Genomic DNA, 132,766 nt, shown 5'->3' on the forward strand with positions numbered 1-132,766 from the left:
AGTGTGCACCGGGATTAACTCAGTAACTGTACGCCCTCGTGCGGGAAGTAACCTCCCGCGAGGACGGACAGTTACGTCCTGGTGCGGATAGTGGTTAAGAAAAAAGTTGCAGCTTTGAGTCCATCGGCATAGCGAATATTAGTATACAATTACTCAACGTCACAGGTCACTAGCAGCACATCATCCTCCATACTTAATCCATCCACCCTCTGCAGAAGGTCTGCCGTATCACGTACATACGATGGCAGGCATTCGACAAACCCCTTCAAATTGTGGTCGATAAATCTACATGTTTTTTCCATCAAATTTCCCCTACCTGATATAATCGGTCTGCCTGGAGGAGTTTTTGGATCTTTATGGACTTTGGGCAATAGGTAGAAGGTTGGGATAGTGGGTTCAATAGGTAGAAGTGCCTCATACAGTTCCTTAGTGATGGTATTATCCGATAAAGTCTTCATCAGTATTTTTTGTAACTCAGATCTAAAAGCTGATAAAGGGTTATAAGTCAATTTCTTGTAACAACTCTTGTCATGGAGTTGTCTGTATGCCTCAGTTTCATACATAATACACGGCCAGACAACGATGTTACCGCCTTTGTCGGCCGCTTTAAATATGACATCATCCATTTTCTTTAGATTATTAAGGCTTTGCCTTTGAAGTTTTGACAGATTATTACATGAAATATTGTTAGGCATTTTTGCAAATTCAGAACGAACGGATTTCACAAATAAATCTACTGCTGGGCATAAAGTCATAGCAGGAAACCATTTAGCTTTAGGTCTAACAGATGAAGGTATTTTACCTGAGGGATCATATTCTTGTTCCTTCAACAAATCTTCTAAATCATGTAGGGTTTGTTGTTCTGTAACGGTTGTGAAATTTTCGTCAAAATCTGGCCTATGAAAGAATTTTTTATATATCAAGGATCTACCAAAAATATGAAGATCTTTTATTGCTGAAAAGCTATCAAATCGGGCACATGGGGAGAACGTCAGCGCTTTTTCCAATACCTCCATTTCTGGAGTCTAAAAATTATGTGCAGAAAGGTTAATTAGAGATGGAACGATTTAATTTTGACGGGAAGTTATTTTTTCTCCATTTATACACTTTTTTCTGTGAATAATTGCTCACAAAATAAATGGAGAAAAAATAACTTCCCGTCAAAATTAAATCGTTCCATCTCTACAACTTCCCTATCTTCACAAAGTGAATCGGAAGGTGGGTCCCGCTCACGGACCTATCATTCCTACAGTACAAGACAAAAAAGAAAACTAACACAAAAACAAACATCAAATAAAAGGAAACCTGAGTCAGGCGAATCTTCGAACCATCTTAAGGTAATTAACCTTTCTGCACATAATTTTTCGACTCCAGAAATGGAGGTATTGGAAAAAGTGCTGACGTTCTCCCCATGTGCCCGATTTGATAGCTTTTCAGCAATAAAAGATCTTCATATTTTTGGTAGATCCTTGATATATAAAAAATTCTTTCATAGGCCAGATTTTGACGAAAATTTCACAACTGTTACAGAACAACGAACCCTACATGATTTAGAAGATTTGTTGAAGGAACAAGAATATGATCCCTCAGGTAAAATACCTTCATCTATTAGACCTAAATCTAAACGGTTTCCTGCTATGACTTTATGCCCATCAGTAGATTTATTTGTGAAATCCGTTAGTTCTGAATTCGCAAAAATGCCTAACAATATTTCATGTAATAATCTGTCAAAACTTCAAAGGCAAAGCCTTAATAATCTAAAGAAAATGGATGATGTCATATTTAAAGCGGCCGACAAAGGCGGTAACGTCGTTGTCTGGCCGTGTATTATGTATGAAACTGAGGCATACAGACAACTCCATGACAAGAGTTGTTACAAGAAATTGACTTTATCAGACTTTATCAGCTTTTAGATCTGAGTTACAAAAAATACTGATGAAGACTTTATCGGATAATACCATCACTAAGGAACTGTATGAGGCACTTCTACCTATTGAACCCACTATCCCAACCTTCTACCTATTGCCCAAGGTCCATAAAGATCCAAAAACTCCTCCAGGCAGACCGATTATATCAGGTAAGGGAAATTTGATGGAAAAAACATGTAGATTTATCGACCACAATTTGAAGGGGTTTGTCGAATGCCTGCCATCGTATGTACGTGATACCGCAGACCTTCTGCAGAGGGTGGATGGATTAAGCATGGAGGATGATATGCTGCTAGTGACCTGTGACGTTGAGTAATTGTATACTAGTATTCGCCATGCCGATGGACTCAAAGCTGCCACTTTTTTCTTAAACACAGGAAACATGGAAACGTCTTTTTACAATTTTGTACTTACTTTACTTGAATTCACCCTTACACATAACTTTTTTATTTTCAATGGATCCTTCTACCTGCAGCTCCAGGGAACAGCGATGGGGGCTGCATGCGCACCCTCATATGCCAACCTTTTCCTGGGGCTGTGGGAGAGAGATCTGTTTCAGGGTGGTCAGTATGTATCGATGGACCAGGTCATTTTCTGGGCCAGCTACATCGATGACATCCTACTCATCTGGAGGGGTTCATCGGCATCACTTGTGACCTTTATGAGAAACTTGAACAATAATAATCTTAACATTAAACTCACATATCATTTTGACAAATTTCAAGCTGAGTTTCTGGATGTTAAATTATCCAGGGACCCCAACGGTTTTCTTCAAACTGATGTATTTCGGAAGGTCACTGCGGTTAATTCATTTCTCCATGCTTCTTCCGCTCACCCTAAACAGACAATACGAGCAGTACCAACAGGCCAGTTTTTGAGAATTAGAAGGATCTGTTCCTCTATTGAAGTTTTTGAGAAGCAGGCCTATGACCTTACAAACCGGTTCTTGGCTCGGGGATACAGTAGAAGATCAAAAAAGCCTACCATCGTGCTAAGAATACCCCAAGAGAGCACCTCCTTTTTCCTAAACCAAAAAACAAGTCTGAATCACAGGTAAGATTTACAACTGATTACCACTCAGGTTCGTTTCAAATGAAGGAAATAATGAAATAATTCTGGCCAATTTTACTAACAGACCCCACAATTGAAAAATATATAACTAAATATCCAAGTATCTCTGCTCGAAGCTCACAAAATCGTAAAGATTTTCTGGCCAGAAGCCATTACCAACGTAAGAACTCGAAATTCCCATTCGGTACTAAGGGCCAAAAGTGGGGCTGCAAGGCGTGTGGACATTGCGTCGCATGCCCCAATATCGAGAGAGCAACCTCTTTTGTAGATTCAGCGGGCAAGAAAACCTTTACCATCACACACTCTATCTCGTGTTCAACAAAAGCAGTAATTTATTATGCTACCTGTCCTTGCCCCAAAATATACATTGGCCTAACAACAAGGGAGTTCAAGGTCCGGGTTAGCGAACATATGAGAGATATTTTGGGAGCAGCAGAGATAGATACACTAGAAATTTTAAAACCTATAGCCAGACACTTTAAAGTCCATCATGCATGTGATCCAACGAAATGAAAAGTGAGAGGCATTGACTGCATTGAACCCAATATTAGAAGGGTGAAATATCTAAAAAATTGGCGCAATGCGAATCCAAATGGATTTGGACTCTGGGGACCTTGCGCCCTTTTGGGCTCAATGAAAATTTGCATTTTTCTCAATTCCTTTGACCATTGATCTCCAGTGGGTCATTTTTAATATCATGTTATGTTCATTTTTATTTGTATTGTCATTTAGTGTTTCTAACGACCTTCATTTTTCAGTTATTCATAGATGGTAGTGATGTCACCACATGGAGATATTGGAAGTAGGAGAAGAGAAAGGATTCTAGACAATTATACGTCATTCTTCTTTGCAGCAATAATATACGAAAAACCCAAAATCCACTTCCCTTCTTTTTGTTTTTCATTCATTAGATTTTGTATCTGTGCATATATGTGTATTTGCGTATACACATTACCGGTACATCAATTTTTGTGTGTGTACGCGGATACACATGTTATATTGTGACCATCAATTATGCATGTATGTATCATCTCTGTACTTATATCTTGGTGTTTATGAGACACTGCATATGTATATTACTTTATATGGAGAGTGAGATATTCCATATACTCTATATATATATATTTATATATATTTACCTTTATATACATGGATACAAGTTTCATTGATACCATGGAGGGAAGAATTAATATGGGTTTTTATTAGATCTCTGTTACATATGGACTAATAAATGTGGGACACTTTATTGGATCACATATATGGTGTTATACACATCCCTTCACCACACATTTTTTCATATATGAGCAGGTTCTCATATATATATATATACACTTACAATTCACTGTCATTTATTTATTTTATTAACTTATTTGAATATATATATCCTCTCACGGTTATTTATTTATTAGTTCATCAACATTTTCACACATTTTTTGTATAAAATATATATATATATATATATATATATATATATATTGTTTCACTTGTTTTGCATTTTATTTTGTCTCTTTTTATTTCATTCACAATATATGTTTTGTCACATTACTCCATATATGTCCATAATTGTAACCGTGTTGTTGCGTTCCTTGCAAAATATATACATACAAAAAAGTCTATCTTCTCAGTACCTCTTTCCATCAGCCAGTCAAACGGACATATCTTTACTTATATTTACCTTATATTCAGGCATGGTGGCTGTGCGCTCACACCGGGGGGAGTGGCTGGACTGTGTTGCGGTCCGGGCGTGGCTCGACGATGCAAGACGTCGTTGACCCCCGCCCACCTTGATGACGCTCGGCCGGAGGCACATCCTCGGCCATTTCCACACCTGGTGTGTGACGCTCAGATCAGCACACACATGACCGTGGATGTTAACGCCTCTCTGGTGTCCGATTGGCTGACTCTACTCTTTAATGCAGGTCCCCACTGGAGAGACGCCACCCCCTGACGAAGGCATTTCCGCCGAAACGCGCGTCGGGTCTGGCGTCTCTCTCCTGCAGGACAAACCACATGGGTATGTTATGTCAATATACTTGATTGATCTAGGCACAGATTCACTTTATATTCACACCAGCAGCTGATACAGTTCATGACCAGTTGCTGGCATGTATTTTCTGCACTTTGTGCTTTATTTACGCCCATGTGTAACAAAGTCTGTTTATACACATTTCCTGCAATGAGCGACGCCTTGTCCATGCTCTGCATGACTCATCTTTTAATCATTTTTTATATTTTGTGAATAAAGTTTGTATTTTTTCTAAAAAACATTGTTATGTGTTAATTGAACCCTATACGTCTTATGTTCATTGGTAGGGTCAATGCACCAAGGTTACTTGGCTTTCAAATAGTTCTTGTCTATACATGATTTACATATTGATCTTACATGTATTTTGACAGGAATTTCCTGAATGTACCAATAGGTCTTTTCTGCCATGAACAGGCAGGCCATGCCTCTGGAGTATTAGCCCAAGATCATGGAGGAAAGATGCGACTTCTTGCTTATTACTCCCTTGCTCTGGATCCCATTGTACTAGGACCCCCAACCTGCATACGCGCTGTCTCAGCAGCAGCAGCTTTAGTCGATAAAGCAACAGATATTGTACTCCAACATGACATTATTGTGTAAGTCCCACACGCAGTGCAAGAAATGATGAACAGTCAAGACAAAACACTTATCAGTTGCAAGACTTACTAAAATTGAACTTACTCTTCTGTCCCCTAATGTGACTATCAAACGCTGTGTTGTTCTGAATCCAGCTACACTCCTGCCCCTAGATTCTGAACAAAAGGAGGGAGGAGTGGGGGGACAGGGACATGGACACCCCCTTATTTTTCAACTATCCACTGATGATGAACTATTTAATTTTGAACATGAACATGACTGTCAAAGCCTAGTGGATATGGGATATGGAATCAAATGGCATAAACAGTATATTTGATGTCGCTCTGATTAACCCTGATGCTGAGTATTTTGTAGATGGATCTCGATATTGGAGCGAAGATAAAGGACATTTCCTCACCGGGTATGCAGTGGTCCACAATGGTAAGGCCGTCATACAACAGTCCCTACCCTCCAGCAGCTCAGCTCAGGAGGCAGAACTAAAAGCACTCGCTGAGGCGTGTAAATTGGGTAAGGAACATCGTGTCAACATATACACCGACTCCAGATATGCCTTTGGAGTTGCACATGACTTTGGGACAATATGGAGAGCCAGAGGCTCCATGACCTCGGCAGGTAAACCTATAAAGAATGCAAAAGCAGTAGAAGAACTTTTAGAATCACTGCACATGCCAGACCAAGCAGCTATAGTCAAAGTACAGGCACACACTAATAACAGTGATCTCATATCAAAAGGGAATGAGGCTGCGGATGCAGCGGCAAAGGACACTGCTGCTCTCCCTCTGATGATGTGTGCCCTAGCCCATGGGAAAACACACTGTGCAAAGGGAGCTATGAGCCAGCTAGTGTTACAGACATGGTGTGCTCCAGGTTTTCAAATGCAACAGCCAAATATACAGAGGGCTGCATGACATGTGCACAACACAACCCTGGTAAAACCATCAAAACACCAGCTAAAAACACTCCTAAGTCCTACTACCCCTTTCAGCGATTACAGGTGGGAATTTATCAATATGTACTTGTTTGCACTGATTTCTTTTCAGGATGGCCAGAAGCTTTTCCAGTGGCTAAAGCAAATGCAGATACCACAGCAAAGACACTGATAGCAGAGGTAGTGTGCCGCTATGGAGCACCAGAGACAATTGAAAGTGACAGAGGTACTCACTTTACCCAAGAACTATTGAGGAATATATTAAAAAGCCTTGGGATAGAACAAGCATTTCATACTCCCTATCACCCACAAAGCACTGGTAAGGTAAAAAGACTAAATAGAACTTTGAAATTAAAAATCCAGAAGGCCATGAATGAAACTTCTTTACCGTGGACACAATGCCTACCCCTGGCTTTATACTCTGTAAGAACCACACCAAGAGGGAAGGATAAACTGTCTCCCTATGAAATATTGTTTGGAAATATGCCAAAGACAGGACTGTATTTTCCTCAGCAGTTACAAAAGCATTATGACAATATGACCCCATACTTGGCTGCCCTACACAAGCAACTGGAGAGGACACATAAACTAATCCTTTCTTCTATCCCAGATCCAAACTTTCTTTCAGGTACCCACTCACTACAACCTGGAGACTGGGTGGTAACAAAGATACACAACAGGAGCAGTCTGGAACCAAGGTACGGCTGGTCATCGCCACATCAGTGAAGCTCCAAGGACGAGCCAATTGGATACATGCAAGCCATTGTAAAAAGGTTATCAGCCCAGATGACGTTGCCTTGATCCATGATGTTGCCCTTGGCAGGGTTGGTGTTGATGTTGCCCCTCGTGGGGACGATGACTCAAGTTCTCAAGGAAGAAGTGGACAATAAATTCATAAAGTATCATCAAATTATAACAGCATTAACAAACTTATGATTGTTGGATATGCACACACCGTTCCATAAACTCAAAATCCATGCCATACATGGCTGTGCCCCTTAGTGCGAAAGAACTTCTTAACACTACATGTTGGGATCTCTCAAAAGGTAAAGGATAACACAAAAAGGTATACATGGTCTAATACCAGTGTGCCCTTACCCATAGCAGGATGGATGATCCCTGGTGGCAGGTAAATCTAACCCTGATACCTGGTAAGGCACTGATTCTCACACAAAAGGAAAATGGGTCCCTAAAAAATGTCACTAAAACACTGACACTAGGTGAGATCCCCATAAAAGGGATAAAGATTATATTCTCTGTATGAAATTACATTATGAATTATCAAGCAGGACGCCAAATTACTTTGTTTGATTTAGTTTAAAGGGAACCTGTCACCAGCATTTTAGCTATAAAGCCAGCAATACCTGGTGAAAGTGGGTGAAAAATCATTGTCATCTAAGCTATAAATATGTTCTAAGTAAGCTCTGTAGCTTTAGTATTCCATTTTTCAGTGGTCCCACGCCGTATGCAAATGAGCAGAAAAGAGTCAGATTTTCCTTCCTCCAGCGTCTCAGAGTGGACCCCACCTCCTTCTTTTTGATTGACAGCTCCTTGGCCGGACAAGTGGCGGCAGTGGGCGGGGTTAAGAAGCCGAGTCCCAGAGGGAAAACTAATTACCATAAAAGGCGGGAAAAGTTTAAACGACTATATTTACTGACAGAGGAGGACTTCAGGAGAGAAGAGAATAGGAACGAACTCTGGCCAGCTGCGGCCATTGAGGGGTCAGGCGAGTTTGACAGGTAAGATGTTGATGACAGGATCCCTTTAAGGGCCTGTCATTATTATTGTATGTACTTGGAACAACTTTTATATTACGTAGATATCACCAGATTAGTATTTATTGTAACAATTGACAAGGGTTGGGGGTCCTCAGCAAGTGCCAGTAAATATGAACTAAAAGACTTTTAACACAATGAACTCCATCACTGAGATGCGGCAGGCACAGTCTGGGCCAATACAACGTGCTGGTCATAAACTGATGGCAGTGTCACAATTCTAAGCAGCCGTGCAGATAAGCAACTTGCCGGAGGAAGAGGACAGATGTGGAGGGTTTTGTGGCAGTCACAATAAAACTCCACTAATCTGTCTACGTGGGATCTCACCCCAGGCTCACAGCATGAGGCGTTATGCACAGCCCGGTGACGTAAACTCAAAGAGACGGTAGGAAAACAAAAGAATGGAGGATCCAGCGCAGTTGATTAAAATAGAACAAAGTTCCAATTTTATTTAGAGTATTTAAAACAAGATTGGTCCCGAGTGTAAATACTTAGAGATTGATAGAAAGGTGCCTACGCGTTTCAGACGCACAACACGTCCTTCCTCATGGCTTTTTGTTAAGTAACAAAGTATCAGGAGGAGGTTTATATCCGGTTATCTGCAGGTGATGATTAAACCTCGTAGCTGCAACTAGTTAAGTAGGATAATGCTATTGGTTGAACAAAGTGATGATATCCTGCATATTCGTTTTTAAACACAAGAGGGCGCACCACTATCTTAAGCAATTTGTGAATGAAAGCCATCTAGCGTAGTGGAGCTGTCCAGCAGAATGGTGCTGAACTGGAACGCCGGTAAAGTGTTATATTGTTATTCTGTAAACATTGTTTTGTTCATCATATAATAGACACTGAACATGTCCAAGAATGATATAAATACCAAATATTCTAGTTGTAGTTTAATGAGGTAATATTTCATTTATAAGGATAACGGATATAAACCTCTTTAGTGCTCACATCGAGAAATTAGAAATATATATAATAGGCTAAAAAATACAATATTTCAAACAATTTAAAACGAATTTTGAACTAAGAAGATTACTATAATTGTTTCATATAATGTGCATCATTTCCTGATTACAAGTAACGAACAAAAATAATGGCCCAAAAAATATTACAGAATAATTAATAGCATATTAGAAAATATGAAGAGTTCGGCCAATAAAGTAATACTATTACTACAGGGACATCTGTTTGGTCTTATGAATTTGTTGGGTCATAATATTTTTGTACTATGTACACTATTTCCACCTGTTATAAATATTCACGGGTAATAATACTCATGTCTGCCACAAACACTTAATTATAGTAATCTTCTCAGTTCAAAATTCGTTTTAAATTGTTTGAAATATTGTATTTTTTAGCCTATTATATATATTTTTAATTTCTCGATGTGAGCACTAAAGAGGTTTATATCCGTTATCCTTATAAATGAAATATTACCTCATTAAACTACAACTAGAATATTTGGTATTTATATCATTCTTGGACATGTTCAGTGTCTATTATATGATGAACAAAACAATGTTTACAGAATAACAATATAACACTTTACCGGCGTTCCAGTTCAGCACCATTCTGCTGGACAGCGCCACTACGCTAGATGGCTTTCATTCACAAATTGCTTAAAATAGTGGTGCGCCCTCTTGTGTTTAAAAACGAATATGCAGGATATCATCACTTTGTTCAACCAATAGCATTATCCTACTTAACTAGTTGCAGCTACGAGGTTTAATCATCACCTGCAGATAACCGAATATAAACCTCCTCCTGATACTTTGTTACTTAACAAAAAGCCATGAGGAAGGACGTGGTGTGCGTCTGAAACGCGTAGGCACCTTTCTATCAATCTCTAAGTATTTACACTCGGGACCAATCTTGTTTTAAATACTCTAAATAAAATTAGAACATTGTTCTATTTTAATCAACTGCGCTGGATCCTCCATTCTTTTGTTTTCCTGCATTCAACACCGTGAGCCGTCACGGAGATCAAGGCGCATATCGCAGAAAACCTGCAGTCAAGGTGAGCTGGAGGATTCCTCCCAGTTTTGTTTGTAAAAGAGACGGTGTCTGACAGATGAGAAGGACCAAACCAAGTCCTGATGACATCAGCAAAGTAAAGTAAAGACCAAAGACCTGAGTGAATCCGTCAGCAGTATCAAGTGTTTTAATCAGAAGACAGGAGAAGAAGAGGACGATGATGTACAGGACTTGTCAATACACTGGTGGGACCCCATACCCAAACCGGACATTGGTGATGGCATCATATTAGTTGTGGCCCTATTGATATATTGTTTGAGTTTTATAATCATAACATATAATTTCTGTAATTTAATATGAGGAAAGGTGGGGTCCCAGATGAGTTCAAAGCACGTGATCAAGTGGCAGCAGGGTTTGAATCCATACTCCCAATAATTACAGTAAACAAGAATGTAGATTGGATAAATTATCTTTATTACAACGAACAACGCTATGTCAAATTACACTGATGACGCATTACAGGGATTGGCAGACCAGTTAGGGCCCACTACAATCATGGCTTTCCAAAATAGGTTAGCGTTAGACATGGTTCTAGCCGAGAAAGGAGGTGTAAGCGCTATGGTAAAAGGAGTTTGCTGTATATACATTCCCGATAACACCGGCCCTAACAGTAAATCTACTATAGCAATTGAAAAAAAACCTGAAGAACTTGTCAGCTGAACTTAAGCAGAATTCTGGAATAAATAATCCTTAGGACCAGTATTTCAAATGGTTTTCCGACTGGAAGAGTGCCCTTGCACAAGTAGGGGTCATTATTTTAATAATAATCATTATTCTTTTAGTAATTGCATATTGTGTGGTCCCTTGTGTAAGAAAACATATCACAAAGACTGTTGACCAGGCGGTTCCCGATGTTGCTTTAACCTGCCTAGAGGAAAAAGATCTCTACACCGACGCAGAATCCGCTAGTCCCCTTAAACCAGTTGTGTATTATCAGAACAATTAATCCAAAGGTAGGGAAAGTTAGGATCATTCAGGAACCAGGATAGTCCAGGTACAAAGGGGGGTTACTCATAAGGAGTAGCTCATCTCAAACTGGTGAAGAAATCCAAAACCCCTACCCACCTGGTTCGAGTGATCAGTAGGTTGCTAGACTAACTCAGGGGCAGCAAGGGATGATAATAATTTTTAGGGGGGACTGTGAAGGATCACCACTATGTATATTTGTGTGCTTGCAAAAATCATTATTATCCTTACATAAAGCTTCTCTGTATATCATATTCTGCTATAATGCTATGTATTATGACAAGATGGCACAAGATGGCGCCGGACCACGAGACAACACCCTGGAATGTGAACGAAGCAACATGAAGTATTAACCCACAAATTTACTTAACAAATATGAAAAGGGCATGTTTGAACAAGAACCAATTAGCACCTTGGAGGTGACCCAAGATCATATACTGATAATTGACGCCATTTTTGCTATATAAGTTTTGCATTGTTTTAAATAAAGTTGTTGTGCTCCTATACTCACCGAGTGAGGATATTCTACCTGAGCTCTGCTACTGGTGTAATTCTTCCCGCGCTACTCGGTGAAAACCAGGCTGACTGAGGATCTAAGACTCCACACACGCAGCGCACAGCATTGCAACGTCATGACGTGATGAGTCGTCAGAACCTCCGCTGCGCTCCAGATCAAGGAGGGTACGTGTATTGTCTTACTATAGGAACAGGGACCGAATAGTTTTTTGCATAGGCCACAGTTACTATTGTAACTTTATATATACAATGTACGGGGGGGGGGGGGGGGAGGGAGAACAGGCAATTGCGACCCCTATAGTTACGCCACGGATTACACCCCTCCGTCCCACTAGGATACATGACACCCCTCCGTCACACCGTCCCACTAGGATACATCACACCCCTCCGTCCCACTAGGATACATTACACCCCTCCGTCACACCGTCCCACTAGGATACATTACACCCCTCCGTCACAACGTCCCACTAGGATACATTACACCCCTCCGTCACACCGTCCCACTAGGATACATTACACCCCTCCGTCACACTAGGATACATTACACCCCTCCGTCACACTAGGATACATTACACCCCTCCGTCACACTAGGATACATTTCACCCCTCCGTCACACCGTCCCACTAGGATACATTACACCCCTCCGTCACACTAGGATACATTACACCCCTCCGTCACACCGTCCCACTAGGATACATTACACCCCTCCGTCACACCGTCCCACTAGGATACATTACACCCCTCCGTCACACCGTCCCACTAGGATACATTACACCCCTCCGTCCCACCAGGATACATGACACCCCTCCGTCACACTGTCCCACGTAGATACATCACACCCCTCCGTCACACTAGGATACATCACACCCCTCCGTCACACGTAGATACATTACACCCCTCAGTCACACGTAGATACATTACACCCCTCCGTCATACTGTCCCACTAGGATACATTACACCCCTCCGTCACACGTAGATACATTACACCCCTCCGTCACACCGTCCCACTAGGATACATTACACCCCTCCGTCCCACCAGGATACATGACACCCCTCCGTCACACTGTCCCACGTAGATACATCACACCCCTCCGTCACACTAGGATACATCACACCCCTCCGTCACACGTAGATACATTACACCCCTCCGTCACACGTAGATACATTACACCCCTCCGTCACACCGTCCCACTAGGATACATTACACCCCTCCGTCCCACCAGGATACATGACACCCCTCCGTCACACTGTCCCACGTAGATACATCACACCCCTCCGTCACACTAGGATACATCACACCCCTCCGTCCCACTAGGATACATTACACCCCTCCGTCACACCGTCCCACTAGGATACATTACACCCCTCCGTCACAACGTCCCACTAGGATACATTACACCCCTCCGTCACACCGTCCCACTAGGATACATTACACCCCTCCGTCACACTAGGATACATTACACCCCTCCGTCACACTAGGATACATTACACCCCTCCGTCACACTAGGATACATTTCACCCCTCCGTCACACCGTCCCACTAGGATACATTACACCCCTCCGTCACACTAGGATACATTACACCCCTCCGTCACACCGTCCCACTAGGATACATTACACCCCTCCGTCACACCGTCCCACTAGGATACATTACACCCCTCCGTCACACCGTCCCACTAGGATACATTACACCCCTCCGTCCCACCAGGATACATGACACCCCTCCGTCACACTGTCCCACGTAGATACATCACACCCCTCCGTCACACTAGGATACATCACACCCCTCCGTCACACGTAGATACATTACACCCCTCAGTCACACGTAGATACATTACACCCCTCCGTCATACTGTCCCACTAGGATACATTACACCCCTCCGTCACACGTAGATACATTACACCCCTCCGTCACACCGTCCCACTAGGATACATTACACCCCTCCGTCCCACCAGGATACATGACACCCCTCCGTCACACTGTCCCACGTAGATACATCACACCCCTCCGTCACACTAGGATACATCACACCCCTCCGTCACACGTAGATACATTACACCCCTCCGTCACACGTAGATACATTACACCCCTCCGTCACACCGTCCCACTAGGATACATTACACCCCTCCGTCCCACCAGGATACATGACACCCCTCCGTCACACTGTCCCACGTAGATACATCACACCCCTCCGTCACACTAGGATACATCACACCCCTCCGTCACACGTAGATACATCACACCCCTCCGTCACACGTAGATACATCACACCCCTCCGTCACACTAGGATACATTACACCCCTCCGTCACACCAGGATACATTACACCGTTCCGTCACACCGTCCCACTAGGATACATTACACCCCTCCGCCACACGTAGATACATTACACCCCTCAGTCACACGTAGATACATTACACCCCTCCGTCATACCAGGATACATTACACCGTTCCGTCACACCGTCCCACTAGGATACATTACACCCCTCCGTCACACGTAGATACATTACACCCCTCAGTCACACGTAGATACATTACACCCCTCCGTCATACTGTCCCACTAGGATACATTACACCCCTCCGTCACACGTAGATACATTACACCCCTCCGTCACACCGTCCCACTAGGATACATTACACCCCTCCGTCCCACCAGGATACATGACACCCCTCCGTCACACTGTCCCACGTAGATACATCACACCCCTCCGTCACACTAGGATACATCACACCCCTCCGTCACACTGTCCCACGTAGATACATCACACCCCTCCGTCACACTAGGATACATCACACCCCTCCGTCACACGTAGATACATCACACCCCTCCGTCACACGTAGATACATCACACCCCTCCGTCACACCAGGATACATTACACCGTTCCGTCACACCGTCCCACTAGGATACATTACACCCCTCCGCCACACGTAGATACATTACACCCCTCAGTCACACGTAGATACATTACACCCCTCCGTCATACCGTCCCACTAGGATACATTACACCCCTCCGTCACACGCAGATACATTACACCCCTCCGTCATACCAGGATACATTACACCGTTCCGTCACACCGTCCCACTAGGATACATTACACCCCTCCGTCACACGTAGATACATTACACCCCTCAGTCACACGTAGATACATTACACCCCTCCGTCATACTGTCCCACTAGGATACATTACACCCCTCCGTCACACGTAGATACATTACACCCCTCCGTCACACCGTCCCACTAGGATACATTACACCCCTCCGTCACACTGTCCCATGTAGATACATCACACCCCTCCGTCACACCGTCCCACTAGGATACATTACACCCCTCCGTTCCACTAGGATACATTACACCCCTCCGTCACACTAGGATACATTACACCCCTCCGTCACACCGTCCCACTAGGATACATTACACCCCTCCGTCCCACCAGGATACATGACACCCCTCCGTCACACTGTCCCACGTAGATACATCACACCCCTCCGTCACACTAGGATACATCACACCCCTCCGTCACACGTAGATACATCACACCCCTCCGTCACACGTAGATACATCACACCCCTCCGTCACACTGTCCCACGTAGATACATCACACCCCTCCGTCACACCGTCCCACTAGGATACATTACACCCCTCCGTCACACTAGGATACATCACACCCCTCCGTCACACTGTCCCACGTAGATACATCACACCCCTCCGTCACACTGTCCCACTAGGATACATTACACCCCTCCGTTCCACTAGGATACATTACACCCCTCCGTCACACTAGGATACATTACACCCCTCCGTCACACCGTCCCACTAGGATACATTACACCCCTCCGTCCCACCAGGATACATGACACCCCTCCGTCACACTGTCCCACGTAGATACATCACACCCCTCCGTCACACTAGGATACATCACACCCCTCCGTCACACGTAGATACATCACACCCCTCCGTCACACGTAGATACATCACACCCCTCCGTCACACGTAGATACATCACACCCCTCCGTCACACTGTCCCACGTAGATACATCACACCCCTCCGTCACACCGTCCCACTAGGATACATTACACCCCTCCGTCACACTAGGATACATCACACCCCTCCGTCACACTAGGATACATTACACCCCTCCGTCACACCGTCCCACTAGGATACATGACACCCCTCCGTCACACTAGGATACATCACACCCCTCCGTCACACTGTCCCACGTAGATACATCACACCCCTCCGTCACACTAGGATACATTACACCCCTCCGTCACACCGTCCCACTAGGATACATTACACTCCTCCGTCACACCGTCCCACTAGGATACATGACACCCCTCCGTCACACTGTCCCGCGTAGATACATCACACCCCTCCGTCACACTAGGATACATCACACCCCTCCGTCACACTAGGATACATCACACCCCTCCGTCACACTAGGATACATCACACCCCTCCGTCACACTAGGATACATCACACCCCTCCGTCACACTAGGATACATCACACCCCTCCGTCACACTAGGATACATCACACCCCTCCGTCACACTAGGATACATCACACCCCTCCGTCACACTAGGATACATCACACCCCTCCGTCACACTGTCCCACGTAGATACATCACACCCCTCCGTCACTGTCCCACGTAGATACATCACACCCCTCCGTCACACTGTCCCACGTAGATACATCACACCCCTCCGTCACACTAGGATACATCACACCCCTCCGTCACACTGTCCCACGTAGATACATCACACCCCTCCGTCACTGTCCCACGTAGATACATCACACCCCTCCGTCACACTGTCCCACGTAGATACATCACACCCCTCCGTCACACGTAAATACCACCCTCCAACATACCGTCCCTTGTAAAATACCTCACTCACTGAAACATACGGTCCCATGTAAATACTCCCCTGCTCTCCCACATACGGTCACTTGTAAATACCGCACTCTCCTTTCAGACTCCTAACATACATTCATATTAAGAAACTCCCGCTCTCCATCAACTGCGCTCGTGTCTAAAACGGAGGCTTCTGCTTGCTGTTACGTGCGCAATGGGAAACCACGCCCATTCGCCGATAGGATCCGCCTCTTCCTGTGACATCACACCCACCAGGAGCAACTCCATTCTAGACACGACATCTGCGGCAATAGCTAAAGGACCTGTGATACGTCACCAGGTGACCGGGGCAGAAGGGGCGGAGCTTATAAGTGGGGAAAAGTGATGAATGAAGGACCTGTGACGATGATCACGTGACATCAGTGGAGGGTGCAGGGCTCCTACGCTGTGTGAGACGTGATGATGAAGTGGCATGAGGTGCGGGGCACTGTGAGGGGGCGGCGCCCCTTTGCTCCACATCTCCTTTCCGCTGATGAGCTACGTCCCTCCTGTTCCGGTCACATGATGGTGTCAGCGTTACAGGTCCTCCATCCACCGGTAAGCTCCGCCCCTCCTGTCCCGACCACGTGGTGGTGGCGACGTCATCACAGGTCCTGAACATATTGCCGTGTATGCGGTAGAGAGCAGCGCTGGTCTGGTGTGTATGTCTGGTGGTCACTCCTGTTCTCAGTCAGGGGATTTCCCAGCTTGCAGAGCGTTGTAAAAAAAAGCACGCACACACGCACATACGCACATACACTTTTGCTGCGAGTATGCAGATATAAAAGTAATAAGTCTCCTCATGTGACTCCAGGTAAGTTACACGGATTCTACATACCTACCAACTTTCGTGCCTCTAATCCTACCCAGTTTTTGCCCGTACACACCTGGTTCAACCCCCATAGTATAATACCAGTATAACGCCCTCTAGCCGTCACCATACAGTATAATGCCCACACAGATGCCCTATACAGTATAAAGCCAACACAACGCAGATACCCCCATACAGCGTAATGCCCCATATCTGCCCCCATGCAGCATAATTCCCTCAATAGCTGTCCTTATACAGTATAGTGCCCCTAGTGGCAGTACCCTTGTATATAGTGCCACAGTGTCCATGTAGATAGTGCTTCCCCCCCTTGCAGATAGTGCCACTGGGACTCCCTCTAGGGGAAGAATCCCCAGCCAGAGCATAGGCCGGATATTCTGCTCCTAGAGGGAAGCCCTGATGTCATGTGACAGTGACCTCATGGGCTTCCCCGAGCACAGTTCTTAAAGTAGCGCTGGGCCTGTGGAGTCCTTGGCGAGCGGAGGAGCTCCCTCTGCTCCTCCGCTTTGAACTAATTCTGAAGCAGGGAGCTGATGGTACCCTGCTTCAGAATTGGGTTTATCTGTATCTGCGTCCTGAGGACCTTACACACCCTGCACTGCCATAGACCTCACATACACACACCGCACTGCCAGGACCTTACATACACACACACCGCACTGCCAGGACCTTACATACACACACACCGCACTGCCAGGACCTTACATACACACACACCGCACTGCCAGGAACTTACATACACACACCGCACTGCCAGTACCTTACATACACACACCGCACTGCCAGGACCTTACATACACACATCGCACTGCCAGGACCTTACATACACACATCGCACTGCCAGGACCTTACATACACACACACACCGCACTGCCAGGACCTTACATACACACACACCGCACTGCCAGGACCTTACATACATACACACACTGCACTGCCAGGACCTTACATACACACACACACCGCACTGCCAGGACCTTACACACACCGCACTGCCAGGACCTTACATACACACACACCGCACTTCCAGGACCTTACATACACACACACCGCACTGGCAGGACTTTACATACACACACACCGCACTGACAGGACCTTACATACACACCGCACTGCCAGGACCTTACATACACACACACACCGCACTGCCAGGACCTTACATACACACACACACACCGCACTGCCAGGACCTTACATACACAGCACTGTCAGGACCATATATACACACACTGCACTGCCAGGACCGTACATACATACATACACACTGTATATAGTGCCACAGTGTCCATGTAGATAGTGCTACCCCCCCCCCCCTTGCAGATAGTGCCACTGGGACTCCCTCTAGGGGAAGAATCCCCAGCCAGAGCATAGGCCGGAGATTCTGCTCCTAGAAGGAAGCCCTGATGTCACGTGACAGTGACCTCATGGGCTTCCCCGAGCACAGTTCTTAAAGTAGCGCTGGGCCTGTGGAGTCCTTGGCGAGCGGAGGAGCTCCCTCTTTTCCTCCGCTTTGAAATAATTCTGAAGCAGGGAGCTGATGGTACCCTGCTTCAGAATTGGGTTTAACTGTATCTGCGTCCTGAGGACCTTACACACCCTGCACTGCCATAGACCTCACATACACACACCGCACTGCCAGGACCTTACATACACACCGCACTGCCAGGACCTTACATACACACCGCACTGCCAGGACCTTACATACACACACACCGCACTGCCAGGACCTTACATACACACACACCGCACTGCCAGGACCTTACATACACACACACCGACTGCCAGGACCTTACATACACACACACCGCACTGCCAGGACCTTACATACACACACACCGCACTGCCAGGACCTTACACACACATCACACTGCCAGTACCTTACATACACACACCCCACTGCCAGGACCTTGCATACACACACATCGCACTGCCAGGACCTTACATACACACACCGCACTGCCAGGACCTTACATACACACACCGCACTGCCAGGACCTTTCATACACACATCGCACTGCCAGGACCTTACATACACACACCGCACTGCCAGGACCTTACATACATACACACACACCGCACTGCCAGGACCTTACATACACACACCGCACTGCCAGGACCTTACATACACACATCGCACTGCCAGGACCTTACACACACACACCGCACTGCCAGGACCTTACATACATACACACACCCCGCACTGCCAGGACCTTACATACAACGCACTGCCAGGACCTTACATACACAGCACTGTCAGGACCATATATACACACACTGCACCGCCAGGACCGTACATACATACATACATACACACTGCACTTCCAGGACCTTATATATAAACATGATGTTGGGAGTGAAATATCACATGTAAAGTGTCTGTAATATATGATGTATAGAATATAATATAATAGTTACAGGCGCAGTAGTCACATGATGGTGGTGGTGAGATGACGTGTTACATGTGGAGTTACTGTAATATATGATGTATAGAATATAATATAATAGTTACAGGTGCAGTAGTCACATGATGGTGGTGGTGAGATGACGTGTTACATGTGGAGTTACTGTAATATATGATGTATATAATATAATAGTTACAGGCGCAGTAGTCACATGATGGCGGTGGTGAGATGACGTGTTACATGTGGAGTTACTGTAATATATGATGTATAGAATATAATATAATAGTTACAGGCGCAGTAGTCACATGATGGCGGTGGTGAGATGACGTGTTACATGTGGAGTTACTGTAATATATGATGTATAGAATATAATATAATAGTTACAGGTGCAGTAGTCACATGATGGCGGTGGTGAGATGACGTGTTACATGTGGAGTTACTGTAATATATGATGTATAGAATATAATATAATAGTTACAGGAGCAGTAGTCACATGATGGCGGTGGTGAGATGACGTGTTACATGTGGAGTTACTGTAATATATGATGTATATAATATAATAGTTACAGGCGCAGTAGTCACATGATGGTGGTGGTGAGATGACATGTTACATGTGGAGTTACTGTAATATATGATGTATAGAATATAATAGTTACAGGTGCAGTAGTCACATGATGGCGGTGGTGAGATGACGTGTTACATGTGGAGTTACTGTAATATATGATGTATAGTATATAATATAATAGTTACAGGCGCAGTAGTCACATGATGGCGGTGGTGAGATGATGTGTTACATGTGGAGTTACTGTAATATATGATGTATAGAATATAATATAATAGTTACAGGCGCAGTAGTCACATGATGGCGGTGGTGAGATGACGTGTTACATGTGGAGTTACTGTAATATATGATGTATATAATATAATAGTTACTGGCGCAGTAGTCACATGATGGCGGTGGTGAGATGACATGTTACATGTGGAGTTACTGTAATATATGATGTATATAATATAATAGTTACAGGTGCAGTAGTCACATGATGGCGGTGGTGAGATGATGTGTTACATGTGGAGTTACTGTAATATATGATGTATATAATATAATAGTTACAGGTGCAGTAGTCACATCATGGCGGTGGTGAGATGACATGTTACATGTGGAGTTACTGTAATATATGATGTATAGAATATAATATAATAGTTACAGGCGCAGTAGTCACATGATGGTGGTGGTGAGATGACGTGTTACATGTGGAGTTACTGTAATATATGATGTATAGAATATAATATAATAGTTACAGGTGCAGTAGTCACATGATGGTGGTGGTGAGATGACGTGTTACATGTGGAGTTACTGTAATATATGATGTATAGAATATAATATAATAGTTACAGGCGCAGTAGTCACATGATGGTGGTGGTGAGATGACGTGTTACATGTGGAGTTACTGTAATATATGATGTATAGAATATAATAGTTACAGGTGCAGTAGTCACATGATGGCGGTGGTGAGATGACGTGTTACATGTGGAGTTACTGTAATATATGATGTATATAATATAATATAATAGTTACAGGTGCAGTAGTCACATGATGGTGGTGGTGAGATGACATGTTACATGTGGAGTTACTGTAATATATGATGTATATAATATAATAGTTACAGGCGCAGTAGTCACATGATGGTGGTGGTGAGATGACGTGTTACATGTGGAGTTACTGTAATATATGATGTATAGAATATAATATAATAGTTACAGGTGCAGTAGTCACATGAGGATGGTGGTGAGATGACGTGTTACATGTGGAGTTACTGTAATATATGATGTATATAATATAATATAATAGTTACAGGCGCAGTAGTCACATGATGGCGGTGGTGAGATGACATGTTACATGTGGAGTTACTGTAATATATGATGTATAGAATATAATATAATAGTTACAGGCGCAGTAGTCACATGATGGCGGTGGTGAGATGACATGTTACATGTGGAGTTACTGTAATATATGATGTATAGAATATAATATAATAGTTACAGGTGCAGTAGTCACATGATGGTGGTGATGAGATGACGTGTTACATGTGGAGTTACTGTAATATATGATGTATAGAATATAATATAATAGTTACAGGTGCAGTAGTCACATGATGGCGGTGGTGAGATGACGTGTTACATGTGGAGTTACTGTAATATATGATGTATAGAATATAATATAATAGTTACAGGCGCAGTAGTCACATGATGGCGGTGGTGAGATGACGTGTTACATGTGGAGTTACTGTAATATATGATGTATAGAATATAATATAATAGTTACAGGCGCAGTAGTCACATGATGGCGGTGGTGAGATGACGTGTTACATGTGGAGTTACTGTAATATATGATGTATAGAATATAATATAATAGTTACAGGCGCAGTAGTCACATGATGGCGGTGGTGAGATGATGTTACATGTGGAGTTACTGTAATATATGATGTATAGAATATAATATAATAGTTACAGGCGCAGTAGTCACATGATGGTGGTGGTGAGATGACGTGTTACATGTGGAGTTACTGTAATATATGATGTATAGAATATAATATAATAGTTACAGGCGCAGTAGTCACATGATGGTGGTGGTGAGATGACATGTTACATGTGGAGTTACTGTATTATATGATGTATAGAATATAATATAATAGTTACAGGCGCAGTAGTCACATGATGGCGGTGGTGAGATGACGTGTTACATGTGGAGTTACTGTAATATATGATGTATAGAATATAATCGTTACAGGTGCAGTAGTCACATGATGATGGTGGTGAGATGACGTGTTACATGTGGAGTTACTGTAATATATGATGTATAGAATATAATATAACCGTTACAGGCGCAGTAGTCACATGATGGCGGTGGTGAGATGACGTGTTACATGTGGAGTTACTGTAATATATGATGTATAGAATATAATATAATAGTTACAGGTGCAGTAGTCACATGATGGCGGCGGTGAGATGACGTGTTACATGTGGAGTTACTGTAATATATGATGTATAGAATATAATATAATAGTTACAGGCGCAGTAGTCACATGATGGCGGTGGTGAGATGACGTGTTACATGTGGAGTTACTGTAATATATGATGTATATAATATAATAGTTACAGGTGCAGTAGTCACATGATGGTGGTGGTGAGATGACATGTTACATGTAGATTTACTGTAATATATGATGTATAGAATATAATATAATAGTTACAGGCGCAGTAGTCACATGATGGTGGTGGTGAGATGACGTGTTACATGTGGAGTTACTGTAATATATGATGTATATAATATAATAGTTACAGGCGCAGTAGTCACATGATGGTGGTGGTGAGATGACGTGTTACATGTGGAGTTACTGTAATATATGATGTATAGAATATAATATAATAGTTACAGGCGCAGTAGTCACATGATGGTGGTGGTGAGATGACGTGTTACATGTGGAGTTACTGTAATATATGATGTATAGAATATAATATAATAGTTACAGGCGCAGTAGTCACATGATGGCGGTGGTGAGATGACATGTTACATGTAGATTTACTGTAATATATGATGTATAGAATATAATATAATAGTTACAGGCGCAGTAGTCACATGATGGTGGTGGTGAGATGACGTGTTACATGTGGAGTTACTGTAATATATGATGTATAGAATATAATATAATAGTTACAGGCGCAGTAGTCACATGATGGTGGTGGTGAGATGACGTGTTACATGTAGAGTTACTGTAATATATGATGTATATAATATAATAGTTACAGGCGCAGTAGTCACATGATGGCGGTGGTGAGATGACGTGTTACATGTAGAGTTACTGTAATATATGATGTATAGAATATAATATAATAGTTACAGGCGCAGTAGTCACATGATGGTGGTGGTGAGATGACGTGTTACATGTGGAGTTACTGTAATATATGATGTATAGAATATAATATAATAGTTACAGGTGCAGTAGTCACATGATGGCGGTGGTGAGATGACGTGTTACATGTGGAGTTACTGTAATATATGATGTATATAATATAATAGTTACAGGCGCAGTAGTCACATGATGGTGGTGGTGAGATGACGTGTTACATGTGGAGTTACTGTAATATATGATGTATAGAATATAATATAATAGTTACAGGCGCAGTAGTCACATGATGGCGGTGGTGAGATGACATGTTACATGTGGAGTTACTGTAATATATGATGTATAGAATATAATATAATAGTTACAGGTGCAGTAGTCACATGATGGCGGTGGTGAGATGACGTGTTACATGTGTAGTTACTGTAATATATGATGTATATAATATAATAGTTACAGGCGCAGTAGTCACATGATGGTGGTGGTGAGATGACGTGTTACATGTGGAGTTACTGTAATATATGATGTATATAATATAATAGTTACAGGCGCAGTAGTCACATGATGGTGGTGGTGAGATGACGTGTTACATGTGGAGTTACTGTAATATATGATGTATAGAATATAATATAATAGTTACAGGCGCAGTAGTCACATGATGGCGGTGGTGAGATGACGTGTTACATGTGGAGTTACTGTAATATATGATGTATAGAATATAATATAATAGTTACAGGTGCAGTAGTCACATGATGGCGGTGGTGAGATGACGTGTTACATGTGGAGTTACTGTAATATATGATGTATAGAATAGAATATAATAGTTACAGGCGCAGTAGTCACATGATGGTGGTGGCGAGATGATGTGTTACATGTGGAGTTACTGTAATATATGATGTATAGAATATAATAGTTACAGGTGCAGTAGTCACATGATGGTGGTGGTGAGATGATGTGTTACATGTGGAGTTACTGTAATATATGATGTATAGAATATAATAGATACAGGCGCAGTAGTCACATGATGGTGGTGGTGAGATGACGTGTTACATGTGGAGTTACTGTAATATATGATGTATAGAATAGAATATAATAGTTACAGGCGCAGTAGTCACATGATGGTGGTGGTGAGATGACGTGTTACATGTGGAGTTACTGTAATATATGATGTATATAATATAATATAATAGTTACAGGCGCAGTAGTCACATGATGGCGGTGGTGAGATGACGTGTTACATGTGGAGTTACTGTAATATATGATGTATAGAATATAATATAATAGTTACAGGCGCAGTAGTCACATGATGGCGGTGGTGAGATGACGTGTTACATGTGGAGTTACTGTAATATATGATGTATATAATATAATAGTTACAGGAGCAGTAGTCACATGATGGCGGTGGTGAGATGATGTGTTACATGTGGAGTTACTGTAATATATGATGTATAGAATATAATAGATACAGGCGCAGTAGTCACATGATGGTGGTGGTGAGATGACGTGTTACATGTGGAGTTACTGTAATATATGATGTATAGAATAGAATATAATAGTTACAGGCGCAGTAGTCACATGATGGTGGTGGCGAGATGATGTGTTACATGTGGAGTTACTGTAATATATGATGTATAGAATATAATAGATACAGGCGCAGTAGTCACATGATGGTGGTGGTGAGATGACGTGTTACATGTGGAGTTACTGTAATATATGATGTATAGAATATAATATAATAGTTACAGGCGCAGTAGTCACATGATGGCGGTGGTGAGATGACGTGTTACATGTGGAGTTACTGTAATATATGATGTATAGAATATAATATAATAGTTACAGGCGCAGTAGTCACATGATGGCGGTGGTGAGATGACATGTTACATGTGGAGTTACTGTAATATATGATGTATATAATATAATAGTTACAGGTGCAGTAGTCACATGATGACGGTGATGAGATGATGTGTTACATGTGGAGTTACTGTAATATATGATGTATATAATATAATAGTTACAGGTGCAGTAGTCACATGATGGCGGTGGTGAGATGACGTGTTACATGTGGAGTTACTGTAATATATGATGTATATAATATAATAGTTACAGGTGCAGTAGTCACATGATGGAGGTGGTGAGATGATGTGTTACATGTGGAGTTACTGTAATATATGATGTATAGAATATAATAGTTACAGGCGCAGTAGTCACATGATGGTGGTGGTGAGATGACGTGTTACATGTGGAGTTACTGTAATATATGATGTATAGAATATAATATAATAGTTACAGGTGCAGTAGTCACATGATGGTGGTGGTGAGATGACATGTTACATGTGGAGTTACTGTAATATATGATGTATATAATATAATAGTTACAGGTGCAGTAGTCACATGATGGCGGTGGTGAGATGACGTGTTACATGTGGAGTTACTGTAATATATGATGTATAGAATATAATATAATAGTTACAGGCGCAGTAGTCACATGATGGCGGTGGTGAGATGACGTGTTACATGTGGAGTTACTGTAATATATGATGTATATAATATAATAGTTACAGGCGCAGTAGTCACATGATGGCGGTGGTGAGATGACATGTTACATGTGGAGTTACTGTAATATATGATGTATAGAATATAATATAATAGTTACAGGCGCAGTAGTCACATGATGGCGGTGGTGAGATGACATGTTACATGTGGAGTTACTGTAATATATGATGTATATAATAGTTACAGGTGCAGTAGTCACATGATGGTGGTGGTGAGATGACGTGTTACATGTGGAGTTACTGTAATATATGATGTATATAATATAATAGTTACAGGAGCAGTAGTCACATGATGGCGGTGGTGAGATGACGTGTTACATGTGGAGTTACTGTAATATATGATGTATATAATATAATAGTTACAGGAGCAGTAGTCACATGATGGCGGTGGTGAGATGACGTGTTACATGTGGAGTTACTGTAATATATGATGTATAGAATATAATATAATAGTTACAGGTGCAGTAGTCACATGATGGCGGTGGAGAGATGATGTGTTACATGTGGAGTTACTGTAATATATGATGTATAGAATATAATATAATAGTTACAGGCGCAGTAGTCACATGATGGCGGTGGTGAGATGACATGTTACATGTGGAGTTACTGTAATATATGATGTATAGAATATAATATAATAGTTACAGGCGCAGTAGTCACATGATGGCGGTGGTGAGATGACGTGTTACATGTGGAGTTACTGTAATATATGATGTATAGAATATAATAGTTACAGGTGCAGTAGTCACATGATGGCGGTGGTGAGATGAGGTGTTACATGTGGAGTTACTGTAATATATGATGTATAGAATATAATAGTTACAGGTGCAGTAGTCACATGATGGTGGTGGTGAGATGACATGTTACATGTGGAGTTACTGTAATATATGATGTATATAATATAATAGTTACAGGCGCAGTAGTCACATGATGGTGGTGGTGAGATGACGTGTTACATGTGGAGTTACTGTAATATATGATGTATAGAATATAATATAATAGTTACAGGCGCAGTAGTCACATGATGGAGGTGGTGAGATGATGTGTTACATGTGGAGTTACTGTAATATATGATGTATATAATATAATAGTTACAGGTGCAGTAGTCACATGATGGAGGTGGTGAGATGATGTGTTACATGTGGAGTTACTGTAATATATGATGTATAGAATATAATAGTTACAGGTGCAGTAGTCACATGATGGCGGTGGTGAGATGACTTGTTACATGTGGAGTTACTGTAATATATGATGTATATAATATAATAGTTACAGGTGCAGTAGTCACATGATGGAGGTGGTGAGATGATGTGTTACATGTGGAGTTACTGTAATATATGATGTATAGAATATAATAGTTACAGGCGCAGTAGTCACATGATGGTGGTGGTGAGATGACATGTTACATGTGGAGTTACTGTAATATATGATGTATATAATATAATAGTTACAGGTGCAGTAGTCACATGATGGCGGTGGTGAGATGACGTGTTACATGTGGAGTTACTGTAATATATGATGTATAGAATATAATATAATAGTTACAGGCGCAGTAGTCACATGATGGCGGTGGTGAGATGACGTGTTACATGTGGAGTTACTGTAATATATGATGTATAGAATATAATAGTTACAGGCGCAGTAGTCACATGATGGTGGTGAGATGACATGTTACATGTGGAGTTACTGTAATATATGATGTATAGAATATAATATAATAGTTACAGGCGCAGTAGTCACATGATGGCGGTGGTGAGATGACATGTTACATGTGGAGTTACTGTAATATATGATGTATAGAATATAATATAATGGTTACAGGTGCAGCAGTCACATGATGGCGGTGGTGAGATGACGTGTTACATGTGGAGTTACTGTAATATATGATGTATAGAATATAATATAATAGTTACAGGCGCAGTAGTCACATGATGGCGGTGGTGAGATGACGTGTTACATGTGGAGTTACTGTAATATATGATGTATATAATAGTTACAGGTGCAGTAGTCACATGATGGTGGTGGTGAGATGACGTGTTACATGTGGAGTTACTGTAATATATGATGTATATAATATAATAGTTACAGGTGCAGTAGTCACATGATGGCGGTGGTGAGATGATGTGTTACATGTGGAGTTACTGTAATATATGATGTATAGAATATAATATAATAGTTACAGGCGCAGTAGTCACATGATGGCGGTGGTGAGATGACGTGTTACATGTGGAGTTACTGTAATATATGATGTATAGAATATAATATAATAGTTACAGGCGCAGTAGTCACATGATGGAGGTGGTGAGATGACGTGTTACATGTGGAGTTACTGTAATATATGATGTATAGAATATAATATAATAGTTACAGGCGCAGTAGTCACATGATGGCGGTGGTAAGATGACGTGTTACATGTGGAGTTACTGTAATATATGATGTATAGAATATAATATAATAGTTACAGGTGCAGTAGTCACATGATGGCGGTGGTAAGATGACGTGTTACATGTGGAGTTACTGTAATATATGATGTATAGAATATAATATAATAGTTACAGGTGCAGTAGTCACATGATGGCGGTGGTGAGATGACATGTTACATGTGGAGTTACTGTAATATATGATGTATATAATATAATAGTTACAGGCGCAGTAGTCACATGATGGTGGTGGTGAGATGACGTGTTACATGTGGAGTTACTGTAATATATGATGTATATAATATAATAGTTACAGGAGCAGTAGTCACATGATGGTGGTGGTGAGATGATGTGTTACATGTGGAGTTACTGTAATATATGATGTATAGAATATAATATAATAGTTACAGGCGCAGTAGTCACATGATGGTGGTGGTGAGATGACGTGTTACATGTGGAGTTACTGTAATATATGATGTATATAATATAATAGTTACAGGAGCAGTAGTCACATGATGGTGGTGGTGAGATGACGTGTTACATGTGGAGTTACTGTAATATATGATGTATAGAATATAATAGTTACAGGCGCAGTAGTCACATGATGGCGGTGGTGAGATGACGTGTTACATGTGGAGTTACTGTAATATATGATGTATAGAATATAATATAATAGTTACAGGCGCAGTAGTCACATGATGGTGGTGGTGAGATGACATGTTACATGTGGAGTTACTGTAATATATGATGTATAGAATATAATAGTTACAGGCGCAGTAGTCACATGATGGCGGTGGTGAGATGACGTGTTACATGTGGAGTTACTGTAATATATGATGTATAGAATATAATATAATAGTTACAGGCGCAGTAGTCACATGATGGCGGTGGTGAGATGACGTGTTACATGTGGAGTTACTGTAATATATGATGTATATAATATAATAGTTACAGGAGCAGTAGTCACATGATGGCGGTGGTGAGATGACGTGTTACATGTGGAGTTACTGTAATATATGATGTATAGAATATAATAGTTACAGGCGCAGTAGTCACATGATGGAGGTGGTGAGATGACATGTTACATGTGGAGTTACTGTAATATATGATGTATATAATATAATAGTTACAGGCGGAGTAGTCACATGATGGCGGTGGTGAGATGACATGTTACATGTGGAGTTACTGTAATATATGATGTATATAATATAATAGTTACAGGCGCAGTAGTCACATGATGGCGGTGGTGAGATGACGTGTTACATGTGGAGTTACTGTAATATATGATGTATAGAATATAATATAATAGTTACAGGCGCAGTAGTCACATGATGGCGGTGGTGAGATGACGTGTTACATGTGGAGTTACTGTAATATATGATGTATATAATATAGTTACAGGTGCAGTAGTCACATGATGGTGGTGGTGAGATGACATGTTACATGTGGAGTTACTGTAATATATGATGTATAGAATATAATAGTTACAGGCGCAGTAGTCACATGATGGCGGTGGTGAGATGACATGTTACATGTGGAGTTACTGTAATATATGATGTATAGAATATAATATAATCGTTACAGGCGCAGTAGTCACATGATGGTGGTGGTGAGATGACATGTTACATGTGGAGTTACTGTAATATATGATGTATAGAATATAATAGTTACAGGCGCAATAGTCACATGATGGCGGTGGTGAGATGACGTGTTACATGTGGAGTTACTGTAATATATGATGTATAGAATATAATATAATAGTTACAGGCGCAGTAGTCACATGATGGCGGTGGTGAGATGACGTGTTACATGTGGAGTTACTGTAATATATGATGTATAGAATATAATATAATAGTTACAGGCGCAGTAGTCACATGATGGCGGTGGTGAGATGACGTGTTACATGTGGAGTTACTGTAATATATGATGTATATAATATAATGGTTACAGGTGCAGTAGTCACATGATGGTGGTGGTGAGATGACGTGTTACATGTGGAGTTACTGTAATATATGATGTATAGAATATAATAGTTACAGGTGCAGTAGTCACATGATGGCGGTGGTGAGATGACGTGTTACATGTGGAGTTACTGTAATATATGATGTATAGAATATAATAGTTACAGGTGCAGTAGTCACATGATGGTGGTGGTGAGATGACGTGTTACATGTGGAGTTACTGTAATATATGATGTATAGAATATAATATAATAGTTACAGGCGCAGTAGTCACATGATGGCGGTGGTGAGATGACGTGTTACATGTGGAGTTACTGTAATATATGATGTATAGAATATAATATAATAGTTACAGGCGCAGTAGTCACATGGTGGCGGTGGTGAGATGACGTGTTACATGTGGAGTTACTGTAATATATGATGTATAGAATATAATATAATAGTTACAGGCGCAGTAGTCACATGGTGGCGGTGGTGAGATGATGTGTTACATGTGGAGTTACTGTAATATTTGATGTATAGAATATAATCGTTACAGGCGCAGTAGTCACATGATGGTGGTGGTGAGATGACGTGTTACATGTGGAGTTACTGTAATATATGATGTATAGAATATAATCGTTACAGGCGCAGTAGTCACATGATAGCGGTGGTGAGATGATGTGTTACATGTGGAGTTACTGTAATATATGATGTATATAATATAATAGTTACAGGTGCAGTAGTCACATGATGGTGGTGGTGAGATGACGTGTTACATGTGGAGTTACTGTAATATATGATGTATATAATATAATAGTTACAGGCGCAGTAGTCACATGATGGCGGTGGTGAGATGACGTGTTACATGTGGAGTTACTGTAATATATGATGCATAGAATATAATAGTTACAGGTGCAGTAGTCACATGATGGCGGTGGTGAGATGACGTGTTACATGTGGAGTTACTGTAATATATGATGTATATAATATAATAGTTACAGGTGCAGTAGTCACATGATGGTGGTGGTGAGATGATGTGTTACATGTGGAGTTACTGTAATATATGATGTATAGAATATAATAGTTACAGGTGCAGTAGTCACATGATGGTGGTGGTGAGATGACGTGTTACATGTGGAGTTACTGTAATATATGATGTATAGAATATAATAGTTACAGGTGCAGTAGTCACATGATGGCGGTGGTGAGATGACGTGTTACATGTGGAGTTACTGTAATATATGATGTATAGAATATAATATAATAGTTACAGGCGCAGTAGTCACATGATGGCGGTGGTGAGATGACGTGTTACATGTGGAGTTACTGTAATATATGATGTATAGAATATAATATAATAGTTACAGGTGCAGTAGTCACATGATGGCGGTGGTGAGATGACATGTTACATGTGGAGTTACTGTAATATATGATGTATATAATATAATTGTTACAGGCGCAGTAGTCACATGATGGCGGTGGTGAGATGACGTGTTACATGTGGAGTTACTGTAATATATGATGTATAGAATATAATAGTTACAGGCGCAGTAGTCACATGATGGTGGTGGTGAGATGATGTGTTACATGTGGAGTTACTGTAATATATGATGTATAGAATATAATAGTTACAGGTGCAGTAGTCACATGATGGCGGTGGTGAGATGACGTGTTACATGTGGAGTTACTGTAATATATGATGTATAGAATATAATATAATAGTTACAGGTGCAGTAGTCACATGATGGTGGTGGTGAGATGACGTGTTACATGTGGAGTTACTGTAATATATGATGTATATAATATAATAGTTACAGGTGCAGTAGTCACATGATGGTGGTGGTGAGATGACGTGTTACATGTGGAGTTACTGTAATATATGATGTATATAATATAATTGTTACAGGCGCAGTAGTCACATGATGGCGGTGGTGAGATGACGTGTTACATGTGGAGTTACTGTAATATATGATGTATAGAATATAATAGTTACAGGTGAAGTAGTCACATGATGGCGGTGGTGAGATGACGTGTTACATGTGGAGTTACTGTAATATATGATGTATAGAATATAATATAATAGTTACAGGTGCAGTAGTCACATGATGGAGGTGGTGAGATGACGTGTTACATGTGGAGTTACTGTAATATATGATGTATAGAATATAATATAATAGTTACAGGTGCAGTAGTCACATGATGATGGTGGTGGTGAGATGACGTGTTACATGTGGAGTTACTGTAATATATGATGTATATAATATAATAGTTACAGGCGCAGTAGTCACATGATGGTGGTGGTGAGATGACGTGTTACATGTGGAGTTACTGTAATATATGATGTATATAATATAATAGTTACAGGTGCAGTAGTCACATGATGGCGGTGGTGAGATGACGTGTTACATGTGGAGTTACTGTAATATATGATGTATATAATATAATTGTTACAGGCGCAGTAGTCACATGATGGCGGTGGTGAGATGACGTGTTACATGTGGAGTTACTGTAATATATGATGTATAGAATATAATAGTTACAGGTGAAGTAGTCACATGATGGCGGTGGTGAGATGACGTGTTACATGTGGAGTTACTGTAATATATGATGTATATAATATAATAGTTACAGGCGCAGTAGTCACATGATGGTGGTGGTGAGATGACGTGTTACATGTGGAGTTACTGTAATATATGATGTATAGAATATAATATAATAGTTACAGGTGCAGTAGTCACATGATGGCGGTGGTGAGATGATGTGTTACATGTGTAGTTACTGTAATATATGATGTATAGAATATAATATAATAGTTACAGGCGCAGTAGTCACATGATGGAGGTGGTGAGATGACGTGTTACATGTGGAGTTACTGTAATATATGATGTATAGAATATAATATAATCGTTACAGGCGCAGTAGTCACATGATGGTGGTGGTGAGATGACGTGTTACATGTGGAGTTACTGTAATATATGATGTATAGAATATAATAGTTACAGGCGCAGTAGTCACATGATGGCGGTGGTGAGATGACGTGTTACATGTGGAGTTACTGTAATATATGATGTATAGAATATAATAGTTACAGGCGCAGTAGTCACATGATGGCGGTGGTGAGATGACGTGTTACATGTGGAGTTACTGTAATATATGATGTATAGAATATAATATAATAGTTACAGGTGCAGTAGTCACATGATGGTGGTGGTGAGATGACGTGTTACATGTGGAGTTACTGTAATATATGATGTATAGAATATAATATAATAGTTACAGGTGCAGTAGTCACATGATGGTGGTGGTGAGATGACGTGTTACATGTGGAGTTACTGTAATATATGATGTATAGAATATAATATAATAGTTACAGGCGCAGTAGTCACATGATGGCGGTGGTGAGATGACGTGTTACATGTGGAGTTACTGTAATATATGATGTATAGAATATAATATAATAGTTACAGGCGCAGTAGTCACATGATGGTGGTGGTGAGATGACATGTTACATGTGGAGTTACTGTAATATATGATGTATAGAATATAATATAATAGTTACAGGTGCAGTAGTCACATGATGGTGGTGGTGAGATGACATGTTACATGTGGAGTTACTGTAATATATGATGTATAGAATATAATATAATCGTTACAGGCGCAGTAGTCACATGATGGCGGTGGTGAGATGTTACATGTGGAGTTACTGTAATATATGATGTATAGAATATAATATAATAGTTACAGGCGCAGTAGTCACATGATGGTGGTGGTGAGATGACGTGTTACATGTGGAGTTACTGTAATATATGATGTATAGAATATAATATAATAGTTACAGGTACAGTAGTCACATGATGGCGGTGGTGAGATGACTTGTTACATGTGGAGTTACTGTAACATATGATGTATATAATATAATTGTTACAGGCGCAGTAGTCACCATTTGGCCTACTGGGGATTTTCTAGTGCGAAGTCATGTATGCAGAAGCATCTGAGGTACCAGTACAGTTGAAACCCGCAAGAACTACACCCTTAAGGCATTCATCTAGAGGTGTAGTGAGCATTTTGACCGGAGACCTACACCCCATAAACTGTAATGTGGGTTCTTCCGGGTATGGCAATACCCTACATGTGGCTGTTATCAGCTGCCTGGGCACACAGCAGGGCTCAGAGGGGAAAGACGAGGGGGGATAAGCTGTGCGGAGTGCATCAGGGTAAGTAAAATTGGGGTAAATTATAAACCAAGGGATGTATGATAAATTTTAAAACTGACTTTCATACAGAGCTCTGGTTATTCGGGACACGTGTCACATTGATATATTGTGTCATCCCTTATAGCAGACTTTGCACCTCTTTTGACTTTGGAATGCATTGTAGTTTTCTTGGGGTGCATGCGGCTTTTTGATCAGTTTTTATTCTATTTTTAGGTGGCGTGGTGACTAATAAACTGCAATTCTACTATTGTTTTTTTATTCTTTTTTTTTTACTGCGTGCACCGTGCGCTATAAATGACATATTAACTTTATTCTGCGGGGCGATACGATTACGGCGATACCAGATGTTTATAGTTTTTTTTTTATGTCTTATGGCGTTTGCACAATAAAATACGTTTTGTAAACGTTTTGTAAACAATCATTTACTTTTTGTGTTACCTTATTCTAAGAGCCATGACGTTTTTATTTTTCAATCAATAAAGCCGTGCGAGAACTTATTTTTTGCGTAACGAACTGTAGTTTCGATCAGTACCATTTTTCGGTACATTCGACTTTTTGTTCTCTTTTTATTCCATTTTTTGGGAGGTGAAGTGACAATTGTGATTGTGGTTCGGTTTATTATTATTTTCCTTTACGGCGTTCACCGTGCGGGATAAATAACGAAATAATTTTTTGTAGTTCAGGCCGTTACGGACGCGGCGATACCAATTATGTACAGTTTATTTGTTTGTTTATATATTTTTATTAACCCCTTTAGGACACAGCCTGTTTTGGCCTTGTGGACACTGCCTATTTTTTCAAATCTGACATGTGTCACTTTATGTGGTAATAACTCCGGAATGCTTTTACCTATCCAAGCGATTCTGAGATTGTTTTCTCGTGACATATTGTACTTTATGTTAGTGGAAAAATTTGGTCGATAAATTCAATATTTATTTGTGAAAAACTTCAAATTTTAGCAAAAATTTGCAAAAATTAGCATTTTTCTAAATTTAAATGTATTTGCTTGTGAAACAGATAGTAATACCACACAAAATAGTTACTAGTTAACATCCCCCATATGTCTACTTTATGTTTGCATCATTTTTTTTCACGTACTTTTATTTTTCTAGGACGTTACGAGGCTTAGAACTTTAGCAGCAATTTCTCATATTTTCAATAAAATTTCAAAAGGCTATTTTTTCAGGGACCAGTTCAGTTCTGAAGTGGCTTTGAGGGCCTTATATATTAGAAAGTCCCCATAAATCACCCCATTTTGAAAACTGTACCCCTCAAGGTATTCAAAACCACATTCAGAAAATATTTTAACCCTTTAGGCATTTCACAGGAATTAAGGCGAAGTAGAGGTGAAATTTACAAATTTCATTTTTTTTGCCGAAATTCATTTGTAATAAAAAAAAATCTGTAACAAAGAAGGTTTTACCAGAGAAACACAACTCAATATTTATTGCCCAAATTCTGCAGATTTTAGAAATATCCAACATGTGGCCCTAGTGTGCTAATGGACTGAAACACAGGCCTCAGAAGCAAAGGAGCACCTAGTGGATCGCAATCGAGCCCCGCATGTAACGGGTTAATAGCCGAAATCAGCGGCGATGAGCCGCTGATCGGCAACACTGGAGAGTGTCAGCTGTCGGGGACAGCTGATCTCCAAGTTCCCGATGCACACTGTCGCCGACAGTGTGCATCGTGAACGGCACAGTGACTTTCTGTCACTCTGACAGGAAGCCTATCAGGACCAGCCGAAGGTTGGTCATTATGGGCTTCCGTCCATGGCAGACCCGGAAGCCATTGTTTGGCTTCCGTTTGCCATACTAACTATCGGCAGACCCCGCGATTTCGGACGGGGGTCTGCCGATTTGTTAGAAACCCCTAAAATTCGGCGATTGCACCCGATCGCCGAATTTAAGGGGTTAATGCGCCGAAATCAGCGGCAAAGGACCGCTGGCCGGCAAGAGGGGAGTGTCAGCTGTCGGCGACAGCTGACCTCCTGGTTCCCGGTGCACACTGTCGCCGACAGTGTGCACCGGGATTAACTCAGTAACTGTACGTCCTCGTGCGGGAAGTAACTTCCCGCAACGACGGACAGTTACGTCCTGGTGCGGATAGGGGTTAATAATAAATGACTGATAAGGGAAAAAGGGGGATTTTTACTTTTAATACTTTTAAAACTTTTATTTTCTTATTTTTACACAACTTTTTTTTTTTTTTTTACTGTATTACTTTGTCCCACTAGGGGACTTGAGGGCAGGAGGCCCTGATCGCAATTCTAATACACTGCACTACATGCGTAGTGCAGTGTATTAGAACTGTCAGCTACTCACTGACAGCAAGCATAGTGGGTCCTGACGTCAGGACCCACTAGGCTTCCGTCTATGGCATAGCCGGACGCCATTGTTTGGTGTCCGGTTGCCATAGTCACCATCGCCGGCCGCTATCGCGTAGCAGGCCGGCGATGGCAGCTTAACCCCTAAAAAGCCGCGATCTCTATAGAACGCGGCTTTTAAGGGGTTAATCAGCGGGGACACCACGATCGGTCCCCGCTGTAGGAGCTGTGACAGCTGCTGAACAAGACAGCAGCTGTCACAGCTCCTGCATGTGTCGGGAGGACGGCCGAAACGGCCGTTACTCCCGAGACGTACTATTCCGTCATGGAGCGCGAACGATACAGCTGCCATGACGTAATAGTATGTCCAGGAGCGGGAAGGGGTTAAGTCTAGCCCTGGGAGAATCATACAGAAGCCGAACCCACTTAACAAAGGTGTCTCCAAAGCCAAGACATTTCAGAGTGGCCCAGAGATACTTCCACTCAACACTGTCAAAGGCCTTAGCCGCGTCAAGTGACGCCACTGCCTTAGCACCCTCAACAGATTGTGTCATCTGAAGATTTAGAAACAGTCTCCTAAGGTTAACAGCCAAGTACATATCTGGCATAAAGCCTGCATGGTCCTGATGTACCACTCTTGATATTATACGGGATACTCGATTAACCAGGAGTTTCGACAATCTTGACGTCAACTGTTAATAGGGATATCAGTCTATAGGAGTCAGGTTGTCGGACATCCTTACCGGGTTTGGGACATAAGACAATAATAGCATCCGTCATGGATGTTGGGACACGTCCCAGAGAAATGGCCCCTTGATATACCTCAAGTAGTTGTGGTAACAGCTCGTCTTTGTATAATTTAAACACCTCCAATGGAAGGCCATCCACCCCAGGGGACTTATCATTAGCCATGGATGCAAGGGCTTTCTCCAATTCAATCAGTGTAAGCGGAGCATCCAACTCTGTCATGTCCTCTGGAGACAGAAAGGGCATATCTAGTCCCTGGAAAAAACGATCTAATTCTTCAGAAGAGGGGTCCGCCTTGGAACTATATATATGTTTGCATAATACTGTCTCAGAATCTCAAGTATCTCTGGGGAGGTGTCCACTACCACTCCCGTATCATCATACAACATTTTTTTTTTTAATGTCTTGTTGTGCTCTGGAGCCTACAGCTAGCAAATGTCCCGCCTTTTCTCCTTCCTCAAAAAAAACCACTGTTTCTGGCAGAAACGTCTATGGTTTGCCTTTGTCAATAGATATTGACGGAGCTGTTCCTGGGCCTCCCCCTGACACCTTTCAGACGGGTCCTGTATTAATGCCACTTCCACTCTCTGCACATCACCCCTGAAGCTTTGTTCTTGGGCCCTAGAAGACTATTTGACCTTATTGCCCTCTCTAATCAGGGTGCCCCGGAGGAAGGCTTTCATGGCATCCCGTACCACAAGAGGTGATGCAGAGCCCACATTATACGAAAAGAACGCTAGGATTTGTGCCTGAACAGGGACTCTAGGGGTTAGGATTTTCAACCAGTAAGGATTAAACCTCCAGAGACCCATTGTTTTACTTCCCATGGGAGGCAACCCCAGGGACACCTGTACTGGAGAGTGGTCAGATAATCCCCTAGTCAAGTATTTCACTTCCCATAACATACCCAAGGCTGGGTTCTTTCCCAGGACCAAGTCAATTCGAGATAGAGTGCCATGTGTGGTAGAGAGAGAGAAATAACATCTAGAGTCTGGGAATCTGGAGCACCACAGATATATCAATGCCACTTCATTAAGTATCTTACCAAAAGGTGTCAAACCTCTCCCACCAGAGAGTGCTCTTCCCACTGCCCTATCAATAGAATTATCTATAGTATTATTAAAGTCACCCATTATCATCCAGGGTGCTTGCGGAGCATGTCTGGTAAACTGTAGTATTCTCTGAAGGACATCACCCGAGTAGGGCGGTGGAACATACACCGTCGCTATAATACATAGGGAATAAAATAGTTTACTATATAAAGGGAAGGGACCTTCATCAATTTCAGAGCTAAGACATTCAAATGGGATACCATGATGAAAAAGAATGCTCACCCCCCCCTAGAGTAGGTGGTGTGAGTGGCATGAAATGCCTGCCCTTTCCATGGTTTCTCAAGCAAAGATAGCTTATCTGGGGTCATATGTGTCTCCTGTAGGCACATCACCAAGGGCTTAGGGTCCTTAACAAAATCAAAAACAGCTCTCCGTTTTGTAGCATCCCCAAGACCTCTAATATTCCACAATATGAATTTTACGCAGGTAGCCATAACACGCCATGTATGTAGAATAATAGAAGATGAACAACATTTGCTATGAGCGTAGTAGGATTCAAACCCTCCCTAATTCCCCCCCCCCCCCAAACTAAAACCCCAGAACTAAAAAAACAGAGCCCCATCCAACAATTCCCTTAAGGTGCAACCCAGGGACCTGGGCTAAAACATATACAGAGTCCAGCAAAGCAGCTGCTCCTATCGGGGTACAGCCAGTCCGCTGGGGTTCAGGAGCAGGTTAAAGAATCACAGCCTTATAATAAACCGGTATAAATACATAAGGACTAACTGCTGTCGTCTATTGCATCCTGCTAAAAAAAAAATGCAATATAGAAAGAAATTCAGGGCTAAGTGCAAATTCCCCCATTACCTGTCTGTAACACAGGAGAAGAAAAGGAAAGGAAACAGGAAAAATTAAATGCACCTCCGCTCCTCCCTCCCCCTCCTATAGCAGAGCATCAAGCCACACTTGTCAAGGGAGAAAAACACAAACGTAGTCCAGGAAAGTCCATGGCACCAGGAATACTCACGCCACCCCGGTAGCAGTACAAATTGAGATAGAACATCGGAAGGAAAGACAGAGACGGGAAAGGCAGTAGCTCTTATCCATCAAAGTGCCGGGTATGCGTATACAAGAAGTCTGTGAGGAGGATTTAGTAGACGTTTCTCATGCTGATCCAGCCATCTCACCGCCATCTTCTGGTGTTCAAAGAATTGTGTAGTCCCTAAGGCAACCACCAGTAAGCGGGCCGGTTGCAACATAGCATATGGAACCTGAAGAGCCCTCAGATGCCGCTTCACATCCAAGAATTGTGATCTTTTCTTCTGAACGTCCATAGAGTAGTCTGCATACAAGGATATTCGTCTGCCATCCATCAATAGGTCAGGGTGATCTCTAGCTTTACGAAATAGAACGTCGCGGTCTCTGTAGTGCAGAATTTTTGCTAGCATAGTACGTGGAGGACTGCCCGGCGGTAATGGTCTCAAAGGAACTCGGTGTGCCCTCTCTACCGCAAACAGCGGAGTCAGGTTATCTTTGCCAAAGTTTTTAAGTAGCCAGGATTCAATATATTCTGTGGGAGTAGACCCCTCTACCTTTTCCAGCATACCGACTATGCGTATATTGTTTCGCCTAAAGCGATTTTCAAATTATCCTGCTTCGCTTTAATGGCAACAATATCATCAGAATGGTTGTCCACTCCCCTCTGCAAAGGTGTAAGCACATCCTCAACTTCACTAACCCGTTGTTCCATGGCACTGGTTCTCTCAGAGATCTTTTTAACATCCTGCCGGAGAAAAGAGATGTCCTCCTTTACACTGCCAACTTGAAAAGCCGAAGATTTGTGGCAGTGAGCAATAGCCTTCATCACATCAGATAGTGTAAGCATTGGCTGAACAGTAATTTTTCCCTGCACAGCCGCACCCATATCGTTCTCATGCTCCAGATCCAGGGAACATGGCGGCATCTACTCCCCTGCATCCACATCTTCCTCACTCACTGCTTTCTGAGTAGAATCGGTTGGCAGGACCTGTGATGCCATGGTGCTGTCTGAGGAGGCATGACAGGCATACTTGCTAAGCCGTGCTGCAGCCTCCTGCTGCTAGTCTGAGGCATGGCTAGCACACGCAGATGTCTGTTGCACGGCGCCATCTTGGGCTTCCTTCTCTCCCCCTTTTCCTGACTTCCCCTTCGCCATGATGCCTCGTAAGAGGCTCGGAGTGATGCCGAAATGTGACCGGAGTAAGCCCCCACAGGGTAGGACTCTCATAGAAGTCCCAGGTACAGAATAACGGGCACTGAAGGGGAAAATGTCAGGATCCCAGCAGGTGCTCACGGCTGCTCGTCCGCTCACATCGCTTGCCGGCTCCGCCCCCTCATTATTTCTTCTTGAATGGCGTAAAGGCTTCGTTCACATCTGCGTTCAGTGTTTCCATTATTCTGGTCCGTTACAAGACCAGAGCAACGAAAATACAGAAAGCACCGAATCAGTTACATGACAGACACGAGTGATGCCTCACAGAACCTATTGACTTTAATGGTTTGTGTCGTGGTGTCAGCATGCTATGCTGTTTTATCCACCTTTTGTGATCGTAGATGTGAACGAAGGCTAAACTATACAATATGTCGTGACCAATTCAATGAAATCTCTCGTTATCCAGTAAATAAACCTATGTGTTAAATGTAGAAGTAATTTTATCATATGAGTCTATTGGCGATAGATGACTGACGGATGGCAGCGTTCGGAGGGATACGGTTTTTACATGTTTAGCATTTTGCACTATGCATCTCGGGTTATGTCAGATTTGGAGAAAGTAATGGAGGACACATCTGTAGGTAACGGATATAAGTCGGCAGTGGCGAGGAAGAGCCACATATTAACACAGTACTGTGTCTATGTACACGGGGGGGGGGGGGCAGAGTGTTAGGTCAGTGGCCCAGTCATTAACCCTTTATATCACGCTCCTGGTCGCCATCTTTGTGCCCGTTCATCCTGTTTTCGGGCTGCTCTCCTCTTTTTATTCTCCTCAATCCTGGGACATTGTACTGTAATAATATAATACGTTCTTCATACTATCACCATAAATAAGAGCATAAGAAACCAGTGTCGTCCTGGCAATAGTGGCGTCGTACAGAAGTCTGTGTATTTATTAACACCGGAGATTTATACGTCCGTCTTATGGAGATCGCTGGAGTAAAATACGATTCTCAATAAATGTGTAGCGTCCATGGCCGCGGGTCGTCGAGTTTAATTAAAGGGCCATGAAAACAATCATCATCATCAACTCACATGATTTCCTGGTTTAGAAGAAGGCCTCTGCCACTTCTGATCCTTGCATGAGCGTTGTCATACCCAAAGTTTGTCTATACAAATGGTCTCCTAGTGTTTCCCAGTTCCCAGTGTTCTCTGTTCCTGTAACCTGTATCCCGTGCTATCCTGGTCGATTGCCGTGCTGAGCTGAAGTCGTGCTGTGCTGTATTCCTCGCCTGTCCTGCTTCACCACGCCTGACGTCTACCTGCTACCTATTCCCAGCCGAGCCTGCCTTGCTACTGTCCGAGCTGCCACAGGTACCCTATACGAACTATAGACTGTAACCTGCGCCCTGTTGGCTAGCTGCCATACCGCCAAGGCGGTACGGGCCAGTGGGTCCACGAACACAATGTGACAAAATGAGTCTTCTCTGACTATCCGCGAACCACATAGTGAAATATAAGAGGAGCCGGCGTAGATTTCCTCTCTAATATATATATATATATATATATATATATATATACGTCTGGTCCTGACGCAAATTGTGGTAAATGTGTTGTGCTTCGGGAGCCCCGTCATGCTGAGCTCCACCTACTTTTTAGAGAAGTGGTTTAAGCGACAGTTCGTAAATGTTCAGAATGGGGATCCCCCGACCAGCCTGGTGATTTGATGCCTGCATCCAGGTGGTGAATGAATGGAGAGGTGACCACACATGTGAATGACTCTCTTCATTCACTTGTATACGAGTTAGAAACAGCCGAGCAGGGCCAGCGGTGGAGCCGCATCTATCAGACATTTCTGGCATATCCTGGGCAGAAATGTCCGTGTTGGGAATACCCCTTTAATCCATGTGGTGACTGCTCTGAGAAGCTGTTTCTCTCAATGCTCAATAAGTTAGGTTCTGTATTTCACACATGATGTTGCCCCTGTATGATTTCCATCTTTTCCTTTCTTCATAAACACGTCTGCAGTATTAGATCCTCCAGTTTTCTCATCTTCTCCTCCACAACGTTTCTTCTCCTGAATGACCCACCAAGGATGGACAAGGACAGGAATGAGATGAGCAGAAGAATATTAAACTTCACCTTGGAGATCATCTACCTGTTGAGTGGAGAGGTAAACTTTTCTACATTATAGAACATGTCACACATAGGGAAGGGACAATACATAATAGGAAAAATCCAGTGTCCTGTATAACAGCGTCCAGACCTTCCAAGTGACGTCAAGAAGCCAACAGCAGAAAAGCTGAAGATCAGCCACCAATATGGTCAGTTGTGTTTTATGTCACCAATGCAGCAATAGTAATGTTGTAGAGCAATGAGAATGACAAGAAGGGGGAACCAGGAGGATCTGGATGATATCTACATACAAACATAGAAGTTGACGGCAGGAGGAGGGCACATGCTCCATCTAGTCACCCCCAATATTGTTTCCTTTTCTGACATTGCTTCTGACCCCCCCACACACACAAAACTATTGTCTAATTATCTTTCTACTGAGGGGGGAATACTGTGTGCAGTTCTGGAGACCACCTCTACAAAAAAGACATTGAGAAAAACTGAGCCAAAGACTACTACAAGAATGGTGGAAAGTCTCAAGCATAAAGCTTAAAGTGTACCTCCGATTTATAAAATAATTTACATAAATCAATAATGCAAGCGGAGATAAGAAAGTCTAATATATCTAATTACAGAAAAATGCCTCTTTCTCATTTCCACTTATCACCCTGCTGCCACCACAACCTCCCCCTCAAATGTTCACTCAGTTTTCACTCATAGAATGCGTAGAGTAAAGAGTGTCTTCTCAGCTTCACTGAGGGTTTGGGTTACAGCTGCCCACAGAAGTCTATGGAGAGGGGAGGAAGGAGCAGCTGCAGAGAAACAGACGCTATTGCTTCTAATACGTTTTTACTACCTCCATCTTAGTGCTGGATTCTCAGCTACACTCTCCTCCATGCGGCTGCTGGTTCTGAGTATATGTGATCGATCGAGATAGTAGATCAGGATATACTCTGTGTGCTGTGTATAGGAAACTGTTAGCAGTCTCTTCCTTCCCTCTCCATGGACTTCTATGGGCAGTGGCTGCCTGATCCATCAGTGAAGCTGAGAAGTTACTTTTCTGCTATACGGATTCTATCAGTGAAATCTGAGTGAACATTTAAGGGGGTGGGGGAGGGGGAGTATGATAAGTGGAGAAAGAGGCATTTTTCTAAAAATAAATAAATATATATATATATATATATATATATATATATATATATATATATATTACAGTTTCAGATTTTCACTTGTACTTTGATTTATGGACAGTTGTTTTATAATCGGCAACATAAAATTATTTTGTATATCCTGGAGGAAAGAAGGGAAAGGGGGGACATATTAAACTAACTATAAGAAGTGGGCATGGTTAGAGGGAAGGTTTCTAAACCAAAATAGAAGGGGTTCTTACTGTAAGAGCAGTCAGGCCTCATGCACACGTCTGTATTCTGGTCAGTAGTTTGCTTCAGTATTTGGAAGCCAATACCAGTGGTGGAACATAAACAGGGAAAGCTTATAATGGAAAGATTTGCACGTCTTCCGTGTTTTTGGACCCACTCCTGGTTTTGGCTTCCAAATACTGAAGCAAAATACTGACCAGAATACGGACGTGTGCTTGGGGCCTTACACTATGGAACTCTCTGCCTAAGGAAGTTGTCATGGTGAATTCACTAAAAGAATACAGAAAGTCGCTGGATGTCTTTCTTGAGTGTAACAATATTACAGGTTATTTGAGCTAGATTTCTGGAGATGGGTTGTTGATCCCTGAATTTATTCTGATCGCCAGATTTTGAGTCGGGAACAAATTTTTCCCCTAACTGACTCTCTCCATGCACAGGAGTACACAATAATGAAGAAGACATCGGGTGACTGTATGACTCCCATCGTTCATCTCCATGAGTCAGAAGGATGGAGCAGTAGTCGGAGGCCCATCACAGAGCCTCCCCGTCACTCCCGGATACATGAGAAGAACAATAAGAAGAAGATCTTAGAGCTGATCTACAAGATGACGGAGCTGCTGACTGGAGAGGTGACACTGCTGGGAAATTATACAGTAACCGTACCGGAGGTGTCTGGGTGATAACTGTATCATTGTGTGTGTCAGGTTCCTATAAGGTTTCAGGATGTCACTGTCTATTTCTCCATTTAGGAGTGGGAGTATCTAGAAGAGCACAATGATCTCTACGCGGATGTCCTGATGGAGAACTACCGGCCGCGCACATCACAAGGTAAGAAGAGGCGTATATTTTTGTTCAAGCCCTAATACAGTCAAGTGGAGTATATACACACGTGATTCCTGATCTCCGATCACAAGTTCCTTGCTTTGCTGCAGTGCTGCACTAGGGTATGTTCACACGCAGCAGATTTGTTGTAGAAATGTTCAGATATCTGAATGTGGTTGTTTGTGTGCTTGAATTTGAGATGAGTGGGAGAGTGACTTCTGTGTGTAAACGTGTAAACATACTCTTATATAACCAGTGACTGATCTGCGCTGCTTATAATCTCTATAACATGAGGAGTGGAAAGTTCTACCATGTGGGGGCAGCAGACATGACAATCGTCTGGAAAGATGTTCTGCAGGTTCAGTGTGAGATCTACTACTACTCGAGTATACTCTTCTGCACATCGATGAGACGTTCTATTAGTACACACTTAAATAAATAATAACCACTGTCCATATGTCCTATTATTATATATTAATGGCAGACAGGGGATCCCGGCTCGGTACCCCACTATTTTATTCAGAGCATCAATTTATTTACGTAATCATTTATGTAATTTCTTTTTTGACGTGGATAATTTCTTTTTGGATGTGCCAGTTCTCAATCTCCACCTGTGTGTTAGGCCAGAAGTTTACAAAAGTAAGATCTCCACCGATCAGCCATAACAGTAAAACCACCTGCCTTATATTGTGTAGTCGCCCTTGTGCCGCCAAAACATCTTTGACCCGTCGATGGACTCCACAAGATCTATGAATGTTCCTGTCGTATGTGGAACAAGACGTTAACAACAGATCCTTTAAGTCCTGTAAGATGTGAGGTGCGGCCTCCATGGATCGGACTAGTTTTTTCCCTATTCCCATGACAGCCCACTGAGAGACCAGCTCCAATCCAGAAATGCATGAAAAGGGGAAATGCCCCTGACCAACTTAATTCCTGTTTCCTGTCTTTTGAACATAATGAAATACATATATGTATATTTACATATATATATTTATGTACTTGTATACGTTTTTACAATGGGAACCTATGGGTGGCGGATGGCACTATATGGCATACGTCACAGGTCACCGTTAAACGGATATGTTGGGAAGCTCCAGTGACGTAACTGTTCATATATGGATAATTATCACTGGAGCTTCCCTGGCCGAACTCACTCCTTGCAATACTGTGTATCTCCGCCTCGGAACATTTCAAATGAGAGAGGCTTGACCTGATTCTGTCACATGAATAACCTCAGCTTGGACAGAGACAATAGAGCCTGCAGTGTGCACAGTGGATTTGACCCCAAGCACAGCAGAATATATATCGATGCGTTCCCCCCCCCCCCGGCCCATGCTCAATCATGTCCACCCAGCTCTGCTCATGCTACAGATAAGTACGCACCCCGCTTCCAGCCCGCACCTCATATCTGGGCACAATACATGCTCTCACTCCCTGATAGGAACTCAAGAACAAGGTGGCTGCGAGAGGGGAACAATCTACATGCGGCATGACAGGCAGTTCTTCTGTGAACTATTATCGTAAATATTGAGGACAGTGGGGGTCGTCTTCATTTAAAAAAAATAATAATATATATATACACACGCAATTGTCATAAGATGTCCATTAATCTTGCCACAGACGATGATGGGGATGTTCCCTCTCTTTAAAGGGATCCCTGTTTTGATGTCCAGGATGGAGGCAGTCTCTCTCTCATGAGCTCACGGAAAACAATTGCCAGTAAATGGAATCCTGTTTTCCATTCTGTTATTTTTTTTCTCCATAACAGAAAGAGGCAAATGAAACTTGGAGGAAGCACTAAGTTTATGTAACCCCAACACCTCAGTGGTTTCCCATTCCTTGTGGAGGCTAAACTTGGAGCCGTTGTATATATTGTCTGACTGTGGGTTCCCTACCATGAAATTTCAAATTCCCTAATAAGCACACGTGTGGACGTGTCGTTGTTCCAGGGTGCACCAAGGCACTTTTTTTTTTTTTGGTTGGCAGGGAGCTTTTAAAAATGTCCTCTGCGCCCGACCACTTTCAACTCGATCTGCGATTGTCAGGATGCACCCTTTAGGCTCTGATAAACAGAATTGAAGATCTTGAGGGAAGTGTCTGATATATAGACAGATATACAGTAGTCATGTATTCAGTCACTGTGTGTTTCCTACAGATGGATCCAGTAGGAGAAATCCACCAGGGAGATGTCCCAGCCCTCTGTATTCCCAGGACTGTCCAGAGAAAAATCACAATTTCCCAGAGAATCATCAGGTAGATGGCGCCATCGTCTCACCAAAATATGAAATGACATAAACTAATTGAACCCAAGATCATTTTGAATTTTTTTCTTGTGTGTTTAGAGTGAAAATCTGATTGATATTAAGGTTGAGGTTAAAGAGGAAGGAGAAGAGGAGACGGATTTAAGGGCTGATCAGCACTGTAAGGAGCTGAAGACTTTCATAGGTTTTAAAAGAAAAACCTGTTTTGAATGTCACCTAGATACTACTCCCATCATCTCATCATCACATGTAAGCAATCTATTCCATTACTGTGTGTTTCCTACAGATGGATCCAGTAGGAGAAATCCACCAGAGAGATATCCCAGTCCTCTGTATTTCCAGGACTGTCCAGAGGAAAATCACAATGTCCCAGAGAATCATCAGGTAGATGAAGCCGAGCCCTATACCAGATCTATATAGGGGGTGTGGAGCTTTTTGATCCTGCGGTCTTAGATGTGGTTATAGATTTTGGTGGTTTCTTATGTTGATCTGTTACATTCTTCACACTCTCTGCTGTATTGTACTGAATTGTAACATATGTGAAATCAGGGGGAAGATCTGATTTATATTAAAACAGAGGATGAATCAGAAGAAGAGCGGGTGAGGGGCGATCAACCGTGTAAGAGTGAAGTGGAGGAGGAAATTACAGGAGGTGTTACCACAGGTCAGTAATAATGGATTTAGAAAGTGAATTGGGAGGTTTGTTAAGGTGCGGTTCCTCCTTAGTTCTACATTACAGTAACACTTCAGACAATATGTTATGTATAGTGCAAGATCTGAGGGAGCTGTGACTGCACATAGAAGTTCTCTACAGGGTGATCTATGAATCCAGTCATGCACTAGGTTTAATATCCGATTATGCGATTAATAGCTGCACTAACGGCTGGGATCTTGGAAAACTCTAACCACTTAAGCACTGCAGTCAATGCTGATGGGGTCTCCCTTGACACTTCCAGGCTTAAGATTGTAAGGTTGACTTCACACACAGCGAGTTTTTTGTGGGGTTTTTCTGACCTTTTGGTGCGTTTTCTGGGGCCATGGTGGTTGTTATTTTTTTTTATTCAAAGCGCAGACTTTTCTCTGTTTTTATTTTATTTTTTTTGTTTTTGATTTATTTTTTATTTTTTTTGGGGGGGGGGGGGAGTGGTGTTTTTTCCATTGAAAAACGCCATAAAAAAGTATGTTACAAATGTAATTAAGAAAACTTCAGAAAGAAATGTCTGTAAATGAGCCTAAAATTTATAATATTTTTTACAAGCCCAAAAAAAGAGGCATATGGGTGAATTCACACTGATTTGCAGCTGAAATTCCTGTGACTGTTCCATTTATCTGGAAGAAATTATTGCAGAAATACATTCACAGAAACAGCCGTATCGCATGTATGGAACAGAGTGTATTTAGGTCATTGTGCAGGAAAGGGTTAAGCATAATTCTGGGAAAGTCAATAGGAATAAAAAAACATGTACATTTTGCCTATGTGCTTTGTCATTTATTTGGTTCAACCATTAGAAATCCCCTAATAATAACAGCTGAGAAGAAAGACCCTCATATTTCTATATTTAATATGCGTCTGGGAACAAGATTTTGGGAACTATTAGAAAACACACAAGGTCCCCATGACAACTCTGCACGCAAGTCACAATGGTACATGTTGTCTTCAAGTTATTTCCATAGTACAACCCTGGTCTCCTTTAAGAAGCTTCTATGGTGGCGATAAAGTTTTTCTTTTTGTTTTTTTTACGTCCAGATTCATTATTAGAAATCTCGTATTTCACATTGAATTATTGTACATACAAAGACGTTTCAATGATGAGCACCTGCATTTAGAGGCCACTTCACTAGATCCACCTTATTAGTACTTGATAAAACCCTCTTTCTCTTAGAACAGTCTGAATTCTTAGTGGAAGCGTATAACAAGGTGCTGGAAACCTTTATTACAGATGTGTGGAGGTTCAGTCAGCACTAGGCGTGATGGGTGTATAAGTAGGGGCCCAACCCGATAACAGTTGAGAAGAAGTACTATGCACACCAATTTGGAGAAGATTCCATTTTTAATTTTCATGCCAGTGTGGGTGGACGTTTCGGTCTAAACCTAGACCTTCATCAGGCGATAGAGATTAATATTATGAATGAACATATATCGCTCCATATATAAAAAAACATTATGTCATAAATTATACAAAAGTGTTAGATACTTACATGGCAAATATTAACCTGTAACGTAATAGCGCATGATGCACAAAAAATTAACGGGAGGGGGAAGACCAGAGGGTTTTTGTTGGAGTGTGACGGATTCCCTTGTCACAAAGTTAATTTAACCCCTTAAGGACACAGCCTATTTTGCCCTTGTGGACACTGCCAATTTTTTTCAAATCTGACATGTTACTTTGTGGTGATAACTTTGGAATGCTTTTACCTATCCAAGCGATTCTGAGATTGTTTTCTCGTGACATGTTGAACTTTGATAGTGAAAAAACGTGGTCGTTAAATTCAATATTTATTTGTGAAAAACGCCAAAATTTTTCTACATTTAAATGTATCTGCTTGTAAAACAGATAGTAATACCACACAAAATAGTTACTAGTTAACATTTCCCATATGTCTACTTTGTTTGCATAATTTTTTTGAACATCCTTTTATTTTTCTAGGACGTTACAAGGCTTTGAACTTTAGCAGCAATTTCTCATATTTTCAAGAAAATTTCAAAAGGCTATTTTTTCAGGGTCGAGTTCAGTTGTGAAGTGGCTTTGAGGGCCTTATATATTAGAAAGTCCCCCAAAAAGTCAACCTATTTTAAAAACTGCACCCCTCAAATTATTCAAAACAGCATTCAGAAAGTGTCTTAACCCTTTAGGGTATGTTCACACGGCGGGGGTCCGTAACGGCTGAAATTACGGGGATGTTTCAGCCTGAAAACATCCCCGTAATTTCAGCCGTACCGGCATGTGCAGGCGCTTGAACGCCGCGTCAATTACGGCCGTAATTAGCGCTGCTATTCATTGGAGTCAATGAATAGCGGCTCCAATTACGGCCAAAGAAGTGACAGGTCACTTCTTTGACGCGGGCGTCTAGTTACGCGCCGTCATTTGACAGCGGCGCGTAAATATACGCCTCGTGTGAACAGACAAACGTCTGCCCATTGCTTTCAATGGGCAGATGTTTGTCAGCGCTATTGAGGCGCTATTTTCAGACGTAATTCGGGGCCAAAACGCCCGAATTACGTCCGTAAATAGGCCGTGTGAACATACCCTTAGGCGTTTCACAGGAATTATAGCAAAGTAGAGGTGAAATGTGCAAATTTCATTTTTTGTTTACGAAATTCATTTGTAATACATATTTTTCTGTAACACTGAAGGATTTACCAGAGAAATGTAACTCAATACTTATTGCCCAGATTCTGCAGTTTTTAGAAATATCCCACATGTGGCCCTAGTGTGCTGAAACACAGGCCTCAGAAGCAAAGGAGCACCTAATGGATTTTGGGGCTTCTATTTTATTAGAATATATGTTAGGCACCATGTCAGGTTTGAAGAGGTCTTGTAGTGCCAAAACAGTGGAAACCCCCCAAAAGTGACCCCATTTATTAAACTACGCCCCTTATGGAATTTTTCTAGGGGTATAGTAAGCATTTTGAGCACACAGGTTTTTTGCTAAATTTATTGGAACTAGTCTGTGAAAATGAAAATCAACTTTTTTTTTCTGAAAAAACATAGGATGTTTTCGTTTTTACAAGGAATAAAGGAGAAAGAGCACCCCAACATTTGTAAAGCAATTTCTCCGGTTTGCGTCAATACCCCATATGTGGTAATAAATTGCTATTTGGACCCACAGCAGGGCTCAGAAGGGAACGAGTGCCATTTGGATTTTGGAGTGCAGATTTTGCGGGAATGGTTTTCAGTGCCATGTCGTGTTTGCCACGCCCTGCAGGGACCATAACAGTGGAAAGCCGGGTACTATCCAGTACTTGACCATCTATAGTGATGTTCGGATACTGGGGCGGCCACGGGCTGGTATTATGAGACTGGGAAAGGCCAGAAACAGCAGGGGGGGACCCCAATAAGAACTTTTGCATCGGGGTCCATGAGCCTTTAGCTACGCCCCTGACACCAACATTGATTATGCCTTTGCTACTATGTTTATAAATACCCCCATCTGCTGCTCGAACAAATGGTGGGCCCCAAAAGGAGCACCCTGCGGCTTTCAGGACACAATTTTATCTAAATTATAGGCCCTATTCCACACCTTTAAGGGATTTCAGCTGGCAGAACAATGTAACACCTTCAGAATTGACCCCATTTTCAAAATTAAACCCCCTAAGGTATTCATCTAGGGGCTTGTAGTGCACATTTTGGGCCCACATTTCGGTCCAGAACTTATGCAAAGCTGGAGTGAAAAATGTTAATTTTAGTTTTTTTTCACAAGTGTTATTTTAAGAGTATTTTTGTGATGCAAAATTCATGATACTGAAGGAATGAACCCCAATATTTATTGCACCGTTTCTTCTGTTTTCAGTAATACCTCTACTTTGGCCATAGTCTGCTGCCTAGCCACACGACAGGGCCCGAAACTATACATCACCTCCAGGAGTTACTCCATTTTTAAAACTATACCCCCTAGACTATTCATCTATGGATAAAAGTTTTTAAAGCGGAACATAATGGGGTTTAGGTGTAAACAAAAAAAAGTGACATTCTGGTACACCATATATAAATGCCATGTATTCTCACAATTTATTCCTCTACAATGTTTAAAAATATGCTGCATTTCTGTGTGATCAAACAATAGAGGAGCGCCAATTTTTACTGGTAAAAAAGGCTTGTGCCTAACAGTGAATTTTTGCCTGTAGTTACTGCATGACCATATCATGCCAACAAAGCTGTTGACCATCAAACATAGTCCTGGTTTGATATATAGTAAGATAGCAAGCGAGAAAAAAATTGTCCTGTAGTGAAGGGCAATATATCTGAAAAATGGAGGAAAAATCTATACAGCAGTGTTAAAACTCAACCGTGTTCACAGGATGAAAGAAAAGTTACAGGGAAATATATTCAACATCTTTTTTCAAAGGGAATGGTTGTACAACGTCTCTTTAGCACTATCAATCACCATATGAGAGACGGATGTGCTAAGTGATGTGGGCACACCATAACATGTCCCTGCCTGGCAAGGTAGGAGCTGAAATGTGTGCAAAACAACCTGTCATCTTCAGAATATATAAAGGGGCAGTGTCCAACACTGTATGAATATATGGATAGTAAGGGACCACCAATCCCCAAAATATTGTCCGCTTTACTAGAAGTTTTGTCGGTTTTAAGAGGTCAAAATATAAAAACTCCATTTAGGATATGATTCACTTCTGAAGGTATTCATCTAGGGGTGTAATAAGAATTTTTAAAGCACAAGGGGTTGGCAGAAATGTATGAGGTTGTACGGAGTAACAATTGTTACTTTTTTCAGGTGTCAGTTAAATTTTTTTGCAGTAGGTTACAATAGAGAAATAAATGTCTGTTCCGCTTTTTTTCTGTACAGAAATATTCCATATGTTTTATTCATCTAGGGGAATAATTAGACTTCAGTTTTTTTTAGTTATTTTGTGTTCAAGTTTGTAATGAGGCAATAAAGCAAGTGGTATAAAAGTAAATTAATAAAATTAAGAGGCAAAGGTGGCAGTGAATAAAAGTGAAACATTTAATAAATGAACAAAATTAATAATCTAAAGAGGAGTGGAAGGTTTTAAAGCAATCTCTAATACAAAGGCTGGGTTTGGGGAGGCTTGTGTCACATTGATAATGAGAATCTTTACGGATTCCTCGTTTGTAGCACACGCGACATCTTTTTTGCGCCAGTAACTTTTTTTTGTGTGGGGGGCACCTCTGCTGGAAAATGTTGCCCTCAAACTATTCTTGAGGCTTCACTGACTCACGCTGAAGGTTCTTCTTCTTCCTCACTGCTTTCAAAAATTTAGTTTTTAATTATGTTTTCCTGGTACTCCAGGTATCTACCACGATAGGCGGCAGATCTGTACAAAATGTACGAGTTATACATCGCTACCTGGACTAGATGAATAAGTAACTTTTTATACCAGGTCCTGGATTTCCTCATAGCATTATAGGGCTTAATCATCTGGTCGGAAAGATCGACCCCTCCCATGTATTTATCATACGCCTGCATACAAACAGGCTTTGGGGTCTCAGCAGATATTCCTCGCACTGGGACGAGAGTGCTTATCTCATTGTGTATTGTGCTGAGCATATGGATATCTTACTTGTCTCTATACTTTAGGAAGAGCACCCTGTCACTGCACATTGCCCGGCTCTCGCCAATTTGTAGCCTTTGGCCTAGGAGGGTCTTTGGGAGACCTCTCTCATTTTTCCGTACTGTTCCACAGGCTACGTTTTTTTTATGGTCAAACATTTAAAAAGTAGAGCACTGGTGTAAAAATTGTCTAGGTACAAGTGGTAGCCTTGGTCTAGCAGGGGGTGCAAGAGATCCCAGTCAATTTTTCCACTTGTACCTAGGACAGGAGGTCAGTCTGAGGGCTCAATCTTTGTGTCTTTGCCCTCATAAATCCTGAATGTATATGTGTAGCCAGTTTCAGACTCGTATAACTTATAAATTTTGATGCCGTATATGGCTCTCTTATTAGGGATGTATTATTTGAATTTTAGCCTGCCCTTAAAATGAACGAGGGATTCATCAATTGCGATCTCTTTTCCAGGGGTGTATATTTCACAATTTTTAGGTAAAATGTGTGATCACATGCCGGATTTTATAAAGGCGGTCAGAGTTGGGGTAATTTGGGGGTGAGCACTGCAGGTTATTATTATAGTGCAAAAATTTTATAATTGCGTCAAAGCTTCCCCTGGACATTGCAGTGCGGTACATAGGTGTATGGTGCAACAAGTCTGTTGACCGATATGATCTCACTGTGTTTTGTTTTTTTTGTTATACCCATGTTTAGCTACAACCCACAGAATTCAAGCATTTCCGCTGCATTAACAGGATGCCACCTGTTTGGCTTGGCATAAAATGACTGCAGATTAGCTTAGATAAATTGCTCCACAACAATTGTTTCCGTAACAATTAAATTAACAAACTCATTAGTAAAAAAACGTAAATCATCAAGCTACGCTGTGTCAATGTGAATCCCTGACGTAGCATTGAATTCTGGAACTTGGGGGGTATAGTTAACGGGGGGGGGGGAACCCTGAAATGTTTTCTATAATCAGGGAGGAATTGATGGCGGCCCACTTCGTGACTCTGAGGAATTTCCTCATCATCACTAGAAGATGAGGAAAGAACAAATTCGGATCCCTCACTAGTTGACAGTATCAGAGCAAAGCATATCGTACGCCTCTTCAGCTGTATATAATCGCTTAGCCATACTGCCCTTTTATTTATTTATTTATTTATATATATATATATATATATATATATTCAAAACGATAAAACTGTTACAGCAAAGTGTAATGTAACAGTAAACTATAACTTTTTTTGTACCTTTTAAAGAAAAATTCTTAGAACTATGTAACGTCCCTAACGAATTCCTATGACGCCATCTCTGACACCCTTACTGTTTGACGCCAAAATGTATTGATATTTGACGCATATATTTTGTGTGTGTGTGTGTGTGTGTGTGTGTGTATATATATATATATATATATATATATATATAGTCCACCGTCCAGTAGCACAGCCTGAAAATATGGATGGGTGCACGCCCTTGGAACCCAATCACGATTCCAAATTCTCCAATATGTGTCCAAAAATAGGCAGCACTCAAAATCAAGGTGAAAAAAAAGTAGCTTTTAATAGCCCTCGTGCAACGTTTCGACTCAATATAAGGAGCCTTTCTCAAGCTTGAGAAAGGCTCCTTGTATTGAGCCGAAACGTTGCACGAGGGCTATTAAAAGCTACATTTTACACCTTGATTTGGAGTTCTGCCTATTTTTGGACACATATGTATGTACATATGTGTAAGTATATGTGTATATACAGTGAAGGAAATAAGTATTTGATCCCTTGCTGATTTTGTAAGTTTGCCCACTGTCAAAGTCATGAACAGTCTAGAATTTTTAGGCTAGATTAATTTTACCAGTGAGAGATAGATTATATTAAAAAGAAAATCACATAGTCAAAATTATATATATTTATTTGCATTGTGCACAGAGAAATAAGTATTTGATCCCCTACCAATCATTAATCATTAAGAGTTCAGCCTCCTCCAGACCAGTTACACGCTCCAAATCAACTTGGTGCCTGCATTAAAGACAGCTGTCTTAAATGGTCACCTGTATAAAAGACTCCTGTCCACAGACTCAATTAATCAGTCTGACTCTAACCTCTACAACATGGGCAAGACCAAAGAGCTTTCTAAGTATGTCAGGGACAAGATCATAGACCTGCAAAAGGCTGGAATGGGCTACAAAACCATAAGTAAGACGCTGGGTGAGAAGGAGACAACTGTTGGTGCAATAGTAAGAAAATGGAAGACATACAAAATGAATGTCAATCGACATCGATCTGGGGCTCCATGCAAAATCTCACCTCGTGGGGTATCCTTGATCCTGAAGAAGGTGAGAGCTCAGCCGAAAACTACACGGGGGGAACTTGTTAATGATCTCAAGGTAGCTGGCACCACAGTCACTAAGAAAACCATTGGTAACACATTACGCCGTAATGGATTAAAATCCTGCAGTGCCCGCAAGGTCCCCCTGCTCAAGAAGGCACATGTACAGGCCCGTCTGAAGTTTGCAAATGAACATCTGGATGATTCTGAGAGTGATTGGGAGAAGGTGCTGTGGTCAGATTAGACTAAAATTGAGCTCTTTGGCATTAACTCAACTCGCCGTGTTTGGAGGAAGAGAAATGCTGCCTATGCCCCAAAGAACACCGTCCCCACTGTCAAGCATGGAGGTGTAAACATGTTTTGGGGGTGTTTCTCTGCTAAGGGCACAGGACTACTTCACCACATCAATGGGAGAATGGATGGAGCCATGTACCGTCAAATCCTGAGTGACAACCTCCTTCCCTCCACCAGGACTTTAAAAATGGCTCGTGGCTGGGTCTTCCAGCACGACAATGACCCGAAACATACAGCCAAGGCAACAAAGGAGTGGCTCAAAAAGAAGCACATTAAGGTCATGGAGTGGCCTAGCCAGTCTCCAGACCTTAATCCCATCGAAAACTTATGGAGGTAGCTGAAGATCCGAGTTGCCAAGCGACAGCCTCGAAATCTTAATGATTTACAGATGATCTGCAAAGAGGAGTGGGCCAAAATTCCATCTAACGTGTGCAAACCTCATCATCAACTACAAAAAACGTCTGACTGCTGTGCTTGCCAACAAGGGTTTTGCCACCAAGTATTAAGTCTTGTTTGCCAAAGGGATCAAATACTTATTTCTCTGTGCACAATGCAAATAAATATATATAATTTTGACTATGTGATTTTTTTTTTTATATAATCTATCTTTCACTGGTAAAATTAACCTAGCCTAAAAATTCTAGACTGTTCATGTCTTTGACAGTGGGCAAACTTTCAAAATCAGCAAGGGATCAAATACTTATTTCCTTCACTGTATATATATATATATATATATATATATATATATATATATATATATATATATACATACACACTCTACCGTTCAAAAGTTTAGGGTCACTTAGAAATTTCCTTATTTTTTAAAGAAAAGCACAGTTTTTTTTCAATGAAGATAACATTAAATTAATCAGAAATACACTCTATACATTGTTAATGTGCTAAATGACTATTCTAGCTGCAAACGTCTGGTTTTTAATGCAATGTCTACATAGGTGTATAGAGGCCCATTTCCAGCAACCATCACTCCAGTGTCCTAATGGTACATTGTGTTTGCGAACTGTGCTAGAAGGCTAATGGATGATTAGAAAACACTTGAAAACCCTTGTGCAATTATGTTAGCACCGCTGTAAACTGTTTAGAGGAGCTATAAAACTGACCTTCCTTTGAGCTAGTTGAGAATCTGGAGCATTACATTTGTGGGTTCGATTAAACTCTCAAAATGGCTAGAAAAAGAGAGCTTTCATGTGAAACTTGTCAGTCTGTTCTTGTTCTTAGAAATGAAGGCTATTCCATGCGAGAAATTGCCAAGAAACTGAAGATTTCCTACAACGATGTGTACTACTCCCTTCAGAGGACAGCACAAATAGGCTCTAACCAGAGTAGAAAGAGAAGTGGGAGGCCCCGCTGCACAACTGAGCAACAGGACAAGTAAATTAGAGTCTCTAGTTTGAAAAAAAAGACGCCTCACAGGTCCTCAACTGGCAGCTTCATTAAATAGCACCCGCAAAACGCCAGTGTCAACATCTACAGTGAAGAGGCGACTCCGGGATGCTGGGCTTCAGGGCAGAGTGGCAAAGAAAAAGCCATATCTGAGACTGGCTAATAAAAGGAAAATATTAATATGGGCAAAAGCACACAGACATTGGACAGAGGAAGATTGGAAAAAAGTGTTATGGACAGACGAATCGAAGTTTGAGGTGTTTGGATCACACAGAAGAACATTTGTGAGATGCAGAACAACTGAAAAGATGCTGGGAAGAGTACCTGACGCCATCTGTCAAGCATGGTGGAGGTAATGTGATGGTCTGGGGTTGCTTTGGTGCTCGTAAAGCGAGAGATTTATACAAGGTAAAAGGGATTTTGAATAAGGAAGGCTATCACTCCATTTTGCAACGCCATGTCATACCCTGTGGACAGCGCTTGATTGGAGACAATTTCATCCTACAACAGGACAATGACCCAAAGCACACCTCCAAATTATGCAAGAACTATTTAGGGAAGAAGCAGGCAGCTGGTATTCTATTTGTAATGGAGTGGCCAGCGCAGTCACCAGATCTCAACCCCATAGAGCTGTTGTGGGAGCAGCTTGACCGTATGGTACGCAAGAAGTGCCCATCAAGCCAATCCAACTTGTGGGAGGGGCTTCTGGAAGCATGGGGTGAAATTTCTCCCGATTACCTCAGCAAATTAACAGCTAGAATGCCAAAGGTCTGCAATGCTGTAATTGCTGCAAATGGAGCATTCTTTGACAAAAGCAAAGTTTGAAGGAGAAAATTATTATTTCAAATAAAAATCATTATTTCTAACCTTGTCAATGTCTTGACTATATTTTCTAGTCATTTTGCAACTCATTTGATAAATATAAGTGTGAGTTTTCATGGAAAACACAAAATTGTCTGGGTGACCCCAAAGTTTTGAACGGTAGTGTGTGTGTGTGTGTGTGTGTGTGTGTGTGTGTGTGTGTATATATATATATATATATATGTGTATGTGTATATATATATATATATATATATATACTCTCACTATATCACCTCTCTCGATCTCTCTATATCAGTCTTTATTGCTCTATCGATCTCTCTAGCTCTCTCTCTCTATCGATCTCTCCCTAGCTCTCTCTCCCTAGCTCTCTCTCGATCTCTCCCTCTCTGCGTCGATCTCTCCCTCTCTGCGTCGATCTCTCCCTCTCTGCGTCGATCTCTCCCTCTCTGCGTCGATCTCTCCCTCTGCGTCGATCTCTCCCTCTCTGCGTCGATCTCTCCCTCTCTGCGTCGATCTCTCCCTCTGCGTCGATCTCTCCCTCTCCGCGTCGATCTCTCCCTCTCCGCGTCGATCTCTCCCTCTCCGCGTCGATCTCTCCCTCTCCGCGTCGATCTCGCTCGCTCTCCCCGTCGATCTCGCTCGCTCTCCCCGTCAATCTCGCTCGCTCTCTCTTCCCGTCGATCTCGCTCGCTCTCTCTTCCCGTCGATCTCGCTCTCTCTCCCCGTCGATCTCTCTCTCTTCCCATCGATCACTCTCTCTCTCTTCCCATCGATCTCTCTCTCTTTCTTCCCATCGATCTCTCCCTCTCCCCATCGATCTCTCTCTCTCCCCCCATCGATCTCTCTCTCTCCCCCCATCGATCTCTCTCTCTCCCCCCCATCGATCTCTCTCTCTCCCCCCATCGATCTCTCTCTCTCCCCCCATCGATCGATCTCTCTCTCTCTCCCCCCGATCGATCTCTCTCCCCCCATCGATCGATCTCTCTCTCTCCCCCCATCGATCTCTCTCTCCCCCCATCGATCTCTCTCTCTCTCCCCCCCATCGATCTCTCTCTCTCTCCCCCCCATCGATCTCTCTCTCTCTCCCCCCATCGATCTCTCTCTCCCCCATCGATCTCTCTCTCCCCCCATCGATCTCTCTCTCTCTCCCCCATCGATCTCTCTCTCTCTCTCTCCCCCCATCGATCTCTCTCTCTCTCTCCCCCCATCGATCTCTCTCTCTCTCCCCCCATCGATCTCTCTCTCCCCCCATCGATCTCTCTCTCCCCCCATCGATCTCTCTCTCCCCCCATCGATCTCTCTCTCCCCCCATCGATCTCTCTCTCCCCCCATCGATCTCTCTCTCCCCCCATCGATCTCTCTCTCCCCCCATCGATCTCTCTCTCCCCCCATCGATCTCTCTCTCCCCCCATCGATCTCTCTCTCCCCCCATCGATCTCTCTCTCCCCCCATCGATCTCTCTCTCCCCCCATCGATCTCTCTCTCCCCCCATCGATCTCTCTCTCCCCCCATCGATCTCTCTCTTCCCCCATCGATCTCTCTCTGCCCCCATCGATCTCTCTCTCCCCCCATCGATCTCTCTCTCCCCCCATCGATCTCTCTCTCCCCCCATTGATCTCTCTCTCCCCCCATCGATCTCTCTCTCCCCATCGATCTCTCTCTCTCTCTCCCCATCGATCTCTCTATCTCTCTCCCCATCGATCTCTCTATCTCTCACCCCATCGATCTCGCTCTCTCTCCCCATCGATCTCGCTCTCTCTCTCTCCCCATTGATCTTGCTCTCTCTCTCCCCATCGATCTCTCTCTCTCTCTCCCCATCGATCTCTCTCTCTCTCCCCCCATCGATCTCTCTCTCTCTCTCCCCCTATCGATCTCTCTCCCCATCGATCTCTCTCTCTCTCCCCATCGATCTCTCTCTCTCTCCCCATCGATCTCTCTCTCTCTCCCCATCGATCTCTCTCTCTCTCCCCATCGATCTCTCTCTCTCTCCCCATCGATCTCTCTCTCTCTCCCCATCGATCTCTCTCTCTCTCCCCATCGATCTCTCTCTCTCTCCCCATCGATCTCTCTCTCTCTCCCCATCGATCTCTCTCTCTCTCCCCATCGATCTCTCTCTCCCCCCATCGATCTCTCTCTCCCCCATCGATCTCTCTCTCCCACCATCGATCTCTCTCTCCCCCCATCGATCTCTCTCTCCCCCATCGATCTCTCTCTCCCCCCATCGATCTCTCTCTCCCCCATCGATCTCTCTCTCTCTCCCCATCGATCTCTCTCTCTCTCCCCATCGATCTCTCTCTCTCTCTCCCCATCGATCTCTCTCTCTCTCTCCCCATCGATCTCGCTCTCTCTCCCCATCGATCTCGCTCTCTCTCTCTCCCCATCGATCTCGCTCTCTCTCCCCATCGATCTCGCTCTCTCTCCCCATCGATCTCTCTCTCTCTTCCCATCGATCTCGCTCTCTCTCCCCATCGATCTCGCTCTCTCTCTCTCCCCATCGATCTCGCTCTCTCTCTCTCTCCCCATCGATCTCGCTCTCTCTCTCTCCCCATCGATCTCGCTCTCTCTCTCCCCATCGATCTCTCTCTCTCCCCATCGATCTCTCTCTCTCCCCATCGATCTCTCTCTCTCTCCCCCCATCGATCTCTCTCTCCCCCCATCGATCTCTCTCTCCCCCCATCGATCTCTCTCTCCCCCCATCGATCTCTCTCTCCCCCCATCGATCTCTCTCTCTCTCCCCATCGATCTCTCTCTCTCTCCCCATCGATCTCTCTCTCTCCCCATCGATCTCTCTCTCTCTCCCCATCGATCTCGCTCTCTCTCCCCATCGATCTCGCTCTCTCTCTCCCCATCGATCTCGCTCTCTCTCTCCCCATCGATCTCGCTCTCTCTCTCCCCATCGATCTCGCTCTCTCTCTCCCCATCGATCTCGCTCTCTCTCTCCCCATCGATCTCTCTCTCTCTCTCCCCATCGATCTCTCTCTCTCTCTCCCCATCGATCTCTCTCTCTCTCTCCCCATCGATCTCTCTCTCCCCATCGATCTCTCTCTCCCCATCGATCTCTCTCTCCCCATCGATCTCTCTCTCCCCATCGATCTCTCTCTCTCTCTCTCCCCATCGATCTCTCTCTCTCTCTCTCTCCCCATCGATCTCTCTCTCTCTCCCCATCGATCTCTCTCTCTCTCCCCATCGATCTCTCTCTCTCTCTCTCCCCATCGACCTCTCGCTCTCCCTCCCCATCGACCTCTCGCTCTCCCTCCCCATCGACCTCTCGCTCTCCCTCCCCATCGACCTCTCGCTCTCCCTCCCCATCGACCTCTCGCTCTCCCTCCCCATCGATCTCTCGCTCTCCCTCCCCATCGATCTCTCGCTCTCCCTCCCCATCGATCTCTCGCTCTCCCTCCCCATCGATCTCTCGCTCTCCCTCCCCATCGATCTCTCGCTCTCCCTCCCCATCGATCTCTCGCTCTCCCTCCCCATCGATCTCTCGCTCTCCCTCCCCATCGATCTCTCGCTCTCCCTCCCCATCGATCTCTCGCTCTCCCTCCCCATCGATCTCTCGCTCTCCCTCCCCATCGATCTCTCGCTCTCCCTCCCCATCGATCTTTCGCTCTCCCTCCCCATCGATCTTTCGCTCTCCCTCCCCATCGATCTCTCGCAGTCCCTCCCCTTCGATCTCTCGCAGTCCCTCCCCTTCGATCTCTCGCTCTCCCTCCCCATCGATCTCTCGCTCTCCCTCCCCATCGATCTCTTGCTCTCCCTCCCCATCGATCTCTCGCTCTAAAGGGTTAAATGATTATATAATTTTTTTTACTGGGCTGTAACAACTATTCGACGTCCAAACTCCTCACATTCGCTGTCACAATGGGGAGATCAGATGCTGTAACTGTTGTAACAGCCCAGTTTTTCACGTCTCTATGCTGTCATTGGTCTGCTGTAACTCAGCGATCACTGACAGGGACCGCTGTGATTGGTCCCCTGTCGTGTTACTGTGCCGATTAGCTGTCATAAACAGCTAATAGCACAGTTATGTCTCCCTGCCCTATGGTAGGGTGACCGCTTATATCCATGACGCACCGGTACCTCCCGGTGCGTTAAAGCATTGAAATGCAAGATGTACCGCTACGTCCCGGTGCGTCATGAGGTTAAGTATAGTACAGTATAATCATCTCTGACTAAGTAGTAACACTAAATACAGATATAACCAGATGATGGGGACGTCATGAATCATATCCGTATATGGTAGATGTATCTACGTAAAATCTTCCAAGGCCGGTTTCACACGGGCGTGTTCGGTCCGTCGGCAGTATTTCCCGGACCGAGCACCGCTCACGTAGGAACGCTCCTAGCATCATAGTTATGTATGATGCTAGGAGTCCCTGCATTGCTGCGGGAAAACTGTCCCATGCGAAAAACATGATTACAGTACAGGACCGTATTCCAGTGTGGAGGTATGGACTCCTAGCATCATGGATAACTGATGCTAGGAGCGTTCCTCCCTTAACTGTGTTCAGTCCGGGAAATACTGCGGACATACGGTCCGTATATCACGGACCGAACATGCCTGTGTGAAACCGGACTAAGGAACATAAATCATATATACAAAATGACATTTTTATAAAAAAATATAAACAAATTTACAAGAACTTCTTTTATAAAAGTGTAGAACTCATACATATAACTGCTTCTTACCCTATAATATGATCTCTATACGTTAAATACAAAGCAGGTTGTCCGATTGTAGTGATCTAGTCCGTAAGTGGTGAACAGTAGTGGAGGCAAGTGAAATCAGTAAAGTATTGTTTGTATAACATATGAGGAAACATAGAAGGCGTATATTGTATAAAGGGGAGGTATGGGTCAACCTTTATTACAGATGGTAATTGATAACCTCACTCTGTCTATTTCACTACATCCTTAAGATGTTCTATCAAATTTAGATTAGATCCATTAGGATATACAGACCTCATTGTCATGTCCGTGAATTCAGCTGTGGGATGTGTGCTTTGTCTCTTGGCGCATTATCTTATTAAATGTAGACTGTGGCCATGATTTTACATGATATACGTGCGGCGCGAAGCAGGGCTTGAGCTCAATGATATGCATGCTTCCCCCTTCCAACCAGCCGCTGTTTGACACATTTCTCCCCATAGGCTAGAGAGCGGGGGGAGCATGCATGCATATCATTGGGCTTAAGCCATTTATTGCAATCATGTGCTATCTCCTAAACTACTGCACATTACTGACTAAGTGACAGATCACTAAAATCAGCATGTCTCGCTACTTTGTGCAGCCCTCAGACTGCACAGCATAAATATCTGACAGATCCGCTTTAAGTTTTTGTATTATAGTGATGCCCAATTGGTAGTGAAGGGCTAAATGTGTGGGCAGAGGACAGGCCTGATTGCTAGACATGGTTGTGCTTCTCAAATGTTTGAGTTTCATCAAATAATTTATGTAATAAAAGTGGTGACTGGGTGTAGACCAGAATCATGGACTTGATAAATTTTAAAATGTTTTTCAATTCTTAAGTAAAGCAGGAATCACACGTAGGTTTTGTGGCAGTTCTTGGTGTGTTTTTTTTTTTTGAGCCGAAGCCAGGGGTGGATTCATAAAGAATATCTTATACATTTCCTTCCTGCTAGATCCTCTTCTGGCTTTAGCTTAAAAAAAACAAAAAAAAAAAAAACAAACCGCATGTGTTTTTCCAGCTCAATAGAAATGTTAGAAATTTGTCTGCTTTGTGGTTTGAAAAAAAAAATTAAAATCACAAATCAATTTTTAATCCTAACAGAAAGTCCCAGCGTGAACTCTGAGGGAAACCTCATGTTATTGCTAAATTATAAAGCAGAAGATGAAGATATCATTCAGCAGTCTACAGGAGAAAACCTCATTACCATTAATGCACATCCAGGACTTCACCGTACAGATCTATCATATAATTCCCCTAATTTTGAGGAACCTTCTCCTGACCAATCACATATTGTTATCAAACATACAGCTCGGAATGTTGGTAAAAGCTTTCAATGTGGTGAACAGTTTACAAAAAGCTCAGGTCGTTTTACACGCACAAGTTACAGAAGGAAGAAACTATACTCTTGTTCAGAGTGTGGGAAGTGCTTTACAGGTAAATCAAATCTTGTTATACATGAGAGAATTCACACAGGAGAGAAACCATATTCATGTTCAGAATGTGGGAAATGTTTTACAAATAAATCATATCTTGTTATACATCAGAGAATTCACACAGGGGAGAAGCCATATTCATGTTCAGAATGTGGCAAATGTTTCACCGATAAATCAAGTCTTGTTATACATCAGAGAATTCACACAGGGGAGAAGCCATATTCATGTTCAGAATGTGGGAAATGTTTTACAAATAGATCCCATCTTGTTACACATCAGAGAGTTCACACAGGGGAGAAGCCATATTCTTGTTCAGAATGTGGGAAATGTTTTACACAAAAATCAAGTCTTGTTATACATAAGAGAATTCACACAAGGAGAAGCTTTTGTAACGCTCAGACTGTGGGGAATGATTTATTACTAAAGGCCAACTTCATCCGATAAATCACCCACGAAGAGAGCAATTTTGATATTCTATATGTAAAAAATGTTTTATAAGGAAATTACATTTGTAAACCCGGATGATTCATTTAGAGAAGAAACTATATTCTCGTTTAGAATGTTGGAAATGCTGTAAGAGAAAACATTTTTTTCTTAATATGTCAGGTTACCCACAGACATTAAACAGCCAAAAAGCGTGTTAAGTTTTTGGGTGGAATTAGGGTATGTTCACACGATTAGAGGCATTTACGTGTGAAAAGACAGACTGTTAACAGCTGCCTCGTTTCACACGTAAATGCTCCTCGTAATTTACGAGGCCTCTGAGACGCTCTGAGACGCTCGTAAATCTTGAGCTGTGCTTCATTGAGTTCAATGAAGAACAGCTCAAATTACGTGGCAAAGAAGTGCCCTGCACTTCTTTGCCGAGGCAGTCCATTTACGCGTCGTCGTTTGACAGCTGTCAAACGACGACGCGTAAATTACAGGTTGTCTGCACAGTACGTCGGCAAACCCATTCAAATGAATGGGCAGATGTTTGCCGACATGTTGCAGCCCTATTTTCAGACGTAAAATGAGGCATAATACGCCTCGTTTACGTCTGAAAATAGGTTGTGTGAACCCAGCCTTAGTCTGTATCTGCCAAACACCCAAATGATTTATCTGAGGTAAACTGTCACTGGGATCTATGGAGGAAAAGTGTTGTGAATATAAGAAAAGAAGAGCCTTGTTTACTTACAAAGCAGAGAAGCAGAATTATCACCATGAACCTCACTTCTTATTACTGTAGTCATACATTCACCCACACTGCAGGAGAATACAGTGACAGTAAGGACGCCCATGCAAATATTATTGTTTTTTAACATGTATTGACATATCAATATTCATTCAAACAGTATAAAAAGATATCGGTAATGGAATTCAACTAAAAACACTAATTGTGCAATAATTTTATTAAAAAGAAAATTCAGTTTGTTTCATAATTGTGTGTTTTTATTTTTGAAAAAAAAGATGATACATAACATGTAATGAGCTATTAAAAAGGAATATAAGTTGTATCACAATAATACAGAGTATAAGTCAGGATAACAATGGTAGGAAGTTATGACAAGCTTAAATTAAATATATTGAATGTTCTGCAAGGGTCCTTGTAGTAAATACAAAATGATGCAAAAACTTCCGGCGGTGAATGTGATATGAAGTAACAGGAATTCCACATACTACCCGATAGTGTAGGTAAACTCTGTCAACAAATAGTAGTAAACATATAAAACATGACAAAAGACTGGCACAAAACGGCAAAAGTGGGATGTCGCGTGTGGGAGTTTAACCACTGCATTTGGAGATGAGTATGAGTGTATTGCAATAAGAAAAGGGCCAAAGATGCCTATTGTTTCTAAAGTGGCAAAGAGGAAGGACCAATCCAGCCGGTCAAAGGCCTTCTCGGCATCTAAACTAAGGAGTAAGCCGGAAGAATCAGTTTTAGTGAGAACATCAACCAAATCAATTGTACGTCTAGTGTTGTCTCCGGCTTGCCTATGCATGACAAACCCAACCTGATCTTTGTGTATCAAACCAGGGAGAAGTGAGCCAAGTCTATTGGCCAATGTCTTGGTAAATATATTGAGATGAGCATTCAACAAGGATATTGGCCGATAGCTGGCACTGTCAGACTGGTCCGTCCAGGTTTAGGAATGACCATAATAAAAGAATGAAGCATAGAAGGGGGGGATCAAGGCTCCTGACAAGAAAGAGTTAGAGATCTAATGTGTGGAGTTAAGGAGTCTTGAAAGACTTTATAATAGAGGTATGGAAACCTGTCAGGGACTGGGTATTTACCATTAGGAAGTTCCTTTATAATGTCCTGTAGCTCTTCTACAGTAATAGGGGCATTGAGCATAAGTGAGTCGGTGGATGTAATAGTGGGGATAGGGCATGAGTTTAAATAATCCGATAGACGTTGGGCACGGGTGGAGGGATCTGTGGGAAGTTGTGATGTGAGGGAGTATAACTTTGTGTAATATTGGTGGAATATATTAGCCTGTTGACTAGAATCAAATAGCATCTGACCATGTGTATCTCTGAGTGCAGAAGGGGCAGACTGAGACGTTCTCTCACGTAGTTGGGCTGCAAGTAACGAATGTGCCTTATTACCTCTTTCACAATATCATTGCTTAGTATACCTTAGTAACTTTTCTACTTTGGCAATAGAGATCCTTCAACTTGCCCCATGTCTAAACAATACGTCGAAGAGTAGATGTGGAGGGAAAAGGACATTTTATTTTCCAATTTAGTTAGTCGTCGTGAGGTCTGATCTTTATTGAACAGCATCACGTTTAAGGTGAAAGGAAAGTGATATACTAGTCCTTCTCAGTAAATTTGAATATCATCAACAAGTTCATTTATTTCAGTAATTCAATTCAAAAAGTGAAGCTCATATATTATATAGATTCATTACACACACAGAGTGATCTATTTCCAGCATTTTTTTCTTTTAATGTTGATGATTATGGCAAACAGTTAATGAAAACCAAAAATTTAGTGTCTCAGAAAATCTGAATATTATATAAGCCCAATTTTAATACTGAAATGTTGGAATACTGAAAGTATGTACAATATATGCACTCAATACTTGATTGGGGCTCCTTTTGCATCAATGCGGCGTGGCATGGAGGCGATCAGCCTGTGGCACTGCTGAGGTGTTATGAAAGCCCAGGTTGCTTTGATAGCGGCCTTCAGCACCTCTGCATTGTTGGGTCTGGCGTCTCCTCTTCCCCTTGACAATACCCTCTATGGGGTTTAGGTCAGGCGAGTTTGCTGGCCAATCATGCACAGTGATACTGTGGTTATTAAACCAGGTATTGGTACTTTTGGCAGTGTGGGCAGGTGTCAAGTCCTGCTGGAAAATAAAATCAGCATCTCCATAAAGCTTGTCAGCAGAGGGAAGCATGAAGTGCTCTAAAATCTGGTAGATGGCTGCATTGACTCTGGACTTGATATAACACAGTGGACCAACACCAGCAGATGACATGGCTCCCCAAACCATCACTGACTGTGGAAACTTCACACTGAACTGCAAGCAACTTGGATTGATTGCGTCTCCACTCTTCCTCCAGACCCTGGGACCTTGATTTCCAAATGAAATGCAAAATTTACTTTCATCTGAAAACAGGACTTTGAACCACTGAGCAACAGACAATTACTTTTAAAGGCTTAAGAAACCTTTGCAAAAGTGACATAATTTAAAACCATTTTTCCTTTGCAGCTTCCTTCCTGCTGAGCAGCTGACTAGGGGGAGGGGTTAGCTGGTCCCAGGTGCTATAAATCAGGCCTCAGTACTCTGTAGAGCCTGCTCTGTGGCTTGAAAAAACAAATGGTTTGTAGATCAAGTGGAGTTCCAAAAACCGGAGTTGAAAAGAGGAGTTAAGCCCCAGTAAGTTCTCTTTTTCTTTTTGCATTAACAACTGTTCGCTGTTTTTTTTGTAACTGGGATAATGGACAGCAAGATTGGAGGTTTTCTTCAGTGCACAGTTTGCCATATGTATGCACGACTGGAGCAGGAGTTCCAGGGTGAATACCTCTGTGGCAGATGTGAGCATGTTGGTCACCTGGAAGCTCGTATTAGAGATCTGGAGGAGCAGAATGCAACACTGAGGAGGATAGACAATCTTGAGCTGAGCTTGCTGCTCACGGAGCATGCAGTTATTGGGTTAGAACTGGAGGGTGAAGACATGGGTGAGCAGGATCAGGTAAGTAGCTAGGTTAATGTAGTTAGGGGCAGTAGAAAGGGGTCAAAGAAAAGGAAGGCCGATCCGGTTTCTGACATTCCAGGCAAAATTGCCAAGTTGGGTGATGATGCGAGGGTGTCAGTCTCAGAAATGGCAGCCCTAGTGGATACTGATCTCCCAAACAGCCGGGAGAACAGCCCAGCTAGTAGTCGGCGGGATGGTAATGCAGGTAAGCCAAGACAATTGATAGTCGTAGGGGATTCTATAATCGGGAAGACGGATAGAATAATTTGTCGCCAAGACCACCTCAACCGAATGGTTTGCTGTCTCCCTGGTGCCAGGGTTTGGCATGTGGTGGAACGGGTGGACAAATTGCTGGGAGGGGCTGGTGATGATCCAGCTGTTGTGGTCCATGTCGGTACCAACGACAGAATAAATGGTAGGTGGAGGAGCCTTAAGAATAATTTTAAAGAACTAGGCTACAAGCTGAAGGGAAGGACCTCCAAAGTAGTATTCTCAGGAATACTGCCTGTGCCATGCGCATCACAGGAAAGACAGCGGGAGCTCAGGGAGTTAAATGCATGGCTGAAGTCTTGGTGTAGAGGAGAAGGATTTGGGTTCCTAGAGCACTGGGCTGACTTCATTGGGGTACAAACTGTATTCTGCAGATGATTTGCACCTAAATGGAAGGGGGTCCGCTGTGCTGGGGGAGAGAATTCTAGCTGGGGTGGTGGAGTATTTAAACTAGGGCTGAGGAGGGAGGTCAATGTAGAAAAAAAAGGGGTAGCCAGGTTAGAGAGGGGTCAGACTATATTGGTGGGGGGAGAAACAGAATGTGGGGAGAGGACTAGACAACAAGATAAGGAGATCCTTTTGTTACAAAACATCAGTGTAAATAAAAAGGCCCAATTAATGTCAAATCACATTTCTGATAATAAAAGTGAAAAACTGACAGGCAAGTTAAAGTGTATGTTCACAAATGCCAGAAGTCTAGCAAGCAAAATGGGGGAGCTGGAGGCCTTGATACTGGAAGAAAATATAGATATAGTTGGTGTTGCTGAAACATGGCTGGACTCTTCACATGACTGGGCTGTAAATCTACAGGGTTTTACACTTTTTCGGAAAGACAGGACAAATAGGAAAGGTGGTGGTTTATGTCTGTATGTGAGAAATGATATGAAGGCGAGTGTGAAAGAGACAATAGTGGGTGAATACTGTGAGGAGGTTGAAGCCTTGTGGGTGGAACTAGAAAGGGAGGTAAACACTGAAAAAATTACTTTTGGTGTAATCTATAGACCCCCCCAATATAACTGAGGAGATCAAAGTTCAGCTATATAAACAGATGGAGCGGGCTGCACAGGCGGGTACTGTAGTGATAATGGGAGATTTTAATTTCCGGGATATTAATTGGTGTCATGGTTCAGCTTCAACTGCAAAGGGGAGATATTTCCTCAACCTGTTGCAGGAAAATTTTATGGGCCAGTTTGTGGAAGACCCGACTAGAGGTGAAGCTCTGTTGGATCTGGTCATTTCTAATAATGCAGATCGTGTTGGGAATGTCAATGTTCGTGAAAACCTCGGTAACAGTTATCATAATATAGTTACATTTTACCTATACTGTAAAAAACAAACGCAGGCTGGGAGGGCAAATACATTTAATTTTAAGAAAGCCAATTTCCCCAGGATGAGGGCGGCAATTCAGGATATGGACTGGGAAGAACTAATGTCAAATAATGGAACAAATGATAAATGGGAGATTTTCAAATCTACTTTGAGTTATTATAGTGCAAAATTTATTCCTATAGGTAACAAGTATAAACGACTCAAATTAAACCCCACATGGCTTACACCTTCTGTGAAAGGGGCAATACACGACAAAAAAAGGGCATTTAAAAAATACAAATCTGAGGGTACAGCTGTAGCTTTTGTAAAATATAAAGAGCTTAATAAAATCTGTAAAAATGTAATAAAATTAGCAAAAATACAAAATGAAAGGCAGGTGGCCAAGGATAGTAAAACAAATACCAAAAAATTCTTCAAGTATATAAATGCTAAAAAGCCAAGGTCTGAACATGTAGGACCCCTAGATAGTGGTAATGGGGAGTTGATCACAGGGGATCAAGAGAAGGCAGAGTTACTAAATGGGTTCTTTAGCTCTGTATATACAACAGAAGGAAGAGCAGCTGATGTAGCCAGTGCTGTTAATATATCAGTTGACATACTGAATTGGATGAATGTAGATATGGTCCAAGCTAAATAAAATAAAATAAATGTGCACAAGGCCCAGGGACCAGATGGGTTACACCCTAGAATTCTTAAAGAGCTTAGTTCAGTTATTTCTGTCCCCCTTTTCATAATATTCAGAGAATCTCTAGTGACTGGTATAGTGCCAAGGGACTGGCGCAGCGCAAATGTGGTGCCTATTTTCAAAAAGGGCTCTAGGTCTTCCCCGGGTAATTATAGACCAGTAAGCTTAACATCCATCGTGGGGAAAATGTTTGAGGGGCTATTGGGGGACTATATACAGGATTATGTGACAATAAATAGCATTATAAGTGACAGCCAGCACGGTTTTACTAAGGGCAGAAGTTGTCAAACCAACCTGATCTGTTTTTATGAAGAGGTGAGCAGAAGTCTAGACAGAGGGGCTGCTGTGGATTTAGTGTTTTTGGACTTTGCAAAGGCATTTGACACTGTCCCCCATAGACGCCTAATGGGTAAATTAAGGACTATAGGTTTAGAAAATATAGTTTGTAATTGGATTGAGAATTGGCTCAAGGACCGTATCCAGAGAGTTGTGGTCAATGATTCCTACTCTGAATGGTCCCCGGTAATAAGTGGTGTACCCCAGGGTTCAGTGCTGGGACCACTATTATTCAACTTATTTATTAATGATATAGAAGATGGGATCAATAGCACTATTTCTATTTTTGCAGATGACACCAAGCTATGTAATATAGTTCAGTCTATGGAAGATGTTCGTGAATTGCAGGCAGATTTAAACAAACTAAGTGTTTGGGCGTCCACTTGGCAGATGAAGTTTAACCCCTTCCCTCTTTAGCCACTTTTGACCTTCCTGACAGAGCCTCATTTTTCAAATCTGACATGTGTCACTTTATGTGGTAATAACTCCGGAATGCTTTCACCTATCCAAGCGATTCTGAGATTGTTTTCTCGTGACACATTGGACTTTATGTTACTGGCAAAATTTGCTCGATATGTTCAGTATTTAATTGTGAAAAACACCAAAAATTATCGAAAAATTGCAAAAATTAGCATTTTTCTCAATTTAAATGTATCTGCTTGTAAGACAGGCTGTTATACCACACAAAATTGTTGCTAATTAACATCACCCATATGTCTACTTTAGATTGGCATCGTTTTTTGAACATCCTTTTATTTTTCTATGACCTCACAAGGCTTAGAACTTTAGCAGCAATTTCTCACATTTTCAAGAAAATTTCAAAAGGCTATTTTTACAGGGGCCAGTTCAGTTGTGAAGTGGTTTTGAGGGCCTTATATATTAGAAACCCCCAAAAAGTCACCCCATTTTAAAAACTTCACCCCTCAAAGTATTCAAAACAGCATTTAGAAAATGTCTTAACCCTTTACACATTTCACAGGAATTAAAGCAAAGTAAAGGTGAAATTTACAAATTTCATATTTTTTTGCAGAAATACATTTTTAATACAATTTTTTTTATAACACAGAAGGTTTTACCAGAGAAATGCAACTCAATATTTGTTGCCCAGTTTCTGCAGTTTTAGGAAATATCCCACATGTGGCCGTAGCCTGCTACTGGAATGATGCACCGGCCTCAGAAGCAAAGTAGCACCTAGTGGATTTTGGGGCCTTATTTTTGTTAGAATATATTTTAGGCACAATGTCAGGTTTGAAGGGCTCTTGCAGTGACAAAACAGTAAAAATCCCCCAAACGTGACCCCATCTGGGAAACTAGACACCTCAAGGAAATTATCTAGGAGTGTAGTGAGCATTTTGACCGCACAGGTTTTTTACAGAAATTATTGGAAGTAGGCCGTGAAAATTAAAATCAACATTTCTTCAAAGAAATGTAGGTTTAGCGATTTTTTTCTCATTTCCACAAGGACTAAAGGAGAAAAAGCACCGCAAAATTTGTAAAGCAATTTCTCCCGAGTAAAACAATACCCCACATGTGGTAATAAACGGTTGTTTGGAGACACGGTGTGGCTGAGAAGGGAAAGAGCGCTATTTGGCTTTTGGAGTTCACATTTAGCAGGAATGGTTTGCGGAGGCCATGTCACATTTACAAAGCCCCTGAGGGGACAAAACAGTGGAAACCCCCCCACAAGTGACCCCATTTTGGCAACTACACCCATTGAGGAGATTATCTAGGGGTATAGTGAGCGTTTTGACCCCACAGTTTTTTTGCAGAAATTATTGGAAGTAGGCCCTGAAAATAATAATCTACATTTTTTCAAAAAAAATCTAGGTTTAGCTAATTTTTTCTCATTTCCAGAAGGACTAAAGGAGAAAAAGCACCGCAAAATTTGTAAAGCAATTTCTCCCGAGTAAAAGAATACCCCACATGTGGTAATAAACGGTTGTTTGGAGACACGGCGTGGCTGAGAAGGGAAAGAGCGCTATTTGGCTTTTGGAGTTCACATTTAGCAGGAATGGTTTGCGGAGGCCATGTCACATTTACAAAGCCCCTGAGGGAACAAAACAGTGGAAACCCCCCACAAGTGACCCCATTATGGAGACTACACCCATTGAGGAAATTATCTAGGGGTATAGTGAGCGATTTCACCCCACAGTTTTCTTGCAGAAATTATTGGAAGTAGGCCCTGAAAATAATAATCTACATTTTTTCAAAAAAAATCTAGGTTTAGCTAATTTTTTCTCATTTCCACAAGGACTGAAGGAGAAAAAGCACCACAAAATTTGTAAAGCAATTTCTCCCGAGTAAAACAATACCCCACATGTGGTAATAAACGGCTGTTTGGACACACGGCGAGGCTTAGAAGGGAAAGAGCACTATTTGGCTTTTTGAGATCACATTTAGCAGGAATCATTTGCGGAGGCCAGGTCACATTTGCAAAGCCCCTGAGGGGACAAAACAATGAAAACGTCCAAAAAGGGACTCCATTTAGGAAACTACACCTCTTGAGGAATTCATCTAGGGGTGTAGTGAGCATTTTGACTCCACAGATGTTTCATAGAATTTATTAGAATTAGGCAGTGAAAATAAAAACAGTCCTTTTTCTTCAATAAGACGTAGCTTTAGCGCAAATTTTTTCATTTTCTCAACAAATAAAGGAAAAAAAGAACCCAACATTTGTAGAGCAATTTCTCCGAGTACGGCAATACCCCATATGTGGTCATAAACTGCTGTTTGGGCAAACGGCAGGGCTCAGAAGGGAGGGACCGCCATTTGGAGTGCAGATGTTGCTGGATTGGTTTCTGGGCGCCTGTGGGCCCAAAACAGTGGAAACCCCCCAGAAGTGACCCCATTTTGGAAACTACACCCCTCAATGCATTTACCAAGGGGTGTAGTAAGCATTTTAACCCTGCAGGTGTTTTGTAGAAATTAGTGTTCACTCGATGTTGCAGAGTGAAAATGGGATTTTTTTTCCATAGATATGCCAATATGTGGTGCCCGGCTTGTGCCACCATAACAAGACAGCTCTCTAATTATTATGCGGTGTTTCCCGGTTTTAGAAACACCCTACATGTGGCCCTAATCTTTTGCCTGGACATATGACAGGGCTCAGGAGTGAAGAGTACCTTGCGGAGTGGAGGCCTAATTTGGCGATTTACAAAGTATTGGTTCACAACTGCAGAGGCTCAGATGTGAAATAATAAAAAGAAACCCCTGATAAGTGACCCCCACTATGGAAACTGCACCCCTCAAGGCATTTATTAAGGGGTGTAGTGAGCATTTTCACCCTACAGGTCTTTTCCATAAATGAATGCGCTGCGGATGGTGCAAATTAAAAATTTATATTTTTCCCTAGATATGCCATTCAGTGGCAAATATGTCATGCCAAGCTTATGACGCTGGAGACACACACCCCAAAAATTGTTAAAAGGGTTCTCCCGGGTATGACGATGCCATATATGTTGAAGGAAACTGCTGTTTGGGCACGCTGTAGAGTTCAGAGCCGAGGGAGCACCATTTAGCTTTTGGAGAGCGGATTTTGCTTGGTACTATATTTGTTTGAGTATTGCTGGTGTTTCCATTTATAATGTGGGGGTACATGTAAACGGGGCGGAGTATATAAGGGGCATAGTCAGGTGGTATAAAAAAAATAATAATCCATAGATGTGTGTTACACTGTGAAGCAATCCTTTCTGCACAGGCCGGTGTCGCACTGATAAATGGTGTAATTTCTTATCCCCCTTTTGGTCCACACTCCGCACCTTTTGTAGTTTGGGGAATTTTGCTGGGAAAGTGTTGTCCTGGTATAATACGGGCACCGTCGCTTCCAGCGGATATGTTTGGGCCCTCCCCTTCCTGGTTCCCTAATTTTAGGTCCTTGATAAATCGCCTCTTGAAACAGAAGAAATGTTCCCCTCGGGCACAACTGCATATTTTTTTATTTCCTGACTTATTGGAGCCATAACTAATTTTATTTTTCATAGACGTAGCGGTATGAGGGCTGCTTTTAGCGGGACGAGCTGTAGTTATTATTGGTACCATTTTGGGGTACATGTGACTTTTTGATCACCTTTTATCCTATTTTTTGGGATGCCAGGTAAACAAAAAAACGCAATTGTGGCACAGCTTTTTCGGTTTTTTTTATACAGCGTTCACCATGCGTTATAAACTACATGTTAACTTTATTCTGCGGATCAGTACGATTCCGGCGATACCTAATTTATAGCACTTTTTTATGTTTTACAACTTTTTGCACAATAAAATTACTTTTGTAAAAAGAATGTAGTTTTTCTGTCGCCAAGTTGTGAGAACCCTAACTTTTTAATTTTTTTTGTCGACGGAGGTGTATGAGGGCTTGTTTTTTGCGGGACGAGCTATAGTTTTTATAGGTACCATTTTTGGATACGTGCGACTTTTTGATCACTTTTTATTCTAATATTTGTAGGGCAAAGTAACCAAAAAACAGAAACTCTGGTAAAGTTTTTTACGTTTTTTTTTTACGCTGTTCACCGCGTGCAATAAATATAATATTTTGATACCTCAGGTCGTTACGGTCGTGGCGATACCAAATACATATGGTTTATTATTATTTTTCAATAATAAAGGACTTGATAAGAGTAAAAGGGGGATTGTGTTTTATTTGATTACTTGAAACTTTTATTGTTTTCAAACTTTTATTTTTTGCACTTTTTTTTTACACTTTTTTTACACTTTTCTTCAAGTCCCACTAGGGGACTTGAAGGTCCAACGGTCAGTTTTTCTTTTTTCTAATACATTGCACTACCTATGTAGTGCAATGTATTAGATCTGTCAGTCATTCACTGACAGCAAGCCGATTAGGCTTCACCTCCCGGCTGGGCCTAATCGGCTTCCGTAATGGCAGAGCAGGAGACCATTGTGTCTCCTGTTGCCATAACAGCAGTCGCCAGTCCCGATTGCCTGTCGGGGCTGGCGATCTGCTAGTAACCGCTACGATGCAGCAATCGCTTTCGATTGCTGCATCGAAGGGGTTAATGGCAGGGATCGGAGCTAGCTCCGGTTCCTGCTGTTACAGGTGGATGTCAGCTGTACAGTACAGCTGACTTCCACCGCTGATGACGCCAGATCAGCTCCTGACCCGGCGCCATCTTGCCAGCAGCTACGGAAGCCGATCAGGCTCCGCCGCCGGGCGGATCTTGACCGGCTTCGGTGCTAGGCAGACCGGGAGGCCAGTATTAGGCCTCCGGTTGCCATTGCAGCCACTGGAACCCCGGCAATTTCATTGCTGGGGCTCCGATGAGCTGCAAACACCTTAAGTGCAGCGATCGCGTTTGAGCGCTGCACTTAAGGGGTTAATGGCGGGGATCGAAGCTAATTTTGGTCCCCGCCGTTACAGTCGGATGTCAGCTGTAAGATACAGCTGAGATCCGACGATGATGGCACCGACTCAGCTTCTGAGCCGGTGCCAAGCATTTGCCGTAAATGTACGGCATTTTGCGGGAAGTCAATGCTTTCCATGACGTACATTTACGGCAAATGTCGGGAAGGGGTTAATGTAGATAAATGTAAAGTTATGCATCTGGGTACCAACAACCTGCATGCATCATATGTCCTAGGGGGAGCTACACTGGCGGATTCACTTGTTGAGAAGGATCTGGGTGTACTTGTAAATCATAAACTCAATAACAGCATGCAGTGTCAATCAGCTGCTTCAAAGGCCAGCAGGATATTGTCGTGTATTAAAAGAGGCATGGACTCAAGGGACAGGGATGTAATATTGCCACTTTACAAAGCATTAGTGAGGCCTCATCTAGAATATGCAGTTCAGTTCTGGGCTCCAGTTCATAGAAAGGATGCCCTGGAGTTGGAAAAAATACAAAGAATTGCAACGAAGCTAATTAGGGGCATGGAGAATTTAAGTTATGAGGAAAGATTGAAAGAATTAAACCTATTTAGCCTTGAAAAAAGACGACTAAGGGGGGGACATGATTAACTTATATAAATATATTAATGGCACATACAAAAAATATGGTGAAATCCTGTTCCTTGTAAAACCCCCTCAAAAAACAAGGGGGCACTCCCTCGGTCTGGAGAAAAAAAGGTTCAAGCTGCAGAGGCGACAAGCCTTCTTTACCGTGAGAACTGTGAATCTATGGAATAGACTACCGCAGGAGCTGGTCACAGCAAGGACAGTAGATGGCTTTAAAAAAGGGTTAGATAATTTCCTAGAACAAAAAAATATTAGCTCCTATGTGTAGAAATTTTTCCTTCCCTTTTCCCGTCCCTTGGTTGAACTTGATGGACATGTGTCTTTTTTCAGCCGTACTAACTATGTAACTGTCAGCCATAATTATCAACATTAAAAGAAAACAATGCTGGAAATAGATCACACTGTGTATAGTGAATCTATATAATGTATGAGTTTCACTTTTTGAATTGAATTACTGAAATAAATTAACTTTTTGAGGATATTCTAATTCATTGAGAAGGACTTGTACATTGCCCTCTGTGAACTGCTTTGTGTGCCTCCCATATTGTGGATAATGTAGGGGTTGTATCTTTGTTAAGAGTAAAATATGAGTTTTAAGGGATGCCCTATGGACTGGGGATTTAAGTAGGCGTTTGTTCCGTCTCCAATGATATACCCTGGTAGTCCGTAAGTCAGAGTGTAGGTCTAGCATTACCGGAGCGTAATCTGACCATGTAATAGGGCCAATGTCAACAGAGGCGGACGAACGACGGCCCGGGAGATTACCTAGGAATAAATCTATCCGGGTATGGGTGCTATGTGGGTGGGAATAAAAGGTATACTGCTTAGCCGATGGATTGGAGACTCCATAAATCATATAAGTTATATTTACAGATCAATCGACGAAATGTCGATGTATGCCTATGTAGTTCTAAAGGCGGGGAAGGTGTACTGAGGGAATGTCTGTCCATGGTGTCAGAAAGAGGGAGGTTAAAGTCCCCACCTATAAATAAAGTGGTAGACGGCAATCGGGAGATCTTAGCCAAAACTCTTTCCAAAAAGGGGATTTGTAGTGTATTTGGGGCATATAAATTACATAAAGTGATCGGGACACGCTTCAGGTTCCTGCAAGGATTATATACATACCCTGCGGGTCAGCAATCGACCTAGTGATTTGTAATGGACAATCCCGTGAAATTAAAATTGCGACTCCTGCCTTTTTCCTATTTTGAGTAGCTGTGTAAACAACAGGGAAATGAGGTAAAGCAAATTGGAAAGACCCTGATTTATCATGGTGCGTCTCTTGGAGGAAGGCAATATCCGCCTTCAGATGCTTCAGTTCCCTGAGCGCAAGGCGCCTCTTAACATTGGAATTTAGTCCCTTGACATTCAAGGATATTATACGCGCCATGACAAATCTGCGATCACTGAATCAAACCGCAATAAAAGGCCGGGAGGGCAAACCGACCTGTACCTAGAGGGGAATGCTGTGAAGATGTGTCGGACCACTAGAGTTGGGATCCCAATCCACAGACCAAATCTCCTAATGAAAAGAAAAAGTAGGACGAAAAAAGAGAAGGGATGGGGGAGACAAAGACATACGAACAAAAACAATAAAGAAAACCATATAAAGCAACTTTTCACTGTCAAGTCGGTTATGCAACTATGAATGGAAATGACATTCCATATGAAGACTAGCAACAAAGAGAGATTCTTGTAATCCAGCAACAATGAGCACACTAGATGCAGCATGTGCACTAGGAAGGTATAGTGTCTCCATAAGGGAGAAGAACCACTGAAGCCAAATCTGTCAGCGACACAGTCACCGACCTCTGTAAAGGGGACATATAGATCTTATACAATCCTCAATAGTGGCCCTCCCCCACAGCCTATATTAAAAAAAAAAACATTCAAAAGAACAGTCAATGTGGTCTAAGCAATTATCAATTCTAGAAAGATTATTAGCTCATAGGAACAAAGTCCTTATTGCTGAGATGGCGGTTTGTTCGCCCGATCAAATGTGGGACCCCCATAGAGTGCTGGATTTCTTCTTCGGGGATACTTTTTGTCAGACAGGTGGGCGTGGTGGTGGAGTAAGTTCTCAGTTGGGTAGTTTCAGGACCGGAATGTCCAGTATATCACAGAAGGTTCAGATGTCCGATGGTGTTCTAAGGATAGCGGAACGACCCTCTCGTCTGGCTGTAAGGCTGAACGGGAATCCCCAGCGGTATAGAATATTGTTGTCTCGCAGGGTAGAAAGTAAAGGGCGCAATTGTCTACGCTTATGTAATGTGATCCAGGACAGATCAGGTAACAGTTGGACTGTGAAGTCTTTATATTGAATAGATCTGTGAGTCCTGGCTTTAGCCATAATAGTTTCTTTAAGTTCATAGTCAGTCACACAGCAAATGATGTCTCGTGGTAGAGAAGCGCCTTTAGGTCTGTGAGCTCTATCCAACTTTATAGTATGTTCAGCAGAAACACCCATAATATTGTTAAAAATGGTCGCCAGAACTTCTTTCAGGTTCTTATCATGTGCAGCTTCAGGTACACCGCGGACTCTAATATTATGGCGTCGACCTCTATTGTCCAGGTCTTCTAAGTGCTTGTGGTAGTCAGAGATAGCATTATGCTGAGTCAAAACAGTGGATTGCAGCTGGGAGACATATTGGCGAGTGGACTCACGATCATCTTCTAAAGATTCTACTCTATGTGAGATTTTCTGGATGTCTTGCCGCACCGCGGCTATGGCTGCATTACATGTATCTTTCGCCTCAGTTATGAGTGAATTAAAGTCATCCCTAGTAGGGAGTTGTTGTAGGTATGATTTCCAATCATGTCGTTTAGGAGTGGGACTCTCAGTCTGATGAAGAGAGCCACGGTTGGGAGTCTAGAGCAGGGCCGCGGGGATCTGGAGGTGGAGAAATTCTCTAGCTCAGGTTCCCGCCATGACCGCCCTGATTCACTGGAGCATTTAGAAGAATGGATGCCACCTTTTTGGGGTCGTGGAGGTTTGGGTAAGAGTGGAAGGACCACAAGATTAGACGGAAATGTTCTAAGTATATTTATCACTACCTTAAAGGGGTTGGCCAGGAATACATTTTATTAGTATTTTTACTTAATGTGGCATTTTCAATTTCTTCTCTAATATAAAGTGTGTTTATATAGGGGAGCGTTCCTTACTTCTACATTGCGGTCACGTCACTGTACCTAGATTAAACTTTTTATGTCCTCTGACGTTCCGTGTCTTTGCCCAGACAGCACTTCCGGCTGAGCAGAGGCACATTGTGTCCTCAACTATGTTTACAGGCAGTGGGACCAGGGGCGGAGCTCTGAAGAGCTTGTGAAACATCCGCCCGACCCAATGTAAACATAGTTGATGACGTGCCATGCCTCTGCTCAGCCAGAAGTGCTGGCTGAGCAAAGACACGGAACATCGTCTCTCCTAGTACACGCCCCGTCTAGATAGTGCCACACCTCTAGGAGTGGGGATTCTGCTACTAGAGGTGGCCCCCTGACGTCACTGTCCATAAATGGACAGTGACGTCAGGGACTCCTCCAGGAGAGGAGTCCCCGGTCAGAGCGTCGGCAACACTAAAATTAGATTCACGTTTTTCAGATTTGGTACAAATGATTAGAAAATTGTTAGGGTGGATTCACATGCGACAGATTTGTAGCAGAAATTTCTGCAACTAAATATTGTTCCATATATTTGAGTGGGGTTGTTTCTGCAGAATGCACATAGATTCAGCAACCTACATTCAGATGATGAAAACAGTCGCAGGCATTTCTGTAATAAATCTGCTGTGTTTGACTATATCCTTAGGCTGGAGACACACCTGCAGTTGTTTTATTTTCAGTGGTCTTTTTAATGAATAAGTTGTAGACTTACACTATAACAAGATGAAGCATAAATCATAGTTGTTGGTGTTCCATCAAGTACAGAGTCTGTATAGCATTGAAAAAATAAACTACATACGAAATACATTTCTTGTTTGTTACATTGGGGGAGACAATACGTGGGTATATGCTGTTGCCACCAGGAGGCTTGACACTATGAAATAAAAAAGTGATTCGTCCTACAGGATATGCCCCGCCCACAGACAATGAGCTATTCCGCCTTTTCTTAGTGTCGTAGGAGGCAGACACTTCTGCTGATGACAGCTGAGTCTCTACCAAGAATTTTATTCTTTTCATGAAGAACTAGAATCACACAGTCTCCCTATGTTTCCCTTATGGCGGGCGCACAGTGTCATATGCTAATGCACTGTTGTACAACCTGCCTATGAAGACAAGCAGGACAGGAGCACCAGCTCCTCTGTCGCCCACCAGCCTAAGGAGCACCTCTCCCACCAGAATCCCCTTAGTAAAGGCGATAACATTGAGGGGGTGTTCCTACTGGTCAGTACATCCGAGAGACCGTTGGATGACTGTTACTTAACCCCCCAATCTGGGCCACCGATTGTGCACTGTAGTGGTCCGCTGGACTAGCCTATTCCCTGGGGTTTTTCCCTAGTCCTTCTGCGCTACCTGAACACTTCTGGGACAGTTGGTGCTATTTCCATTGTATGGCGGCGGCGGCGCCTTTTTGTGCTATACTACACAGGCAAGAGGCCGGGACCTTCACTGTAGTATGCATTAATAGCGCTCTACCATGTTGTTGTTTTTTCCCTATCCTCATGGAAAATCATGTCTCTCTCCTGATTGGCTGGCCTCCTCACATGACCGCCAGCACCCAATCGCGGACCTCTGTGGGCGGGGTTTCAGCATTTTCCTTTGCTCTCTTCCATTTGGACAGACGCTGCTGGCGAGACAGGACCTCCTGAACAGAGCTTCTACTTGCCTCAGGAGGAATTCTGACATCTTGAAAGCGGGTAGGATCAGCCTTGGCTTCTATACTCTGCCACATGTGCCCTAGCCTAGTCAGTTTCCTAAGGGAGCACACTCTTTTTCTCACTGTGCTAGTTTTTAGGCAGTTACACTACTCTAGACTACTCTACACTAAGAAGTGCTCCAGGTAACACAGTTTGAGTGATTTATTTATTTTTTTGTCTATTTCTTCCATCGCAGTATGAAGTTAAGTAACCCTCTACTGCTATGTTTGGCCCTAAATGTGAACCCTCACGCCAGACTTCCTTTGCTTTTTATCATGCCTGCTTAAAGTGCAATTCTTAATTTCCTTGTGGTTAGTCTTCTTCCTTATGTGATGCATTCTGACCTCCTAGATAAATGCCTGTCGCCTCTGCACCCCTGCCACGCCCAGTGACGTTCACTCCTGTGGTGATGGGTGTGGATCCAGAATGGACTAATTCCCTTTTCCGGATCGTTGATAACCTGGCGAACGTCACAGTCCATCTTAAGTGGCATGTCTGCCCGTTCCCCAGACTCTTGTTATGCCTGTCCTCATATAGACTCCCCATCCGAGTCTTCTCCACGCTGAACCCGGAAGTGAACTAGTGCTACTCGCTTGCCTTCATTTTCATCGTCCTCTTCTGTTTCACCTCCCCGTGTGGGCAAAGTGTTACTGGCCCTGGAGTCAGGTCTGGTGCCTCCTCTCCTTTTAGAGAGGTGTTATCTGTTGGTGAATTATCTGATTCGGATCCAGTTGGTAACACTTCTACCCCTCTTCCCACCTCGGTGGAGCTGCTAATTAGAGCTGTCTGTGACACACTTCAGGTCTTTGATTCCGCACCTTCTCCTTCTAACTCTGCGTTTTTCCTCCTTTTGTGGTTTCTTCATCACCACTTCCTCCAGACAGCAGTCCCCCAGTCCTTCTGCACTTCAAGGACGTCCAGCTCTCTCACATTTCAGACACCTAGGTTCAGAAAGTGGTATCTTCGGGATACAAAATCGAATTTGCCAGGTTTGGCTTCTTTCAGTCCGCTGTTCCACAGACCCCATCCAGGGCGGCACCTTTTTTTCGAGCAATCGACTCTCTGCTTCTTCAGAGGGTCCTCATTCCGGTACCCCTGAACCAAAGATTCCGAGGATTTTATTCTAACCTTTTTGTCATCCTCAAAAGGGACGGTTCGGTTCGGCCCATACTGGATCTCAAGCGCCTCAAAGCGCATCTTCAGATCAATCATCTTCGGAAGAAATCTCTCCGATCTGTTATCACTTTTTGCAACAGGGTGAATTTCTTTCCTCTGTGGACATCAAGGGTGCATATCTACTCGTCCCTATCTGCACTTCCCACCAGTGCTTCCTGCATTTTGCAGTACTGTCTCATTACCAATTTGTGGCCCTTTGACCTGGCCACGGCTCCGTGAGTTTTTCACGAAATCTCTGTTATGGCATTTTTTCACACAGGGGGATTTCGGTCACCCCGTACCTGGACGACATCCTAATCATATCTCCCTCCAAGGGTGCAATGAGATGGCCGTTGAGATCACTGGACACTCTGCGTTGGTTCAGTTGGATTATCGGCTGGTCCAAGTCATGACCATCTTCTTCACAGCAGATCGTTTTTGTGAGGGTTGCCTTTGACACTCACTCGGCGAAGGTGTCCATTCCTCCTGAGCGTCTTCTTATTCTTCAGCCTGGGATTCGTTCCCTTCAGACGGCTCTGCCAATCTCACTCCACCTCTACATGCGGTTGCTTGGGACAAAGGTGGCTTCTATAGAAACTATCCTCTGCAGGGAGTGATCATCTCCCGGTGGCACAGATCCTTGCAATCGCTGGATCTGAAATTCCACTTTCCCCTCTTGGGCCGTCGCTCGCTTTGGTGGTGGATCACTTCTCCGGCCGTTTCCCGGGGGAGTTCCTCCCTGACGCTGAACTGGCTGATCCTCTCCATGTATGCCGGCCTCAAGGGCTGGGGGGGCACCTTTCGGAATCTCACAGATCAGCGGCAGTGGTCTCCACCGGAATCTTCCTTTCCCATTAACATTCTGACGTTCAGAGACATTTTTCTGTGTCTTTTTCACTGGAATCAGTCACTTTCCATACACCCTGTGAGTCACAGCACAGCAGTGATGGCAGAGGCTTCCAAGATTCTGGTCTGGTCAGAAGCTAGTGTTCCTGCTCTGACAGCGGTTCACTATCACTGGGTCAAAAATTGGGTCGTGGATTTCCTCAGTCACAAACGGTGGATCCCGAGGAGTGGTCTCTTCACCAAGACGTCTACGACCAAGTTTGTCTCAAATGGGGTCATCCAGACGTAGAGTTGATGGCCTCCAGGCTCAATCGCCAGGTTCCCTTCTTCATCCCCCAAGCACGGGATCCAGAGGCCTGCTCGGTGGACGCTCTTGTGGCTACAGTCTCCTGTATGTCTTTTCTCCTCTGCCTCTCCTGCCGCGGTGGCGGAGGGTATTGCTGCCATTCTAGTGTCCCTGTTATATGAACCTCGTGTAATGTTGGCCGACGTTCCCTGGCCTTTACTTATCCGTCCCGACCTTCTCTCACAGGGAACCCTTTTTCACCTGAATTTAAGCTGGCTACATTTAACGGCTGTTGAAGCCACTGTTTTGCGGGCTCGTTCTTTTTAAAAAAAATGAACCAACCTTTTATCGCTATGCTTAAAGAGGCTCTGTCACCACATTATAAGTGCCCTATCTCCTACATAAGGAAATCACACTATAATGTAGGTGACAGTAATGCTTTTTATTTAGAAAAACGATCTACAGTGAAGGAAATAAGTATTTGATCCCTTGCTGATTTTGTAAGTTTGCCCACTGTCAAAGTCATGAACAGTCTAGAATTTTTAGGCTAGGTTAATTTTACCAGTGAGAGATAGATTATATTTTTTTAAAAAAACAGAAAATCACATTCACAAATCACAAAATTCTATATATTTATTGCCATTGTGCACAGAGAAATAAGTATTTGATCCCCTACCAACCATTAAGAGTTCAGCCTCCTCCAGACCAGTTACACGCTCCAAATCAACTTGGTGCCTGCATTAAAGACAGCTGTCTTAAATGGTCACCTGTATAAAAGACTCCTGTCCACAGACTCAATTAATCAGTCTGACTCTAACCTCTACAACATGGGCAAGACCAAAGAGCTTTCTAAGGATGTCAGGGACAAGATCAAAGACCTGCACAAGGCTGGAATGGGCTACAAAACCATAAGTAAGACGCTGGGTGAGAAGGAGACAACTGTTGGTGCAATAGTAAGAAAATGGAAGACATACAAAATGACTGTCAATCGACATCGATCTGGGGCTCCATGCAAAATCTCACCTCGTGGGGTATCCTTGATCCTGAGGAAGGTGAGAGCTCAGCCGAAAACTACACGGGGGGAACTTGTTAATGATCTCAAGGTAGCTGGGACCACAGTCACCAAGAAAACCATTGGTAACACATTACGCCGTAATGGATTAAAATCCTGCAGTGCCCGCAAGGTCCCCCTGCTCAAGAAGGCACATGTACAGGCCCGTCTGAAGTTTGCAAATGAACATCTGGATGATTCTGAGAGTGATTGGGAGAAGGTGCTGTGGTCAGATGAGACTAAAATTGAGCTCTTTGGCATTAACTCAACTCTCCGTGTTTGGAGGAAAAGAAATGCTGCCTATGACCCAAAGAACACCATCCCCACTGTCAAGCATGGAGGTGGAAACATTATGTTTTGGGGGTGTTTCTCTGCTAAGGGCACAGGACTACTTCACCGCATCAATGGGAGAATGGATGGAGCCATGTACCGTCAAATCCTGAGTGACAACCTCCTTCCCTCCACCAGGAAATTAAAAATGGCTCGTGGCTGGGTCTTCCAGCACGACAATGACCCGAAACATACAGCCAAGGCAACAAAGGAGTGGCTCAAAAAGAAGCACATTAAGGTCATGGAGTGGCCTAGCCAGTCTCAAGACCTTAATCCCATCGAAAATTTATGGAGGGAGCTGAAGATCCGAGTTGCCAAGCGACAGCCTCGAAATCTTAATGATTTACAGATGATCTGCAAAGAGAAGTGGGCCAAAATTCCATCTAACATGTGTGCAAACCTCATCATCAACTACAAAAAACTGCTGTGCTTGCCAACAAGGGTTTTGCCACCAAGTATTAAGTCTTGTTTGCAAAAGGGATCAAATACTTATTTCTCTGTGCACAATGCAAATAAATATATATAATTTTGACAATGTGATTTTCAGTTTTTTTTTTTATATAATCTATCTCTCACTGGTAAAATTAACCCCTTAAGGACGCAGCCTAGTTTGGGCCTTAAGGCTCAGAGCCCATTTTTCAAATCTGACATATTTCACTTTATGTGGTAATAACGTCGGAATGCTTAAACCTATCCAAGCGATTCTGAGATTGTTTTCTCGTGACACTTTGGGCTTCATGTTCGTGGTAAAATTTGGTCGATATATTCAGTCTTTATTTGTGAAAAATTGCAAAATTTAGAGAAAATTTACAAAAAATAGCATTTTTCAGAATTTAAATGCATCTGCTTGAAAAACAGACGGTTATACCACCCAAAATAGTTACTAGTTCACATTTCCCATATGTCTACTTTAGATTGGCATCGTTTTTTGAACATTATTTTATTTTTCTTGGACGTTACAAGGTTTAGAACATAAACAGCAATTTCTCATATTCTTAAGAAAATTTCAAAAGCCTTTTTTTGAAGGTGCCAGTTCAGTTCTGAAGTGGATTTGAGGGGCCTATGTATTAGAAACCCCCATAAAACACCCCATTTTAAAAACTAGACCCCTCAAAGTATTCAAAACAGCATATAGAAAGTTTTTTAACCCTTCAGGCATTTCACAGGAATTAAAGCAAAGTGGAAATGAAATTTGCAAATTTCATTTTTTCTGCTGAATTTCAATTTTATTCAATTTTTTTTTAGTAACAGAGGTTTTACCAGAGAAACACTACTAAATATGTATTGTCCAGATTCTGCAGTTTTTAGAAATGTCCCACATGTGGCCCTACTGCGCTCGTGGACTAAAACACAAGCCCTAGAAGCAAAGAAGCACCTAGTGCATTTTGAGGCCTCTTTTTTATTAGAATATATTTTCGGCAGCATGCCAGGTTTGAAGAGGCGTTGAGGTATCAAAACAATGGAAACCCACCAGAAGTGACCCCATTTTGGAAATTACACCCCTCAAGGAATTCATTTATGGTTTTTGTTATCATTTTGACCGCACAGTTTTTTCACAGCACCTATTTGAATTGGGCTGTGAAATGAAAAAAATGATATTTTTTCCAATAAAATGTCATTTTTGATCAAATTTTCTTATTTTCACAGGGAACAACATACCCCATTTTGTTGCCCAATTTGTCCTTAGTGCGGCAATACCCCATTTGTGGTGATAAACTGCCGTTTGGGCCCATGGGAGGGCTCAGACGGAAAGGAGCGCTATGTGTTTGTTGGAGTCCAGATTTTGCTGGATTGGTTTTCGGGTGCCATGTTGCATTTGCAGAGCCCCAGAGGTATCAAAGCAATGGAAACCCACCAGAAGTGACCCCATTTTGGAAACTACACCCCTCAAGGAATTCATTTATGGTTTTTGTTATCATTTTGACCGCACAGTTTTTTCACAGCACCTATTTGAATTGGGCTGTGAAATGAAAAAAATGATATTTTTTCCAATAAGATGTCATTTTTGATCAAAATTTCTTATTTTCACAAGGAACAACATACCCCATTTTGTTGCCCAATTTGTCCTTAGTGCGGCAATACCCCATTTGTGGTGATAAACTGCCCTTTGGGCCCATGGGAGGGCTCAGAAGGAAAGGACCACCATTTGGCCTACTGGAGCTTTTCTGGTGCTAAGTCATGTGTGCAGAAGCCCCTGAGGTACCAGTACAGTTGAAACCCCCGAGAAGTGACCCCATTTTAAAAACTACACCCCTTAAGACATTCATCTAGAGGTGTAGTGAGCATTTTGACCCCACAGGTACTGTGTAAAAGATAATGCGCAGCAGATGGTGCAGTGTGAGATTTGCAATTTTATATATGTATATGCCATTTCAGTGTCCAATATAGTGTGCCCAGCATGCGCCACCGGAGATATACACCCCTTAAATTGTAATGTGGGTTCTCCTGGGTACGACAATACCCTACATGTGGCTGTTATCAGCTGCCTGGGCATACGGCAGGGCTCAGAAGGGAAAGATGAGGGGGGTAAGCTGTGCGGAGTGCATCAGGGTAAATTAAAAATCAAGGGATGTATGATACATTTTAAAACAATCTTTTATACAGAGCTCTGGTTTTTCGGGACACGTGTCACATTGGTATATTGTGTTCTTCCTTATCCCCCTCTTATAGCAGACTCTGCACCTCTTTTGACTCTTTCCCTTTCCACCGGTTTGGGGACCTTCTCCTGGAAAGTGTTGCCCTGGTACGATGCGTGTGGCCTCGCTTCCAGAAGTACTGGGTGCCCCCCCTTCCTGGTCCCTAAAGATTAGATCTTGAAATTCCAGGAAAGTTCCCCTCTGGCCTGCACATCGACGTAGCACATACGCATTGTACAAAGCCATCTGTATGATGTGCCCGGCCAGCTTCTTATACCACACCGCATGGCGCTGTAGGGCTTCAGGACTTGATTTGACAAGTCCATCCCTCCCATGTACCTATTGTAGTCCAGGATGCAGTCTGGTTTGGGGGTGGCCTTTCCTTCATATATCCTAAACCTGTAGGTATACCCTGATGCACTCTCGCACAGCTTATACATCTTCACGCCATACCTTGCCCTCTTACCTGGCAGGTACTGGCGGAATTGAACCCTCCCTTTAAAATGTACCAGGGACTCATCAATAGAAAAACACTTCTCGGGGGTGTATGCTTGGGAAAACCGGGCACTGGAACGGTCTAATAGGGGTCTCCGTTTATACAAACGGTCAAAACTGGGGTCATCTCGGAGTGGGCACGGCTCATTATCAGTATAATGTAAGAAGCGAAGTATTGCCTCATTTATTTATTTTTTTAGGTTCCAGTTCATTTCTGAAGTTGCTTTGAGGGGCCCATATATTAGAAACCCCTATCAAACACCCCATTTTAGAAACTAGACCCCTCAAAGTATTCACAACAGCATTTAGAAAGTTTATGAACCCTTTAGGTGTTTCACAGAAATTTAGAGCAAAGTAGAGGTGAAATTTACTCTTTTTATACCATTTTTTTTATAACACAAAAGGATTTATCAGAGAAACGCAACTCAATACTTATTGCCCAGATTCTGCAGTTTAGAGAAATATCCCACATGTGGCCCTAGTGTGGTAATGGACTGAAGCACCGGCCTCCGAAGCAAAGGAGCACCTAGCGGATTTTGAGCCCTCTTTTTTATTAGGCACCATGTCCGGTTTGAAGAGGTCTTGTGGTGCCAAAACATTGGAAACCCCCCAAAAGTGACCCCAATTTGGAAACTAGACCCCTTGAGGAATCCATTGTAGTTTTCTTGGGGTGCATGCGGCTTTTTGATCAGTTTTTATTCCATTTTTAGGTGGCGTGGTGACTAATAAACAGCAATTCTACTATTGTTTTTGTATACTTTTTTTTTTACAGCGTTCACCGTGCGCTATAAATGACATATTCACTTTATTCTGCGGGGCGATACGATCACGGCGATACCAGATGTTTATAGTTTTTTTTTATGTCTTATGGCGTTTGCACAATAAAATACGTTTTGTAAACAATCATTCACTTTTTGTGTTACCTTATTCTAAGAGCCAGAACGTTTTTATTTTTCAATCAATAAAGGCGTGCGAGGACTTTTTTTTTGCGTAACGAACTGTATTTTCCATCAGTACCATTTTTAGGTACATGCGACTTTTTGATCTCTTTTTATTCCATTTTTTGGGAGGTGAAGTGACCAAACAATTGTGATTGCGGTACGGTTTATTAATATTTTTTTTTACGGCGTTCACCGTGCGGGATAAATAACAAAATAATTTTGTAGCTCAGGCCGTTACGGACGCGGCGATACCAATTATGTATAGTTTATTTGTTTGTTTATATATTTTTATTAATAATAAAGGACTGATAAGGGAAAAAGTGGGACTTTTACTTTTATTACTTTTAAAACTTTTATTTTCTTATTTTTACACATCTTTTTTTAACTTTTTTTTTACTTTATTACTTTGTCCCACTAGGGGACATGAGGGCAGGAGGCCCTGATCGCTATTCTAATACACTGCACTACATGCGTAGTGCAGTGTATTAGAACTGTCAGCTACTCACTGACAGCAAGCATAGTGGGTCCTGACGTTGTCAGGACCCACTAGGCTTCCGTCTATGGCATAGCCGGACGCCATTGTTTGGTGTCCGGTTGCCATAGTCACCATCGCCGGCCGCTATCGCGTAGCAGGCCGGCGATGGCAGCTTAACCCCTAAAAAGCCGCGATCTCTATAGAACGCGGCTTTTAAGGGGTTAATCAGCGGGGACACAGCGATCGGTCCCCGCTGTAGGAGCTGTGACAGCTGCTGAACAAGACAGCAGTGTCACAGCTCCTGTATGTGTCGGGAGGACGGCCGAAACGGCCGTTACTCCCGAGACGTACTATTACGGCATGGAGCGCGAACGATACAGCTGCCATGACGTAATAGTACGTCAAGGAGCGGGAAGGGGTTAACCTAGCCTAAAAATTCTAGACTGTTCATGTCTTTGACAGTGGGCAAACTTACAAAATCAGCAAGGGATCAAATACTTATTTCCTTCACTGTATTTTAAACCACTTTATTAGCGATTTTTAGCTTTATGCTAATGAGTTTCTTAATGCCCAAGTGGGCGTTGTACAGAGTGTATGACGCTGACCAATCAGTGACCAGTCAGCGTCATACACTCCTCTCCATTCATTTACACAGCAGCATCGCGTTCTTACTAGAACACGATGTGCAGCCACATACACAGACATTAACTTTAATTAAGTGTCCTGATAATGAATATACATTACCTCCAGCCTGGACGTCATGTGTATTCAGAATCCTGACACTTCTGAATCTTTTCTGTGAGATTCCAGAAAGCCACGCGTAATCTCACGAGATTACGAGGTAAACGAGATTTCGTTTTCCCTTGCTGGAAATCTCACAGAAAAGATTCAGAAGTGTCAGGATTCTGAATACACATGACGTCCAGGCTGGAGGTCATGTATATTCATTATCAGGACACTTGATTAACGTTAATGTCTGTGTATGTGGCTGCACATCGTGTTCTAGTAAGAACGCGATGCTGCTGTGTAAATGAATGGAGAGGAGTGCATGACACTGATTGGTCAGCGTCATACACTCCCCTGTACAACGCCCACTTGGTCGAAAGTAAAAACACGCCCACTTGGACATTAAAAAACTCATTAGCATAAACCAAAATCGCTAATAAAGTGGTAAAAATAGATAGGTTTTTTTTTAAGAAAAAGCATTATGTAGGAGATAGGGCACTTAGTGACAGAGTCTCTCTAAGGCCAGAAAGTCTCTTTAGCATGTATTTATCATGGTACATGAAAGGCTTATCTTGGTTGTGGTGAGGATCGCAAGCTTCCCCCTTGCATTTTTCCTTATCCAGGATTCTATCCTTTTTACAGCAGGGTTTGGATCATGGTTTAGCTCTCCGCTATCTCAAGGGGCAGGTATCCTTTCCATTTTGTTTGATGTTTTTCGCTGACATTAAAACTTTTTGCAGGGGGTGGTTCATGCTGTCTCGTCTTATCGTCCCTCGATTCCCTCATGACATCTGAATTTGGTCTTTGATGTCTTACAGTCGACTCCATTTGAACCCTTAAGAGAAATCTCTCTTCATTTTCTGTCCTGGAAGGTGTTTTTTCTGGTTGTGGTGACCTCCATCCGGAGGGTCTCGGCGTTGGCGGCTCACTCTTGTCGTTCTCTGTTTTTTACTCTTCACCAAGACTAGGCGGTACTCCGCACAGTGCCCTACTTTTTGCCTAAAGTGGTTTCGGCCTCCCAGATGAATGAGGATATTGTCTTGCCGTCTTTTTGTCCTCTTCCCATTTATCAGAGGGATTGTTCCCTCCACAACCTGGATGTTGTACCTGCTCTATGGATTTACCTTTCTATCACTGCTTCCCCTTTCTGGCTCACGGCCCATTCTACCAGAGTGGTTGAGACTTCCTGGGCTGTTCGCCATCAGGCCTTAGCGCTTCAATTGTGCAAAGCGGCTACGTGGTCTTCTCTGTACACCTTTGACAAGTTCTACCAGATTTATACGCGTCTGCAGACGCTTCTCTCATTCACAAGGTATTGCAGGCATCTGTGAAATAACTGACCATGTTTGCTGTTCTCTTCCCGCCCTTGAGGACTGCTCTAGGACGTCCCACGGTCAGTGTCCTCCAATGTAACAAACTAGAAAACAGGATTTTTTTGAATACTCAAGGTGAAATCTTTTTCTTGTCTAGTTCATTGGGGGACATAGCTCCCATCCAATTGTTTTCAAGGTTTTTTGCATTTACAGTTGTCAGTTTGAGGGATTCCCCTCTCATGTTTGAATACACTCCTCAACATTGCATTTACAGCACCAAGAAGGGTGAGCCAAAAGGTTGTGAAAATCGAGGAAGTAGAAGGTGATGCTGAGATCTGCAAATGATCGAATTTTCAAGCACCTAGCTCCAATCTGTGGCATGTAGGAGGGGCATAAAAGACAGATTAAAAGCAAATAACCTCATTGATGACATGCCAAAGCGTGTAAGTGTGTATTTCTGCACGTAGCGCTCATACTCCATACTGAATAAATTGAGATGTTTCTAATTTTTTTGTTTCCATTTTTATCATTTGCATATGATTAACATGTCTATTGATTCTGTGATGACTTGGTTTTGCAATTTCAATGTTGAGGAGTGTATAATCCCAAGAAAAGTATTTCGCCCCAATTAAGTAGGCAAAGCTAAATGATGACCAAATCCAGACTCCGAGCACTGTTCATCATTGCGTGTCCCGGAGGTTGGGAGAACAACAACGAACTGCAATGACAGCAAGAGGTGCATAGAGGCGAACCTCTGCATTGACAGATCGTCTGATTGGAAGAATGGCGCGTAGTGATCCATTCTGTACTGCAAGTGAAATTAGATGTCACATCCCAAGCCTAGGTCGGCAACCAGCGTTGACACAAACCATCAGAAGGCGTTTGCGTGACATTTGGCCCTAACTACCACTGGTAGACGCTCTTTGTGGCTTAATCTGAGTCACAGTTAAGGCTTCCAAGTACAAACTCTAGAGTTGAGTCAAGTAGACTCTTTGGCTCAGAGCTGATTAAAATCATGGAGAGCTTATTTGACAAGAATCATTACCGAAGTCCTTTGAGGTACACATAGACCCTTCAAACGTGGAAATATGTCCTTACAACGCCAAAGAAGTCAATACCAAGGCAGACCAAGGTTCCACAGAGGGCTCCATAGCCCTTAAAGTCAATCAGGATGACTGAGCAGTCTAGAGCACTGCATTAAGGTCGCAATTCCCATGGAGGTGGTAATTTAGATTCCATTTCTGACACCAGACAACCCAAACTGTGCTAGATTTTTATTTGCTTCCTCTGGCAAAAGTTTTCATACTATTCTTTTAGATCAGGTCATCCTGGATGTCTCTCTTCTACAATTTCTAGAAAGAAAGATCTTGGGAGAGGAAGCAGTTTATTTTCCTGTAATTCTAGCTCCTAAGCCTTAGGGCAAATGAAGGAAAGGTATCAACCTCCGATTCCTCAAGAAGAAGTTCAGAGAGTACACAATCAGATCGATGAAAAATATATTTCATGGTCTCTTTGGTCTTAAAGGATGCATACCTTCACATTCCCCTTTTTCTGCCTCAGAAAATATCTAAGAACAGCTGTGTATATAAGAGGCAGTGTCAAGCACCCTGCAATTCACAACTCTTCTGTTTAGGAACTCTTCGGCTCCTCACACCTTTTCTAAGGTGGTGTCCACCATAGCTGTACTAAGAACACGGGAAATCTGTGGTTCCGTACCTGGACCATCAGATAAAACATCCATCTTCAAACGACTGTCCAGAAACTAAAGATAAATAAAGATAATAAATTGGGAAAAGTCAGACATTTGTTCCTTTTAACCCCTTAGTGACCAAGCTTGTTTGGACCTTAATGACCAAGCCAAATTTGTCAAATCTGGTATGTGTGACTTTATCAGAGAATAACTCAGTGAAAGTTTTGAATATCCAAGTAATTCTGACATTGTTTTTTCGTCACATGTTGTACTTTATTTTAGTGGTAAAAGTAGACTGATACGATTTGCCGAAATAACGTAAAAAATAGAAAAATTGAAGAAATTTTGTAAAAATCATCATTTTTCCCTATTTTTAACTGCGATATGTCACATATGTACATACATACTGTACAATTTTTTTTATTAAATATATATTTCCATCTCTTTACTCTATTTTGGCAGCACTTTTGAAAAAAAAAAAAACATTTTTGAGCAATTTAGAAGACTTACAAGTTAAGTAATAATTGTATAAATTTTGTAGTACATTTTGTTTTCCTGCACCAAGCCAGGTTTTCATAGGCTCATAGGTGTCAGAATGATGGAAACCCCCACAAGTGACCCCATTTTGAAAACTAGACCCCTTAAGGTATTTATTAAGGGGTGTTGTAAGTATTTTGACCCCCACAGTATTTTTGTAAGAATTCATGCAAAGCAGGCATAAAAAAATATAATTTCACTTTTTTCATAAAAGTATCACTTTGAAGACCGATTTCTTTGTAAAGTGATCATGAGAATGAAGAAACACACCCCAAAATCTATCACCCTGTTTCTCCTGTTTTCAAAAATGCCCCCATTGTGACCCTAATGCGTTGCCTGGACACACGGCAGGGCCCGAAAGGGATGGAGCACCCGGAGGCTTTCAGGACTCCTATTTTGCTTGAAAATGTTTTAGACCCCACTGTACATTTGGAGAGGTTTTGAACTACCAGAACGATAGAAACTCCCCATAAACGACCCCATTTAGAAAACTAGACCCCTTAAGGTATTTATCTAGGGGTGTAGTGAGTATTTTGACCCCACAGTTTTTTGCTAAATTTAATGCATAGCTGGTGAAATAAAATAAAAAAACACTCTTTATATAAAAGTATCACTTTGAAGACCGATTTCTTTGTAAAGCGACCATGAGAATGAAGAAACACACCCCAAAATCTATCACCCGGTTTCTCCTGTTTTCAAAAATACTCCCATTGTTGCCCCAATCTGCTTATTAGACGTGTGGCTGGGCCAAAAAGAGAGGGAGCACCCTTTGGCTTTCAGGGCACAATTGAATAAATTCTAGGCCCCATATCATGCATTTAGAGGCATTGAGCTGCCTGAACAAAAAAAAAAACCACGCAGAAATGACCCCATTTTAAAAACTAAACCCCTAAAGGTATTCATCTAGTGGTGTAGTGGGCATGCGGACCAAAAATTTTTAAAGGAGGAAATAATGGTTATTATTTCAGACACTATGGGTATATAATGTTTTCTTCAAACTCTTATTACGTTTCCACATTAAATAGAGGAGACGTGGTAGAAGGTTATTTTGTTAGAAATATGCCACATTAATAAATTTGTGCGGCACAGAAGAGAAGTGAAGCCGTGTATTCATAACGGATACATGTTGCTATAGACGTATTTGCCTGTACTTATGACTATGTCTTTCTGAAGAAGCAGTTGGTGCCATTATGATGTCATTGTGGACAGAATTCTGTCCTAATATAAAATCAGTCAGAGAGGAAAAAATAAACTGTACTGGAGTGACGGGCAATATCTTCAACCAAATGGAGGAAAATGTATCCAACTATGTTGCAAACTCGAGTCTGTTCACTAGATAGAAGAACACCTGCAGGGCTGCCATGACAAGGTTTTTTTTTTTCAGTGACTGGTTGTACAACGTCTCTTTAGCTCCATCAATCCTTATGAGGGACGAATGTGCCAAGTGATGCGGTACACCATAACAGGCCCCTGCCCGGCAAGGTAGGAACCGCTATGTGCACAAAACAACCAATCACCTACAGAATATATAAAGGGACAGTGTCCAAAACCATCTATAGGAACAGTAAAGGATCACTAATCCCCAAAATGATGTCAGTATTTCCATAAGAACCGTAACAAAGCCCATGGTGTATTGATAAGGAACAGCTCAATTATTAGAGATCCTCCAAATAAAAAAAAAGATCATGCCCATATCACGGTACAGAATTAGGAATGTAACAGCTGTATGTGGCAGGACATAGTCATAAGAACAGTCAAAATAAAAAAATTGTGGATGTGGGATTTTGTACTGGACAATTAATTCCAGCACTTGATCACCCACAAATAAATAAAAAAAATCATAAGGGGTAAAATTAGTTTCACGGTCTGAAAAAAATGTGCTCTACAACCTCTCCCACAAGAAATAATCCCTACTTGGAAAGCCCACAAACTAAAAAGAAAATATAAAGAAATTGACTCCCTAAAAAGACCCCCAACCCATTTTTTTTTTTTTTGTGTTAAATTCTAGTAATTTGCAACCGTGTGAAAGGTTTCGAAACAGGGGTAGTTACAAAGGGCTGGTTTTGATGGACACATGGGGCAATAAAAACGGGTATCCCTCCTCCTGCCATGCTTGCTACATACCCGACACCTTTTTGGGGATATTTTTGGGTCTCAGTGGAAGGAATAGGGTGTAAAAAGTGGCGCTCTGAAAGCCTGCGCACATCCTCAGATTCGCAGGATTGTGCCGGTATAGTGGACTCAAAAAGGAGATGCTCAATGACCTTCTCCTGAAATTGAAGGAAAGTGAGCGTTCCTTGGGCTTTTTTGAAAATAACAAAACTGTTATAGGTAGCAACCTGGATGAGGTAGATTGCTACCTTTTTGTACCAGGCCTTATTTTTGCGCTTCACCAGGTAAGGCGGAAGCACCTGGTCGGAAAGGTCTACACCCCCCATAAATTTGTTGTAGTCTGTTACACAGACAGGTTTCTGCTTTGCAGTGGTAGCCCCCCTCTCCGTAATTGCCACAGTGGTGTCCGTGTGTACGGTGGACAGCATGTAGACATCCTTCTTGTCAGCCCACTTCACTGCAAGCAATTCCTGACTTGCAAGGGCCATGGATGTTCCTTTTCCCAAACGCCTGGACACCAACTGTTGTGGGAGTCCCACTCTGTTCTTCCGTACTGTCCCACAGGCCCCTGTATTTGCAGCATGGAGGGCTTTATAAAGGGCAACGCTTGTATAAAAATTGTCTGTATAGACGTGGTACCCCTTGTGCAGAAATGGCTCCATTAGGTTCCACACAATTTTGCCAGAGTTGCCAATAGTTTCTGGGCAGCCTGGGGTATGAATTTGGCAGTCCCTGCCTTCATAGATTTTGAAACCGCAGGTGTAACCCGTTGTGCTCTCGCACACTTTGTACAATTTCACCCGATATCTGGCTCGTTTGGAAGGGATGCATTGACGAAAGGAAAGACGCCCTTTGAAGCTCATGAGCGATTCATCTACAGACAAATTTTTGTCAGGGGTGTACAACTTTAAAAATAAATCATTTAGAAGGGTGATTAATGGCCTTAATTTATTAAGCCGATCATAGGCTGGGTCACTTCTTGGGGGGACTTGGGAATTGTCAGTAAAATGCATGAATCGCATTAGGGCCTCATAGCGGTTTCTGGACATCACTGCTGCAAATACAGGGGTAGCGTGGACAGCACTAGAAGTCCAGTAGGACCGGACAGAGGGTTTTTTAACCAAACCCATATTGAGGGTAATGCCTAAAAAATGTTTTATTTCTGGGACACTTGTGGGGCTCCACATTCTGGAGTACATAGACGCAGGCTTTTGTAGAACAAACTGCCTAGCATACAGATTAGTCTGCTGAACTATCAAGTCTAGGACCGTATCACATATAAATAAATTAAAAAAATTATAGGGGGTAAAATTTTGGACGTCGAAACTAATTCCTGGGGTCGCTTCAAATTGGGGTACTTGGGGGGAAAATGATAGTGCAGGATCCCACATCACGGGAGGGACTGCAACACTCGGCCCTGCACTTGACACCTCTACAGCGACTGACGTATCCACCACCATAGGACTATGGGGTTCAGCGGTGGAATTAGAATCGTCACTGTCACTGTCTGGAACAAATTCTGAAGCGGCGTCTGTTTCGCTTTCAGAAGTGTCGGAACATAGCAAGGCGTAGGCTTGCTCTGCGCTGTACATTCGCTGAGACATATTTATAGATATGTATATATATATATATATATATATATATATATATATATATAATATGCCCTATAAGTCCTAACCCTAAAGTAAACCTAAAATCCTAAAAACGACACAAATTATTATTCTTTTTTTTATATATATATATATTTTTTATATATACATATTTTTTTATATAACAGACGTAAAATAAATTCTAACGGCCCTAAACACGAACGCTAAACTAGCCCTAACCCTAAAGTAACGCTAAACTAGCACTAAACTAGAACTAACGCTAAACTAGCACTAACGCTAAACTAGCGCTGACGCTAATCTAGCGCTGACGCTAATATAGATTTTATATATTATATATATATATATATATGTATAAGAACGATGATTTTTTATCACTTTTTCTTTCTTCACAGAACAGGACACAGACTGATTTCTCTCTCCTCTCAGAACAACTACAATGGGAGGAGAGAGAAACACAGCCCATGTCCTGGCTGTGTTATGAAAATAACTGTCAGTGATCTCTGTGATAGGTTTTATCACAGAGATCACCTGATCAGGGACCAGTCACAACGGTCCCTGATTGTTGCTGTGCCATATGACGACACAGGTAAGATATGCAAAGCGCATGCGGGCGCCATTTTGGGGGGGGAATCGGACCGGGGAAGGGATCGGTCCGGGGGGGGGGATCGGACATGAAGGGGAATCGGACAGGGGGGGATCGGACGTGGGAGGGGGGGGCGCACTAATTACCCGTTCTCTCTCCTCTCTAAGGAGTTATTCCATGAGAGGAGAGAGAAATGGCGATTATCTGCCGCTTTAGCGTGAACGCCGTGAAATAGCGATTCACGGCGATCACGTGACCAGAGACCACTCGTTATGGTCTCTGGTCGTTGCTCCGAACTCTCAGCTACCTCCGGTAGCTGAGAGAACGGAGCTCTGATCTTTCGTTTCGGCGCTACTTTAGGCTAAAGCGATCACGTTAAAAGGCGTCGCCTTAGCCTAAAGCCCATTAGTGAGGAACGTAAAAAGGCGTACTGTTGGTCACTAAGGGGTTAAGAATAAAGACATTCTTAGGCTTTGTCATAAGTTCCCAGGAGATATTCCCTTGCCTTCCTCATGCCTAAAGAATCTTCACAGTTCTTTGGGCCTTAAGGCACTTCTAACCCATCTATTGAAAGATTGAGAACCTAATGTAACGCAACTTAGTGTGGTTGAACTGTAGATGCACCCTGTCCTTTTAAACTCAGAGACAGAGGTCCTTGATCCAGCATCTCTGGATCTTGTTGACTACAGATAAATCTCAACTATTTTGGGAGTACACCTAAAAGAGTATACAGTCCAGGGCTCAAGGAGTCCCCTGTAGAGGTCCGTTGTCCTTGATGCTAAAGGAACTCAAAGTTATATTATATACTCTGCAAGTCCAGGGAGAAGAAGTCTGAAAATCGGACATCATAACATGAGGCAGGGGGGCACCTAAATAGAATCCGTTCTCAAGCAAGTGGAAAACATCTTGACATGGACAGAGTTAATCTTACCCATCTGTGTGCTCTACATATTCAAGGCTCCCTTAACATTATTGCGGACCAACTGAGTCGAAGTCTAACAGTCCCAGGAGAAATGTCTCTGAATCTAGAGATCTTCAAGCAGGATGTGGGGAGTGTCAGAAAACAATCTCATGGCGAACATGTTCAGCGCAAAGGTGGAAACAATTCTCTACCTTTATCAGGGGGACAATCCCTTGGCAGTGGATGCCCTGTTCATCCCTAGGAGGTTCAGGCTAAGCCACATTTTGTCTCCAGTTTCCCTAATAAACAGGGTATTGATGAAAATTAGGCAAGACCTGGCCACAGTAAAAAGTCATCATACTTTTCTGGCCACAGAGGTTATGGTATTTCCAACTCATTAGATGGTGTTACTGGAGACTTCCCCCAGTGCACAACTGAGTGTCTCAGAGCACTTAACTCTGCCAGGACCTGAAGAGTTCAACCTGACAGCCAGAAGATTGACTAGCTCCATTTATAATGTAAAGGGCTCTCCAATGAATTTATGAAGACCTGCTCACAGTACAGGTCTGGATCTACCAAGGAGGCTTACACAAGGGTCGAATAGATTTTTTTCCAGCTTTATATTCCACTCAAAGTGTGGATAGTTCCAACCCACGGATAAACAACATCCTACACTTCCAGCAGGAGGGATTCGGAAAAGGACTGAGTGTATCGACCTGAAAAGTCCAAAATTAGTCCAGATCCGCTTTTTTGGGTAAGATCCTTGTCACAAAAGCCCTTGGTGAAAAGGTTCCTAAAACGGTCTGATAGAATGAGACCTATTATCCTCAGACCTATTGCAAAATGAGTCTTTTCTTTAGTCCTAAGAGGTTTATGCTCACCTACCTCTGAATCTCTGGAAGAGGTCCCACAGAATTACCTATCCTAAAAGGTAATTCCCTGCTGGTCATAATAAAGGGCGGACACAGGCAGTGAAGAGCCCCCAGGTGGGAGGGGTGTGTGCCCCCATCCTCTCCAATAGTTTACCATGGCACGCTACATTGTGTCTCCCCAACAGTTCCCCAGGAACTGTGAGCCACTGTCTCAGTCCCTTACATGCAATGTACTGGGCTCCGGTGCAGCTGTACAGTTTGCACATGTGGTGTGTCCGCCCCTAACCATAACATCTGTAAAGAGAATAGGGGAGCTTCAAGCCTTGTCATCAGTGGATCCATACATCAGATTCCCCCATGACATGGCTTTGCTAAGGCTACTGCCAAACTTCACTTCAAAACTCCCTCATTTGTAACCTGAAATCAGGCCAACTCCTTTCCACTGTTCTGGCACGTGCCTTTCTCTTATGAGCAACATAATCTCAATTCCTATATATGTGCTGTTGTCTCAGATCTATTTGGCTGGAGTAAGGGATTAGGAAGGTTGAGAATGTATTGTTTCCCATAAGAAACAAAGACTTAAAATCCAACAAACCTACCCTTTGTAGATAAAGTGTAGAGGCCAGTACACTGGCTTACATTCTTAGATCTCTTATCCACCTCATTTTTCTAGAACCTACTCTGCTAGAGCAGTGTCCACCTCTTGGGCTGAATAAAGTCTGAACCCGCTGGATCTTGCACTTAATATTTATCAGCCATTATAGGCTGAATTTTTGCTTCTCCGAAAAGACTTCTCTTGAGCGGAAAATTTAGAGTTCCACAAGTCAAGAGGACCCTCCGTATGGGGTTACCACTTGCTAAATCCCCATTATTATGCTGCTGTAGGACATAAGGGTAGTGTAGATTTCTAACGGTAACCTGTTTTCCCTCAATCCTAACAGCAGAATAAGCTTTCCACCCTAGTTAAGGCTACTTCTTTATAATAAACATATGGTGGAAGGGGCTAAATATCCTTATGTGGGGAGGGGACTCTAGTTAATTAGATTGATTAACCCGTTAGTGACCGCCAATACGCCTTTTAACGGCGGCCACTAATGGGCTTTATTCTGATGCATACGCCTTTTCACGGCGCTGCATCAGGATAAAGTAAACAGAGCAGTAAGTGTCAAATCTCCCTGCTCTCAGCTGCTAGAGGCAGCTGAGGGCTGGGAGCGTTCCTGCTCTGCCGGGTGAGATCGATATAAGTATCGATCTCACCCGTTTAACCCTTCAGATGCGGTGCGCAATAGCGTGCACCGCATCTGAGTGGTTTTGGAGAGAGGGAGGGAGCTCCCTCTCTCTCCCACCAACACCCGGCGGTACGATCGCCGAGTGTCTGTGTCTGCAATGGCAGCCGGGGGCCTAATAAAGGCCCCAGGTCTGCCTGGAGCGACTGCCTGCTAGATCATGCCGGAGGCATGACCTAGCAGATGCCTGTCCGTTTTAAACGGACAGGCAGTAATACACTGCAATACAAAAGTATTGCAGTGTATTACAATAGCGATCGGAGAATCGCATGTTATAGTCCCCTAGTGGGACTAGTAAAAAAGTTAAAAAAAAGTTTAATAAAGTTAATGGAAAAAAATGAAAAACCTAGCTTTTCCCCTTACACCATGCTTTACTATTAAAAAAACAAAATAAAGTAAAAAAGTTACACATATTTGGTATCGCCGCATCTGTAACGACCCCAACTATAAATCTATAACATTATTTAACCCGCACGGTGAACGCCGTAAAAAATGTAATAAAAAACTATGGAAAAATTGCTGTTTTCTGTGAATCCTGACTTTAAATTTTTTTTATAAAAAGTGATTAAAAAGTCGCATCTACTCAAAAATGGTACCAATAAAAACTACAAGTCTTGACGCAAAAAAAAAGCCCTCATACAACCGCATCGGTGAAAAAATGAAAACGTTACGGCTCTTCAAATATGGAGACACAAAAACAAATAATTTTGAAAAAAATGCGTTTTTACTGTGTAAAAGTAGTAAAACATACAAAAACTATACAAATTTGGTATTGTTGCAATCGTAACAACCCGCTGAATAAAGTTATGGTGTTATTTATATCACACGGTAAACGCCGTTGATTTAAGACGCGAGAAAGTGTGGCGAAATTTAAGGTTTCTTTCTATTCCCCCCCCAAAAAAAGTTAATAAAAGTTAATCAATAAATATGTCCCCCAAAATGGTGCTATTAAAAAGTACAACTTGTCCCGCAAAAAACAAGACCTTATACAGCTATGTCGACGCAAAAATAAAAGAGTTATAGCTCTTGGAATGCGACGATGGAAAAACGTAAAAAATGGCTTGGTCATTAAGGTCTAAAATAGGCTGGTCATTAAGGGGTTAAATAAAAAATTCCATCTTTCCTACTAGTACACAGGGGCAGAAATACCCCTTTATTGTGCTGCTGTTAGGACTAAGGGAAAACAGATTAACAAGAAATCTACACTTTTTGGAAACGTCACCTACCAAAACTATGAAATAAAAAGTGATCAAAAAGCCGCATGTACCCCAATAGCACCAATTAAAACTACAGCTCGTTCCGAAAAAACTAACTCTCACAAGCTCTGTCGAAGCAAAAATAAAAAAGTTATGGCTTTTAGAATATGGCAATACAAAAAAATAAAAGTGATTTGGTATCACCGTAATTGTATCGACCCTCAGTATAAAGTTAATATGTCATTTATAGCGCTTGGTGAACGCCGTAAAAAAAAAGAATAAAAAGCAATGTCAGAATTGCTGGTTTTTGGTCACTTTGCTTGCCAGAAAAGGATTTACTCATAACTACAGATTGTCCTGCAAAAAATAAACCCTCACACAGCACCGTTCGCAGAAAAATAAAGACGTTTTGGCACTCAGAATGTGGCAACATAAAATGTGCAGAGTGTTCAAAAGGGAGATAATGTTGGGCACCATTTATCAGTGCGACACCGGTCACACATCTGTGGATTATTATTTATTTACCCCATTATTATACCCTCTTATCATGCCCTGAAGTACTTCGCACAGATTATATATACCCTGATTTACTCCTCACAGCTTACATATGCCCTCACATTATAAACTGAAACATCAGCAAAACTCCAAACAGAACTACTACCAAGCAAACTATGCGCTCCAAAAGCCAAATGGCGCTCCCTCCCTTCTGAACTTTACACTGTGCCCAGACAACAGTTTACATCACATATATAGCATTCCCATACCCGGGACAACCTGTTTAACAGTTTGTCTTCAGTGGCACAAACTGGGCACAACATATTGTGCACTAAAATTACATATCAGTGGGAAAATTGCATTTTTCACTTTGCACTATCCTCTGGGCATTCATTTCTAATGAAAAAACAACTGTGGGGTCAAAATGCTCACTACACCCCTTAAAATGCCCTAAATGGTGAAGTTTCTAAAATAGGGGTCACTACTTGGCGGTTTGTTTTACTATCTGACCTCAAAGCCCTGCAATTGTGGGCCAATGCTGTGAAAATCACCAAAATATACCTCAAATAAGGGTGTAGTTTTCAAAATTGGGTCACTTCTTGGCCACTGTACTCTGGTGCCTCAGGGCTTTTGCGACATGGCGCCCGAAAACCAATCCAGCAAAATCTGCATGCCAAATAGCGCTCCTGCCTTTCTGAGCCCTGCTGTGTGTCCAAACAGAAGTTTATGACCACATACGGAGTATTGCCGTACTCCAAAGAAATTGCTTTACAAATGTTGGGGGGGCTTTTTCTCCTTTTATCCCTTGTGAAAATTAAAAAATTCAACATTTTAGTTAAAAAAAAATAAATTGTGATTTTCATTTTCACAGCCTAATTCCAATAAATTCTGCAAAAAATGCTCCCTATACCCCTAGATAAATTCCGTGAGGGGTGTAGTTTCACAAATGGAGTCACTTTTTAGGGGTTTCCACTGTTTTGTCCTCTCAGGAGCTCTGCAAATGCAACACAGCACCCAAAAACCATTCCAGCAAAATTTAAGCTGCAAAAGCCAAACAACCCTCCTGCGTTTCTGAGCTCTGCCGTGTGTCCAAACAGCAGTTTAATACCACATGTGGGGTATTGCCGTACTTAGAAGAGTTTGCAAATGTTGGGGTGCTTTTTTGCCTTTATTCCTGAGGGGTGTAGTTTCCCAAATTGTGTCTTTTTGTTTTTTTTCTTTATTTTGGCACCACAAGACCTCTTTAAACCTGACAAGGTGCCTAAATATATTCTGTGCTTCAGTCCATTAGCACTCTAGGGCCACATGTGGGATATTTCTAAAAACGGCAGAATCTGGGCAATACATATTGAGTTGCATTTCTCTGTTAATACTTTGTTACCAAAAGAAATAGATTAATATGAATTTTCTCCCCAAAAAATTAAGTTTGTAAATTCCACCTCTACTTTGCTTTGATTCCTGTGAAACACCTAAAGGGTTAAGAAACTTTCTGAATGCTGTCTTGAATACTTTGTGGGGTGCAGTATTTTATATGGGGTGATTTATAGGGGGTTGTAATATATAGGCCCCTCAAAGCCACTTCAGAACTGGACTGGTCCCTAAGAAAATAGGTTTTGGAAATTTTATTGAAAATGTGAGAAATTTCTGCTAAAGTTATAAACCTTGTAACGTCCTATGGGGTTGTGGATCCACTGGGCTACCCCGCAGTAAAGGAGTAGCTGCTGGACAGACAAGTGTTAAACAGTTACGGTTAGATGGTACTTTGGTGGCAGCTGGAAACAGTCAGATAACAGATACAAGCAGGTGCCGGATTACTGGAAACGGCCACAGGACACCGACTGGTCATGGACACAGGATACAAAACCTTCGCAGGCCAAGACTAGGTTAGTACAGCATTACTCAGGCACTGGGATAGTGGGCAGAGTTCCTCAAATAGTTCTAGAAGTGCAGGGATAGACTGGGGGCAATTTACTTGATATGTCTATGCTTCATGTCTATGCTTTAAAGCTGTGTCAAATAGGGTCAGATTACTTAGTATATGACTTACGTCTTATAAAATACTCATTGACATTCATTAGGTCTAATTCACCAATCAAAAGCCTGATCCAATATTTGAGGCCTTGCCCCTGAGCTACAGTTCATAGAAGATTTCAGAGAAAAGAAAGCGAGTATAAGCTGTGATGGCCAAGTGGTTAAGGCGTTGAACTCAAAATCCAATGGGGTTTCCCTGTGCAGGTTCAAATCCTGTTCACTGCGAAAAATTATATAAAGAGAGCGGAAAAAACCTTCCTGAAACATGAACTCCTTTAGTTTCACTTTGAGCCTTTCCTGTCTCATAAACTTATTAAAATGCAGTTTTCCAAGTTTTCTCATCCTCAGAAAACTAAGATAAGACCTGTCTCTTTCTGTAAAGCAATTTGCTGCTCAGAGCCCTGTTAGAGGGACAGCCTTGTCTCTGTCAGGGACAGCGGGCTGGCAGCTTAGGGGGATGGGTTAGGGAGTACAGCATGACACTGACAGCACCAAGACAACGGCGCTTACTATGCAGAGCGAAAGAGGAAGGCCTCCGTCGGCTCTGTGTGTGAGGGAGCGTGATGGAGTTACGGGGAGTCGTCACAACGTCACGTGCGGGAATAAGGAGGGTGGGGCGGAAGGAAAAAGCCTGTACAGGAGTGTAGGGAGAGGCATGAAGGAGCAAGACGCTATAGTAAGGGTGACAGAACGTTTGGAGTACAGGGATGGACTGTTAGGGTATGTTCACACGCAATGAGCAAAAACGTTTGAAACTACAGAGCTGTTTTCAGGCAAAAACAGCTCCTGCTTTTCAGATGTTTTTTTTAACAACGCGCGTTTTTCGCTGTGTTTTTTTACGTCCGTTTTTTGGAGCTGTTTTTCAATGAAGTCAATGAAAAATGCCTCCAAATACGTCCCAAGAAGGGTCCTGCACTTCTTTTGACGAGCCGTCATTTTACACGCCAGATTTTGACAGCGACGTATAAAATAAAGGCTTGTGGGAACAGAACATCGTAATTCCCATTGAAAGCAATGGGCAGATGTTTGTAGGCGTATTAGGGTCGTTGTATCAGGCGTAATTCGAGGCGTAAAACACCCGAATTATGTCTGAAACCACTGCATGTGAACATATCCTCATATCGGCGAGTGTGGAACTCGCGGGAGCACTGGGACATGTCGCAGTTGATACTACCAAAACTAGACGTGGAACCAGTGTGTCGATGGATGCATGACAAAGGTGGGCACTTCGTTGTGGATAAAACCCTTCAATTAGCTCGTAATTATTTCTACTCACCGGGACTAGCAGAGAAAGTCCGACAGTTCTACAAAGAATGTGAAACCTGTACAGTGCATAAAGCTGCCGAGCCGCTGGAAGAACCTATGATTATCAAAACAAGTGAGCCGTTAGAATTACTGACGGTCTACTTCCTCACCATCCAAGAAGTCACATCTGGCTCTAAATATGCCTTGGTCTGTGTCGACCACTTCTTCAAGTTTGCTGTGGTGGTTCCGACATGAGATCAGATGGCGCTGACAAAAGCGACTGCTCTATGGAAGCATGGTATCCGTCTTTACGGTTGCCAGAAACGGGTGCTGTCAGACCATGGACCAAACTTTGAAGCAGAGCTTGTCCGACAATTGTGCGTCATGCATAGAATCAAGAAGTCAAATACCACACCATACCATCCACAAGGTAACAGAGCATTTGAGCGGTTCAACTGCATGCTTCTCGGCCTTCTGAGAACCCTAGGGGACGAGTGGCAGGAACGGTGGCCCGACTACGTGGAGGACCTTGTCTGGGTCTATAATCATACAGTACACTGAACCACAGGATACACACCCTATCAACTGCTGTTTGGCCGCCCTAGTAGGCTACCATTAGACCTTCTATTGGAAACTCCGGAGCAGTGAAAGAAAGATCCCCGTTAGACAGTGTACGAGAGCACCACAGATGGCTAAATATAGCAAAGAATGACATGGAGAAAGGTATCACACTGGAATTGTCGACAAGGGAGAGTGAACATCAACGAGCCTTTCATCCGGGAGACCGAGTGTTGATACGGAATCGGAAAACAGCCAGAGGAGGTAAATTTGTACCCTGCTGGGAAAGACCGCCATATATGGTAGTGAAGCGGCCAGACCCCGAGTTTCCCGTGTACAAGGTACGACCAGAGATTAAGATGGACCAAGCAGAAATCTGTTACGACCCTGTACGTTTCCAGCACCTGACGTCACTCCATTCCCTGGACAAGAGACATGGGAAGATCCCCCACCAGCAAATGCAGAGCATGATTGGTGGGTGGTGTTCCTGCAAAACGGAACTGACATCTCGGCCATCAGTCTTCAAGAGAGTTGGCAGGACTTGGGTATACTACTGCTCCTGATGGGAATTCCGATTCACGCTACCCAAAGAGGAATAATCGTGGCAGGTAGCCGGGCTACTTACAGGACTATGAAGTTTAGTGCAGAGGACTGCACTTGTTAATCTAGGGGGAAGTGTTGGAGGGACAGCCCTCTTCTGCCCTGCAGCACAGGGAAACCGTGCCAGCAGCTTAGGGAGATGGGTTCAGGAGTTCCCGAACTAGAAGAAGCGCCGATGTTGCCATGACGATGACACTGACCGCGTCATGCGCCATGACAATGGCGCTTACTATGTGCTTACTCACTCTGTGTGTGAGGGAGCGTGACGGAGTCACGAGGTGTCGTCATGACGTCACATGCGGGAAGGACGGCGGGGTGGAAGGAAAAAGCCTGTGCAGTAGTGTAGGGACAGGCAGGAAGAAGCAACACACCATAGTGAGGATGAAATAGGGACACGAGAAGAGGGTCACGATCTTCCAGTCACCCTACTACAAGGTGAATCATCCTTGGACCCAGAAGACAGAGGAGTGCTGTTCCAACGTCTGATTTTCCCCATGAGAAATCCCCTGGGAGAGGAGATGTAGGCTCTGTGGGCTATTTTGAATGTCTTCTCCCAGTTCTATTTAAAAGAAAAAGAGTACATGGTGCACATAGTGTATCATTCAAAGTTTCTGGAGACAAAGCAGGGGTGATTTGGTTGTGCTCACCTGATGACGTTGTGCTAGTAGCACAACATCCTATAGTGTATATCTATGTGAGAAGACACTGCAGCCTGGAATCCATATGGGGGCCACCAGGGCACTGTCAATGTAGAGTTTTTGTAGAAATTAAACAGGAAAAAAGGATTTCGTTCTTGGCGCTGTCCCTCGTTGAAGATAATAGATTTTTGTTGCAGTTTTTTTTTCTGATTTGTCAAATTAATAAATTTAAATGAACGAAAAAGGCCTTAAAACAGTGAATTAAAAGTCCATCGATTTATGTCGGTCTTTTAAAAACACAACGTGTTTCGAGACCGAACCCGTCTCTTCGTCAGTCTAAAAACACATAAGCAATGTCATGTCACAGCAGTGGTTTTGATAGTTAAAAAGACCGCCATAGAGAGGCCCTGTGGTGCTAGGTCAGTAAATGATGCGTTGTTATATAATGTAAAAACAATATTAATGAAAATCTCGGAAAAAGAACATTGTTTGTTACCAGCTAACAATCTGTGGTGAGAAAAAACAATTACGTGTATTTGTATTCTGTTATTTGAACATATTCAAAACAGCTTATATCTATACGAGGGGTAGTGACATAATGAAACGTAAGGTAATGGAATGTTTAAATAGATATTTATGAAGCTAGACAAAAGAAAGGTGGGGACGGGACATTATTCAGTATTGGTTGATAGGATTAGATCTATCAACTTCAGAAGTTTGAGAGTCAGGTTAAAATCACTGCCCACAATTAAAGTAGAAGAATAAAATTCTACATCAGGATGGGTGGGGGCGTATACATTAAGAAGACTATAGCGATTGTGGCGAAACCGGGTCAGTGGGGGTCGGTTTACGCCAAGAGAATGTGGGCGATAGATTCAGGCGACACAGATTAACAGGGGACAAGCCACAGCGGCGCATTTATTAACAGAGACAGACACACACAGAACCAATGCATCGCTGCTTCTCCCCTCTGGGCTGGATGGGACAGGCTACCTCACTATGGGGTCTCTCCACTGTACCTTTCATCCTTTGGGGTGTCTGCAGATCCTCCTTAGTTAGATGGGACTCCAGCACTTGTCCTCTATTACTGTCCCTAGGTCAGGTACCATCTCTGAGGTAGACAGCCCCTGCCTGCAGCTCACACTGCTATCTCATCCTCTCCTGGGCAGCAACTAAACTGAGAAATCTTCCAGCACCACTATATCCCTCACTCACCCCTCCCTCAGGAAACAGGCCCCCTCCTTTTTCTTATTTACATTACACAAGTTCCCGCTCTCAGTCTGTGACTCATTCTCCTTCAGTGTAAGATTAACCCTAGAGGGGGAGGACAGTGAAGCAGCACTGAATACAATACAATACAAATCAACTGGTTATCAAACATAACGTAATGCAGTTTGAGGGGACATATCCCCATCTAGCACCGGGCGCCATCTAAGCTATGGCACCCGGATGGCGGGAGTGCGACGGTTTGCGGCAGGCTTAACCTGTATTTGGGTACAATGCCTGTAACCGTCACCCGTTCCGCCACAGCGATGGGTATTCATCGTGATGTCAATATATAAAAAACATCTGTCAGTGTCCGAGTACGTGTCAGAAACGTCAAGAGTTAGGGATTTATGGAAGAGGGTCGCCACCCCTCTAGATTTACAGGTATATAAAGCAGAATAAAAGTCAAGGAGCCTTTATAGAGCCCACGTCTCCCTCTCCAATGTGTCATTTGCAAGAACACAATATGCGGGTGTAAGCTCTTCAGATGTAAAATAACCTTCTTCTTGCTCTTGACTACAGTGTTAAGACCGGCAACATTCCAGCTGACCATTCGTAATGTAGGTAGTGTGTTGGTAGGTGCATCAGAAGTGCTATGAAATGTGCTATCCTATTCCTAATCATAATCTTTATTTAATAATAATAATCTTTATTTATATAGCGCCAACATATTACAGACATTACATAGTGACAAAGTTAATTTACAATTCAAACCTGAGGAGTGAGGACCCTGCTCGCAAGAGCTTACTATCTATGAGGAAATAAAGGAGACACAAAGTGTAACAGTGTTTGTTCTGTACAGTAGTCCAGCCATTTTTATACACATTGGGTGGTACACATAAAGCTGCATGAACCGGTCACCAGCCAGTATCCGTGTATGACTGACATGAAGAGAAGGAGTGTTACGGAATCTTATTCTGATGACTAATCTCAAAGGGGGGCCATGGAAAGGAGTCAGATTAGAGAATGTTATAGGCCTGTCTAAATACATGTGATTTCAGGGCACGTTTAAAACTGGATATTGGGAATTAATCTGATTGTCTGGGGTAGCGCATTCCAAAGGACTGGTGCAGCACGAGAAAAATCTTGGAGACAGGAGTGGGAGGTTCGGATTATGGAGGATTTTAATCTAAGGTCGTTGGCAGAACGTAGAGCCCGAGTAGGGTGGTGGACAGAGATGAGGGAGGAGATGTAAGGAGGTGCAACACTATGGAGAGCTTTGTGGGTGAGAGTAATAAGTTTGAATTTTATTCCTGAAGGAGTGATCCGGGTGTGGAACGGCAAAAAGTTGTTAGGTTCTGCTGTCTCAGTGAGCAGGGAATCCCGTGGTATAACAGCAAGATGGAGAGACGCTGGTCCGAGGAAAGGAGAGGCAAGGAAGGACCTGGGATAAAAGGGAAACACAAACAGTTATAGAAAACAATACCAGGATCATATGACTATGGAAATCGGAAGCATAGAACAATAAAGGCCCCGGAGGGACCCATAAAAAATACATGAAATGGGAAATAAAACATCAGAATAGACAAGAGTGACCCGTCCCCAGCATCTCACACTGTAAGAATCAGAAGAGACGAGAGACACGTCCCCAGCATCTCACAAACTAAGAATCAGAAGAGACGAGAGACACGTCCCCAGCATCTCACACAGGAAGAATCAGAAGAGACGAGACACGTCCCCAGCATCTCACACAGGAAGAATCAGAAGAGAGGAGAGACACGTCCCCAGCATCTCACACAGTAAGAATCAGAAGAGACTAGAGACACGCCCGCAGCATCTCACACAGTAAGAATCAGAAGAGACGAGAGACACGTCCCCAGCATCTCACACAGTAAGAATCAGGAGAGACACGTCTTCAGCATCTCACACAGTAAGAATCAGAACAGACGAGAGACACGTCCCCAGCATCGCACACAGCAAGAATCAGGAGACGAGAGACACGTCCCCAGCATCTCACACAGTAAGAATCAGAAGAGACGAGAGACACGTCCCCAGCATCGCACACAGTAAGAATCAGAAGAGACGAGAGACACGTCCCCAGTATCTCACACAGTAAGAATCAGAAGAGAAGGGAGACCCGTCCCCAGCATCTCACACAGTAAGAAACAGAAGAGACATGTTCCCAGCATCTCACACAGTAAGAATCAGAAGAGACGAGAGACACGTCCCCAGCGTCTCACACAGTAAGAAACAGAAGAGACCAGAGACACATCCCCAGCATCTCACACAGTAAGAAACAGAAGAGACGAGAGACGCGTCCCCAGCATCTCACACAGTAAGAATCAGAAGAGACGAGAGACACGTCCCCAGCATCTCACACAGTAAGAGTCAGAAGAGACGAGAGACACGTCCCCAGCATCTCACACAGTAAGAGTCAGAAGAGACCAGAGACCCGTCCCCAGCATCTCACACAGTAAAATTCAGAAGAGACGAGAGACCCGTCCCCAGCATCTCACACAGTAAGAATCTGAAGAGACGAGAGACACATCCCCAGCATCTCACACAGTAAGAATCAGAAGAGACGAGAGAAACGTCCCCAGCATCTCACACAGTAAGAATCAGAAGAGACGAGAGACCTGTCCCCAGAATCTCACACATTAAGAATAAGAAGAGACGAGAGACACGTCCCCAGCATCTCACACAGTAAGAATCAGAAGAGACGATAGACCCGTCCCCAGTATATCACACAGTAAGAATCAGAAGAGACGAGAGACGCGTCCCCAGCATCTCACACAGTAAGAATCAGAAGAGACGAGAGACACGTCTCCAGCATCTCACACAGTAAGAGTCAGAAGAGACGAGAGACACGTCCCCAGCATCTCACACAGTAAGAGTCAGAAGAGACCAGAGACCCGTCCCCAGCATCTCACACAGTAAAATTCAGAAGAGACGAGAGACCCGTCCCCAGCATCTCACACAGTAAGAATCTGAAGAGACGAGAGACACGTCCCCAGCATCTCACACAGTAAGAATCAGAAGAGACGAGAGAAACGTCCCCAGCATCTCACACAGTAAGAATCAGAAGAGACGAGAGACCTGTCCCCAGAATCTCACACATTAAGAATAAGAAGAGACGAGAGACACGTCCCCAGCATCTCACACAGTAAGAATCAGAAGAGACGATAGACCCGTCCCCAGTATATCACACAGTAAGAATCAGAAGAGACGAGAGACACGTCCCCAGCATCTCACACAGTGAGAATCAGAAGAGACACGTTCCCAGCATCTCACACAGTAAGAATCAGAAGAGATGAGAGACGTCCCCAGCATCTCACACAGTAAGAATCAGAAGAGACGAGAGACACGTCCCAAGCATCTCACACAGTAAGAATCAGAAGAGACGAGAGACATGTCCCCAGCATCTCACATAGTAAGAATTAGAAGAAACGAGAGACCCGTCCCCAGCATCTCACACAGTAAGAATCAGAAGAGACGAGAGACCCGTCCCCAGCATCTCATACAGTAAGAATCAGAAGAGACGAGAGACACGTCCCCAGCATCTCACACAGTAAGAATCAGAAGAGACGAGAGACACGTCCCCAGCATCTCACACAGTAAGAATCAGAAGAGACGAGAGACGTGTCCACAGCATCTCAAACAGTAAGAATCAGAAGAGACGAGAGAGACCCGTCCCCTACATCTCACACAGTAAGAATCAGAAGAGTCGAGAGACCCGTCCCCAGCATCTCACATAGTAAGAATCAGAAGAGACCAGAGACCCGTCCCCAGCATCTCACATAGGTTGAATCAGAAGAGACCAGAGACCCGTCCCCAGCATCTCACACAGTAAGAATCAGAAGAGACGAGAGACCCGTCCCCAGTATCTCACACAGTAAGAATCAGAAGAGACAAGAGACACGTTCCAAGCATCTCACACAGTAAGAATCAGAAGAGACACATTCCCAGCATCCCACACAGTAAGAATCAGAAGATATGAGAGACGTCCCCAGCATGTCACAAAGTAAGAATAAGAAGAGACGAGAGACACGTCCCCAGCATCTCACACAGTAAGAATCAGAAGAGACGATAGACCCGTCCCCGGCATCTCACACAGTCAGAATCAGAAGAGACGAGAGACCCGTCCCCAGTATCTCACACAGTAAGAATCAGAAGAGACGAAAGACCCGTCCCCAGTATCTCACACAGTAAGAATCTGAAGAGACGAGAGACCCGTCTCCAGCATCTCACACAGTAAGAATCAGAAGAGACAAGAGACACGTCCCCGGCATCTCACACAGTAAGAATCAGAAGAGACGAGAGACACGTCCCCGTCATCTCACACAGTAAGAATCAGAAGAGACGAGAGACCCGTCCCCAGCATCTCACACAGTAAGAATCAGCAGAGACGACAGACACGTCCCCAGCATCTCACACAGTAAGAATCAGAAGAGAGACCCATCCCCAGTATCTCACACAGTAAGAATCAGCAAAGACGAGAGAACCGTCCCCAGCATCTCACACAGTAAGAGTCAGAAGAGATGAGAGTCGTCCCCAGCATCTCACACAGTAAGAATCAGAAGAGACGAGAGACACGGCCCCAGCATCTCACACAGTAAGAATAAGAAGAAACGAGAGACGCGTCTCAAGCATCTCACACAGTAAGAATCAGAAGAGACGAGAGACACGTCCCCAGCATCTCACATAGTAAGAATCAGAAGAAACGAGAGAGCCGTCCCCAGCATCTCACACAGTAAGAATCAGAAGAGACGAGAGACACGTCCCCAGCATCTCACATAGTAAGAATCAGAAGAAACGAGAGACCCGTCCCCAGCATCTCACACAGTAAGAATCAGAAGAGACGAGAGACACGTCCCCAGCATCTCACATAGTAAGAATCAGAAGAAACGAGAGACCCGTCCCCAGCATCTCACACAGTAAGAATCAGAAGAGACGAGACACGTCCCCAGCATCTCACACAGTAAGAATCAGAAGAAACGAGAGACCCGTCCCCAGCATCTCACACAGTAAGAATCAGAAGAGACGAGAGACACGTCCCCAGCATCTCACACAGTAAGAATCAGAAGAGACGAGAGACACGTCCCCAGCATCTCACACAGTAAGAATCAGAAGAGACGAGAGACACGTCCCCAGCATCTCACACAGTAAGAATCAGAAGAGACGAGAGACGCGTCCCCAGCATCTCACACAGTAAGACTCAGAAGAGACGAGAGACATGTCCCCAGCATCTCACACAGTAAGAATCAGAAGAGAAGAGAGACGCTTCCCCAGCATCTCACACAGTAAGACTCAGAAGAGACGAGAGACATGTCCCCAGCATCTCACACAGTAAGAATCAGAAGAGAAGAGAGACGCGTCCCCAGCATCTCACACAGTAAGAATGGGAAAAGACCAGAGACCCGTCCCCAGCATCTCACACAGTAAGAAACAAGAGACCAGAGACCCGTCCCCAGCATTCACACAGTAAGGGTATGTTCACACGGCGGGGGTCCGTAACGGCTGAAATTACGGGGATGTTTCAGCCTGAAAACATCCCCGTAATTTCAGCCGTACCGGCATGTGCAGGCGCTTGAACGCCGCGTCAATTACGGCCGTAATTAGCGCTGCTATTCATTGGAGTCAATGAATAGCGGCTCCAATTACGGCCAAAGAAGTGACAGGTCACTTCTTTGACGCGGGCGTCTAGTTACGCGCCGTCATTTGACAGCGGCGCGTAAATATACGCCTCGTGTGAACAGACAAACGTCTGCCCATTGCTTTCAATGGGCAGATGTTTGTCAGCGCTATTGAGGCGCTATTTTCAGACGTAATTCGGGGCCAAAACGCCCGAATTACGTCCGTAAATAGGCCGTGTGAACATACCCTAAGAATCAGAAGAGACCAGAGACACGTCCCCAGCATCTCACACAGTAAGAATCAGAAGAGACGAGAGACACGTCCCCAGCATCTCACACAGTAAGAATCAGAAGAAACGAGAGACACGTCCCCAGCATCTCACACAGTAAGAATCAGAAGAGACGAGAGACACGTCCCCAGCATCTCACACAGTAAGAATCAGGAGAGATGAGAGACACGTCCCCAGCATCTCACACAGTAAGGATCAGAAGAGACGAGAGACACGTTGTGGCGAAACCGGATCAGTGGGGGTCGGTTTACGCCAAGAGAATGTGGGCGATAGATTCAGGCGACACAGATTAACAGGGGACAAGCCACAGCGGCGCGTTTATTAACAGGGACAGACACACACAGAACCAATGCATCGCTGATTCTCCCATCTGGGCTGGATGGGACAGGCTACCTCACTATGGGGTCTCTCCACTGTACCTTTCATCCTTTGGGGTGTCTCCAGATCCTTCTTAGTTAGATGGGACTCCAGCACTTGTCCTCTATTACTGTCCCTAGGTCAGGTACCATCTCTGAGGTAGACAGCCCCTGCCTGCAGCTCACACTGCTATCTGATCCTCTCCTGGGCTGCAACTAACTCAGTTCTCACACAGCACCACGATATCCCTCACTCACCCCTCCCTCAGGAATCAGGCTTCCTGCTCTTGCCCCCTCCTTTTTCTTATTTACATTAAACAAGTTCCCGCTCTCAGTCTGTGACTCATTCTCCTACAGTGTAAGATTAACGCTAGAGGGGAGGACATTGAAGCAGCACTGAATACGATACAATATAAAACAACTGGTTATCAAACATAACGTAATGCAGTTTGAGGGGACATATCCCCATCTAGCACCGGGCGCCATCTAAGCTATGGCACCCGGATGGCGGCAGTGCGACGGTTTGCGGCAGGCTTAACCTTTATCTGGGTACAATGCCTGTAACCGTCACCCGTTCCGCCACACACGTTCCCAGCATCTCACACAGTAAGAATCACCAGCATCTCACACAGTAAGACTCAGAAGAGACCAGAGACCCGTCCCCCGCATCTCACACAGTAAGAATCAGAAGAGACGAGAGACACGTCCCCAGCATCTCACACAGTAAGAATCAGAAGAGACGAGAGACACGGTCCCCAGCATCTCACACAGTAAGAATCAGAAGAGACGAGAGACCTGTCCCCAGCATCTCACACATTAAGAATAAGAAGAGACGAGAGTCACGTCCCCAGCATTTCACACAGTAAGAATCAGAAGAGACGATAGATGCCGGGGACGGGTCTTACACAGTCAGAATCAGAAGAGACGAGAGACCCGTCCCCAGTATCTCACACAGTAAGAATCAGAAGAGACGAAAGACCTGTCCCCAGTATCTCACACAGTAAGAATCAGAAGAGACGAGAGACCCGTCCCCAGCATCTCACACAGTAAGAATCAGAAGAGACGAGAGACACGTCCCCGGCATCTCACACAGTAAGAATCAGAAGAGACGAGAGACACGTCCCCGGCATCTCACACAGTAAGAATCAGAAGAGACGAGAGACTCGTCCCCAGCATCTCACACAGTAAGAATCAGCAGAGACGAGAGACACGTCCCCAGCATCTCACACAGTAAGAATCAGAAGAGACGAGAGACACGTCCCCAGCATCTCACACAGTGAGAATCAGAAGAGATGAGAGACCTGTCCCCAGCATCTCACACATTACGAATCAGAAGAGACGAGAGACCCGTCCCCGCATCTCACACAGTAAGAATCAGCAGAGACGAGAGACACGTCCCCAGCATCTCACACAGTAAGAATCAGAAGAGAGACCCGTCCCCAGCATCTCACACAGTGAGAATCAGAAGAGACGAGAGACCTGTCCCCAGCATCTCACACATTAAGAATAAGAAGAGACGAGAGACACATCCCCAGCATCTCACACAGTAAGAATCAGAAGAGATGATAGACCCGTCCCCGGCATCTCACACAGTCAGAATCAGAAGAGACGAGAGACCCGTCCCCAGTATCTCACACAGTAAGAATCAGAAGAGACGAAAGACCCGTCCCCAGTATCTCACACAGTAAGAATAAGAAGAAACGAGAGACGCGTCTCAAGCATCTCACACAGTAAGAGACGAGAGAGACCCGTCCCCTACATCTCACACAGTAAGAATCAGAAGAGTCGAGAGACCCGTCCCCAGCATCTCACATAGTAAGAATCAGAAGAGACCAGAGACCCGTCCCCAGCATCTCACATAGGTTGAATCAGAAGAGACCAGAGACCCGTCCCCAGCATCTCACACAGTAAGAATCAGAAGAGACGAGAGACCCGTCCCCAGTATCTCACACAGTAAGAATCAGAAGAGACAAGAGACACGTTCCAAGCATCTCACACAGTAAGAATCAGAAGAGACACATTCCCAGCATCCCACACAGTAAGAATCAGAAGATATGAGAGACGTCCCCAGCATGTCACAAAGTAAGAATAAGAAGAGACGAGAGACACGTCCCCAGCATCTCACACAGTAAGAATCAGAAGAGACGATAGACCCGTCCCCGGCATCTCACACAGTCAGAATCAGAAGAGACGAGAGACCCGTCCCCAGTATCTCACACAGTAAGAATCAGAAGAGACGAAAGACCCGTCCCCAGTATCTCACACAGTAAGAATCTGAAGAGACGAGAGACCCGTCTCCAGCATCTCACACAGTAAGAATCAGAAGAGACAAGAGACACGTCCCCGGCATCTCACACAGTAAGAATCAGAAGAGACGAGAGACACGTCCCCGTCATCTCACACAGTAAGAATCAGAAGAGACGAGAGACCCGTCCCCAGCATCTCACACAGTAAGAATCAGCAGAGACGACAGACACGTCCCCAGCATCTCACACAGTAAGAATCAGAAGAGAGACCCATCCCCAGTATCTCACACAGTAAGAATCAGCAAAGACGAGAGAACCGTCCCCAGCATCTCACACAGTAAGAGTCAGAAGAGATGAGAGTCGTCCCCAGCATCTCACACAGTAAGAATCAGAAGAGACGAGAGACACGGCCCCAGCATCTCACACAGTAAGAATAAGAAGAAACGAGAGACGCGTCTCAAGCATCTCACACAGTAAGAATCAGAAGAGACGAGAGACACGTCCCCAGCATCTCACATAGTAAGAATCAGAAGAAACGAGAGAGCCGTCCCCAGCATCTCACACAGTAAGAATCAGAAGAGACGAGAGACACGTCCCCAGCATCTCACATAGTAAGAATCAGAAGAAACGAGAGACCCGTCCCCAGCATCTCACACAGTAAGAATCAGAAGAGACGAGAGACACGTCCCCAGCATCTCACATAGTAAGAATCAGAAGAAACGAGAGACCCGTCCCCAGCATCTCACACAGTAAGAATCAGAAGAGACGAGACACGTCCCCAGCATCTCACACAGTAAGAATCAGAAGAAACGAGAGACCCGTCCCCAGCATCTCACACAGTAAGAATCAGAAGAGACGAGAGACACGTCCCCAGCATCTCACACAGTAAGAATCAGAAGAGACGAGAGACACGTCCCCAGCATCTCACACAGTAAGAATCAGAAGAGACGAGAGACACGTCCCCAGCATCTCACACAGTAAGAATCAGAAGAGACGAGAGACGCGTCCCCAGCATCTCACACAGTAAGACTCAGAAGAGACGAGAGACATGTCCCCAGCATCTCACACAGTAAGAATCAGAAGAGAAGAGAGACGCTTCCCCAGCATCTCACACAGTAAGACTCAGAAGAGACGAGAGACATGTCCCCAGCATCTCACACAGTAAGAATCAGAAGAGAAGAGAGACGCGTCCCCAGCATCTCACACAGTAAGAATGGGAAAAGACCAGAGACCCGTCCCCAGCATCTCACACAGTAAGAAACAAGAGACCAGAGACCCGTCCCCAGCATTCACACAGTAAGGGTATGTTCACACGGCGGGGGTCCGTAACGGCTGAAATTACGGGGATGTTTCAGCCTGAAAACATCCCCGTAATTTCAGCCGTACCGGCATGTGCAGGCGCTTGAACGCCGCGTCAATTACGGCCGTAATTAGCGCTGCTATTCATTGGAGTCAATGAATAGCGGCTCCAATTACGGCCAAAGAAGTGACAGGTCACTTCTTTGACGCGGGCGTCTAGTTACGCGCCGTCATTTGACAGCGGCGCGTAAATATACGCCTCGTGTGAACAGACAAACGTCTGCCCATTGCTTTCAATGGGCAGATGTTTGTCAGCGCTATTGAGGCGCTATTTTCAGACGTAATTCGGGGCCAAAACGCCCGAATTACGTCCGTAAATAGGCCGTGTGAACATACCCTAAGAATCAGAAGAGACCAGAGACACGTCCCCAGCATCTCACACAGTAAGAATCAGAAGAGACGAGAGACACGTCCCCAGCATCTCACACAGTAAGAATCAGAAGAAACGAGAGACACGTCCCCAGCATCTCACACAGTAAGAATCAGAAGAGACGAGAGACACGTCCCCAGCATCTCACACAGTAAGAATCAGGAGAGATGAGAGACACGTCCCCAGCATCTCACACAGTAAGGATCAGAAGAGACGAGAGACACGTTGTGGCGAAACCGGATCAGTGGGGGTCGGTTTACGCCAAGAGAATGTGGGCGATAGATTCAGGCGACACAGATTAACAGGGGACAAGCCACAGCGGCGCGTTTATTAACAGGGACAGACACACACAGAACCAATGCATCGCTGATTCTCCCATCTGGGCTGGATGGGACAGGCTACCTCACTATGGGGTCTCTCCACTGTACCTTTCATCCTTTGGGGTGTCTCCAGATCCTTCTTAGTTAGATGGGACTCCAGCACTTGTCCTCTATTACTGTCCCTAGGTCAGGTACCATCTCTGAGGTAGACAGCCCCTGCCTGCAGCTCACACTGCTATCTGATCCTCTCCTGGGCTGCAACTAACTCAGTTCTCACACAGCACCACGATATCCCTCACTCACCCCTCCCTCAGGAATCAGGCTTCCTGCTCTTGCCCCCTCCTTTTTCTTATTTACATTAAACAAGTTCCCGCTCTCAGTCTGTGACTCATTCTCCTACAGTGTAAGATTAACGCTAGAGGGGAGGACATTGAAGCAGCACTGAATACGATACAATATAAAACAACTGGTTATCAAACATAACGTAATGCAGTTTGAGGGGACATATCCCCATCTAGCACCGGGCGCCATCTAAGCTATGGCACCCGGATGGCGGCAGTGCGACGGTTTGCGGCAGGCTTAACCTTTATCTGGGTACAATGCCTGTAACCGTCACCCGTTCCGCCACACACGTTCCCAGCATCTCACACAGTAAGAATCACCAGCATCTCACACAGTAAGACTCAGAAGAGACCAGAGACCCGTCCCCCGCATCTCACACAGTAAGAATCAGAAGAGACGAGAGACACGTCCCCAGCATCTCACACAGTAAGAATCAGAAGAGACGAGAGACACGGTCCCCAGCATCTCACACAGTAAGAATCAGAAGAGACGAGAGACCTGTCCCCAGCATCTCACACATTAAGAATAAGAAGAGACGAGAGTCACGTCCCCAGCATTTCACACAGTAAGAATCAGAAGAGACGATAGATGCCGGGGACGGGTCTTACACAGTCAGAATCAGAAGAGACGAGAGACCCGTCCCCAGTATCTCACACAGTAAGAATCAGAAGAGACGAAAGACCTGTCCCCAGTATCTCACACAGTAAGAATCAGAAGAGACGAGAGACCCGTCCCCAGCATCTCACACAGTAAGAATCAGAAGAGACGAGAGACACGTCCCCGGCATCTCACACAGTAAGAATCAGAAGAGACGAGAGACACGTCCCCGGCATCTCACACAGTAAGAATCAGAAGAGACGAGAGACTCGTCCCCAGCATCTCACACAGTAAGAATCAGCAGAGACGAGAGACACGTCCCCAGCATCTCACACAGTAAGAATCAGAAGAGACGAGAGACACGTCCCCAGCATCTCACACAGTGAGAATCAGAAGAGATGAGAGACCTGTCCCCAGCATCTCACACATTACGAATCAGAAGAGACGAGAGACCCGTCCCCGCATCTCACACAGTAAGAATCAGCAGAGACGAGAGACACGTCCCCAGCATCTCACACAGTAAGAATCAGAAGAGAGACCCGTCCCCAGCATCTCACACAGTGAGAATCAGAAGAGACGAGAGACCTGTCCCCAGCATCTCACACATTAAGAATAAGAAGAGACGAGAGACACATCCCCAGCATCTCACACAGTAAGAATCAGAAGAGATGATAGACCCGTCCCCGGCATCTCACACAGTCAGAATCAGAAGAGACGAGAGACCCGTCCCCAGTATCTCACACAGTAAGAATCAGAAGAGACGAAAGACCCGTCCCCAGTATCTCACACAGTAAGAATCAGAAGAGACGAGAGACCCGTCTCCAGCATCTCACACAGTAAGAATCAGAAGAGACGAGAGACACGTCCGCGGCATCTCACACAGTAAGAATCAGAAGAGACGAGAGACACGTCCCCAGCATCTCACACAGTAAGAATCAGAAGAAACGAGAGACCCGTCCCCAGCATCTCACACAGTAAGAATCAGAAGAGACGAGAGACACGTCCCCAGCATCTCACATAGTAAGAATCAGAAGAAACGAGAGACCCGTCCCCAGCATCTCACACAGTAAGAATCAGAAGAGACGAGAGACACGTCCCCAGCATCTCACACAGTAAGAATCAGAAGAGACGAGAGACGCGTCCCCAGCATCTCACACAGTAAGACTCAGAAGAGACGAGAGACATGTCCCCAGCATCTCACACAGTAAGAATCAGAAGAGACGAGAGACATGTCCCCAGCATCTCACATAGTAAGAAGCAGAAGAGAAGAGAGACGCGTCCCCAGCATCTCACACAGTAAGACTCAGAAGAGACGAGAGACATGTCCCCAGCATCTCACACAGTAAGAATCAGAAGAGAAGAGAGACGCGTCCCCAGCATCTCACACAGTAAGAATGGGAAAAGACCAGAGACCCGTCCCCAGCATCTCACACAGTAAGAAACAGAAGAGACCAGAGACCCGTCCCCAGCATCTCACACAGTAAGAATCAGAAGAGACCAGAGACACGTCCCCAGCATCTCACACAGTAAGAATCAGAAGAAACGAGAGACACGTCCCCAGCATCTCACACAGTAAGAATCAGAAGAAACGAGAGACACGTCCCCAGCATCTCACACAGTAAGAATCAGAAGAGACGAGAGACACGTCCCCAGCATCTCACACAGTAAGAATCAGGAGAGATGAGAGACACGTCCCCAGCATCTCACACAGTAAGGATCAGAAGAGACGAGAGACACGTTGTGGCGAAACCGGATCAGTGGGGGTCGGTTTACGCCAAGAAAATGTGGGCGATAGATTCAGGCGACACAGATTAACAGGGGACAAGCCACAGCAGCGCGTTTATTAACAGGGACAGACACACACAGAACCATCTGGGCTGGATGGGACAGGCTACCTCACTATGGGGTCTCTCCACTGTACCTTTCATCCTTTGGGGTGTCTCCAGATCCTTCTTAGTTAGATGGGACTCCAGCACTTGTCCTCTATTACTGTCCCTAGGTCAGGTACCATCTCTGAGGTAGACAGCCCCTGCCTGCAGCTCACACTGCTATCTGATCCTCTCCTGGGCTGCAACTAACTCAGTTCTCACACAGCACCACGATATCCCTCACTCACCCCTCCCTCAGGAATCAGGCTTCCTGCTCTTGCCCCCTCCTTTTTCTTATTTACATTAAACAAGTTCCCGCTCTCAGTCTGTGACTCATTCTCCTACAGTGTAAGATTAACCCTAGAGGGGAGGACATTGAAGCAGCACTGAATACGATACAATATAAAACAACTGGTTATCAAACATAACGTAATGCAGTTTGAGGGGACATATCCCCATCTAGCACCGGGCGCCATCTAAGCTATGGCACCCGGATGGCGGGAGTGCGACGGTTTGCGGCAGGCTTAACCTTTATCTGGGTACAATGCCTGTAACCGTCACCCGTTCCGCCACACACGTCCCCAGCATCTCACACAGTAAGAATCACCAGCATCTCACACAGTAAGACTCAGAAGAGACCAGAGACCCGTCCCCAGCATTTCACATAGTAAGAATCAGAAGAGACAAGAGACCCGTCCCCAGCATCTCACACAGTAAGAATCAGAAGAGAGACCCGTCCCCAGCATCTCACACATTAAGAATAAGAAGAGACGAGAGACACATCCCCAGCATCTCACACAGTAAGAATCAGAAGAGATGATAGACCCGTCCCCGGCATCTCACACAGTCAGAATCAGAAGAGACGAGAGACCCGTCCCCAGTATCTCACACAGTAAGAATCAGAAGAGACGAAAGACCCGTCCCCAGTATCTCACACAGTAAGAATCAGAAGAGACGAGAGACCCGTCTCCAGCATCTCACACAGTAAGAATCAGAAGAGACGAGAGACACGTCCGCGGCATCTCACACAGTAAGAATCAGAAGAGACGAGAGACACGTCCCCAGCATCTCACACAGTAAGAATCAGAAGAGACGAGAGACACGTCCCCAGCATCTCACATAGTAAGAATCAGAAGAAACGAGAGACCCGTCCCCAGCATCTCACACAGTAAGAATCAGAAGAGACGAGAGACACGTCCCCAGCATCTCACATAGTAAGAATCAGAAGAAACGAGAGACCTGTCCCCAGCATCTCACACAGTAAGAATCAGAAGAGACGAGAGACGCGTCCCCAGCATCTCACACAGTAAGACTCAGAAGAGACGAGAGACATGTCCCCAGCATCTCACACAGTAAGAATCAGAAGAGACGAGAGACGCGTCCCCAGCATCTCACACAGTAAGACTCAGAAGAGACGAGAGACATGTCCCCAGCATCTCACACAGTAAGAATCAGAAGAGAAGAGGGACGCGTCCCCAGCATCTCACACAGTAAGACTCAGAAGAGACGAGAGACATGTCCCCAGCATCTCACACAGTAAGAATCAGAAGAGAAGAGAGACGCGTCCCCAGCATCTCACACAGTAAGAATGGGAAAAGACCAGAGACCCGTCCCCAGCATCTCACACAGTAAGAAACAGAAGAGACCAGAGACCCGTCCCCAGCATTCACACAGTAAGAATCAGAAGAGACCAGAGACACGTCCCCAGCATCTCACACAGTAAGAATCAGAAGAGACCAGAGACACGTCCCCAGCATCTCACACAGTAAGAATCAGAAGAAACGAGAGACACGTCCCCAGCATCTCACACAGTAAGAATCAGAAGAGACGAGAGACACGTCCCCAGCATCTCACACAGTAAGAATCAGGAGAGATGAGAGACACGTCCCCAGCATCTCACACAGTAAGGATCAGAAGAGACGAGAGACACGTTGTGGCGAAACCGGATCAGCGGGGGTCGGTTTACGCCAAGAGAATGTGGGCGATAGATTCAGGCGACACAGATTAACAGGGGACAAGCCACAGCGGCGCGTTTATTAACAGGGACAGACACACACAGAACCAATGCATCGCTGATTCTCCCATCTGGGCTGGATGGGACAGGCTACCTCACTATGGGGTCTCTCCACTGTACCTTTCATCCTTTGGGGTGTCTCCAGATCCTTCTTAGTTAGATGGGACTCCAGCACTTGTCCTCTATTACTGTCCCTAGGTCAGGTACCATCTCTGAGGTAGACAGCCCCTGCCTGCAGCTCACACTGCTATCTGATCCTCTCCTGGGCTGCAACTAACTCAGTTCTCACACAGCACCACGATATCCCTCACTCACCCCTCCCTCAGGAATCAGGCTTCCTGCTCTTGCCCCCTCCTTTTTCTTATTTACATTAAACAAGTTCCCGCTCTCAGTCTGTGACTCATTCTCCTACAGTGTAAGATTAACCCTAGAGGGGAGGACATTGAAGCAGCACTGAATACGATACAATATAAAACAACTGGTTATCAAACATAACGTAATGCAGTTTGAGGGGACATATCCCCATCTAGCACCGGGCGCCATCTAAGCTATGGCACCCGGATGGCGGGAGTGCGACGGTTTGCGGCAGGCTTAACCTTTATCTGGGTACAATGCCTGTAACCGTCACCCGTTCCGCCACACACGTCCCCAGCATCTCACACAGTAAGAATCACCAGCATCTCACACAGTAAGGGTATGTGCACACACACTAATTACGTCCGTAATTTACGGACGTATTTCGGCCGCAAGTACCGGACCGAACACAGTGCAGGGAGCCGGGCTCCTAGTATCATAGTTATGTACGATGCTAGGAGTCCCTGCCTCTCTGCAGGACAACTGTCCCGTACTGTAATCATGTTTTCAGTACGGGACAGTAGTTCCATGGAGAGGCAGGGACTCCTAGCATCGTACATAACTATGATGCTAGGAGCCCGGCTCCCTGCACTGAGTTCGGTCCGGGACTTGCGGGCCGAAATACGTCCGTCAATTACGGACGTAATTAGTGTGTGTGCACATACCCTAAGACTCAGAAGAGACCAGAGACCCGTCCCCAGCATTTCACATAGTAAGAATCAGAAGAGACAAGAGACCCGTCCCCAGCATCTCACACAGTAAGAATCAGAAGAGACGAGAGACACGTCCCCAGCATCTCACACAGTAAGAATCAGAAGAGACGAGAGACCTGTCCCCAGCATCTCACACATTAAGAATAAGAAGAGACGAGAGTCACGTCCCCAGCATCTCACACAGTGAGAATCAGAAGAGACGAGAGACACGTCCCCAGCATCTCACACAGTAAGAATCAGAAGAGACGAGAGACACGGTCCCCAGCATCTCACACAGTAAGAATCAGAAGAGACGAGAGACCTGTCCCCAGCATCTCACACATTAAGAATAAGAAGAGACGAGAGTCACGTCCCCAGCATCTCACACAGTGAGAATCAGAAGAGACGAGAGACACGTCCCCAGCATCTCACACAGTAAGAATCAGAAGAGACGAGAGACACGGCCCCAGCATCTCACACAGTAAGAATCAGAAGAAACGAGAGACTCGTCCACAGCATCCCACACAGTAAGAATCAGAAGAGACGAGAGACACGTCCCAAGCATCTCACACAGTAAGATTCAGAAGAGACAAGAGACACGTCCCCAGCATCTCACATAGTAAGAATCAGAAGAAACGAGAGACCCGTCCCCAGCATCTCACACAGTAAGAATCAGAAGAGACGAGAGACACGTCCCCAGCATCTCACACAGTAAGAATCAGAAGAGACGATAGACCTGTCCCCAGCATCTCACACAGTAAGAATCAGAAGAGACGAGAGACACGTCCCCAGCATCTCACACAGTAAGAATCAGAAGAGACGAGAGACACGTCCCCAGCATCTCACACAGTAAGAATCAGAAGAGACGAGAGAAACGTCCCCAGCATCTCACACAGTAAGAATCAGAAGAGACGAGAGACACGTCCCCAGCATCTCACACAGTAAGAATGAGAAGAGACGAGAGACACCTCCCGAGCATCTCACACAGTAAGAATCAGAAGAGACGAGAGACACGTCCCCAGTATCTCACACAGTGAGAATCAGAAGAGACGAGAGACACGTCCCCAGCATCTCACACAGTAAGAATCAGAAGAGACGAGAGACCCGTCCCCAGCATCTTACACAGTATGAATCAGAAGAGACAAGAGACACGTTCCAAGCATCTCACACAGTAAGAATCAGTAGAGACACGTTCTCAGCATCTCACACAGTAAGAATCAGAAGAGATGAGAGACGTCCCCAGCATCTCACACAGTAAGAATCAGAAGAGACGAGAGACACGGCCCCAGCATCTCACACAGTAAGAATGAGAAGAAACGAGAGACGCGTCCCCAGCATCCCACATAGTAAGAATCAGAAGAGACGAGAGACACGTCCCAAGCATCTCACATAGTAAGAATCAGAAGAAACGAGAGACGCGTCTCCAGCATCCCACACATTAAGAATCAGAAGAGACGAGAGACACGTCCCAAGCATCTCACACAGTAAGAATAAGAAGAGACGAGAGACACGTCCCCAGCATCTTACATAGAAAGAATCAGAAGAAACGAGAGACCCGTCCACAGCATCTCATACAGTAAGAATCAGAAGAGACGAGAGGCACGGCCCCAGCATCTCACACAGTAAGACTCAGAAGAAACGAGAGACGCGTCCCCAGCAACCCACACAGTAAGAATCAGAAGAGACGAGAGACACGTCACCAAGCATCTCACACAGTAAGAATCAGAAGAGACGAGAGACACGTCCCCAGCATCTCACACAGTAAGTATTAGAAGAGACGGGAGACACGTCCCCAGCATCTCATACTGTAAGAATCAGAAGAGATGAGAGACCCGTCCCCGGCATCTCACACAGTAAGAATCAGCAGAGACACGTCCCCAGCATCTCACACAGTAAGAATCAGAAGAGACACCCGTCCCCAGTATCTCACACAGTAAGAATCAGAAGAGACGAGAGACACGTCCCCAGTATCTCACACAGTGAGAATCAGAAGAGACGAGAGACACGTCCCCAGCATCTCACACAGTAAGAATCAGAAGAGACGAGAGACCCGTCCCCCGCATCTCATACAGTAATAGTCAGAAGAGGCGAGAGACACGTCCCCAGCATCTCATAGAGTAAGAATCAGAAGAGACGAGAAACATGTCCCCAGCATCTTACACAGTATGAATCAGAAGAGACAAGAGACACGTTCCAAGCATCTCACACAGTAAGAATCAGTAGAGACACGTTCTCAGCATCTCACACAGTAAGAATCAGAAGAGATGAGAGACGTCCCCAGCATCTCACACAGTAAGAATCAGAAGAGACGAGAGACATGTCCCCAGCATCTCACACAGTAAGAATCAGAAGAGACGAGAGACACGGCCCCAGCATCTCACACAGTAAGAATGAGAAGAAACGAGAGACGCGTCCCCAGCATCCCACATAGTAAGAATCAGAAGAGACGAGAGACACGTCCCAATCATCTCACATAGTAAGAATCAGAAGAAACGAGAGACGCGTCTCCAGCATCCCACACATTAAGAATCAGAAGAGACGAGAGACACGTCCCAAGCATCTCACATAGAAAGAATCAGAAGAAACGAGAGACCCGTCCACAGCATCTCATACAGTAAGAATCAGAAGAGACGAGAGGCACGGCCCCAGCATCTCACACAGTAAGACTCAGAAGAAACGAGAGACGCGTCCCCAGCAACCCACACAGTAAGAATCAGAAGAGACGAGAGACACGTCACCAAGCATCTCACACAGTAAGAATCAGAAGAGACGAGAGACACGTCCCCAGCATCTCACACAGTAAGAATTAGAAGAGACGGGAGACACGTCCCCAGCATCTCATACTGTAAGAATCAGAAGAGATGAGAGACCCGTCCCCGGCATCTCACACAGTAAGAATCAGCAGAGACACGTCCCCAGCATCTCACACAGTAAGAATCAGAAGAGACACCCGTCCCCAGTATCTCACACAGTAAGAATCTGAAGAGACGAGAGACACGTCCCCAGCATCTCACATAGTAAGAATTAGAAGAAACGAGAGACCCATCCCCAGCATCTCACACAGTAAGAATCAGAAGAGACGAGACACGTACCCAGCATCTCACACAGTAAGAATCAGAAGAGACGAGAGATCCGTCCCCAGCATCTCATACAGTAAGAATCAGAAGAGACGAGAGACACGTCCCCAGCATCTCACACAGTAAGAATCAGAAGAGAAGAGACACGTCCCCAGCATCTCACACAGTAAGAATCAGAAGAGACGAGAGACGTGTCCCCAGCATCTCAAACAGTAAGAATCAGAAGAGACGAGAGAGACCCGTCCCCAGCATCTCACACAGTAAGAATCAGAAGAGACGAGAGACCCGTCCCCAGCATCTCACACAGTAAGAATCAGAAGAGACGAGAGACACGTCCCCAGCATCTCACACAGTAAGAATCAGAAGAGACGAGAGACACGTCCCCAGCATCTCACACAGTAAGAATCAGAAGAAACGAGACGCGTCCCCAGCATCTCACACAGTAAGAATCAGAAGAGAAGAGAGACACGTCCCCAGCATCTCACACAGTAAGAATCAGAAGAGACGAGAGACCCGTCCCCAGCATCTCACACAGTAAGAATCTGAAGAGACGAGAGACACGTCCCCAGCATCTCACACAGTGAGAATCAGAAGAGACGAGACACGTCCCCAGCATCTCACACAGTAAGAATGAGAAGAGACGAGAGACACCTCCCGAGCATCTCACACAGTAAGAATCAGAAGAGTCGAGAGACACGTCCCCAGTATCTCACACAGTGAGAATCAGAAGAGACGAGAGACACGTCCCCAGCATCTCACACAGTAAGAATCAGAAGAGACGAGAGACCCGTCCCCCGCATCTCATACAGTAATAGTCAGAAGAGACGAGAGACACGTCCCCAGCATCTCATAGAGTAAGAATCAGAAGAGACGAGAAACATGTCCCCAGCATCTTACACAGTATGAATCAGAAGAGACAAGAGACACGTTCCAAGCATCTCACACAGTAAGAATCAGTAGAGACACGTTCTCAGCATCTCACACAGTAAGAATCAGAAGAGACGAGAGACACGTCCCCAGCATCTCACACAGTAAGAATCAGAAGAGACGAGAGACACGGCCCCAGCATCTCACACAGTAAGAATGAGAAGAAACGAGAGACGCGTCCCCAGCATCCCACATAGTAAGAATCAGAAGAGACGAGAGACACGTCCCAAGCATCTCACATAGTAAGAATCAGAAGAAACGAGAGACACGTCTCCAGCATCCCACACATTAAGAATCAGAAGAGACGAGAGACACGTCCCAAGCATCTCATACAGTAAGAATCAGAAGAGACGAGAGGCACGGCCCCAGCATCTCACACAGTAAGACTCAGAAGAAACGAGACGCGTCCCCAGCAACCCACACAGTAAGAATCAGAAGAGACGAGAGACACGTCACCAAGCATCTCACACAGTAAGAATCAGAAGAGACGAGAGACACGTCCCCAGCATCTCACACAGTAAGAATCAGAAGAGACGAGAGACCCGTCCCCAGCATCTCAAACAGTAAGAATCAGAAGAGACGAGAGAGACCCGTCCCCAGCATCTCACACAGTAAGAATCAGAAGAGACGAGAGACCCGTCCCCAGCATCTCACACAGTAAGAATCAGCAGAGACACGTCCCCAGCATCTCACACAGTAAGAATCAGAAGAGACACCCGTCCCCAGTATCTCACACAGTAAGAATCAGAAGAGACGAGAGACACGTCCCCAGCATCTCACACAGTAAGAATCAGAAGAGACGAGAGACACGTCCCCAGCATCTCACACAGTAAGAATCAGAAGAAACGAGACGCGTCCCCAGCATCTCACACAGTAAGAATCAGAAGAGACGAGAGACGTCCCAAACATCTCACACAGTAAGAATATATCATCACGATGGTCTCTGAGTTGTCGTCTGGCTCTCCCGGATCTTCGTAAATGGTGATTCTTCCATTCTCTGACACTGTAAGCCGGGCCGGAGAGAAAAGATGAAATCGTATGTCATGATCATGTAGATGGCGGCATATTGGGGTAAACGCCCTCAATGAGACCGGCGAGGAGAAGTCCTGAAAGATAAGGATCCTCTGTCCTGTTGCAGAGTATCGGTCGCCTATATATACGCCCCCCCCGTACAATTCGTTCTTTCGTCATCCAGTTGAGGTATTTTGCTATAACTGGACGAGGTTTGTTGTCTCCCCTCCCCCGCGGAGATCCGATCCTCTGCCCCTTTCAATAATGAGTGGAAGGTCTAATTGTAGAGCAGATGGGAAGGTCATTCACCAAGAACTGTAGAAGATCCTCCCCCACAATGGTCTCAGAGACCCCCACAGAACAAAGTTGTGTACACCAGGGGGCGCCACACTGTATCTATGGGTGCAGAAAAGCCGAACTACAACTCCCAGCGTGTACAGACTGTTATTATGTGATATCATTAGAGGGAGGAGGTATAAGAGGAGAGAACTACAACTCCCAGCATGTCCAGGCTGTTATTATGTGATATCATTAGAGGGAGGATTATAAGAGGAGAGAACTACAACTCCCAGAATTTCCAGACTGTTATTATGGGATATCAGAAGACATTACAGGGAGGAGGTATAAGAGGAGAGAACTACAACTCACAGCATGTCCAGACTGTTATTATGTGATATCATTAGAGGGAGGATTATAAGAGGAGAGAACTACAACTCCCAGAATTTCCAGACTGTTATTATGGGATATCAGAAGGCATTACAGGGAGG

General features: G+C 43.7%; 1 protein-coding gene and 1 non-coding gene across 4 annotated transcripts; both read left to right on the forward strand.

Annotated features, from left to right (window-relative positions):
* The first annotated feature begins 17,324 nt into the window (after nt 1-17,324).
* LOC142664735 (gastrula zinc finger protein XlCGF48.2-like) lies at nt 17,325-66,495 on the forward strand. Of its 3 annotated transcripts, none has more exons than XM_075844223.1 (9): nt 17,325-17,395; nt 43,344-43,488; nt 45,247-45,438; nt 45,559-45,637; nt 47,787-47,884; nt 47,974-48,052; nt 48,179-48,276; nt 48,442-48,556; nt 64,770-66,495. In XM_075844223.1, the coding sequence occupies exons 2-9, from the start codon at nt 43,411-43,413 to the stop codon at nt 65,543-65,545; spliced, it is 1,515 nt and encodes a 504-aa protein (XP_075700338.1). In that variant the 5' UTR covers nt 17,325-17,395; nt 43,344-43,410; the 3' UTR covers nt 65,546-66,495. The 3 variants fall into 3 exon arrangements, with proteins under 3 accessions (XP_075700338.1, XP_075700253.1, XP_075700183.1); XM_075844138.1 differs by having other exon boundaries at nt 17,372-17,551; XM_075844068.1 differs by lacking the exon at nt 17,325-17,395 and having other exon boundaries at nt 42,893-43,488.
* A 39,944-nt stretch (nt 66,496-106,439) lies between these two features.
* Nucleotides 106,440-106,521, forward strand: TRNAL-CAA (transfer RNA leucine (anticodon CAA)). Its single transcript has one exon. It is a non-coding gene; the product is annotated as a tRNA-Leu (tRNA).
* The last annotated feature ends 26,245 nt before the right edge of the window (nt 106,522-132,766 follow it).

The sequence above is a fragment of the Rhinoderma darwinii genome, chromosome 1, assembly GCF_050947455.1.
Source record: "Rhinoderma darwinii isolate aRhiDar2 chromosome 1, aRhiDar2.hap1, whole genome shotgun sequence".
Classification (NCBI taxonomy): Eukaryota; Metazoa; Chordata; class Amphibia; order Anura; family Rhinodermatidae; genus Rhinoderma; species Rhinoderma darwinii.

Bases quoted from the DNA above. Each gene is read 5' to 3' on its own strand.
- LOC142664735 (XM_075844068.1), top strand. From the start codon at position 43,303: ATGATTTCCATCTTTTCCTTTCTTCATAAACACGTCTGCAGTATTAGA. The intron at 43,489-45,246 runs GTAAACTTTTCT...CTCCATGCACAG, and splicing joins TCTACCTGTTGAGTGGAGAG to GAGTACACAATAATGAAGAA. The intron at 47,885-47,973 runs GTAGATGGCGCC...TTGTGTGTTTAG, and splicing joins ATTTCCCAGAGAATCATCAG to AGTGAAAATCTGATTGATAT.